General features: G+C 42.1%; 1 protein-coding gene across 3 annotated transcripts; it reads left to right on the top strand.

The window, feature by feature from the left end:
* The first annotated feature begins 59,509 nt into the window (after positions 1-59,509).
* nek8 (NIMA-related kinase 8) lies at positions 59,510-118,613 on the top strand. Of its 3 annotated transcripts, none has more exons than XM_059655413.1 (15): positions 59,510-59,611; positions 68,093-68,298; positions 69,711-69,940; positions 76,392-76,523; positions 78,412-78,620; positions 78,813-78,892; positions 80,951-81,135; positions 88,409-88,556; positions 90,315-90,391; positions 91,061-91,178; positions 97,228-97,378; positions 99,128-99,291; positions 112,627-112,785; positions 117,014-117,172; positions 117,446-118,613. In XM_059655413.1, exons 1-15 carry the CDS (start codon positions 59,565-59,567, stop codon positions 117,472-117,474), a joined length of 2,094 nt encoding a protein of 697 aa, XP_059511396.1. In that variant the 5' UTR covers positions 59,510-59,564; the 3' UTR covers positions 117,475-118,613. The 3 variants fall into 3 exon arrangements, with proteins under 3 accessions (XP_059511396.1, XP_048413486.1, XP_048413487.1); XM_048557529.2 differs by having other exon boundaries at positions 80,948-81,135; XM_048557530.2 differs by lacking the exons at positions 88,409-88,556; positions 90,315-90,391 and having other exon boundaries at positions 80,948-81,135.
* The last annotated feature ends 25,566 nt before the right edge of the window (positions 118,614-144,179 follow it).

Raw genomic sequence — 144,179 nt, 5'->3', positions numbered from 1 at the left:
CACTTTGTTATCTTGGATTCTCCAGCATCTGCAGTTCCCATTACCTCTGATGTCCAGGCCTTCTTCTCTTTTCTTCAATTCCTACTCTATTTTTCCTCTATTGCTATAACCCACTCAGCCTTTAGACATAGTCAAGCAAAGAGGGTGCTATCAGCAAACTGCCCAAGGACAGGTTGTTTGTGGCTGTCATTGCAAAATATACAACAGAAGGTGATAGGTTTTCCTCCCACAGTGCTTTTCCAAGTCAGGACATGCAATCATGACAAAATAGCTGTCAGCCTTATTGTCTCTCTGTTTCCTTTTTTGTCACGATGTGACAGCTTGTATGTTCAAACTGCTGTTCATGTAGAATCCATTCTTGGTATCCGGTCCCATTTACTGCCCCAAATGCTTCAACAATTTGGTAGCACAAGGCACCAACAGAAAATGAATCCTAACACAGTTCCTCCACTTCAGGCCATATCTCAATTATTTTGTGTATGTGAGATACTTTTTTAGATTCTGACCTAATGTTTCCAACTTCAGAATCAAGGCAAGTTACATAATTATTCTGGCTTCAATGTTTGGCATATAGTAACCATTTTCAGTTGCTGCACTCTTCTACTCTCCTGCTATTTTGAATGTCTTTGTGTTAATTTTCAGATTTATGTCCCCTTTATCTGGACTTGCCTCATGGAGGAATTTTTGTTTTCTCTAATTATCCTATCAGTTCCTTTAATCACCTTAAACACCTCAACTAGATCAGCTGTTCATCTTCTGTTCTCAAAGGAATGCAGACCGGGTTCAATCAATCCATCCCGTAATTTAATATTGTTAGTCTTTGCATCATTCTAGCGACTAAATTACATGTCGATGCAAAATTTTAAAAACTTTTCTCACACAGTCATTTCCATGTATTGCAATGCAAGTCTTCAGGATAATCTTTTTTATCATTCACTCACAGGATGTAGCTGTCACTGGCTAGGCCAGCATTTATTAGGCCCGTCCCTAATTGTCCAGAGAACAGTAAGGAGTCAACCATAGTGCAGTGGGTCTGGAGTCACATGTAGGTCAGACTAAGGGTAGTTTCCTTTCCTAAAGGACATCAGTGGACCAGATGGATATTTCCAACAGTTGATTCGTGGTCATAATTGGACTCTTAATTCCAGATTTTTTTTTTAAGAATTCAAATCCACCATCTGCCAAGGCAAAGTTCAAACCCAGGTCCCCAGGACATTACCTTGGTCTGTGGATTAAAAGCCCAGTGATAATGTCACTACACCATTGCCTCCCCTTTAATCTGCTAAGTGATAAAGTTTTTGTCAAAATGGTCTAGCCTTTCAAGTATGCAGTAGCTTAGCTGGAGTGTTTACAGGACTGTTTGTTTGTGCCCAGAAGTTTAAAAAGTGAAAAGCTGATTATATATTCAGATATTTGCACAGTCATGCCCTGCTTGGCGTGAATGGGCCTAACTCGATTGCACCCTACAGGAGCTGGCATTAACCTCCTGTCAATGAGTTTATCAGAGGTATCGGTGGGAGTATGTCTATTAATTAGTAAATTTTCCCAGTGCCTCTGAATCTTTGAAGATCACTCAGCTGATACATACTTAGACATAATGTTTAGCACTGTTCTGAAGACTCCCACCCGAAGAAAACTACTCTCAATATAAGTTGATCAAACAGTTTGATTAAGTTTCTTTAACACTTGAGATTGTGAGGCCTTAACCTCAAAATGCAAAGTTGTTTTGGAGGGGAGTAAAAACAGTAAAATATTCATTGAAGAAGGTGCAGGTTTATCTCAGCGAATGCATTTCTTCCACATCGTGATAATGTGAGTATATTTTTTCTTCAAACACCAACTCCAAATGGTTCTGGTTTGGTCAACTTCGGGAAAGTGCTTCCCAAGGTAATTTCATGGTCTAGTTCCCTCGTCTCTTTCCACCACCACATTCCCCCATGACCCCAACAGCCTTCCACTGCATTCCCCCACTTCCTACAAACCTGTAGGAATACAGTTCCACAGATGCCGTGGACTCTCTTGTACCTCACGGATCGGTTGTACTTAGATTAAGTTAAGACCATCGATAGCGATAGACAGAAAGGGGTTCCACAAAATCACGGGACAGGAGAGTTTCCTCGTCTCCCTCTTGGGTGGTAAGCTTGATGGTACACAAAAGGTTCAGGTAATCAGTACTCAAGTTAGTTTGTAGAAATAAATCACAAGGTGATCTTCCTTGCACAACAAGATTCACAAGAAAAAACAAGATGTGCAGGAGGGTGTAAAGGAGTTAAATATGTGAAACAGATGACTGGCTAAATTGGTGGAATATGAACCCTTAATGTCCTCGAGGAAAGAACTAGACAAGGTCTTTCAATAAGTTCTGTCGAGTATTGGGATCTAGAATAATATGGGTAGGTGGGTGAGATTGACAAAAGCTCTTCTCCTGCCTGAAACTATTGCTCCTTAATATCATTTCTCATTACCCCTCTGCAACAATGCCTCTCCACACCTGGCTGCCTCAGCACTAGAAATGCACAGTGTGTCTGTATCATATGAATACCAGAGGTCTATTGCTTGTTTAAATGGTGGGAGGAACATGGGTTATAAGTTATGTTATAAATAATAATTGCATATGTTTGGTATGTTGTGGCAAAAAATGATCAAAGTTGGGGTCTGATTAACAGAAAATAGTTTTATTAGTTTTGCTTTCTGATTGAATATACTGGCTCTGTTGTAAAGACTAACTACCTCTGTCAATTTGCTAAAGGTGAACTCACTGACTATGGACTGAGAGGGATTTGTGATTGGAATTTTGTTTGATGACATTGTACGCATGTTCCTTCTAATTGCAGAAATCCTTCCCCCTTAAGACTGCTTTGTAAAATAGAAGATATTACTGAGAACATTTAATTTTCCAATCACATATTCTTTTTTGAATTCTTCCTATGGCTTCAAGTTCTTACACGCTCAATTGGTTGTGCTAAATTGCCCATAATATCTGGGGACGTGCAGCCTATAGGCAAATTAGCAATGGGAAATGCAGTGTTACAGGGATGGGGTGAGGTATGGCGATGGGTCTTGGTGGGATGCTCCCACACTGTAGGGATTCTACAAGTACGTGATTTATTTTCCACCCACCACTGCCCTCTTTGCTGGGATACTGAGACCAGTCTTGACAATTGCTGAATTGTACCCCTGAAACAATCGTATTCAACGCAGGAATTGATTCTGGCTTTTTGTAGCTTATTAGAACACTCTAGATATGTTCTTGGACCAAGTGATTATTAAGAAGCTTAAACAATGAATTACGTTATGACTGTCATGTTTTGTTCCCCTTTTAACAGACATTTTTCATAACATTAACTCTATGCCCAAAAGAACTATGAATTACTAATAGACAAGTCAAATAGCTTGTCCTATAGAATGCAAAAAGATTTGCTCCAAATATGCATTAGGATTGTATAACATTTTTGGAGGGATGTATTTGACCTGGATTAGCAACATGTATATAAAGTAACAAAATCAGCACCAAGTAATTGAGCTTCTAGGTGTTTCTTAGAAAGTTCTGAATTCTGCTTTCTCCTTCTGGTTGATTTGCAAATGGATGCAGGAGGATCTATGATACCAGTTTATCTCTGTCCCCCGTAGACACGTTACCAAATTTTCCTTGGTCTTCTGGTTTTGTGTCTTTCACAAAATGAGAAATGTCAGGCCTGGGTAACGGAATATTTTCCACTCAATTGCAAACAGTGTCATCAGTCAAAAACTCCCACATCAGGCACAGCTTGAGTTAGATGCTGTGTTAGCCTCCCTCTCTATGATGTGGACTAGTGATTTTCCATTTATGTCAAAAGAACATTCACATTCCTGAGCCCCACGATTGTTTTGGATATTTATTTGAGAGTAGTAATTTAGAGCTATATTATAGACTGTGTATTCATAACCACTCTCAAAAGTGGGTGGAACTGCCCAAAGCATGTTATATTTAGGGCTGGGGTAAAATAGTATCAGAGATAATGGGAACTGCAGATGCTGGAGAATTCCAAGATAATAAAATGTGAGGCTGGATGAACACAGCAGGCCAAGCAGCATCTCAGGAGCACAAAAGCTGACGTTTCGGGCCTAGACCCTTCATCAGAGAGGGGGATGGGGAGAGGGAACTGGAATAAATAGGGAGAGAGGGGGAGGTGGACCGAAGATGGAGAGTAAAGAAGATAGGTGGAGAGAGTGTAGGTGGGGAGGTAGGGAGGGGATAGGTCAGTCCAGGGAAGACGGACAGGTCAAGGAGGTGGGATGAGGTTAGTAGGTAGCTGGGGGTGCGGCTTGGGGTGGGAGGAAGGGATGGGTGAGAGGAAGAACCGGCTAGGGAGGCAGAGACAGGTTGGACTGGTTTTGGTATGCAGTGGGTGGGGGGGAAGAGCTGGGCTGGTTGTGTGGTGCAGTGGGGGGAGGGGACGAACTGGGCTGGTTTAGGGATGCAGTAGGGGAAGGGGAGATTTTGAAACTGGTGAAGTCCACATTGATACCATATGGCTGCAGGGTTCCCAGGCGGAATATGAGTTGCTGTTCCTGCAACCTTCGGGTGGCATCATTGTGGCAGTGCAGGAGGCCCATGATGGACATGTCATCTAGAGAATGGGAGGGGGAGTGGAAATGGTTTGCGACTGGGAGGTGCAGTTGTTTGTTGCGAACTGAGCGGAGGTGTTCTGCAAAGCGGTCCCCAAGCCTCCGCTTGGTTTCCCCAATGTAGAGGAAGCCGCACCGGGTACAGTGGATGCAGTATACCACATTGGCAGATGTGCAGGTGAACCTCTGCTTAATATGGAAAGTCATCTTGGGGCCTTAGATAGGGGTGAGGGAGGAGGTGTGGGGGCAAGTGTAGCATTTCCTGCGGTTGCAGGGGAAGGTGCCGGGTGTGGTGGGGTTGGAGGGCAGTGTGGAGCGAACAAGGGAGTCACGGAGAGAGTGGTCTCTCCGGAAAGCTTTCAGGGGAGGGGATGGAAAAATGTCTTGGGTGGTGGGGTCGGATTGTAAATGGAGGAAGTGTCGGAGGATAATGCGTTGTATCCGGAGGTTGGTAGGGTGGTGTGTGAGAACGAGGGGGATCCTCTTGAGGCGGTTGTGGCGGGGGCGGGGTGTGAGGGATGTGTTGCAGGAAATACGGGAGACGCGGTCAAGGGCGTTCTCGATCACTGTGGGGGGAAAGTTGCGGTCCTTAAAGAACTTGGGCATCTGGGATGTGCGGGAGTGGAATGTCTTATCGTGGGAGCAGATGCGGCGGAGGCGGAGGAATTGGGAATAGGGGATGGAATTTTTGCAGGAGGGTGGGTGGGAGGAGGTGTATTCTAGGTAGCTGTGGGAGTCGGTGGGCTTGAAATGGACATCAGTTACACGCTGGTTGCCTGAGATGGAGACTGAGAGGTCCAGGAAGGTGAGGGATGTGCTGGAGATGGCCCAGGTGAACTGAAGGTTGGGGTGGAAGGTGTTGGTGAAGTGGATGAACTGTTCGAGCTCCTCTGGGGAGCAAGAGGTGGCGCCGATACAGTAATCAATGTACCGGAGGAAGAGGTGGGGTTTGGGGCCTGTGTAGGTGCGGAAGAGGGACTGTTCCACGTAACCTACAAAGAGGCAGGCATAGCTGGGGCCCATGCGGGTGCCCATGGCCACCCCCTTAGTCTGTAGGAACTGGGAGGAGTCAAAAGAGAAGTTGTTGAGAGTGAGGACAAGTTCAGCTAGGCGGATGAGAGAGTCGGTGGAGGGGGACTGGTTGGGCCTGCGGGATAGGAAGAAGCGGAGGGCAACACATCCCTCACACCCCGCCCCCGCCACAACCGCCCCAAGAGGATCCCCCTCGTTCTCACACACCACCCTACCAACCTCCGGATACAACGCATTATCCTCCGACACTTCCGCCATTTACAATCCGACCCCACCACCCAAGACATTTTTCCATCCCCTCCCCTGTCAGCTTTCCGGAGAGACCACTCTCTCCGTGACTCCCTTGTTCGCTCCACACTGCCCTCCAACCCCACCACACCCGGCACCTTCCCCTGCAACCGCAGGAAATGCTACACCTGTCCCCACACCTCCTCCCTCACCCCCATCCCAGGCCCCAAGATGACATTCCACATTAAGCAGAGGTTCACCTGCACATCTGCCAATGTGGTATACTGCATCCACTGTACCCGGTGCGGCTTCCTCTACATTGGGGAAACCAAGCGGAGGCTTGGGGACCGCTTTGCAGAACACCTCCGCTCAGTTCGCAACAAACAACTGCATCTCTCAGTCGCAAACCATTTCCACTCCCCCTCCCATTCTCTAGATGACATGTCCATCATGGGCCTCCTACAGTGCCACAATGATGCCACCCGAAGGTTGCAGGAACAGCAACTCATATTCCGCCTGGGAACCCTGCAGCCATATGGTATCAATGTGGACTTCACCAGTTTCAAAATCTCCCCTTCCCCTACTGCATCCCTAAACCAGCCCAGTTCGTCCCCTCCCCCCACTGCACCACACAACCAGCCCAGCTCTTACCCCCCACCCACTGCATACCAAAACCAGTCCAACCTGTCTCTGCCTCCCTAACCGGCTCTTCCTCTCACCCATCCCTTCCTCCCACCCCAAGCCGCACCCCCAGCTACCTACTAACCTCATCCCACCTCCTTGACCTGTCCGTCTTCCCTGGACCGACCTATCCCCTCCCTACCTCCCCACCTACACTCTCTCCACCTATCTTCTTTACTCTCCATCTTCGGTCCGCCTCCCCCTCTCTCCGTATTTATTCCAGTTCCCTCTCCCCATCCCCCTCTCTGATGAAGGGTCTAGGCCCGAAACGTCAGCTTTTGTGCTCCTGAGATGCTGCTTGGCCTGCTGTGTTCATCCAGCCTCACATTTTATTATCTTATATTTAGGGCTTCTCTGAGGCGGCTTTCATCTTGCAATCAATTTAAACCCAGGCCCCAAAGATGAAAGAACACCATGCTAACTAAGTCTATCACTCAGCCCCTCTATTTTTAATGTGTAGCTTAATCACAAACTCAACTATTCCTTCTCAGCTTGGTTGTTGGGGTTTGACTGATCAACAGATGAGTATTTCTTGGGTAGCTCTTGGAAGAAGTTCAGGTTTCTTTTCCCCTGTAGTAGTTTAAGATGAAATGAGTTAGCAGTGTGTTAATACTGAACACAACTTGCCTCATGTCAGCTTGTATTGGACTGAATTTCAGAGCAAATGGCACCTGGCTTGGAGTGGCATAGTGGCTCAGTAGTTAGCACTGCTACTTCACAGTACTGGGACCTGTGTTCAATCCACCCTCAGTCTGTGTGATGTTTGTACATTTTCCCCATGCCTGTTGTGCAGGTTAGGTGGATCACCCATAGTATCCAGCGGTATGTAGACTAGATGGATTAGCCATGGTTTATGTGAATAGAGGAATTGTTGAGTATGGATGGGATGGCCTTTGAAGAGGCGGTTTGGACTCAATGGGCCAAATGGCCTACTCACAGTGTAGGGATTCTATGAGTCAGCTATTCATTCAGCTACAATTATCCTCAGATATGACCATTGATAACATATTTATTACAGCATTTTTAACATAATAAAACATCCCACGACATATAACAGGAACTTTACAGAGTAAAGTTTGATACAGAGCCAGAAAGGATATTATTGTCAAATGCTTTGCCGAAGAGATTGGTTTGTGAAAGAGTTTTCAAAAAGAAAGAGAGCTGGAGAGTTTTTGGTGGCAATTCCAGAGGTTAGTGCCCAGGCAAGTTACAGCTACTGACTGGGGAAGCAATTACATTTTGGAGAAGCTCAAGAGGTCAGAATTAGATGAGACATCTTTGAGGGTTGTGGTGCTGAAGTAGATTATAGAGGTAGAGGTTGAGGCCATGGAGGAACTTGAAAAATTTTTAGCATTTCAAATATAGAAGTCAACATAGGTTAGCAAGCATCGGGCAGAATAAAGTTAATCTTCAGTTATTGTGTTTCTTTGCGATGACTTTAAGTTGCATTTGAATCCAACTACCCAACAATATTTGGTTAAAATGGCATTTTGCATCTTGTGGAAACCTGGGTCCACATAGCATCACATGCACAAAGTAATCAGTCATCAGCCATTGAAAAGACAAATGTGGAAGAAGCTCTTACTCAAGCAGACAGATAAGACAGGTCAGCTCCGTACCTGATTTATTCAACTGGAAGGTTTGAGAATAAGAAAATTAAGTCAGCTTGAAAATGAAACCAAGTATCATGGAAGGTATTATTATGGCCAAATTTGTGTGAATGAATTGTGTTTTCCTAAGGCATTTGGTGATGAGTAAAAGGAGATGCTGCAACTTCTCAGGAGCAATTCTTCAACACGAGTCTGATTTAGAACTGGTGATCTGAATATGTTCAAAATAGCATCATTATAATTTTTTACAAAATATAAGTACAATGATGTATAAGAATTTTACTGGTGCTTGCTGAATTCAGAATGTAAGTCATAGGATCTTCATAGAATCATAGAATTCCTACAGTGTGGAAGCAGGTCATTCAGCCCATTGAATCCACACCAACTCTGCGAAAGCATTCCACTCAGACTTACCCCCGTCCTATCCCTGTAACCCTGCATTCCTCATGGCTAGCCCACCTAGTCTGCACATCCCCGGACACTATGGGCAGTTTAGCACGTCCAGTCCACCTGACTTGCATAAGTAAGTACCTGCACTTGACAAGTAAGTGCTTGTCTCTTCACCCATGACAATTATTTTTGATTGGGGGGGTTCAAGATTGCTTGCCACATGCTTTCCAACACACTGAAGAACCTAGGGATGAGTCTGGATTTTGAATGCAGCATAACAGTCGCAGGCCTTAAAGTGTTAACTTGCCACTTCTAAAGTCTTGACTAGGAATGGATTTAACTCATCTGGCTAATCCATAGCATGAAAGCACATTAACAAATCAATGCTTATAAGACCAGCACTTAAGAATTAAGTATGTTATCTGGTTATGTTTCTGACATTATTTCATGTCCATTTAGATTCCTGTATGATTCCATTTGATGTTTTTCAATCTGAATTATATAGTAGCTGTGCAAACGCAGAGTAACTTCCACAAATTAATTTGCTCCAATTTCAAATTTGCAAAATGTAATGGTAAATTTGCCATGGTCCCACTGTCTCACGAAAAAGAGAGAGCATCCTGGTGCTGAATTTAACCTGAGCATTACCACGCCTCATGTAAGGGGCAAGTTTGAGAAGGTGGGACTTCATGGTGGCCTCAGCCAGTAGAGTGAATAAACCTGGGTTATTAGTGTCGCTGCAACCCAGACATCCACACTTTGTATATTTTTATTCACTTGAGCCGAGTGTAGGTGTTTATTGCAAACTGAGCGTACTCAGTTCGCAATAAACAACTGCACCTCCCAGTAGCGAACCATTTCAACTCCCCCTCTCATTCCTTAGACAACGTGTCCATCCTGGGCCTCCTGCTGTGCCATAATGATGCCACCCGTAGGTTGCAGGAACAGCAACTCATATTCTGCTTGGGAACCCTGCAGCCCAATGGTATCAATGTGGACTTCACAAGCTTCAAAATCTCTCCTCTCCCTAACGCATCCCAAAACCAGCCCAGCTTGTCCCAGCCTGCCTAACCCATTCTTCTTGTCACCTATCCCCTCCTCCCACCTCAAGCCACACCTCCATTTCCTACCTACTAACCTCATCCCGCCCACTTGACCTGTCTGTCCTCGCCGGACTGATCTATCCCTTCCCTACCTCCCCACCTATACTCTCCTCTCAACCTATCTTCTCTATCCATCTTCAGTCTGCCTCCCCCTCTCTCCCTATTTATTTCAGAACCCTCTCCCCATCCCCCTTTTCTGATGAAGGGTCTAGGCCCGAAACATCAGCTTTTGTGCTCCTGAGATGCTGCTTGGCCTGCTGTGTTCATCCAGCTCCACACTTTCTTAACCCAATTGGAAGAATGTTGTTTTGTGTGACTTAATAGCTTAATGGTCTTTCCAGTCATTTAAGTGCTTTGGTAATAAAATGTTTGTACCTAATAGTCAACTCTAATAAATGTCTGTTGGGTTCTTCAAAACCACAATATCTATGCCCAGTTTCTCTTGTTAGAGGAGATAAGCATTGCTACATCGAGTAAGACACCTTACAGGAGGCGAACTCACACTAACAATACATTTCCTTCCCTAAAGGACTGTCTAAGTCAAGTGGGTTTTTCAACAACCTAGTAGTTTCATGGTTGCAATACTGACACTAGATTTCTATTCATATTTACTTAATTAATTGAATTTGCTGAATTCCCCTGTCTGCCAGGATAGGATTTGAGCTCATGTCTCTGGGGATTAGTTAAGGAGTCTGGTTCACTACTCCAGTAACCTTACTGTCTCTAGCTATTCTGTGGGATTGCAAAAGCCAATCAAGAGGTTTTGCAAATATTCTTCCTCTTGGGTATTGCACAGCCACTTTGTATTTCTTTTAACATTTTGCACTAGGAGATTTGAAGAATTTTTAGAAACTTGGTTTTATGTTAAACCTGTGATAATGGGAACTGCAGATGCTGGAGAATCCAAGATAATAAAATGTGAGGCTGGATGAACATGGCAGGCGAAGCAGCATCTCAGGAGCACAAAAGCTGACGCTTCGGCCCTAGACCCTTCATCAGAGAGGGGGATGGGGTGAGGGCTCTGGAATAAATAGGGAGAGAGGGGGAGGCGGACCGAAGATGGAGAGAAAAGAAGATAAGTGGAGAGAGTATAGGTGGGGAGGTAGGGAGGGGATAGGTCAGTCCAGGGAAGACGGACAGGTCAAGGAGGTGGGATGAGGTTAGTAGGTAGGAGATGGAGATGCGGCTTAGGGTGGGAGGAAGGGGTGGGTGAGAGGAAGAGCAGGTTAGGGAGGCAGAGACAGGCTGGACTGGTTTTGGGATGCAGTGGGTGGAGGGGAAGAGCTGGGCTGGTTGTGTGATGCAGTGGGGGGAGGGGACGAACTGGGCAGGTTTTGGGATGCGGTGGGGGAAGGGGAGATTTTCCACTCCCGCACATCCCAGATGTCCAAGTTCTTCAAGGACCGCAACTTTCCCCCCACAGTGGTTGAGAATGCCCTTGACCGCGTCTCCCGCATTTCCCGCAACACATCCCTCACACCCCGCCCCCGCCACAACCGCCCAAAGAGGACCCCCCTTGTTCTCACACACCACCCCACCAACCTCCAGATACAACGCATCCATCCCCACCCTTCTGCTTTCTGGAGAGATCACTCTGTCCGTGACTCCCTTGTTCGCTCCACACTGCCCTCCAACCCCACCACACCCGGCACCTTCCCCTGAAACCGCAGGAAATGCTACACTTGCCCCCACACCTCCTCCCTCACCCCTATCCCAGGCCCCAAGATGTCTTTCCATATTAAGCAGATGTTCACCTGCACTACTGCCAATATGGTATACTGTATCCATTGTACCTGGTGTGGCTTCCTCTACATTGGGGAAACCAAGCAGAGGCTTGGGGACCACTTTGCAGAACAACTCCGCTCGGTTCGCAATAAACAACTGCACCTCCCAGTCGCAAACCATTTCCACTCCCCCTCTCATTCTTTAGATGACATGTCCATCATGGGTCTCCTGCAGTGCCACAATGATGCCACCCGAAGGTTGCAGGAACAGCAACTCATATTCCACTTGGGAACCCTGCAGCCCAATGGTATCAATGTGGACTTCACCAGCTTCAAAATCTCCCCTTCCCCCACTGCATCCCAAAACCAGCCCAGTTCGTCCCCTCCCCCCACTGCACCACACAACCAGCCCAGCTCTTCCCCTCCACCCACTGCATCCCAAAACCAGTCCAGCTTGTCTTTGCCTCCCTAACCTGTTCTTCCTCTCACCCATCCCTTCCTCCCACCCCAAGCCACACCTCCATTTCCTACCTACTAACCTTATCCCACCTCCTTGACCTGTCCGTCTTCCCTGGACTGACCTATCCCCTCCCTCCCACCCCACCTATACTCTCCTCTCCACCTATCTTCTTTTCTATCCATCTTCGGTCCGCCTCCCCCTCCCTCCCTATTTATTCCAGAACCCTGACCCCATCCCCCTCTCTGATGAAGGGTCTAGGCCCGAAACGTTAGCTTTTGTGCTCCTGAGATGCTGCTGGGCCTGCTGTGTTCATCCAGCCTCACATTTTATTATCTTTTATGTTAAACCTGTCTGTTTGGCATTAGCTGACAAATGTCAGATAAACTAACAGAATTTTTTTAGACAATCCTGAGCAAGAAAAGCAAGAAAGTGATGCAACACCTCTAGATTGGGTTCACATGATAGAATAGTTGTACATGTCACTTATTCTTTTGATAGTTCACCAAAAATATGTTTATTCCTGGCTTTGCTTTTCTGACTCGTGCTGGTGTTGGATTCTTAGGGAAGGGGCACCACTTTGTATCTTATCAAATTTTGTTGCCTATAAAGCACTGAGTCCCCTGAAGCATATCAAATCAGAGGGAATGTGTCACAGTCAAATTTAATCCTAAATTTGAACAATATCCAGACACATGCATTTCCCAGCAGAGTTCAATAAAGAGTTATCAAGAGCAGGGCTGTCCCACCACCGCCGCCCCCTCCCAACTCTCCCTATCAGCCAAGTAACAATAAGTTGATTCCAATGTACCTAATTATCCTGACCACAATCAGTTAATTCTGCAAAGGGTAGTATTCGAACCTGGCGCCTTCCAGTATGTGTCAAAACTACACAATACAATGATCCATCAAATGAGGCCTTTGTGCTCATCATTCACTCCCTGAGACAAACAATCCTGATCTCATCCTCACCCCCCTCAACATTTTCTATAATGCCTTGTTTCAAAGTTCATGTTCTTACACTAAGGGGTCTTATTGCCGCTTACACACTTTAGCAGAACTGGAACATTGTCGAATTTAAAATGTAACATTAATACACAAACCAACAAATTCGCATGTCCACCCACGATTCACAAAAATGAAAATATTTTCTTTACTCTGACTGTCAAAACAATTTCAAAAGAATACAAAATTTTTGACTCTCCTTGGGTCTTAAGCCAGTGTTTTTTTTCAAGCTTGCTCAAGTCTCTCATTTTCTTGTATTTGCTTCTGCACACCTCTCATTTCAAACACTTTCCTAATTTTCATGAACCTTTCTCCCTAACCTAGTGCTAGCATGATCCCCGCCAACTTCAAGTAGAAACAGAGAGAGAAAGCAAGGCAATACAGTCATTGAATATATCATTGGCTTCATTGACAGGATAAATCACACTTATTTTTGCAAACATTAGAGATTAACTTTATTTCAGAGACCTGAACAATTGTTGCCAGTCAAATTGCTCCAAACTTGTGAATCTTAGGTCATGTATCTCTGCCTGTAGTTATGTCCATATATTAAGTATCATTGCAGGAGTCATTGACCTTCCCTTACTAACAGAACACTTTTAAGAATCAATCTTCATTTATGTCTGACAGTACTCCCATGGAAATTACTCATTTTAAAATAAGCATAGATAAGGAAAACACTCATACTTGTTTCTTAGATATGTGTAGGTTTATCTCATGGGGCTGACTGGTATTGGTAATGAACAAGAATAAGAGTATAAATATTCGGCACTGGGCAACAGTGACTGCCTGTTTGGTTCATTTTTGAACATGCTCTGAATGTTGGGGACAGGTAATTAAGTAACTGTCACATGTTCAGGATTAATAATCCTCTCAGTACCCTGCTTTTGTATGTCCTGGGGAGGCCTGGTACTCAACATAGTCCTGATTGTACAAATAACACTATCAGAGCCTGATTTGTTGTGAGTTTGGAGACTAACTTTGTTTATTCTCCTTAAGTAATGCTGCAGGAGTCCATGGAGCTGTCTGTGAAAACTCATAGTAGGTTACAGATTGTATCAGAGATAATGGGAACTGCAGATGCTGGAGAATCCAAGATAACAAAGTGTGGAGCTGGATGAACACAGCAGGCCAAGCAGCATCTCAGGAGCACAAAAGCTGACGTTTCCGGCCTAGGTTCTAGGCCCAAAACGTCAGCTTTTGTGCTCCTGAGATGCTGCTTGTCCTGCTGTGTTCATCCAGCTACACACTTTGTTATCAAGGCCTTAACATACCCAGTATGTAATTTATTGCCCATAGCAATGAGGTACAAGATACATTAATAAGGTGAACATTGTTACCACAAGAGGTGTAAGATGTAGATACTGGATACTACAGAGGTTATGGGCTCTGACAGCATTCTAGCAATGTTACTGAAGACTTGTACTCCTGAACTCGTCGTTTCACTAGCCAAGCTCTTCCAGTATGGTTACGATGCTGGGATCTATTGGAAGATCTGGAAGATTACCCAGGTATGTCTTGTTCACCAAAATCAGGACTAATCCAACCCTATCAATTACCATTGAGTGACCAGTAAAGTGATGGAAGGTGTCATCAACAGGGCTATCAAACAGCAGCTGCTCAGTAATAACCTGCTCAGTGACACCCAGTTTGGGTTTCATCAGGACCACTCAGCTCCTGACCTCAAAGAACAAAGAACAAAGAAACCTACAGCACAGGAACAGGCCCTTCGGCCCTCCAAGCCTGCGCCGATTGAGATCCTCTGTCTGACCTGTCATCTATTTTCTAACGGTCTGTGTCCATTTGCTCCCTGCCCATCCATGTACCTGTCCACATATATCTTAAAAGAAGCTAACGTGTCTGCGTCTACCACCTCCGCTGGCAACGCGTTCCAGGCACCCACCACCCTCTGTGTAAAGAACTTTCCACGCATATCTCCCTTAAACTTTCCTCCTCTCACTTTGAACTCATGACCCCTAGTAATTGAGTCCCCCACTCTGGGAAAATGCTTTTTGCTATCCACCCTGTCTATACCCCTCATGATTATGTAGACCTCAATCAGGTCCCCCCTCAATCTCTGTCTTTCTAATGAAAATAATCCTAATCTACTCAACCTCTCTTCATAGCTAGCACCCTCCATACCAGGCAACATCCTGGTGAACCTCCTCTGCACGCTCTCCAAAGCGTCCACGTCCTTTTGGTAATGTGGCGACCAGAACTGTACATAGTACTCTAAATGTGGCCGAACCAAAGTCCTATACAACTGCAACATGACCTGCCAACTCTTGTACTCAATACTTCGCCCAATGAAGGAAAGCATGCCGTATGCCTTCTTGATCACCCTATTGACCTGCATTACCACCTTCATTGGACCTGAACACCCAGATCTCTCTGCTGATCAATTTTCCCTCGGACTTTCCATTTACTGTCTAGTTCACCCTTGAATTTGATCTTCCAAAATGCATCACCTCGCATTTGCTCATTACAGCCTTGGTTCAAACATGGATAAAAGAGTTGAATTACAGAGGTCAGGTGAGATTGACAGCCTTTGACATTAAGTTTGATTCAATGGAGTGTGGCTTCAAGAAGCCCTAGCAAAACTGGAATCGATAGGTATCAGGGGGAAAACTCTCCACTGGTTGGAATCATATTTGGCACATAGGAAAATGATCACGGCTGTTGGAGGTCAGTCATCCCAGCTCCAGGACATCTCTGTCGGAGTTCCTCAGCATAGTGTCCTGGGCTCAACCATCCTCAGCTGCTTCATCAATAACCTTCGCTCCATTGTAAGGTCAGAATTGGGGATGTTTGCTGATGATTGCACAATGTTCAATACCATTCGCAACTCCTCAGATACTGAAGCAGTGTATCTTCAAATGGAAGAAAATACTCACTGAAAAACTGTTAAATCTCTAAGTTCTTCCAGGACAGATGAAAGTGTATTGATCTCAAGCATTAACTGTTTACAAAAACAAAGTTGCTGGAAAAGCTCAGCAGGTCTGGCAGCATCTGTGAAGGAGAAAACAGAGTTAACGTTTCGGGTCCGGTGACCCTTCCTCAGAATTCCTTAACTCTGTTTATCTTGCCAAATATGTGCCTGACTTGCTTTCTTCCATTTTTGTATTGAAGGGTAAACTGTTTGGCACAATTCGATAGCCAAAGACTTTCCCCAGAGCAGGAGTGACTGCCACGAGGGGTCATAGTTTTAAGGTGTTAGGAGGAGGGTATAGAGGAGATGTCAGAGGGACGTTCTTCACCCAGAGAGTTGTGAGCGCATGGAATAGTTTACCAGTGGTAGTCGTGGAAGCGGTGTCATTAGTGACATTTAAGCGACTGCTGGACATGCACATGGACAGCAGTGAATTGAGGGGAATGTAGGTTAGGTTATTTTATGTTTGGATTAGGATTATTCCACAGCACAACATCGTGGGCCGAAGGGCTTGTACTGTGCTGCACTTTTCTATGTTCTATGTTCTAATTGCCATGAGAGACAAACTGACTGCACAGTTGTCTGACTGATGGATAGAGGGTGGAATGTTGTCAAAGAAACTGGACAAAGTAACTGCTGCTCTTCAAATAGTATTGTTAATTTAAAGTTCTGCATAAATAATGCTGCAGATAAAGTAGCGCTTCCTCAGAACTGCACTAGTGTCAGCTTTGATTACAATCCCAAGTCTTGGAACGGATCATCTAATAAAAATGTGACCAAGTGAAACAAAAATTGAACATGCATTTCAGCCTTACCAGAAATGTGGAAGAGTGACAGTGAGCAAAGATTGTATCATTTTCCCATAGTGCTAGGGAGAAGAAATCAGCAGAGTTTTTTTTTCACTTAGATATATGAACATGTTTTGTATAAACCCAGAGGAAGGCACTTTACAGTCTCTGCATGTGCTCTGCCTACAATAGTCATTTTTCAATGATGAGGTGCTCAGAACCACTTAGCCGTTTCTGTTTATGTGGAAAAAATTGCTCAAAGAATTCCCTGCAGGTTTGATAAAAACCCACCTCTGAATCTCATTTGCGTCATTTCTGACTCATCAGAAATATGAAGACTGCTTTGTCCATTCTGTCAAGTGGCACAATGGAGATTGTAAGTGTTTCTCAAATAATGTGATTCAGTTGAAGTAATGCGATTCAGTGCACAGTGTAAGTGCCATTTTATGAACAGTTCTTCGTGTTAATGAAACTTTGTGAAGACTGTAAAGGAACAGTGTGCTCCATGTTGTTTTTAATCATTCCATTTTAAACATGACTCATTGTAGCAATCCATTTTAAAAAAGCACATGTTGAGTTAAAATGTCCTTAAGTACTTTGCCATTCTATCCATCAGCATGTCAACATCTTCAAGCCAACAAATATGCTAACAAAGACCCCTTTCTCCTACATATGGACACTGAGCATTGTTGTTTGAACATCCTCCATCTAGGAGTGAGTGCTAATTCCCTTCTTTGTAGTTTTCACCTCCTTATCACCCGTTGGTATTTATTACAGAGTACATCCTTCTTTCACACTCTCTCTTGGTTTCACAAACCTGCTGGCATTCATCCAGATTTTAAAATTCTACATGCACATCATCTCACAGCTCAGTATTAGCCCTTTACCGCTGTGTGGGTGAAGTTAGTCTGATTCTAATTCACCCTTATTATTGCTACAATCTGTGTAATATTGGTTCTTTTTTCTACTCAATTTAACAATTTTAGTAACTTTCCTTTGGTTAAAAACTGTCATCCGACTCTCAATATCTCCCCTTGTACCTAGGGAACAGCTACATATGTGAGGAATCAGAGAGCCATCAATTTAATAGGAAACCCTTGAAAAGTTTGACGCTATCCAGGACAATGCAGCCAGCTTGACTGACATCGCATCCACTAACATTCATACCCTTTAACATTAATGCTTTATTGTAGCAGTGCGTACCATCCACAAGTGCACTGCAGCAATTTATCAAGGCCTTTTAGACTGCGCCTTTGAAACTTATGATTACTTGAAGGACAAGGGCAGGAGATGGATGGGAACACCACCAACTCCAGGTTCACCTTCAAACCACTCACCTTCCTGATTTGGAAATACGTTGCCGTTCCTTTAGTATTATTCGGTCAAAATCCTGGGCCTCCCTTCCTAATAACATGGTGGGGTACCAAGAGTAAATGGATTGCAGAGATTCCAGAAGACACCTTCTTAACTGAAACTAGGCATGGGCAAGAAGGACAGGCCCAGTCAGTTACAGCCATATCCCATGAATTAATTTTTTAAGGTATCAACATTGAAAAGGGGTAAAATCGGGTAGGTGGTCAAAAAGCATCAATTTATTTCAAGGAACAATTAGCTTGGTGTAAGAGTTTTGGCATGAAATATCTAATAACATTAAAACTCTTACATGTGCACTCATTTCCTATTTACAAAATCTTGCACTATAGAACCAGGATTAGGCCATTCAGCTCCTCAAGATAAACCATGGCTGCTCTGCATTTTAACTCCATCCATCCACTTAGGCTCCACATACCTTGGATTAGCAAAATTCTATTAATCCCAGAGCCAAGATTATTAATTGTGCTAGCACCAATTGCTTGGGCATCACGATTCGAAAAACCTTTGTAGAAAGAAGTGTTTCTAACTTCTTTCCTGAACAGCTCAGCTCTGATTTTATGTTTATCTGAGACCTCACCACTTGCGGAAATATGTTCTCTCGACCTACTGGAGAGCAAAGAGACATCAACAGTGTGTTTAATGATGTAATGATGATTTTCCCGTCACATGATTATATAGAGGGAACTGAAGGGAGTAGAAGTTGTATTGGGGCTTTGACAGAATGAGTGGATTGATCAAGTTCTAAATAAAGCATTATTACAGAAACTATCATGGACTCAATAAGCCGTAATTGGACAATTAGTTAGTTAGACCCCACTGATAAAACATCTACCCTAAAAATTACTTCCATAATACGAAAAATGTGAATGAAATAATATGTTCTGGTGAGAGAGACGGAGTAATGCTGGCTAGAAGAAGCAGCTGTGGGTCTGAGCCCAAAGTGGTTAGACTGAGCCTAAAGTGCCAGTGAGGAGGGTCCCCTGGTATCTGCGATAACAAGGTGTAGAGGTGGATGAACACAGCAGGCAGCATGTGGGCCGAAGGGTCCAGACCCGAAACGTCAGCTTTCCTGCTCCTCTGATGCTGCCTGGCCTGCTGTGTTCATCCAGCTTTATACCTTGTTATCTCAGATTCTCCAGCTTCTGCTGTTCCTACTACCCCTGCCATCTGTGGCATCAAGAGTGGGAAGCTCAAGGTTTCCCAGAGAGTACGTCAAAGCAGAGGAGATTACAGGTATTGCACTTAAGAAAAACTGTTGAACGTTTACTTTTATTTCTTCATTTTTCTATTTATACTCAGGACAACAGTAATGTGGAGGAATGGGATTGTGGGAGATATAGCAGTTTGGATCGGAAATTGGCTTGCTGAAAGAAGACAGAGGGTGGTAGTTGATGGGAAATGTTCATCCTGGAGACCAGTTACTAGTGGTGTTCCGCAAGGGTCGCTGTTGGGTCCACTGCTATTTGTCATTTTTATAAATGACCTGGATGAGGGTGTAGAAGGATGTGTTAGTAAATTTGCAGACGACACTCAGGTCGGTGAAGTTGTGGATAGTGACGAAGGATGCTATAGGTTGCAGAGAGACATAGATAAGCTGCAGAGCTGGGCTAAGAGGTGGCAAATGGAGTTTAATGCAGACGGGTGTGAGGTGATGCACTTTGGTAGGAGTAACCGGAAGGCAAAGTACAGGGCTAATGGTAAGATTCTTAGTAGTGTAGATGAGCAGAGAGATCTCGGTGTCCATGTACACAGATCCTTGAAAGTTGCCACCCAGGTTGACAGGGCTGTTAAGAACGCGTACAGTGTTTTAGCTTTTATTAATAGAACGATCGAGTTCCGGAACCAAGAGGTTATGGTGAAGCTGTACAAAACTCTGGTGTGGCTGCACTTGGAGTATTGTGTACAGTTCTGGTCACCGCATTATAAGACGGATGTGGAAGCTTTGGAAAGGGTGCAGAGGAGATTTACTAGGATGTTGCCTGGTATGAAGGAAAGGTCTTATGAGGAAAGGCTGAGGGACTTGAGGCTGTTTTCATTAGAGAGAAGAAGGTTGAGAGGTGACTTAATTGAAACATATAAAATAATCAGAGGGTTAGATAGGGCGGATAGGGAAAGCCTTTTTCCTAGGATGGTGATGGCGAGCACGAGGGGGCATAGCTTTAAATTGAGGGGTGAAAGATATAGGACAGATGTCAGAGGAGGTAGTTTCTTTACTCAGAGAGTAGTAAGGGAATGGAACGCTTTGCCTGCAACGGTAGTAGATTCGCCAACTTTAGGTACATTTAAGTCATCATTGGATAAGCATATGGACGTACATGGAATAGTGTAGGTTAGATGGGCTTGAGATCGGTATGACAGGTCGGCACAACATCAAGGGCCGAAGGGCCTGTACTGTGCTGTAATGTTCTGTTATAACGTTATTTCTCTATGTGACTACTTGTACCTAAGTTTTGTATCTAGGTACCTTCGTACTTAAAACAGTGCCATGGGTGGCGATATGCACACTTTTCACTGTATTCCTGTGCTTCCGTACTTGAATGCACTTAACAATAAAGCTTAAATCAAATCAAAAATGTTCCAGGTAATACAAAATTGGTTGAAGGAATCGCATATTTTAACCTTTGGGTCCCTGATAACATTATGGTGAATCTGCATTAGTCTGCATGGCCAAAGGAGCTGTAACTCCAGATATAGTCTAACTAAGGCTTTCTACAACCCTGTAGCAAAACCCGTTCTTTATATTCTACATCTCCATTTGCCTTTTAGATTTCTTTTGTACATGCACTTTTGTAATCAGTGCACATAGGCCCCGATGATTTTATGATTTATATCTCCTCTGCTTCCCGTCTCTTCACAATTTGGATAGCAAATAACACTTGGATCTATCATTTTTGTTCAAAATGGATGACTGTATGGTTACTCATATCAAATTTTGCTTAGAGCATACTTGGAGTGTATGGCTCTGTCTGAAATCTTATACAAAGGATATAAAAGCACTGAGAAGATGCTCAAGAAATTTACGAAGATGTTATTAAAACCACAATTTGTATTCTAAGTTAGTAGGAACTGCAAATGCTGGAGAGTCTGAGATAACAAGGTATGGATCTCAATGAACACAGCAGTCCAAGCAGCATCTTAGGAGCAGGAAAGCTGACGTTTCAGGCCTAGACCCTTCTTCAGAAATGGTGGAGGGAAGGGGGCTCTGAAATAAATAGGGAGAGGGGGGAGGCGGATAGAAGTTGGATAGCGGAGAAGATAGGTGGAAAGGGCAGAAATGGCTAGCACAAGGGGTCATAGTTTTAAGCTGGTTGGTGGAAAGTATCGAGGGGATGTCAGAGGCAGGTTCTTTACGCAGAGAGTTGTGAGAGCATGGAATGCGTTGCCAGCAGCAGTTGTGGAAGCAAGGTCATTGGGGTCATTTAAGAGACTGCTGGACATGTATATGGTCACAGAAATTTGAGGGTGCATACATGAGGATCAATGGTCGGCACAACATTGTGGGCTGAAGGGCCTGTTCTGTGCTGTACTGTTCTATGTTCTATGTTCTATGAGATAACACCTTCCACCCCAACCTAAAGTTCACCTGGACCATCTCTAATACCTCTCTCTCCTTCCTGGACCTCTCTGTCCCCATCTCCGGCAATCACCTAGAAACCAATATCCATTTCAAGCCCACCAACTCCCACAGCTACCTTGAATACACCTCCTCCCATCCACCTTCCTGCAAAAATGCCATCCCCTATTCCCAATTCCTTCACCTCCACCGCAACTGCTCCCAGGATGAAGAATTCCACTCCCGTACATCTCAGATGTCCTCACTTTTCAGGGACCACAATTCTTCCACAGTGGTCAAGAACGCCCTCGACCGTGTCTCCCGCATTTCCTGCAATTCATCCCTCATACCCTCTCCCTGCAATAAAAACCAAAACAGAATGCCCCTCATCCTCATGTGCCAGCCCACCAGCCTCCGGATCCAATGTGTCTTCCTCCGACACTTCCGCCATTTGCAATCCGACCCCACCACCAAAGACATTTTTCCCTCCCCAACCTTGCCTGCTTTCCGGAGGGACCACTTTCTCCGTGACTACCTCGTCCGCTCCACACTCCCCTCCAGCCCCACCACACCCGCCACTTTTCCCTGCAACCGCAGGAAGTGCTACACCTGCGCCTATACCTCCCCCTCACCCCAATCCCAGGGCCCAAGAAGACTTTCCACATCAAGCAGATAGTTGCCTGCACATCTGTTAATGTGGTATACTGCATTCGCTGTTCCTGTTGTGGCCTTCTCTACATTGGGGAAACCAAGCGGAGGCTTGGGGACCGCTTTGCAGAACACTTACACTCGGTTTGCAATAAATAACTGCACCTCCCAGTCGCGAATCACTTCAACTGCCCCTCCCACTCCATGGATGATATGTCCATCCTGGGCCTTCTGCAGTGTCACGACAATTCTACCCGAAGGTTGCAAGAACAGTAACTCATATTCCGCTTGGAAAGCCTGCAGCCCAACGGTATCAATGTGGACTTCACAAGCTTCAAAATCTCCCCTCCCCCCACTGCATCCCAAAACCAGCCCAGCTCAGGCCTGCCTCTCTAACCTGTCCTTCCTCCCAACTATCCCCTCCTCCCACCTCAAGTCCCACCCCCATCTCCTACCTACCAACCTTATTCCACCCCCTTGACCTGTCTGTCCTCCCTGCCTATCTCCTCCCTACCTCCCCACCTACACTCAACTTAAGGCTCTAGGCCTGAAACGTCAGCTTTCCTGCTCCAATGATGCTGCTTGGCCTGCGGTGTTCATCAAGCTCTCTTCCTTGTTATCTCTATTGTGTTTTCCACGACAGGATGAACAGATGGGTTTCTTTTCTCCTGAAAAGAGAAGGCTGGGCATGATCTGATGGTTGTTGAAAATGATTAAAAATCGAGACAGAAAGAATGTTTGTAACTTGTAGGAAAGAGCAAAGTGCAGGTTATCAATATAAGATAATCACCAAGAAGTCAAACAGGGAAATGAAACAAAACTTCGTTACCTGGAGAATGGTGAGAACGTATAATTTACCACCTAAAAGAGTAGTTGACGTGTATTGTATTAATTCATCAAGAGGATGTTGATAAACAAATGAAGGAGAAGCTGTGTTCAAGTAACCACAGGCCCAAAATTGGACATTATAAAGTGAACCATAGCTGGAAAAATCAGGCATGACAGAACATCAGTCAAATTAAACTAAATAGCAGCTAGCCGCTTTCGGCTGCATAGAACAATGGAAACCAAGGTCAAAGAGGTTAAAGCATCAGGGGAACCAGTCACAGCCAGCCTGAGGGTTCTGTATTGGAGAAGTATCAATCAGACTTCTTTGCAACTTGACTTCCAACCAGCGCCTGAGGACATGCATTCTACACCCAGCAACAGTGAAGGGTGTTGGCTTGACCCCATTGGATGATTTGAACTCATGACTCCATTGGCCAAAGGCCGCAGAATATGCTAGAAGATCCGTGATGGGGTGGGGATAAAAACACACACCTGGAAGCACCCACCTTGGCGTAGTCTTATGGTAACCCAAGAAAACCTAGGAGAAGATCCGCACTGACCTGTGAGACTCATCTTCATGGAAAAGAGCCAGCCCTACATCAGAGGTGAATGTGACTCCAACCACCCAGCTTAAACGCATGGATTGTTGTGGGTAATATCTTTACTCAGATGGATAGACTTAGATAGAGAGAAAATTTGGGAAATGCACACATGGTGTTTTAAATAAGGAATATATTATTAATAAGATCAAGTTGAATCACAAACTTAATTCTGGGTCCCTTCATCCACCTCATCAACAAGACCCCTTGCATAAAATGTTTTTAATCCAAATTTGAATATTCCAAAACATGTACAACAGACTAGTAAATAGAGGGTTACGCTGATTGAGTTAGATGAGGAATGGTAAGAAGAGACTCAGGTGGTGTCAGCTCTGGCTCAGTCAGTAACATTCTAAATCAGTAGGCTGTGGATTCAAGTCCCAATCCAGAGGCTGGAACATATTACCCACACTGATTCAGCAGTGCTGCAATGTTGGAGCATTCTGTCTTCTGGATATGATGTTAAACTAAGGCCCTCCTCCCATGGCTTCATTTCAAAAGGAAGAGGGATGTTATCCGTAGTGTCTCATCCAATCTTTATCACAGAACAGGTTATCTGATCGCTTTCACATTGCAGCTTATGGGAACGTGTGGTGTGCAAAATGGCTTTGTTTCCTATAGCAGCAAGTACATTTTTTAAAAAAAATCACTGGCTCTAGAGCATTTTCAGATATCCTGTGGTCATGAAAGGCATTATATTTTAATTTTTAATATAGATGCTGGCTAGAATTGACTGGGCCAAATGGCTTATTTCTATGCAATCCTATGCATTGAAATTCATCTGCCACAATTTTTTCCACTCACTTAAACTATCAATGGCACTACACTTTTATATTCCTCTTCTTATATGTTTGCATGATTGGTGAACTTGGATATATTATTGTCAATTTTGTTATCTGGATCATTGGTAAATATAATGAACGTTTGAGGCCACAGTGCATATCTTTCTGGGACATGTCTGGTCACTTTATTCCACTTTCAATGCTTCCTAGTTTCTCGTTTTCTTCTAGTAAATCAATCTCCCAACTGGGTCAATAATTTTCCTTCAATTCTATGAGGTATAATCTTAGCAACAGTCTATTATACGGGACATAAATCTATACAAACTACATTAGTAGCAATAAATTATCACAGATGCTGGAATCTGTACTGAAAACAAAAAATGCTGGAGATCACAATGGGTCAGGTAGCATCCATGGAGAGAAAGCAAGCTAACATTTCGAGTTGAGATGACTAGACTCAAAGCTGATGAAGAGCTATCTAGACTTAAAATGTTAGTTTGCTTTCTCCCCATGGATGCTGCCTGACCCATTGTGATCTCCAGCGTTTCCTGTTATCAAACTACATTAGGGTTGCCCAACAGATTTTTGAGACTTGCCAAAGTTGTGATAACCAAGTCACCATTTTTGCTGCATGCTGCAAGGTATGTATAAAAGATGGGCTGTTCAACAACTTTCCAGTAATGAGGGTGAGGACTAACAATATGCAATAGGTGACCACTGAACTTCAACAGTCACTGCATCAAAGAATATTTTAATAGCAGGGACTAATCATTAAGTAGCATTCAACTGTGTGGATACAACATAAATGTTTTGGCATGCCTTCATTCTCTTCAATGGGCACCTCTTCACCGCAGAAACAGAAATTGCTGGAAAATCTCAGCGGGTCTAGCAGTGTCAATGGAGGGAAATCAGAGCTAACATTTCGTTTTGGCAGTCAAAACCTTTTTCCCAGAGTTGAAATGTTTAAAATTAAGGGGTATGCATTTAAGGTGAGAGGAGGAATCTTCAAAGGAGATGTCAGGGGCCCGTACCTGTGCTGTATTGTTCTATGTTCTGAGTCTGGTGACCCTTCCTCAGAAGCTTCTTACCACATCTCTTGTTGGAGTGATGCTATACTATTTTAACATTAAGGATAGATTCCCTGTGGATTTTCTACTTTTAGCATGGCCACAGATGGTGTCAAATAGAGTGTGGAACCATGTACTTGATCAGGGAAGCTTCTACAATCTTTGAATGACTACCGGCATAAAATCTCTCATCTGGAGAAGAGCATCAATTCACCTCGTATCTGTAGCGATCGTCATGTTAGACCATAAGACATAGCAGTGGAAGTAAGGCCATTCAGCCCATCGTGTCCACTCTGCCATTTGATCATGGCTGATGGACATTTCAACTCTTCTCTGCACTCTCCCTGTAGCCCTTGATTCCTTGATTGATCAAGAACTTATCAATCTCTGCCTTGAAGACATTTAACGTCCCGGCCTCCACTGCACTCCGTGGCAATGAATTCCACAAGCCCATCATCCTCTGGCTGAAGAAATGTCTCCTCATTTCCGTTTTAAATTTACCCCCTCTAATTCTAAGGCTGTGTCCACGGGTCCTAGTCTCCACGCCTAATGCAAACAACTTCCCAGCGTCCACCCTGTATAAGCCATACATTATCTTGTAAGTTTCTATTAGATCTCCCCTCAACCTTCTAAACTCTAATGAATACAATCCCAGGATCCTCAGCTGTTCATCGTACGTTAAACCTACCATTCCAGGGATCATCCGTGTGAATCTCCGCTGGACACACTTCAGGGCCGGTATGTCCTTCCTGAGGTGTGGGGCCCAAAATTGGACACATGTTACAAATGGTGAGGGCATTGGATAGAAAGGAATTCCTCCATGATACATGAATCTCTCTCTTTTTCTATTGTAATTCCAATATGTATAGTCATAGGGCTTGATGGTATGTTGTGATGTTGCTGTGATTTCAACAGTTATGTGTTACTATGCTGCTAAAAAGTTCAACCTTTGTACAGCTCGAAGCATACTTTGAGCCTTACCATCTTATATAGTGTAGCAATAAATATAACTGCTACTAAAAACTCCAGCATGAGCTTCTGTTACACCCATAGACTCCATACTCAAACATGTTGGCAGCAGTGGAGATATCAGACAAAGGTGATAATATTTTTGTCAGACAAATCTGAAGAAGCTTGAAGCAGGGTTGAGTAACTACAAGATAAGAGTTTCTTTGGAAGATTTCCTTAATATTGTGGCTTGAAAAGTCATGCAGAGGCTTTTAAAAAATTCATTCATGAGAATATAGGTGTCACTGGCTGGGCCAGCAGTCATTTTCCAATCCTAATTCCCCTTGCTAAGATAGCGATGAGCTATCTTCTTGAACCGCTACAGGCTATTTGGTGTAAGTACATACACAATGCCATTAAGGATTGAATTTCAGGATTTTGACCCAGGAATCTGAATTAAAAATGATATGTTTCCAAGTCAGGTTGAAAAGTGGTTTAGAGGAGAACATGCAGGTGGTTGTGTCCCTGTGTATTTGCAGCCCTTCTCCTTTCTGGTGGTTATAGTTGTTGGTTTGGAAAATGCAATCCAAGGAGCTTTGGTAAGGTTCTGCAGTGCTGTTTGCAATAGGCACACACTGCTACTACAGACCATAGAAAATGAAGAGAGTGACTATTTGATACCGATCAGGCAGGTAGCTTTGTTCTGGAAGGTGTCAAGTTGATTGAATGTTGTTAGTGCTGCCATCATCCAGACAACTGAGGCAATTGAGGACTATTCCATCACACTCTTGACTTGTGCCTTTGTAGATAGGATAGACTTTGGGGAATCAGGACGTGAGTTACTCGCATCAGGATCCCTAACCTCTGACCTGCTGTTATAACCACTGACTTATAAGGCTAATCCAGTCCAGTTTCTGGTCAATGGTAGATTCCAGGATGTCGATAAGTAGAGGATTCAGTGAAAGTATTGCCGTTGAATGTCAGTGGGCAATGGTTAGATTCTCTCTTATTTAGGATGGTAATCATCTGGCAATAATGGGTCACAAATCTCATTTGCCACTTGTCACCTCAAACCTGGATTTTGTGCAGGTCTTGCTGCATTTGACTGTTTCAGTATCTGAGGAGTCACGAATGGTGCTGAACATTGTGCAATCATCAGTGAACATCCCCACTTCTGACCTTACGATGTAGGGAAGGTGAAGCAGCTGAAGATGGCTGGGTCAGATGAAATAGTTGAAGACTCACTAGAAACGAGATGAAGTAAAGTTTATTCTGAAGAGGCAGGGCACTTGCATCTGCTGAACAGTCCTGCCCATGAATCTTTCACTAAAAACAATAGTCAATGCACGGACTTTCACAGTTTTTCACATTCCCTGTGGGAGTCTTTTGAAAAAGTACATCCATGTTCTGTCTTTGTCCCAACAATTTACCCATCTCTTTGTCTTGAACTTGAACAGTGCAAGGCCATCAAGATGCCATCATCCTTCTTTTATAATTCAATAATGTTATTCCTCAGCTTTTCTTTGAGGGTGCGACTTCAGCAAAACCATGACCTTTCACTGTCCGATCTTCTCTCCACCAGCAGATATAATGAAAGAGATACAGTTAATTGACCAGAGCCCATACATAAATAATGCTCACATTTATAATGGAAATTGCTTGCGTTCATTTTGCAAAGTTGCAATAATACCCTCACATTCACTGGTGGCACTGTAGTGCTTTAGATTGTCATCTCCCAGCTTGCTTACAGTTTGCTCTGTCAAATTACCAATGAATTCTACTTAGGAAGGTGACAACTCTTTTTCTATTTAATTTTAAATAATATTAAATGTACCTTACAAAAAGTTCACAACAACGTATGACTTAAAAATAGGGAACCAAACTGTACGAACACTGAACCAATTATTTTGTGCTCCAACCTCACTTCTTCTGCCAATAATATTTAGTCTTGATTCCCGTTAAAAAATACAAGATTAACAACCGATTTAAATCTTGTGTATGACATGCACTTCATGCAAATGCTACATTTATTGTCCTAAGACATTATCACCATCAAATTTTTTCGATATTCCCTCCACAAAGTGCTATGAAGACTGCGCAATTATAGATAGCTTTTCTTTCAAAGTTGAAGTCTTATGTTAATCCAGAAAAAACTGTTAATGTGCATTCTGGATATTGCAGCCTGAAATCGGTAGTTCTGCAATAGGTGTTCACTCAGCATTGGAACATATTTCTGTTACACTTCTTGATATGAGTTGCTGAATGTTGATATTACAGATACTAATCAGTATTCGAAGGATTGAAGGTCACACCTGTTTTCTTATCAAACATATTCATTAAAAACTGACATGGCAATGGATTTAAGCCGTCAGACAAAACTAATAAATTTTATTTGAGTGACATTCAAAATCCTCACCATTATATTGTAAAGGATTTCAAATTTGAAGCTAAAAACCTTCTGAAAGCAAATTCTGTGCAACCACATAATTTCTGATGCTACACCCCATGTTTAGGAGGATTTATGGTTTTTAAGTGAGCTGAACTATGGAAGTGATCAGTACAAAGCAAAAACATCAAGGCGGTTTTAGGTATTCTCACTTTGCTCCCGATTACAAGAAGTGGATGAACTGTTGGGCCCTTAGCCCTGCTGTTTACGTTGTCTACAATCCTAGAGGGAATGTAGCAGGCCCTGAAGAAATGATACATGATATCCTATACTTATAGAGAAGATTCCCCTGTTCTCCCTGCTGTCATGTTTCTGTGCCTCATGGCAAGCAAGTTAATTGTTATCAGCACTAAACGAGCTGTGTCATGCCACAGAAATGTAATTACATATAGAGAAGACAGAATAGTGGAAGCCTAATAACAGAGGTTTCTTCAATGGATCTCAGAACTACAATTCATTAATATCAATAAACTCAATAAATATGTTGTGACTACGTATAAAGATATATATATAAAATAGAGCTTAACATTAGTATTTAAATAAGTAACTGATGATAGTAGTACTCAATATCTCTCCATATAACAAATGCCTACACAAAACTCTCACTTTCACATGGCATACTTATGATAACCCCTGCATGATACTTATTTCATTCCTTCAAGTTAATATGAAAGAAAGGGTTCTTTTTACTTCTTTGGACTTGTGATGGCAGGTGTATATTTATGTACACGTTAATATCAATTTTGGAATTTTGATTTCAAAATAGACAAGATGTTTGTTGAACTGTCCTTATAAAGGGTTTTCTTTCAAATGAAAACAGTGTCAAAGAGTCTTTCTGGAACAGTAAATAATTCCAGCATTTGTCAAAAAGCAAGTGACTGCAGACTCCTGTGGTGTTAATGGAAAGATGTTTATTCTGTAAGATTTATAATAGGCAGGGTAAGCATTTAAGTTCATTAGCTTCGTTTTCAGTTCAGAAGGATCAAAGGTTGAGCATGTTTTTAAAATTAATTTCAGAAAAACATCAGAGTTGAGTTCAGAAGCAAATTATGTTTTTTCCCTAGAGGGATTCAGTATGGTTTAAGGAACAAGTCATTTTAGCAAAAGGCTTCAGTTTGCAAAGTTTCCAAACCAGGAGAGTTTAGTTAGAAATCTGCAGGTTATGAAAGTCAAGAAAGTTTCAGCCTTCAAATTTATGTAAAGTTAATATTAGCAGATTTGGGAAGGATTCTTTGAATCATTGCCAAAGCAATGAAAGTGCAAGAAGTCAGTCAAGTTGAAATTTAAGGAGTTGAGATAGGGGTATCATTTCTTTGAATTTGAGTTTCTGTGATGGATAATGTTCAGCAAAAGTTGACACTTTATTTTGCTGTGCATTTTGAGATCATTTTCACTATCTTCTATATTTAGATAGCCTTGTTTATTTTGCTTCATTTCTGTATAATAAACTTCTGTTTGTTTGTTAAAGAAAATCTATTGCCTTGTGTGAATATGCTTTAGTGACTAGCTATCACAGTAACTGATTGAACAAAAAAATTAACATACCATCTCTCAAGATAACAAAGTGTAGAGCTGGATGAACACAGCAGGCGAAGCAACATCTCAGGAGCACAAAAGCTGACGTTTCGGGCCTAGACCCTTCATCAGAGTGGGGGATGGGGAGAGGGAACTGGAATAAATAGGGAGAGAGGGGGAGGCGGACTGAAGATGGAGAGAAAACAAGATAGGTAGAGAGGAGAGTATAGATGAGGGGGTAGGGAGGGGATAGGTCAGTCCAGGGAAGATGGACAGGTCAAGGAGGTGGGATGAGGTGGTAGGTAGGAAATGGAGGTGCGGCTTGGGGTGGGAGGAAGGGATGGGTGAGAGTAAGAACAGGTTAGGGAAGCAGAGACAGGCTGGGCTGGTTTTGGGATGCAGTGGGGGGAGGGGACGAGCTGGGCTGGTTTAGGGATGCATTGGGGTAAGGGGAGATTTTGAAGCTTGTGAGGTCCACATTGATACCATTCTGCAGGGTTCCCAAGCGGAATATGAGTTGCTGTTCCTGCAACCTTCGGGTGGCATCGTTGTGGCACTGCAGGAGACCCATGATGGACATGTCATCTGAGGAATGGGAGGGGGAGTTGAAATGGTTCGCGACTGGGAGGTGCAGTTGTTTGTTGCGAACTGAGCGGAGGTGTTCTGCAAAGCAGTCCTCAAGCCTCCGCTTGGTTTCCCCAATGTAGAGGAAGCCACACCGGGTGCAATGGAAACAATATACTACATTGACAGATCTGCAGGTGATCATCTGCTTGATATGGAAGGTCATCTTGGGGCCTGGGATACGATCCGCCTCCCCCTCTCTCCCTATTTATTCCAGTTCCCTCTCCCCATCCCCCTCTCTGATGAAGGGTCTAGGCCCGAAACGTCAGCTTTTGTGCTCCTGAGATGCTGCTTGGCCTGCTGTGTTCATCCAGCTCCACACTTTGTTATCTTGGATTCTTCAGCATCTGCAGTTCCCATTATCACTGATACGATCTCTCAAGCTGCGTTTCATTCTGGGATCTGACTTCCCTTGTGGTACCATCAGCTGGGATCATTACTCTCTTCATTACTGAATTTTCTCAGAATTCTCATTTATTCAAACAATATAGTCATATGATTGAGTTATTTTCTCCTGTTCCTCCTGTTTTTTGGAGATGATATGACTTTTCCTTAGTGCTCTCCCATCATACTTCACTAATCTGGCGATTCTTTATCAATTGTCTTGGACTGTAAATGCTATTAAGCTATCTAACTCTTGAAGGCTTTGTCCAGGGGTTGGTTTAGTTCAGTTGGTTAGTTGGTTTTGCTAAGCAGTGTGATGCCAAAAGCATGGGTTCTATTCTCATTACTGGCTGAGATTGCAATGAAGGACTCTCCTTGTCACCTCCCCTTGCCTGAAGTGTAGTGGCCCTTAGGTTAGATCACCACCAGTCGTCTCTATCTAATGAGAGAGAAGCCCTAAGGTTTGATAAGATGATGGCAGCACAACAAAGGCTTTGCATTTTCTTTTCCTTCAGTTTTGTGAACCCAGAGGACAATTACATATGTTTGGAGGAGATCAGTGAATTAAGTCAATGCTAACAAGCATTGAATTTGGAACATTCTTCAAGTCTTTTTTCCAACTGAGCCATTTGGTGTCACATAATGATCTCTACGAATCTTTTTGAAGTGAATGTAGAAGGTAACTGAGAGATGCTCTTGACCTAATCTTTACAACCTAAGATATACAATCTGTGTCCATAGCTACCTTGCTGTGTTGGAACTTGACCAATAGGCAGCAGCACTTCCAACTTAGCAATGTACAATAAGTTATATAAACCTACATAAAGCCTTTGCTAGGCTGAGGGCTAACTCAAATAATTCAAAATACGATATTAGCCTCCGAGCCAATTAAAGATTGTTTGAGAAAAGATGCTATAAAATGATGGGAGTCCATGAAAAAGCAATTGCTGTTCATGTCCATCCTGTACAGAATTTACAACAATCAAAAGTTTCTCCGTGTTTGATTTTGATTATCAGTTTACACGGTGCCTGTGAAACTGTTCAAGCATCATAAAAATTGACTCTAAATGTTCTAAAATATAATTATCTTATGGTTTGAGGTAGACAGATTTTTTAATCAGTAAGGGAGTCAAGGGTAATAGGGAAAATGCAGGAAATTGGATTTGAGGATTATCAGATCAGGCATAATCTTATTGAATATTGGAACAGACTTGAAGGGCTGAATGTTACTTCTGCTCCTCTGTTTTATGGTTTGTATACATATACATAAACATATGAACACATGTATTTCTACATACATATAATTACACAAGAATATTTCATAGTCAATATGTATATAACATTTACAATATATATAATTCATATACCTATACATATGCAACCAATTATTATTTATCTCAAGATTCACCTGCACTTTGTTCACAGGGAGAATCAGATTACTGGTAGCACTGATAATGGGAACTGCAGATGCTGGAGAATCCAGGATAACAAAGTGTGGATCTGGATGAACACAGCAGGCCCAGCAGCATCTCAGTAGCACAAAAGCTAACGTTTCGAGCCTAGACCCTTCATCAGAGAGGGGGATGAGGAGAGGGAACTGGACTGAAGTAGCACTCCCTTCCAATGTGTCATCCTTGGCTCAGGGCAATGCATATAATCAAGGGTGACATTTCTGAGCTGCTCAGTTTCAGGTGAAATGGTCAACTGATGGGAATTCATCCTCTGAAGTGGATGCAAAAAAAATCCCTTGGCATGATCTGAAGAAAGGCCAGGTTAATACTGCTCCCTCAATGAGCACCATCTCCACTCTAACAATAATTACACTTCAAAAGTACTTTATTAGTCATGAAGTGCTTTGGGATGTCTGATTGTTATGAAAGGAGTGATATAAATACTCATGCTTTCTTTGAGCTTCAGATACATGGTGCTCCGATCTCTGAAACCAGCCACGCTCATCACACACACCAACACCTACATTAAGCAAAAAGCACGAGCCTTTAGTGATCAACACAGAACACAATTATAAAGGCATCACTTGCAATATATTGAGTCCTAAGTATTTTGGGCAATTCAACAGTGTTCATCCCGTACTTTGCTGATTTCGGGTAACATCAAGTCTTCAAAGAGATTTTTTTCATTCATTCATGGGATATGAGCATCGCTGGCTAGACCAGTATTTATTGCCCATCCTCAATCACCTTGTAGTTCTACTCGGGCTAGACCAATCTGTTTGGTGAAGGAACGTCCAGAATTCTTTAATAAAGGAAGTCCCAGAATTTTGACCTAAGCAAGCTGAAGGAACAGCAATATGTTTCTAAGTCAGGATGGTGGGTGGTTAGAAGGGGAACTTGCAATTGGCATTCTTCATTGTTGCCTTTGTCTTTCTAAATGGTATAGGTTGTGAGTTGGAAGGTGTGGTTGAAGGAAACTTGGTGAGTTTTTGCAATGCACGTTGTAGATATTAAATACTGCTGCCACTGTGCATTGGTGGTGGAAGGAGTGAATGATTAAAGTAGTGGATGGGGTGCAAACCAAGTGGACTGCTTTGACCCTGATGATGTTTGAGCTTCTTGAGTATTGTTGGAGCTGTACCCACCAATGCAAGTGAAGAATATTGCACAACACATTTCACCTGTGCCTTGTGGGTGGTAGACAGGCATTTAGAAAACATTACCTCACCACAGAATTCTTAATCTTTGGTTAATTCTCAAAGATGTGAACTTTGTAATTGCATGTTTATCTTAATGGATAGATTCTAGATACACCTGTTAACAATTAAATGAAAGTTAATCCAAGGTTTAAAGTAGACTTACTTCACTCTTTGTCTCACATATGCAGCGTATAGCAGACAAATTGTGCCAACATCAACACTGTGGATATAATTTATGGATACTGCTCATGTCCAATGGAAAGTGGAAAGCAAACATATTTCGGATTCTCCAGCATCTGCCATTCCCATTATCTCTGACAGCAACAGAACTGTTGGCAGAGCTGAGATTTAATTCAAGTTTCCCTATCAGATATTACAGTTGCAGTTAAACAAAAATATAGATGCCTGCCCTCCCAAATACTCAGCACAATTAACAAAGTATGTTTCAAAATATGACATGCATATGCAAAGGTTCATTTATTGTCACTGTTAGAATAAACAGATTCAAATTCCCTGTATTCTAGGCAATGTTCTTTCAGCAATGAATGCAGTTCTCTGAAATGGACAAGATGAATCTGAGTTCCATTTTTCCTTGTTAACGTTCCACGTAAATAAAGGACATCTGTTGAATATTAATCAAATGTTGACATAGGTCTGGATGTTTCCAGCCCTCTCAACACAGGCCTGGACTCTCAGAGTACTGGATGAAGGCATTGGGAGGGGAGCCTCATGTACTTGCACTGCTGCAAGAAATTCACAAGAAAAGCAGCTATAGTCACTTCATGGCCAGTACCTATTATCACTGGTAATCGAATGTTCCACAGCTCACTGGTCCAAGCAGAATCACCAGGAGAGGTAGCCACCATTAGAACTGCAGCAGTCTTTGACACAGGGGAGGTGGAACTCAAATGAACAGTAAGTATGGGGGCATGGTGGTTGGGGTGGTGGCGGATGTTGGGGTATCATGTTAGATGGCTCCAAAAAAGGGATGATGATTGCATAGTGGACCAGGATAGACAGGCTGGAGTTGAAGGAAGAGAATACAGATGACCTAGGAAAGCACTCCCATCTTTACTGGAAACTGAGAACCTGTTAAGGAGGCACATATTCCTCTCTTGCCAACAGCCTGCAAAGTGAGAACTAGCCTCTCCTGCCATTGTTTAAATCCCAACTGTGGCAGGATGATGCCCTTAAGTGGTCATTAATTAGCCATTTAAGAGCCTCAATTAACTCAGGACAGATGAGTCAACTGCACCTCCCTTGCCATTCGTAAGATTGTGGTGAGGTAGGGGCAGGGTGGTAGTTGCTGGGCATGGTGCCCAGAAGATAATTGGTTAGATACAGTACAATACAACACATGATTAAAGCTTGGTTGAATAAATGTGTTGCAAAGTGTAGCCAACCAGAGTTTGTTTTAAAGTTCAGCAGTGCATTTGACTCTTACAAAATCCAAATGTAAATCACGCCACTTGCTGTGCTCGAGCAGTACTGATCGCCCACATGTTTATGGGTCCAATCTGTCTTTGGAATTAAGATGTCCAAGAATCCAATAAACCTCCATCAGGCATGCAAGGGATAAGTGACAGATCACAACTATAAATATAACAGAGAGACATAAAAAGGTTGTACAGGCATCACTGTTCCAGCTTGATGGTCATACTGAACCATAATGGAAAAGCACCTACACAAAATGCTCAAAGAACATTCTTTCTGATGTTCAACCATTTTAAAAATATGTTAAAATTAATTTGCTGATCTTGCTGCAACATGATGAGTAAAGTTGCCACTGTCCATGAACTGGGGTATGCAAAGGCTACAAATTTCATGGTGTAGTCAGTTAGAGTAAGCTGCAGATGGATTTTCTTGTCCATCTGCAGTCTGACCTTGACTGATATGCTCATTATCATGCCTGTCACCATGACTGACAAAGTGGAGGGTGATGAGGCCAATAACATAGGGCTGTACTAACTAAAAATAGAGTAACTCTGAGAGTGTGAAAACATTAAAGCTGCATTTAAATTTGGTTTTCCATGTCAATTATTAAATTGAAAAATGGCACACTGACCTGCAACCAGGGGCTTCACATTTTGTGGCTGCACTTTACTCTTCCTAAGTTCGCGTACCTCACTCTTCACCTGAGTAGCAATTCTTCATATCTGAAGGAAATCTCTGAGCAAAGGTTGCTGCAGCAAAGCCTAACCATATACTCAGCCAATATCCACACACATGCTTTCCTGCAGTGAAAATTATGAAATGCTGTAGAGGTAGCAGTGAGTTGATTTTTTTCAGTTTGTTTGAAATATATTTTACTGCTTTGTAGCAATATTAGACCTGTCAAATGGTCTTGTAATGAGAAAAGATTTCTTTGACATGAAGAAAACTGTTGATGATGGATACCAGATAGTCTATCTGACTCATGCTTTAGTATTCTGTGATTTCAGTGCCTCCACTATTATACACAAAAGATGTTTACAGGCTGATCACCAGTTGCATGAGGCAACATTTCCTTGTTCCAGTCCTGGACATGCATTTTGACCCTTGCTCTGATATTTAATTTCAAAGATAAACACTTTGGATTTTTCTAATGACACAGTTTTCTGACTTAGCGAATTGGCCTTGTAACCCCAGCATCTGGACTGCTTCTAGATCACAGGTTTTTCCCTTATATCTTGGTAACCAAACTGAATGCTTCAAATTGGAACATGGCCAAAGTATGAAACAGCATCAGCCTGATGAATCTAGATATATATTCAGCGGATTTGGCAATAGATTATTATTGGCTTTATTTTCTAGAATGGTTGGCTGGGATTGATGTTGGAAACATTATAATGGCACTAACACTCCACTAGTTAGTTCACAATCATTTAGCAATAACAACTTGAATTTTCTTAGCATCTTTAATGTGGTAAAACATGCTACGCACTTCATGACATGTTGCCAGATAATACTTGACTCCCAAACACTTTAAGAGAGATTAAGGAAAGTTGGATTAGAGATATAAAGGAGCTTATTAAAGGAGAAACAGAAGAAAGAGACACAGAAGATTAAGAGAATGTTTCAGGGCCTCAACCAATGGAGACATACATAGTCATCAATGGTGGAGTTATTAAAATCAGGGATGCTCAAGAGGCCCGAATGAATTAAATGAATAAAGATATCTTGCAAAACTGTGTAACTGGAGGAGGTGACAGATGTATGGCCAATTTAAAAATAAGTGTGGGGATTTTAAAATAACATGATGCTCATCTGGGAGCCAATGTAGATCAGCAAGCACAGGAGTGGAGGGTGAATGAGACTTAGTGAGATGTAGGATGTGCTGATGTTTATGGAGAGTGAAGAAAGGAAGGCTGGCCTGGTATGCATTGAAACAGACAAGCTTTGAGATTTCTTGGAACAGTCAAGTCTTAAGGTAACGAATGAACAGATGAGGGTATTATCATAGCTTGGGCAGAATCAAAATCAAGTTATGTCATGGAGCTGCAGTAGACAATCTTAGTTATGGAAGGGGCATACAGTCAGAGCTCATTTCTGAGCCACATATGACACCAGTTTGATTTTGTCTCAGACAGCTTCCAGGGATAGGGACAGAGTCCATGGCTTTGGGAGTTTGTGATGAGGACCAAATACAGAAATTTTGGTCTCCCCGATACCCATTTTCTTTCCTTTGAAGTTTCTGCACCAGTAACTTTTAAACCTTAATCCCTCTATTCCTACCCAGCTCATCACCCAAACATATTTTCACAAACATCTCCTTCAATATATTGATGCAGGCCCACTAGGTTGCCCTGCTGAATATCTTAACCTCCATAATCTACATCTAAATTATATAAACATTGGTCTTCATTGGAATTGTCTCCATTGTTGTGAAATTAACCATTTTAAAGATAAATATGTGAGTATTGGAGATTTATCTCAGATCGTGTCAAATCAGATCATTGTTGCCCTGGGCTGTCACTACTTCTGTCTAGTATGTCATCTAGGTCACTTGCTAATGCCATGTTTCAGTCTGAATTACTCTGAGAAATGTGCAATGGATTCAAAAACTGTCAGAATTAGATTAGAATAAATTCTGCATGGTCTGGGCATTCCCATTTTATATCAATTTAGCTAAAATACTCCATTGAAAATTTATTTCCATGCTCACGTCTTCATTATCATTTTTTGATATTAGCTTTTGTCTTGCAAACCTTTACAATTATCATTGCTTCCATCATTCTGTCAGACTATTTCATTGGAAAACTGAACTAATGTGTCTACTTCAGATAACAAGGTGTAGAGCTGGATGAACACAGCAGGCCAAGCAGCATCAGAGGAACAGGAAAGCTGACGTTTCGGGCCTAGACCCTTCTTCAGAAAAAAGTGCATCTACCAACTTCCTTGCCGGGTGTCGCTGTGATATAGAGCTATTCCATTCTTATTTGTCCAGTCCCTCTCTCCTGCATACCCTTAAGTATGTACCATCCTTTTTATATATGTACCATCCTCAGTAATTAAACAATTTTCTAACTTCCTTATTACATCGGAGTTCCAAATCACCAACAGTATCTGCTTCAGTTTTTTTTTAAGTGCTTCTAGTACGCATACATATACACCTCCACAGATTAACCCCAACCTTCAGAATGTGTTCATTGAGGTTTTTGTCCAACTTGAGCTATTTGATTGTTTTTCAAGACAACAGTACTTGTAAGCAATAATATCAAAAATACAGGGTCTACGCATTAAATATTATTTCCTAACCAGCAACTTGAATGGTCAGGAAAATAATGCACGTCATGAGATAGAATTTCTGATTGGGTGTTGGGAGTAGGTGGAGTTCTCTGCTTATCACAAGAAATTGCAAATCGACCCTTTATATCTTCCATCCATGTGTCAACTTGGCCTCATTTAGTTTGACTCTCATCTCTGAGTAAGAAAGGCATGGATTCAAACTGCATCTTAGACTTGAACACAATTGTACTATTGAGGGAGGACGGTTTACCAAAGGCCTATCTTTCAGATAAGAGCTGAACTGAACCTGAAGATGTGCTTTCTGGTTGGTTATGTAGACATAATGAGTAACATCAGAGGAATGTTGAGATGGTCATGAAAACTGAGATTAATTCCTAAATAAATGTAAATCATTCCTTGTTTCACTTCATGATGCATTCCCATTTGCGATCTGGAACAGATGTTAAATATGTTTGCTTGAATTTCTACAGCAAATTCTCCTGCTTGTCTTCTATAATTTTGGCTAAAACACCTTCAGAAAATCATGCAACTCAAATTTTATTACAGATGAACACAGCAGGCCAAGCAGCATCTTAGGAACACAAAAGCTGACATTTCTGGCCTAGATCCTTCATCAGAAATGGGGGATGGGGAGAGGGTTCTGAAATAAATAGGGAGAGCAGGGGAGGCTGATCAAAGATGGATAGAGGAGAAGATAGGTGGAAAGGAGGCAGACAAGTTAAAGGGGCGGGGATGGAGCATGTAGAGGTGAATATAGATCAGTCCGGGGAGGACGGACAGGCCAAGGAGGTGGGATGAGGTTGGTAGGTTGGAAATGGAGATGCGGCTTGAAGTGCGAGGAGGGGATAGGTGAGAGGAAGAACAGGTTAGGGAGGCCCACCTTTTTTTAATCTCGGATTCTCCAGCATTTACGGTTCCCATTATCTCTGATTCAAATTTTATATCCCACTTATCCACTTTTGAGTTACAGCAGCAGGACCCTATCTTAACTCTCAGTGAGGTTCAGAAGTTAGGACAGAGTGGCCAAGGAATGAGTTTGTGTGCTGTCACTGTGGATATTGCAGCATTAGAAATCCAACAAATATTTATTACCAGTAATTATCATGTAACTAATAGTACACTCTTTAGCAAATAATTATCTGACATTTATTAAAATATTGTTACAACAGAAGGGTATGCTTCCAGTAGAGTGACATCCTTCAAGCGATCGAAGGTAAAATGGAGTGTGAGATGTTTATATTCTCGTGTTAATACTATGATGCAGTAATCACATCATAAGCATGTCTTTTAGGAGCACAAAAGCTGACATTTCGGGTCTAGACCCTTCAGCCGGAAACGTCAGCTTTTGTGCTCTTAAGATGCTGCTTGGCCTGCTGTGTTCATCCAGCTCCACACTTGGTTATCTCAGATTCTCCAGCATCTGCAGTTCCCATTATCTCTGATAAGCATGTCTCTTACAGCTTTACTGACATACAGCGTGCTTTCTTACTCAGTTATATTTTCACATAACAATGTAGAGCCCCAGCACATCTCATTCTTTCCTAATCTTTATTTTTGACCAACTATATCGGTGATAATAAACCATTTTCTTTCTGGCATATTTTCAGTTGTTGAAATTCAGCAAGACACCAGTTTCTATAAAGACATTAAAAACATTCAAAAAAGAGTTAATTTTTAAAATGATATCAGCTGTGTGAAAGGAAATGACAGTTTTCCACTGAATTGTACCATTAACCGCCAAGATTCTTTAAGAGTCTTGCACTTGTGGATTTTATTTTGTGGTTTGCGGACCATTAAAATCACGTTTATGCAAACAGTTAAACATGACAAGATAATTGTTCGGTGTCACTGTTATGTTATGACACCTCCAGGAGAGGAACTGTCCATCTACTTCAATAGATCTCACCTCTTTTATGTCAAATTCTCACACATGTTGCCTCCAAGCACTTACTGGGGGTGGATTCAGAGATCTATCAATCCTGCCTCAAGCATCTTGACCCTTATTTGTCCACAATGGCAATCCCACTTCACAAATAATTCACAAGCAATCAGCCATAACTGTGACTTTATCTCTGTTAATTTAGTTGAGCTCCCTCCACAATTTAACCAGTACTTGGTGCTGACAGTATGAATTCAGCCACAAAATGCAATCTTTCAAATCTAACCACTTCTCTTACAGGTCAAAGACATTTTACCAGCAAGTAAAGTGGAACTATTTGAAGTGACTCTGAGTTTTGTTTAGTTCGACAAACAACAGAGATGACATTCCAAAGGAGGATTAGTGTTCACCTTTGGTTCTATGAAATTACAGATCCAGCTAATTATGCCTGATCTCAGCCTGAACCCTCTAATCTCTAGAAATGCCTGTCAAATTCTGGGAGACAAGATGTCAGTTGGGTTTAATTATTTGCCAGACAAAAGCAGTAAGCCTCTAGTTTTGCCTCAATACTTCTGTGTGCAGTGGATGCAGAAATACACAGCATGAGAAACTCCATCTCTTACATTTTACATGTCAGCACTGTGCAGGAACAATTGGCGTCTTTGTGGCTGACAATAACTGTTGTTGTTTTAAAATCCCAGTTGGTGTCTGGATCAAGAATGTCACTAAATTCTTTTTCAAATCAACATGCGCACTCTGTTGCTGACAATTTAAAAAAAAACAATTTTAAATCATGTTTATAGACAGCCGGCTCAAACTCTAGAACTAGACGCTTCTCAAAGAATGGTATATTTCATTTGTTAAGATGAATTCGAATCCCCTGCTGCTTTCACTACACTTGAAAGGGAAGTTAGATTTCAATGTTCAGTACTGATGGTCCCTTCCTTAAAGTATAAACAAAGTAAACCAAATGTCAAATTAGCTGTCATTAGAAAAGATAAAGCCCCTTCAAGTTATCAATTCAGAGGAAAATGGGACCTTGCACTATTTTGAGTGAATGTGTCTGAGACACTGCTGTGGTCTTGCAGGCTCTCTCAGGTGAATGGAAAAGATCCCGTGCTACATTTTGAAGAAGAGCAAGGGAGGTATCACTGATGTCCTGGCCAGTATTCATTGTTCTAAAATAAAATAAAATTAATGCAACTAAAAGGAAATTAAATCTTGCAAACCTGTCACACCACAGGACATCGAAAGGCATTTTACAGAAAATAAAGTACTTTTGAAGTGCAGGCACAGTTGTAATGTTGGTGTCATCCTTACATATATAATATTAACCTGGTTTTGATACATTGATTACAACAGTGAGTTCACTTTAATTTCTTTTAGCTGCAAAGTGTTTTGAGACATCCTGAGGTTAAGGCACTACATGAATAGAAACCTCCCTTCTTTGGAAACAGATCTGGGTCTAAAAGGCTCCTTTGATGGCTCAATGAGTTTACTGAGTCAATAGCTAAGATGGAATTGTCGTAGTCTGGCTCTGTTCTTATTCACCTGTTTCTAGTCATTTCAATCAACCTGTTCTGAAATGTTTCTAACACACTACTTGAGCTGGTGGGGGGCTTTAACTTGGATCTTCAGGCCCTGAAGTAGAGACGCTATTACCACACCGCAAAAGCCTTACTCACTGCTTATAACCTCACAATTTCTAGCAATGGTTTCCCTTCTTGATATAACATAATTACTATTCGAGTTTGCTGAGGATCAATTTTGGCCACTCTTTACTTCATTATAATGCTATTCTTTGGAGGCGTCGTGAGCAAATTATGGGAGCAGCTTCCAAAAGTTTTGACAGCACTCACCTTTGGTTCTTCCTCATTTTGTCTGAGTCCATTTATTACCTCTTAGGTATCCAGTCTTGAATGAATACAATTTTCTCCAGGTAAACATTCAGAACTGAAGCCATTATTTTTAGCCCTGTGCCAATTCAATGCCTGTGTTACTGCTCTCATTCCTCTCTCAGGCTGATTCAATTTGCAGTCTCCTGTGACAAAAAAAGATTGACTACTACCTCAACAAAATTGACCATTGGTGCTTCTAAATCTGCCACTCAAACCTCAAACATACCTTTGTCAGCTTCACCCGTCCAGGTCGACCTCCTAATCTTTAATGTTTGCAAATGTTAGATCATTCAGAATCCTGCTTTATAGTTTCTCATACACAACTCATGTCCATTGACCTAAATTGGTTCCTCATCATTTAATGCTAAGTTTTTAAGTTCTCATCCCTAGTTTTGATTTATGGCCTTGCCTTTTACTGGTGGGTTTCACTCCCCCATTGTGCTACTATTGGTTGGTTTGGTCTTCAGCTATCTAGGTCTAATGGTCTGAAATTCCCTCCTTAATTCCATTCACCTTCCCTCCTCTTTAGACCCATTTTCTTTATCTAAAAAAAAACTTTAACAAAACTTTAAAATTACACTTCTAGTATCTCCTTCTTTGGCTCAGCATCCATTGTTTAACTTTACCTCTGTGAAGCAATTTATGCATGAAATGAAACATACAAATGCAGATTGACGATCTTGGTATTCGTGATTTCTGGGAGTTGTTGACCTAAACCTTCTTAGCAGTAGATGTTGCAGGATCATGAGGGGTGGTCAAAGGAATGCAGTGAATTACTTCCCTGAGGAGACTAAGATAGAAAATTTGAGGTGGGTGAAAATTGTTATAAGGTTAAAACATTCAAATAACTGTGATAAAATTAATATGTAATATACAATTTCAAACTACTGCAGGTGAGATTACTTCCAAAATGCTCAATACATCATGTCATACGAGACATATCAATGCTGTTGCTTACTTAATAATGCACTCTATAATCTGAAATGAGTTCTCACTTCTTTATATTTTTCACTTCTATAAGCAAACAAAATAATAGCTTCAGTCAGACCTGAACAGTTTCCAACGTGACTGTGTTTAAAATTTAGGCATTAAAACTGAAAATGCATTGTCCTGGAATCAACGGTTTCTATATTACAGTTTCTATAATGGCTCTCTACACAAACCTGCAATACAAATTTCAAAGCAAAAATTGATAAAATACATTCTTTTAAGCAACAAAAAAGCAACGGCTGGATAAAGTCTGCAAGCATCAAAATGTGTTCCAGTTATTGATTTCTTAAATTACGTTTCTCGGAATGCAGACATTCTTGTAGCAATCTAAACATTATGCACAGATAAATGAATACCTGCTATTCAGTTGTAAAACAGGTTCACAACATACTCAGTAAAGACACCACCCAATCACTACTGAGTTATAAAATCCTGAAAATCTCAAGTTTGAATTTGTGTCTGTGTTAAACTAACTGTTTTCAGTTAGCTTAGTAATGCAAGGCTACAATGTAGGTCAAGCTTGTCCTCTCTGACTGATATTTAATGAGCCCTAGTGGAAACTGAATATGTGTAGCAGCTAGGAGACACAGCATTGGATTCAGATGTCAAACTTTCAGTGAACAAACAATCCAGTGGTAAGCATGTTTCTAAATTTCTGTGTTGGGAACGGGCATTTGTTAAATACAAAATAAAAACCAAAAGAAAAATGGACACTGTAAATCAGAGACAAAAATAGAAATTGCTGGAAAAGCTCAGCAGGTCTGGCAGCATCTGTGTAGAGAAATCAGAATTGAGGAAGCGTCACTTAACCCGAAATGTTAACTTTGATTGGGTGGTGGCTTTACCGAATATGTTGTGAACCTGTTTTACAACTGAATAGCAGGTATTCATTTATCTGTGCATAATGTTTAGATTGCTACAAGAATGTCTGCATTCCGAGAAACGTAATTTAAGAAATCAATAACTGGAACACATTGTTAACTTTGTTAACAAATGTTAACTTTGATTTCTCTCCACAGACAACGGATAATGATGGGATAGTGTAGGGGGAGGGGCGTAGATTAGTTCACAGGTCGGCGCAACATCGAGGGCGAAGGGCCTGTTCTGCGTTGTATTGTTCTATGTTCTAGATGCTGCCAGACCTGCTGAGCTTTTCCAGCAATTTCTATTTTTGTCTCAAGGGCATTTATTAGGTTTACACTTACTTGGGCAGAAATTTTGAAGAAAATTTTTCACTTTTGTAAGCAAACAAACTTTCAAATGTTGTGAACCCAGAAAACAGGTTTAGAATGGTGAAGTGCAGCATCTACTCTGCCATTGGCAACACTTCTAAATTCCAAACATACTGTAACATGGGATTTGAACACACAGACAGCCCAAAGATCCTGAAACTTACTTATCCCACTGTCACCTGGTCATTACAAACATGATGGAAAATTAAGGCTAAATAAGAAGTTATTTACAGTACTTAAATGGAATTAAGTCTGTGGCTGAGGAAACCTTTTTATGTCAGCACCTTCTAACAATGAGGCCTGTTGTTCAAGGATCAGGCACAACTACTTAAGCTGCCATCTCAGAGGCCTCACCACCTGCCATGAAAGCTTCCATTACAATAGGTTGGAGTAGTGTCATCTATCATGCTGTGATGCCTGCCTTCCAATGCACTCACTATTTTCTTTGATTATGATGCAATGCAACCACCAGTCCCTGATTATCAAGATGGGACACTTTGTTTTTCTTATCAAAATGGAAGTTTGCTCAAAGGGAAACTGTTGAAGATGTTGGCACAATATGTAGCTATTTCCTGAGATGGGCTGCAAGTGTCTGAATTAGCTCATATTATTATACACTGATTTGATTTGATTTATTATTGCCACATGCACTTAATTACAGTGAAAAGTTTTGTTTTTGCATGTTAACAGGCAGATAACATATAATGACATACAGATCATAAGGAATTTGACTAGAGTGAGGCATACAACGTTATGCTACACAGAAGGTATACAAAATCATGAGCAACACTATATTTGATATTTGTGAGGTCCATTCCGCAGTCTAATAACAGTGGGGACACGTTAGTACATGTGTTTAAGCTTAGTATCTTCTGCCTGAAGGAAGAGATTATAACCAGGGTCTTTGATGACGTTGGCTGCCTTTCTGCTGCAATGAGAAATGTAAATGGAGTCACTGGATGGGAGGTTAGCTTGCATGATTGTCTGGACTATGTACACAACTTTCTGTAGTTTCTTGTGGTCCTGTGCAGAGCAGTTGCTGTTCCAAACTGTGATGCATCCAGATAGAATGCTTTCTATGGTGCATCTGTAAAAGTTGGTGAGGGTCCTCATGGCCGTGCCAAATTTCCTTAGCCTCCTGAGGAAGAAGAGGTGTCATTGTGCCTTGGGTCACATCTACTTGGGCAGTCCAAGACAGATTGTTGGTTATTGTCACTCCTAGGAACTTGACATTCTCAATCCTCTCCACCTCAGCTCCATTGATGTAGAAACCTTAAGCTCTCTTCCCAATTTTACCTTGATTCGTAGGGTGGAACATGAAAAACAACAGGAACATGTTTAGGATTTCAGATTAATCAGGCAGCCTTGGAGTATCTTGATGATGAACAGTAGGATGTAGTCAGACACCTCAGAGCAATCTGGTTTGCACTTTATGTGATGCCAACTTTGATATGTTATATTCAAATTTTATGAATAAAGCATTTTTTGAAAAAGAAGTGTTGAATATTGATGTCAGCATATAAACTGGGCTCAAACCTACACCTTTTGGCTAAGTCTGAATTATGTCACGCTTTTTGGATGGTTTTAGACTGTGAGGCCTCAGGAGTTGTCTTGCCGTATCTAACCAACATATTAATTACCTAGTCCACCCCTATAGCATCCATCATGTCTGATTTCCACTCCACCTTTCCATGTGTCTTTGCCAGAACATCTCAGCGGAGATCTCCTAAAAGACCAGCAACCTATGTGTCTTGCCATCTTTAAAATACTACAGTGGTCTCGGACTGTCATTCTGAAGCTGACTTGCTCCATCAGGGACAGATTCAAAACATGGCAGGGCAGGGAAAGGAAAGATGGCATCACAATTTTCTGTTTGGGACCTTGTGGATGGGGTAGTGCACAGGACTGGTGTCCTCTTCCTGGAAGATCAGCAGAGGCTACGTCACCAAAACCTGCTAGGTCCAAGGTCACCACTCAGGTCTGTGCCATTCCAGTGTGTGAAGTAACAGCATGCAGGACTGCAAGAAGGTTAGTGCCCTTCTCCCTTCCACCAGGATAAGTGCTAAAGTCTTACTGAGCGACTGTTACCTCTTATTCATTCTATCATTGTTAACTGCATCCAACTTCCACCAAGGCTCATACTCTCACTTTTGCATACAACATCTTCCCTCACTTGCTCTCATTACTCCCAACCTGCCATACCACTAACCCTGCATGCCCTCATGCTGTTCTCGGAGCACCTAACCACCTTTTCCCAACATGAACCAGCCATAGCATTCACTGTTATCTCACTTATTTGCCTTCCTCCTGTCATTACTGGATAATACAGCTCATAAATTGTAAAGTGACACCTTTTCATGGGGGAACATTCAGCTCCCATCGCCCTGAGCGAATCCTTGCCCTTGCATGAGACGACCAAGATCATTCTTGCAGGGATAGATACATCAATGTGCCCACAAAAAAAAGGAACCATTCTGCATGGCACTGCAATTCTCCCATTAACTTGCACTGTCAGTCTCATCCATTGCACATTACTTCTAATCACTAGCCATTTAATAAGTGTGGTGGAAGACCTAAAATCAGGAAGCACTTCTGTCTGAGGCAGGTTAGGTTTTCTTGTACAATCATGTTCTTTTAAGAGTGCTACATGTGCATATGTGAGTAAAATGCCAAATTATATGTGCAGGCTGATAGAAAGGGCTGTCCTCGTCATCAGGACATTTTAGGTTTCAATTTTAAGTGGCAGAGACAGCATTTTTTTTCTGTATCTCAGGAGCGTCACTCTATCTTTGCTCATCACCCCAGTCATCCTGCAAAGTCACAGATTAGGCAGAGTAACATTTTAATAATGCCTTCCTGCAGGTTTTCCTGGAGGTCACCTGGGAGAGAACGGAAGTCTTGTCACCTGAGGATACAAGTCTTGACTACATCTTGGATACCTGGCATACCTGCATGATGTATTGATGCTGGTCATACACGATTTGCACATGGATTCTGTGGAATCCCTTGGGATTTTATATATATATCCTGGCTGCCTTGATGGTGTCCTTAATAACTACATGATGCAGTCAATGACCTCTTCCACCCTTGGGAAGCTACCACGGCTCTTTCTAATCGCTCTTGTGTGTAGTGAAGGAAATATGCCGATGGGCCCAACTAAACAATTCATTGTGAATATCTTTAAGCAGCGATATACTGCAGGCCAACTCAGTCATAGATTCATACATTTTTGCAACAATCTGGTCATCAAGCATCTATTTACTTTACGAACAAAGTGTGGAGCTGGATGACCACAGTAGGCCAAGCATATTTGGAGGAGCAGGCTCTGACATTTTGGGCGGTCCGGTGTAGAGCTTTCTTCAGAAATAGGGGAGGGGAAGGGGACTTTGAAATAAATAGAGAGAGGGAGGTGATAGAAGGTGGATAGTGGAGCAGATAGGTGGAGAGAAGACGGACAGGTCAAGGAAGCGGGAATGAAGCTAGTAATGGTGGGAGTAGGTAGGAAGTTGGGATGGGGGTTGGTCAGTGAGGAGGGAGGGTTGGGTAGGTGAGAGGGAAGACAGACAGGTCAAGGAAGCAGGGATGAAGCTAGTAAGGGTAAATGCACGTAGGAAGGGGGGGTGGGGGCTGGTCAGTGAGGTGGGAGGAGCGGATAAGTGGGAGAAATGGATAGGTGGGAGAGAATACGGACAGGTCAAGGAGGCAGGGACAAGAAGAAGGGCTGGTTTTGGGATGAGGTTGGGGTGGGGAGATTTTCAAGCTCGTAAAGTCCACATTGAGTCCATTGGGTTGTAGGGGTCCCAGACAGAATGTGAGGTGCTGTTCCTCCAGTTTTAAGGTGGCATCGTTGTGACACTGGCGGAGGCCCAGGATGGACATGTCGTCCAGGGAGTAGGAGGGGGAGTTAAAGTGTTTCACGACTGAGAGGTGTTCTTCGTCGTGAACCGAGTGTAGGTGCTCCACAAAGCGGTCTCTGAGCCTTCACTTGGTCTCCCTGATGTAGAGGAGGCCACATTGGGAACAGCGGACACAACAGACCACGTTAGCGGATGTGCAGGTGAACATCTGTTTAATGTTGAAGGTTTTCTTGGAGCCTGGGATGGCGAGGTGGCGGGGGGAGGTATGGGGCAGGTGTAACACCTCCTGTGGTTGCAGGGAAAGGTGCCGGGGGTGGTGGGGCTGGCGGGGAGTGTGGGGCAGACAAGGGAGTTGCATAGAGAGCATTCCCTCCAGAAGGCATATAAGTACGGAGAGGGAAATTTATCCTTCGTTGTGGGGTCAGATTATTTTAATCCCATTTTCCAGCAATTAGTTCATACCGTTTTGTTATGGCTTTTCAAATGCTCATCTAAACAATTCTTGAATATTGTACCTGACTCTATCATCCTTTCAGGCAGTGAGTTTCAGCCTCTGTGTGAGACAGGAAATCCTCAAATTCCCTCTAAACCTCCTACCCCTTAACTTAAATCTATGCCCTTGATTATTGACCCCTTTACTAAAGAGAAAAGTTTATTCCTTTCTACCCTATCTACGTTCCTTGATATTGTCCACCTCAAAAAGGACCCAGTCAGCCTGGTCAGCTCGAGGGTGGAAAGAACCCTAGTCTACTTAGTCTCCTTTCATCACTCCAAATGCTCCAAACCAGGTAACATCCTAGTGATTCTCCTCTGTACCCTTTCCTGTGCGATCACATCCTTTCTATAGTGTGGTGCCCACAATATTTCAGTTGTAGCCTAACAACCATTTTCTACAACTACATCATAGTCTCTCTGCTCTTGTATTCAATGTTTTGACTAATAAAGGAAAATATCCCATAAAGCTTAATTGTCTTATCCACCTGCCCCCAAGGTCCTTCAAGATTCTAACATTCATTGCATATTCCCTTGACTTATCCATTCTCCTAAAATACCTTTCCTTGCATATTTCATGATTAAATTCCATTGACCCCTCTTCTGCCTGTCTGACCAGCCCGTTTATATTGACCAGTTGCCAAAGGCTTTCCTGACTATCGATTTTTATGTCATCCACAAACTTACTGACCATGCATTTTTCATTCTTCTGTGGATCATAATGTACAATAACTGGCAAGGGATCCTGCAATGAACCGGTCGATACACCTGTGGACCCAGGATTCCAGTGACAAAAACAATCTTTGACCATCACACATTGTCATCGGCCGCTAAGTCAATTTTAGATCCAACTTGGCAAAAAGCAACTTGTGTTGAACCTCTTCAACTCTGGGTGAATTTAGGCTTCCTGTGGAGACCTGAATGATTGTTATTTCAGAAGGTTCTTCAAATGAGGCCATATAGATACCAATTAAAAATGAAAATGGAGCAATCACATTTACTAGGAATATACTCTAGTGCCGCATATAATCAAGGAGAGATTGGAAGCAATCACTGGGGCAAGCCTATCTCATCGGGATTTAATGGTCTCTTATGTGAAGCAAAGACTGCAGCAACTCTAGTGCTCCTACATCTAACAAAATGACAATCACACCCTGTAGAAGCGGTTGGGAGGGCATGGCCTTCTTCGGAGTGAATGCTCTAGTTTTCATCCTCAGCCTCTCAATTCTCAGCAGCTGGATCTTCCTCTAAATCATATAATTCCTGCCCCTACACAGTTAGCCGCATTCTCTTCATCACCTGAAGAGGAGATTATCAAGGAACATACAATGCCAATAAGCAGATCAGGTTCCTCAGTACCATCGGATTAGTGAAGGGCCATGACTGGATTAACGACTTAGTGTATGATCCAATGAGGATAGCCCTGATACTTAGAGCTTTATGAACACCAATTAACTCTGAAAGAAAATCTGTCCATGATATCGCTTACATAAATCCACCTCCTGGCTTTATATATACTTTGAGACGCTGAGAAACATTCCAAGTGGGAGTGAGACCTGTTTTAAGGAAGGATCACTCGACCCGAAATGTTAACTCTAACTTCTCTCCACAGATGCTGCCAGACCTGCTGAGCTTTTCCGGCAATTTCAGTTTTTACTCCCAATGGGCATGTTTTAAGTGCATTAAGGCTTTGGTCACATATTCTTGCAGTCAACTTGACTGCCAATTAGTTTAAACAGTCCTTAAGAATTTATTTCAAGATGGCTTGCAGGCTGCTGATTTTGGAATCCTCAAACCCACTTTATTCTTGAAGAATGGCATGGTAACGGGTTCACAAATTAACATCTCCAAATTATGCTTCCATAAACTACAGTAGTCCAGTTTTCACAATGTAAAATTCAGCATTTTGTATCGCCAACTAAAGGTATTTAGCACCTTTGGTATTCCAGCAACCTTGTAATAAAGATCAAAACTTTATGATTACTTTTTGTAATCCTGTGTAGCAGCTCTGAATGGCTTAGGTACAGGAGAAACAAAAACCCTTTGTTTCCCTGTCCCCATGCCTATTATGTGAAGTGTCTCAAGATTAATAAGTTACTCAATAGTGATTTGTCAGATTCAAAGTGGATGACATCAAACTTAAAAGCCCTTATATGTATACAAAATGCTAAGACTACCATTCCCTAAACTTGTGGACATAAGGGGAGATTGAATGAGCTTCTTGCATGTGAACTCACAATGTCTACATGCTATATAAGTCACCAACACATTAACCTGGAACTAGACGACAGATCTTCAACCTGAAATATTAATCCAATAAAATAATATGTTGTTTTGACCATGCAATTTTTTTACTGTCCAATCTAACAGTTCTTTTTCTTGCCACTTGAAGACCTGGTTGAAGATATAGTTGGCTGATCTAACCTATTATCTCTCGCTAAAAAAGATGGTGGTTCTTTTTTCAGAGTCCTCGGGTTCTGGGATGAGCATAGAGTAGACTAACAAGTTATCAATAGGTTCCTTAGTATCATGATCCTGCACATTTGAAGGCTTCTCAAACGACTGTACCTCTTCACTGCTGTCATGAGGGACACTGGTCAGCATGCACACCACTGCACTGATACCGGGAATGGGATGTGGAATACCAGTGATCAATGGCAGAATCAAACAGGTTGCAATCTTAACAATAATCCTTAAAAGTTGAAACATGTGTTAAATGTATCTTTTGATTAGTCTATGATGCTATCCAGCACACCTGAAGATGATCAGCATGAAATTCTCCACATGGTCCAGCAAGACAGGCAGTTCTTATTTCGGAGTGAGCCTGTGAACATTTTGGTACTTCAGCCATTTTTCAATGTCCATTTTGCCAGGATTTGATATTAAGGCATTACCGCACAGTGGATTTACACTGATGGTTCCCCATGAATTACTGCTTTTGACTGCACATTAGAGTTTCCCCCAGGGAGGTAAATTCAGAAACTAGAATGTCACACAATGATCTCATTCACCTCCAACTCTGTGGCTCAAGATAAGCGTTATGCTGGTTTACTCTAAAACTCCTCACATCCTCCACTTTCAGATGCCTGGGTCCAGAGAGATGGCCTAACCCTTCTGGTCCTGAGGACTCATTTGCCTCACTGCCCTGAATGCTCAATACTCATGTTCACCCATTGCTGTGAATCCATTCAGGTCTCTATGTCCAGTAGTGCTAATAGTCTTTCCATCCTTTTAGGTAATATCTGTGTAAGTTCCTTTCCTACCTTTAACTTTCCTCATAGTATTTGCATAAATTTTCAATTCCCGGATACTCTACTGCTCAGATCTGTTGGCAATAGTTGCTCAAGTTCTGTCAGTTCTGCTATGGGTCATCATATGAGCAGGTTGATTCTTAACCCTCAGATCTTTGGGCACATAGGACAGGATGTCCCAAGGGGTAGCAGGATCCAGAGTATGGAATTTGATCCTTTTGTTTTGCTTTGCCCCTCCGCCTCAATAGTTAAATCCTTTGGACTCAAAGTGTGATGCCATTTGGAGCACTTGGTAGCAAGCTCCTCCCAGTCATTAATGTCATGAAATGCTGCCATACTTCAAGGAGACTTTAAGAGTGTCTCCGTTGTGCTTTCTTTGTCTTCACCTAAAATAGTGGTCACTTGAGAGATTAGAAAATAGGATGTAGTATGGAAGATGCTTTTCAGGAATCTGAACACAGTCCTGTTCATTGAAGTTGATTTTGAAAAATTTTGTCTAAAAGTTTTTACAGACGACTTCAAGAGTCATGAAAAATTTCTCTATCGCTGTTACGTTTCACTGTTACATGGTCTAGGTCTTATTGCAGTACAGGAGTCTGATAACAATTGCTCTGCATGCTAGCTTGAAAGTCCTTATTCTTTTCAGACAGACAGATTGGGAAAATGGTGTTCGCAGAGAGTTTCAGAATCATCAAGACACAACCATGCTTTTGTTTTTGGGGGTGGGGCGTTACTTAGTCTGATGAATCTTACTCTCAAGGCCAACTGGATGAACTTTTAAAGTCTCACACATCTCCCAACTGGTTAGCTATTCTGGATACACAATATAAAGTCCACAATACTTTCACTATTTAAATGTTGAAATTGGTTGGGGGAATACACTGGAAGTACTGGCTTCAGTTGAACGAAACACTGGATTATCTGGCTTCACCCCTGAGGCTGGCGGGAGAGTTGCAGAAAACTCTGCAAGGTCGGGCTTTACGCCGAAGCCAGACAAATGAGGAGAATGTTGACAGGGAAACAAACTCAAGGATCTGCAGATGCACAAAATCAGAAATTGATAGAAAAACTCAGCAAATCTGGCAGCATCTATGGAGAGAAAGCAGAGCTCACATTTCAGGTCCGAGAGATCGCATTAAGTCGTGTTTTCGCTCCAAAAAACACTGGGGAAGACATCACACTGCCTCACACTTGAGGCTACAGAGTTGGAGAAAACACTCGAAAAGCTGGCTTCGCACCGGATGCTGCAGAATTGGTGAAAAGAGTGGAAAAGTTGGCATCACCCCTGAGGCTGCAGAGTTGGTGAAAAACTGGAAAAGTTGGCATCAACCCTGAGGCCACAGAATTGGTGAAAAAACTGGAAAGGTTGGCATCACCCCTGAGGGTGCAGAGTTGGTGAAAACACTGGAAAAGTTAGCTTCAGCGCCTGAGGCCGCAGAGTTGGTGAAAGGTATCAGAGATAATGGGAACTGCAGATGATGGAGAATCCAAGACAACGAAGTGTGGAGCTGGATGAACACAGCAGGCCAAGCAGCATCTCAGGAGCACAAAAGCTGACATTTCGGCCCTAGACCCTTCATCAGAGAGCGGGATGGGGAGAGGGTTCTGGAATAAATAGGGAGAGAGGGGGAGGCGGATCAAAGATGGAGAGAAAAGAAGATAGGTGGAGAGGAGAGTATACGTGGGGAGGGAGGGAGGGGATAAGTCAGTCCAGGGAAGACGGACAGGTCAAGGAGGTGGGATGAGGTTAGTAGGTAGGAAATGGAGGTGCGGCTTGAGGTGGGAGGAAGCGATGGGTGAGAGGAAGAACAGATTAGGGAGGCAGAGACAGGCTGGGCTAGTTTTGGGATGCAGTGGGGGGAGGGGATGAACTGGGCTGGTTGTGTGATGCAGTGGGGGGAGGGGAGATTTTGAAGCTGGTGAAGTCCACATTGATACCATTGGGCTGCATGGTTCCCAAGCGGAATATGAGTTGCTGTTCCTGCAACCTTCGGGTGGCATCCTTGTGGCACTGCAGGAGGTCCATGATGGACATGTCGTCTGAAGGATGGGAGGGGGAGTTAAAATGGTTCGCGACTGGGAGGTGCAGTTGTTTATTGCGAACTGAGTGGAGGTGTTCTGCAAAGTGGTCCCCAAGCCTCCACTTGGTTTCCCTAATGTAGAGGTAGCCACACCAGGTACAATGGATACAGTATACCACATTGGCAGATGTGCAGGTGAACCTCTGCTTAATGTGGAATGTCATCTTGGGCCTGGAATGGGGGTGAGGGAGGAGGTGTGGGGGCAAGTGTAGCACTTGCTGCGGTTGCAGGGGAAGGTGCCGGGTGTGGTGGGGTTGGAGGGCAGTGTGAAGCGAACAAGGGAGTCACGGAGAGAGTGGTCTCTCCAGAAGGCAGACAAGGGTGGGGATGGAAAAATGTCTTGGGTGGTGGGGTCGGATTGTAGATGGTGCAAGTGTCAGAGGATGATGTGTTGTATCCGGAGGTTGGTGGGGTGGTGTGTGAGAACCAGGGGGATCCTCTCCGGGCGGTTGTGGCGGGAGCGGGGTGTGAGGGATGTGTTGCGGGAAATGCGGAGGACACGGTCAAGGGCGTTCTTGACCACTGCGGGGGAAAGTTGTGGTCCTTGAAGAACTTGGACATCTGGGATGTGCGGGAGTGGAATGCCTCATCTTGGGAGCAGATGCGGCGGAGGCGGAGGAATTGGGAATAGGGGGATGGAATTTTTGCAGGTGGGTGGGTGGGAGGTGTAGTATTCTGTGTAGCTGTGGGAGTCGGTGGGCTTGAAATGGACATCAATTACTAGCTGGTTGCCTGAGATAGAGACTGAGGTGTCCAGGAAGGTGAGGGATGTGTTGGAGATGGCCCAGGTGAACTTGAGGTTGGGGTGGAAGGTGTTGAAGTGGATGAACTGTTCGAGTTCCTCTGGGGAGCAAGAGGCGGCGCCAATACAGTCATCAATGTAATGGAGGAAGAGGTGGGTTTTGGGGCCTGCATAGGTGCGGAAGAGGGACTGTTCCACGCAACCTACAAAGAGGCAGGCATAGCTGGGGCCCATGGCCACCCCCTTGGTCTGTAGGAGGTGGGAGGAATCGAAAGAGAAGTTGTTGAGGGTGAGGACGAGTTCAGCTAGGCGGATGCGGGTGTCGGTGGAGGGGGACTGGTCGGGCCTGCGGGTCAGGAAGAAGCGCAGGGCCTTGAGGCCATCTGCATGAGGAATACAGGTGTATAGGGACTGGATGTCCATGGTGAAAATGAGGTGTTGGGGGCCAGGGAATTGGAAGTCCTGGAGGAGGTGGAGGGCGTGGGTGGTGTCACGGACGTAGGTAGGGAGTTCCTGGACCAAAGGGTAGAAAATGGGGTCCAGATAGGTGGAGATGAGTTCGGTGGGGCAGGAACAGGCTGAGACAATGGGTCGACCAGGGCAGGCAGGTTTGTGGATTTTGGGAAGGAGATAGCAACGGGCCGTGCGGGGTTGGGGATCAATGAGGTTGGGGGCTGTGGGTGGGAGCTCCCCTGAAGTGATGAGGTCATGAATGGTGTTGGACATGATGGTTTGGTGCTCAGGGGTGGGGTCATGATCAAGAGGGCGGTAGGAGGTGGTGTCGGAGAGTTGGCGTTTGTCCTTGGCGATGTAGAGGTCATTACGCCATACTACCACTGCGCCACCCTTGTCTGCGGGTTTGATGGTGAGGTTGGGGTTGGAGTGGAGGGAACAGAGGGCTGCCCGTTCTGCAGGGGAGAGGTTGGAGTGGGTGAGAGGGGTGGAGAGGTTGAGGTGGTTAATGTCTCGACGGCAGTTGGAGATGAAGAAGTTGAGGGAGGGTAGGAGGCCTGGGGGTGGTGTCCAGGAGGAGGACTTGTGTTGGAAGCGGGTGAGGGGGTCAGTGGAGGGAGGGTTAGGCTCCTGGTTGAGGAAGTAAGTGTGGAGGCTCAGAGCCTCCCTCTCCCAGACCTGCAAAGGACCTCTCCTGTTTTTTATCCTTCGCAGGATCCACAGACTGAACACCCAGATCTACTCAGCTTTACTGGACACCAAAAATCCTAAGTACAACAAACTCACTGGCTCCTGCCACCTTAAAAAGAATTCCAGCACCTCCGAAATCCCGAGCCTGTCCCTGCCCCCCCCCCAACCATGCACCCGCTGCCATTAACCACGAGGACACAGCTGGAGACCCCACCGATGACATCACATCTGCCACCGCCAGGCACACCACTTCCGGGACCACGGATGCGACCGCTGCGGCAGTCACTGCCTCCACTTCCAGTTATAACACCACACAAATCACCCTCACCGCTGCTGCTGCCGCCCACCCCGCTCCTCCCACCGCGGATGGAACCCCGCCCACGGCTGACGCGACAGAACCCTGCCCACGGCGGACAACAACGGAACCCCACCCACGGCCAACAACCTTATCGCTCCGGCCACAACCTCCACAGCCAGCAACCCCAGAGGAGACAGCCACACTGAGCCCTGCCAAATCTTCACCATCCCCCCAGACCTTCCACTGACTGAGGACGAACGGTCAGTCATAAGCAAGGGGCTCACCTTTGTCCCCCTACAACCACACATCAACGAATACCAGTCACGTTTGGACATAGAACAGTTTTTCCGCCGCCTTCGCCTCCACGATTACTTCTTCAACCGGGAGCCTAACCCTCCCTCCACTGACCCCTTCACCCGCTTCCAAAACAAGTCCTCCTCCTCGACACCACCCCCAGGCCTCCTACCCTCCCTCGATCTCTTCATCTCCAACTGCCGTCGAGACATTAACCGCCTCAACCTCTCCACCCCTCTCACCCACTCCAACCTCTCCCCTGCAGAACGGGCAGCCCGCCGCTCCAACCCCAACCTCACCATCAAACCCGCTGACAAGGGTGGCGCAGTGGTAGTATGGCGCACTGACCTCTACATCGCCAAGGCCAAACGCCAACTCTCCGACACCTCCTCCTACCGCCCACTTGATCATGACCCCACCCCCGAGCACCAAACAATCATCTCCAACACCATTCATGACCTCATTACCTCAGGGGACCTCCCACCCACAGCCTTCAACCTTATTATTCCCCAACCCCGCACGGCCCGTTTCTATCTCCTTCCCAAAATCCACAAACCCGCCTGCCCTGGTCGACCCATTGTCTCAGCCTGTTCCTGCCCCACCAAACTCATCTCCACCTCTCTGGACTCCATTTTCTACCCTTTGGTCCAGGAACTTCCTACCTACGTCCGTGACACCACCCACACCCTCCACCTCCTCCAGGACTTCCAATTCTCTGGCGCCCAACACCTCATTTTCACCATGGACGTCCAGTCCCTATACACCTGTATTCCTCATGCAGATGGCCTCAAGGCCCTGCGCTTCTTCCTGTCCCGCAGGCCCAACCAGTCCCCCTCCACCGACACCCGCATCCGCCTAGCTGAACTCGTCCTCACCCTCAACAACTTCTCTTTCGATTCCTCCCACTTCCTACAGACCAAGGGGGTGGCCATGGGCACCCACATGGGCCCCAGCTATGCCTGCCTCTTTGTAGGTTGCGTGGAACAGTCCCTCTTCCGCACCTACACAGGCCCCAAACCCTACCTCTTCCTCTGTTACATTGATGACTGTATCGGTGCTGCCTCTTGCTCCCCAGAGGAACTTGAACAGTTCATCCACTTCACCAACACCTTCCACCCCAACCTCAAGTTCACCTGGGCCATCTCCAACACATCCCTCACCTTCCTGGACCTCTCAGTCTCCATCTCAGGCAACCAGCTAGTAACTGATGTCCATTTCAAGCCACTGACTCCCACAGCTACCCAGAATAAACCTCCTCCCACCCACCCTCCTGCAAAAATTCCATCCCCTATTCCCAATTCCTCCGGTGCATCTGCCCCCAGGATGAGGCATTCCACTCCCGCACATCCCAGATGTCCAAGTTCTTCAAGGACCGCAACTTTCCCCCGCAGTGGTCAAGAACGCCCTTGACCGCGTCTCCTGCAACACATCCCTCACAGACCGCTCCTGCCACAACCGCCCGGAGAGGATCCCCCTCGTTCTCACACACCACCCCACCAACCTCCGGATACAACGCATCATCCTCCGACACTTCCGCCATCTACAATCCGACCCCACCACCCAAGACATTTTTCCATCCCCACCCTTGTCTGCCTTCTGGAGAGACCACTCTCTCCGTGACTCCCGTGGTCGCTTCACACTGCCCTCCAACCCCACCACACCCGGCACCTTCCCCTGCCACCGCAGGAAGTGCTACACTTGCCCCCACACCCCCTCCCTCACCCCCATCCCAGGCCCAAGATGACATTCCACATTAAGCAGAGGTTCACCTGCACAAATGCCAATGTGGTATACTGTATCCATTGTACCCGGTGTGGCTTCCTCTACATTGGGGAAACCAAGTGGAGGCTTGGGGACCGCTTTGCAGAACACCTCCACTCAGTTCGCAATAAACAACTGCACCTCCCAGTCATGAACCATTTTAACTCCCCTCCCATTCTTCAGACGACATGTCCATCATGGGCCTCCTGCAGTGCCACAATGATGCCACCCCAAGGTTGCAGGAACAGCAACTCATATTCCACTTGGGAACCCTGCAGCCATATGGTATCAATGTGGACTTCACCAGCTTCAAAATCTCCCCTCCCCCCACTGCACCACACAACCAGCCCAGCTCTTCCCCTCCACCCACTGCATCCCAAAACCAGCCCAGCCTGTCTCTGCCTCCCTAACCTGTTCTTCCTCTCACCCATCGCTTCCTCCCACCCCAAGCCACACCTCCATTTCCTACATACTAACCTCATCCCACCTCCTTGACCTGTCCGTCTTCCCTGGACTGACCTATCCTCTCCCTACCTCCCCACCTATACTCTCCTCTCCACCTATCTTCTTTTCTCTCCATCTTCGGTTCCCCCTCCCCCTCTCTCCCTATTTATTCCAGAACCCTCACCCCATCCCCCTCTCTGATGAAGGGTCTAGGCCCGAAACGTCAGCTTTTGTGCTCCTGAGATGCTGCTTGGCCTGCTGCGTTCATCCAGCTCCACACTTTGTTATCTTAGAGTTGGTGAAAACACTGGAAAAGTTAGCTTCAGCGCCTGAGGCTGCAGAGTTGGTGAAAACAGATGGTTAGCTCCGTCGCAGGCCGCTGGGCGGGGCAGTCACGGCAGCACGAGATGTGGAAACGCGCATGCGTGCGCTCGAGCTGAGGCGGTTCGGCCGTTGCCTGTACCCGCACCGGAAGTTGTCGCTAACTCCTTGGAAACGGCGATGGAGAAATACCAGAAGATGAAGGTGGTGGGACGGGGAGCTTTCGGGTGAGATTGTTGTTCGGATTCCGTGTATTCCTCCAGCCCGAGTTGATGGCCGCTGTCAATTCGTTGGAAGCACAAATTCAACAGCTGTCGGAAGCGGGGTGGGGGTTGCAGCTTTGCCCTGGCTGGGTTCCTGAGAATGATCCGCAATCAAATCGTGAAATAATGAATTTGGCGTTGAGTTTAATAATCGAAACTGGAATACACAGTGCATAGCATCAGTTATGGTGATCCTGAAACTACAAGTTATCATGTAAAAAGTAACGCTGGATCAGTGATGTGTTTACGTAAGGAAATCTGCAATCCTTATTCATAATCAATGTCCTCAATTGCCCTCCGATGTAGCCGTGTAAACTCACCACCATCTTCTGAAGGGGGAGTTTGGGATGGGATTTAACTAGACTTGCCAGTGATGCCCCTATCCTGTGAATGTGACAAAATGTTTATTTTCCATTTTGTGGATGCACTGCATTTACATCGCACATAACGACTGGACATTGCATAGCTCTTTGCAGTCAGACGTGCCTTTGAAGTCCAGTTCCCGTTGTTATGTAAGATACATAGCCAATTTATACACAGCGAGCTCTCACAGCAAGTGTGAAGATGATCTGATAGTACGACTTTTACTGTTGTCTGAGGAGTAAACTTTGGTCAGGAGTTTTTGGGAGAACATTCCTTCTCTTTTTGGGGATAATGTCGTGGGATTACAGTATGGGTAGATAGGAACTTGGTTTACTACCTCATTCCAAAGTCAGCACTTTTGGCAGAACTCAAGCTAACTTCAGTACTCAAGCTAAATACTGCAGATGGTGGAAATCTGAAATGCAAACAGAAAGTGTTGGAGGAAGCTTGAAGGACAGCACCTCAATTTCACTTTCACCACTTTATAGCTTCCAGCACTCACTATTAAGTTCTAAAACCTCAAAGATGACCTCTGTCCTCCATTTTTCTTGTATTCCCCATGCCCCCAGTGGTGTCTTCTTTGTAAAACTGAAAGAGCTTCTGAGGAAGGATCACTGGACCTGAAATGTTAACTCTGATTTCTCTTCACAAATGCAGCCAGACCTGCTAAGCTTTTCCAGCGACTTCTTTTTTTTGCTGTTGGTGTCTTGTTGACTTTGCTCTTCATGTGCACCTGCTTTACATTTCTAATTCCTTTCTTGCTTTACCTGACGAAGGAACAGCGCTCTGCAGGCTTGTGATTTCAGACCTGTTGGACTACAACCTGGTTAACAAAGTGTGGGGCTGGATGAACACAGCAGGCCAAGCAGCATCTTAGGGGCACGAAAGTTGACGTTTTGGACCTAGACCCTTCATCAGAAAGGGGTCTGATGAAGGGTCTAGACTCGAATTGTCAGCTTTTGTGCTCCTAAGATGCTGCTTGGCCTGCTGTGTTTATCCAGCCCCACACTTTGTTATCTTGGATTCTCCAGCATCTGCAGTTCCCATTATCTCGGACTACAACCTGGTTTTGTTTGACTTTTGACTTTGTCCTTTATCATTGTTAACACTTCCTTTGCTTTTTTCTCTGGGCTGTCGCACAATCTGGAAGAGAAACAGAGTTAATGTTTCAAGTCCAGTCGAACTGTTCTTCAGAACACAGTGCCAGATCTGCTGTGTATCTACAGTGTTTTCTGTGTTTGTTCCAGATTTCCAGCATCTAGTAGAAACTGTATTTCACTTTTATTCTCCTCACAATCTGTTCCATTCACTCCTCCTTCCCTGTCAGCAGCAAAAAAATCCACTACTTTCTAGCCCCTTCCGTTCTGAAGAAGAAGTATTGAACTTGAAACATCAATTCTATTTCTGTCTTCATAGACACCGCTAGACCTGCTGAGTTTCTTCAGCACTTTCAGATTTTACTCCATCAGCACAGTGATGGAATATCAGTCTTGATTTTTGTGCTCAATTCCTGGGGTGGGCTTTCAACCTGGAACTTTGATGCAGAATCCACTACTTGAGAACAGAGATATAGAAGGATCAAGGAAGTTTGAACTGTGGTATTGGAATTTGCATAGCAGATTGTTAAAAGGCTCGGAGAAAGAAAGATTGATCTTTATGTTGGTCTGCGTTCAGTGGACTAGCATAGATGGGGAAGAGCTTTAGTCCTGTTTAGGCCTTCAGTTCTGAGGAAGGGTCACTGGACCCAAAATGTTAACTGTTTTTTCTTTCACAGATGCTGCCAGACCTGCTGAGCTTTTCCAGCAACTTTTTTGTCTCTTCAGGCTAGTTCAACTTAAATGTTAACATAGCTCTTTTGGATATTGTGGGTTTGCTGTATGTTTCCAGTACTTTGTGTGCTTTTATTGTGGACTTCCTCACCCGTTGTTCCAATAAGCAGCAGTCACTTTGCATACTAATAATCACACAACTACCCAACAAAGACTGCTAGTTAAATTTCATTTACGAATGTCCTTTTGGCTGATTTTGCACTATTATTATTGTTTCATATGTTTGCTTTTTGCCAGTTCAGCATGAAATTATGCATGAAGTGTTAACATGTTGTAGTTATTCATGGAATCTCGAATGTACTGAGCATCTATAGCTTTTTTCTGTTCGTGTTTTTCATGTTTGACTGTAACCATTTATTGGCACTTTTGGTTTTTGTAAGAAAAAGAATCTTAAGAATGCACCTTGAATGTATCTTTGCCCACATCATTGTTGAGCAGAGAAAGAGAGTGCCATACTTGTAATGCTACTGATTATTAATCAAAAGACCCAAAGCTTGTGTTCTGGTGATGGAGGTTCAAATTCCACCACAACGGATGATGAAATATAAACTCAATTAATAAAATCTGTGATTATAAATTATCTAATGGTGACCATTCGATCATTGTCGATTGTTGTAAAATCCTGTCTGGTTAGCTGTTGCCCTTTAGGGAAGGGAAATCTGCATTCTAATTTTGTCTGCTCTTTATATGACTCCAAATCCATAGCAAACAATTAGTTTTTAACAACTCTTTGAAAGCAAGTCACTCAATTATACCTAACTGCTACAAAATCTGATAATATGAATTGAACTGGGCGGACCAACAGGCTTTGGAGCAAATTTGGAGGGCCAAATGACATTGTCTGTAAGGTACGATTCTGTGAGGATGACTTACAACACTACTATCATTGTTTCTGGGTATATTGTATCAGACATCTTGTCCACCACAGATGATAGCACACAGTGGTAAACAGTTAGAAAAGAGTTGCCATAAGAGTCCTCAACAATGACTGTGGAACTTGTGAAGTCTCATGGCATCAGGTAAAACATGAGCAATATTAGCATCCACCACACTCCCTTTGGCTGGTTAATTAGTTATCAGTTATCCTCCATGTTGAACACAACTTGGAGTATGCACTGAGGGTTTCAAAGTCTCAGAATGTATTGTGGATGGGAATTCTGGATGAAATGTACTCTGGATTCAAAAGTTCATTGCCCAGAATGACTTGGTAGTACCACCAGTGACTGAGCTGGCTAAGTCCTAAAGGACAAGGCTGTTTACTGAGCCTATGGCAGGTGGTGAGGGAATCAACAAGGGGGAGGACACATTTGACTTTGTTGTAACCAATCAATCTATAGAAGATATGTCTTGTCTATGACATCAGTAAGAGTCCTTATGGAGACACGGTCCCATCTTTACATTGACTGTACCTCCCATCACTACCTCAGTGCTGAATGGGGTAAATTTCATAAAGACGTAGCAATTCATGCCAGGACACCATGAATCGCAGAGGGCCATCAGCATTAGCAATAGCAGTGGAATTGTATTGAAACACAATCAGTAAGCACATAGATAATGGGAACTGCAGATGCTGGAGAATCCGGGATAACAAAGTGTGGAGCTGGATGAACACAGCAGGCCAAGCAGCATCTTAGAGCACAAAAGCTGACGTTTCGGGCCCAGACCCTTCGTGGGTCTCGGCCCGAAACGTCAACTTTTGTGGTCCTAAGATGCTGCTTGGCCTGCTGTGTTCATCCAGCTCCACACTTTGTTCTCTCAGTAAGCACATTGCCTGGCTTATCCCATACTCTGTAGTTACCACCACTTCAATGAAGATTGCAGGAGGGCATGCCAAGAACATCGCAAAGTAAACCTAAAAATGAGATAGCAACCTGGTGAAGTTACAACCAGGCACAGGAATCCTGGGCCCCTTCCTCCTCTTCATCTGGGCCCCTAAAATATGGACCTCCGTTACTGGGCCTTGATGTACTCTCTGCCGTAGATTCTGGCTACAGCACTGGAGAACTAGCATGTTGAGCAGTCGATGTAGCATGTCATAGACAGGACTACCTGAGCCCCCAACAAATGGCTCTGATCTAAATTCTTCAGGAAGTTACTAAGAGCACAAAATACTGAAAAGGTTATGGTCCCTGAGTAGTCTAGCAATAGTGAAGACCCGTGCTCTGAAACTAGCTGTGCCTTTAGCAAGGCTGTTCCAGAAAGCTATAATGCTGGCGTCTATCTAGCAATATGGAAAATGTCCCAAGTATATCCCAACTACAAAAAGCAGGACAAAGCCAACTTAACCAATAACCATCTAATCCATCAACAACAAAGTGATGGAAGATGACAGCTGTCAAGTGGCATTCACTCAACAGTAATGTGCTCACTGACTCTCAGTTTGGATTCTACCAGGCCCATTCATCTACTGACTGCAGTATTATTTCATTTCAAATCTGGACTAAAGGGATGAACTTTAAATAGGAAGTGAGGCTTACGGCTGTTGACATTAACATAATTTTTGACTGAGTATAGCATCAGGGAGCCCCAGCAAAAGTGGAGTCAGAGAGAATCGGGGTAAGAACTCCACTGACTGGAATCCTACCTGCCACAAAGTAATATGGTCATGTTGTTGGAGGCCATTGTCTCAACCACAGGATTCCTTAGCACAACACTCTCAGGGTCTTTATATGTCTTGAGACATATAAAATAATCAGAGGGTTAGATAGGGTGGATCGGGAGAGCCTTTTTCCTAGGATGGTGACAGCGAGCATGAGGGGGCACAGCTTTAAATTGAGGGGTGAAAGATATAGGACAGATGTCAGAGGTAGTTTCTTTACTCAGAGTAGTAAGGGAATGGAATGCTTTGTCTTCAACGGTAGTAGATTCGCCAACTTTAAGTACATTTAAGTCATCATTGGACAAGCATATGGATGTACATGGAATAGTGTAGGTGAGATGGGCTTCAGATCGGTATGACAGGTCGGCACAACATCGAGGGCCAAAGGACTTGTACTGTGCTGTTATGTTCTATGGGTAGTGTCCTAGACCCAACCTTCTTAGGCTGCTTTTTTAATATCTTTCTCTCCATTGTTAGAGGTGGAGATACTCACTGATGATTTCGCTGTATTCAATACTATTCGTGATACCTCAATACTTGATCAGTGATTGTCCAAATGTAGCAAGATCTGCGCAATATCCAGGCTGGCATTATATAAATTGCAAGAAACATTCATGCCAACTATGTACTGGGTAATGACCATCTCCAACAAGAGAGAATCCAACTATTGGCTTATGATGTTCAGTAACATTATCTTGCTGAATTCCCAGTTATACAACTTTGACTGCACCTGTCACATAAATACTGTGGATATGAGCAGTTCAGAGGTTCAGAATTCTGGAATGAATAATTCATCTCTTGACTTCCCTCAAGCCTGTCCACCTTCTACAAGCCACAAGTCAGGGATAAACTGGCATGCTGCCTGTGTGTTTGGGTGTGTGCAGCTCCAACAACACATGAAGCTCATTACAATTGGCACCTCCTTCAACATTTACACACTTCACCAGTAACGTACAGTGAAAACAGTATATACCATATATAAGGAGCAATATTTCAACTGACCAAGCCTCCTTTGATGGCATCTTCCAAACCTGCAACCTCTGCCACCTAGAAAGAAAGGCCAGCAGATGCAGAGGAGTACCATCACCAGCAAATTCCCCTCCAGGCCACACATTTCCTTCCATAAAAGCACATTTCCAAATACGCCATGAACTATTGTGGTTCAATAAGGCAGCTAACCACCACCTTCTCAAAGGCAGTTATGCATAGGCAATAACATTGGCCTAGCTAGCAATATCCTCATCCTGTGAATGAATTAATAAACAACTAAGTTAGCTGAATAAAATACAACTTTGTTTTGAATTAATTTGTTGGAAGTTTTTTTAAAAATCAGTATTGGATTACATTTGCGCTTCAGTCAAATCAGAACAGAATAGCTATACTTGGGCTTTTATTGTGTCAGGTCATTAAAATCTACATTGCTGATTGAAAGTTCATATAAAAAAAATTGAAGTTGATCCTGTAAAAGGTCATGTCAGGGTACTCAAGACACATAGCTCAGATATCTGCCTTCATGAATTGCTTATTCGAATGACGCAGTGTTTACTTCTTTACTTGAAAGAGCCCTTCTGCAACCTCAGGATTATACATCCACATTTAATGACTTTTAAAGCGCAGTTGCTGTTCTGTTGGTAAGTACAGTTTGCCAATAGTGAAGCTGCACGAACAACAAGAAAAAAATAATCTGTATTGATGACGTTGGTTTAGGGATGAATAATGGCCAGGACGGCAAACTTGCTTCTTTTCAAGTAGTCCCATGGGATCTTTTACATCTGCCTGAGCAGTTTATACTATGCTTTGAAAATCGGCATCCCTTGCAACATGGCACACTTAACGATATACAATCCTATAGTAGGATTCAAACTGTAATACCTCACTTGGATAGCATGCTAGAAATCAAGCTCCCAGAATTCCTGGAGTCATCACAGAAGTTGAAGATTTTATAAAGCACACAGAATTCCAAAGATTTTTTAAAAAAGTCTTCCCTAGCTTACTCATCTTCTAGAACCAAGTTGACAGAAAGCATGGACCAGATTTCTGTACTTAACATAAATCACTATATATTACAAGTAAATAGACAGTGGCTATAGGTAAACGGTTTTCTTTTACTTTGTTTAGCAGATGTTGGTGTTGCAAGCTAGGCCAGAATTTATTGCCTGTTCGTAAGTACCCAAAAGAGCAGTTAAGAGTCGACATCATTACTGTTTGTCTGGAGTCACATGTAGAAAAACCAGGTAATTACAGCAGATTTCTTTCCCTAAAGGACCTTAGTGAATCGCATGGGTTTTTATGACAGTTTGCAGTGGCTACATTAAGCTATCTTTTTATTCCAGATTTTTATTGAATTCAGATTTCACCTTTAGTGCGGTGAGAGCTGTAGTGGGATTTTAACCTATGTCTCAGAACATCAAAAGCAGAAAGGATAGTCAGGTAGATTTTTACAAGATTGAGTAATAGATTCATGGTCTCCATTATTGGGACTAACTTGATGTTCCAGATTTATTAATTTAATTCAAGTCCCCCCAGCTGTCATAGTGAGACGTGAACCCACCCACACAAACATTAGCTTGGGTCTCTGGATTACTAGTCTGATTACACACTTTCTCCGCTATCTTCTCTCTTTGATTCAGGTGTAGGTAGATTTTTAACAGTGTACAAAGTTGATAATTATTGTTGAAAAGTGTTCCTCACCCTTGAAAGCTGTTATGTTTGTAGAATGTCACATTTTTTCATTATAATATTATGAAATTACAAGTGTAATTTAAAAAGGAAATTATGTCATGAAATTTCAGCTTCTACTTTAATCTCCTGTATGGCCCAATCATTCTTTCACTCTGTAAAATGTAATTAAAACTGAAAGGTGTCATCACAATTTGCTTCCTGGTTTTCTGATTGTGAGAATATAATTATCTGCTTGATGTGCTCAAGATACATGCTTGGAGATCTCTTTGAGTTGGCTGCTATTCAAACTAACATTGGGAAAGAAAAAAATTCACTTCTCAGAGATAGCGAGGTCTTTTGAGATCCCTTTTTTAAGATCAATGCCAAGCAGTGTTATTTTGCCGACTGTGAAATCCAGGCCTGCAGTTTTTGGGTTTAATATGCTAAAATAACAGTCTATGTATCGGTGTGGCAATATAACAATGCATATTTTCAGGAAACTTTAGGCCTTAGGCCATGGACCATTTATAGTGTGCAAATTCAGGCCATCTGACCTATGTAACTCTGACAGCTCACTTCAATTCCCAGTTTTTATTGCGGCATCTATTTCTTAAAATTTGTGGAGATGGAAAATTTTAAAGTACTTTCTTTAACTCTGATTTCATATTAATGGGCTTATTCTAAGTGAGGACATTAAGTGCAAGAACCTGATGTTCGATTTATAATTTAAATTACATAAAATGGAAAAGGTAATTTAAATTTTAAAGTTGAAGGTTTTCACTGCTGTGGTGAGCAACAGATGATTTTCCTTCTATTCACTGTAGTGAACAATAGGGCAGAAAAACTTGACCTCAATGGCTTGTGAGACGACAGTGGTATTCAGCACATAATCTGGTGCTGCTGATTTATAGCATTAGTGACTTTGAAATTGGAAGGACAAAGGGCACACTGCATTTAAATTTATGTGCTCTTGTCCATTTATATTTTTTTTAGTATTGTCCATCTATGTTTGCGGAAGGCTGACCAAAAACTAGTGATCCTCAAACAGATTCCTGTGGACCAGATGACTAAAGATGAGAGACTGGCTGCTCAGAATGAATGCCAAGTGTTGAAGCTCCTCAACCATCCAAACATAATTGAATACTATGAAAATTTCCTAGAGGACAAAGCACTGATGATAGCCATGGAATACGCGCCAGGTACAGAAGGAATGACAAGATGAAATTATTATTGAGTAGTGCCTTTTCAGCTATGTATCAATTAGTTGTGGTGCCACATCTATTTGACTGGCCTGCTAATAGTCAATGTCTGGGATTACATACTAGTTATGGCAAGGGATTGGAGCAGAGTATAATAGAACATAGAACATTACAGCACAGTACAGGCCCTTCGGCCCGTGATGTTGTGCCGACCTGTCATACTGATCTGAAGCCCATCTGACCTACACTATTCCATGTACGTCCATACAGACCTTTATAGCTTTTTGCCTTTCAATAGATCATGACTAATCAGTACCTCAGCTCCATCTAACTACTTTGGTTCCATTTTCTATTGCAAACAAAAGTCCAGTCTATCTCTGTCTTTTTTTTTCTTCAGTAAGCTTGTCTCGATGGCTCAGCTTTAAGATAGTCCCATTGAACCATTGTGAAGGAAGTTTAGTTTTACCCTACAACTAATAGATCTCTTAAACAATAGAACATGTTTGAAGGTCATTGCCAACATAGGGTTTACTAGATAATAAAATGTGAGGCTGGACGAACACAGCAGGCCAAGCAGCATCTTAGGAGCACAAAAGCTGACGTTTCGGGCCTAGACCCTTCATCAGAAGGGTCTAGGCCCGAAACGTCAGCTTTTGTGCTCCTGAGATGCTGCTTGGCCTGCTGTGTTCGTCCAGCCTCACATTTTATTATCTTGGAATCTCCAGCATCTGCAGTTCCCATTATCTCTGATAGGGTTTACTAGATGTGTGGTTGTTCAAGTTCTAATGTTAGGCTTGTGATTTCCTTGCTTTGATGTTCCCTGGCATCCCAGTAAAGCCTACAGAGACCATTGTGTGAGATTGCACAATGTATCATGATTTCAGTGTGATCAGTGTGTTTGAAGGAGGAAACGTGTTGTATTTGGAACTGAAAATCACAATGGTTTGTTGGGGGTGATGGTATGGAAGGTAAAAGTGTAAAGTTCAATAATCCATTAAAGAGACAGATGGGGACGGGAAATCTGTTTACAGTAGTGGCACAGTTGTTGCAAAATGGTTTAACTTATCAGTGAAAGTACAAGTGTAGGCAAAATCAGGCCCAGAGCCTGACCTAACATCTGGCCGAGACTTTAGGAAAAAGATTTCTCAGCCCATCTCACTGCACAGTTAGGTAGAATCTCAATCCAGTTTTACACATTGCAGGAGGAAGTCGTAACCAGTAAATTTGTAATGTAAATGCACTGTTTATAGTGCAAATTCATCCATAACTAATAAGTAGCTAACTAACTAAATAACTATTCTAGGGCACTGAAATATCCTTGTTGGACTTAATGTCTGAGAGTTATTGTTAGTCATTCAGATGATCCAAGCTGTTGCTGGTGTTTTAATTCACTTTGAATGTTTTGATTCCAGGAGGTACTTTGGCTGACTATATCCAGAAGCGCAACTCCTTGTTAGACGAAGACACCATCTTGCACTTCTTTGTGCAGATTCTTTTGGCCCTCCATCATGTGCATAACAAACTTATTCTGCACCGTGATCTGAAAACACAGAATATTCTACTCGATAAGTATCAAATGATAGTGAAGATCGGTGATTTTGGAATATCGAAGATTCTAAGCAGCAAAAGTAAAGCCTACACAGTAAGATTACCTTTTTGGAAAACTTTGGGGTCAACATCAATAACAATTTGTATATATATAGCTCTTTAACATAATAATGGTGAAAGATGCTCATAGACGGGAAAAAAAAGCTGGATAATATTGATGGAGACTGAAGACAATGTCAGAGTTTTTGAGGAGGCTTTTGGAATTGGTGAGATTAAAAAAATGTTCAGACAGAGGTTTGTAGACGACTGTTCAAGACTGCTACACCACCAATGATGGGCACAGAATGCAATGAAGATTAGAGCTGGAATGCAGAGGCCATTGGCATTTAAGGATTGAGGGAGATTTGAAATCATGTGGCAATAGGTAAATGAGGATAGATTTACTCTAGAACGGTCCTGAAGTCTCGTGGACCAGATTAAGTACAAGTTGGATGCAAGTGTTGTTAGATAGATATTGATTGATTCAGAATTTCAATTGCTTGTTTAAACATATTCCAAAAATTGTTTTTGATGAGATTGAAAGACTGGGAGGTTGCTCGAGACAAAGCATGGAGCACCAACGCAGTATTTAAGAGGCTTTACAACTTGGAAGGCATTCAGTGGTGTAGCTCTGCTTTCATAGCCAAGAAAGCCAATCCAGCAAAATGCTATGCTTTTTTCAAAAGTATACTTTATTCATGAAATTTATAAAATAATGTTTTCATATATGTGGGCATCACTTAATAAAACACCGGCATTTCTTGCCCAACCCTAACTACCCAGAGTGAAGTTACATCAAGCATTTTGTGTTGATCTGGAGTCACAAGTTGGCCAGATCAGGTGAGGATGGCACACCTCCTTCCTCACGAGTCATTTGTGAACCAGATAAGTCTTTGTGATAATTGACAGTGGTCTCTGGTCAACATTAGGCTAACTTTTCTTATTCTAGAATTTTACTGAATTCAAATTTAAATCTGGTTTGGTGGAATCAAGTCCTTGTCCTCAGAATATTAGCGTGGGGTCCTGGATTACCAGTCCAGTGATATTCCTATCAGATTGCTGTTTCCCCACTTCATAACAGTTCAAAGGTAACACTATATAAAGCATGAAACCAAACATTTTTTTCTGTACAGTATAGGGCACTCTAAAGTCCTTATTACATGTACAATTATCACTCTTTAAGATTTTTATTTATTACTTTATGGAATATATGTGTTGTTCGCCAAGTTGCCTATCCCCAACTACCCTTGAGAAGGTAATAGTTGACATTGTTATAAAAGTTGGCCATACTCAAAGGGTAAAAGTAATTGTTGCTTATTAGAGATAATAAAATGTGAGGCTGGATGAACACAGCAGGCCAAGCAGCATCTCAGGAGCACAAAAGCTGACGTTTCGGGCCTAGACCCTTCATCAGAGAGGGGGATGGGGGGAGGGAACTGGAATAAATAGGGAGAGAGGGGGAGGCGGACCGAAGATGGAGAGTAAAGAAGATAGGTGGAGAAGGTGTGGGTGGGGAGGTAGGGAGGGGATAGGTCAGTCCAGGGAAGACGGACAGGTTAAGGAGGTGGGATAGGTTAGTAGGTAGCTGGGGGTGCGGCTTGGGGTGGGAGGAAGGGATGGGTGAGAGGAAGAACCGGTTAGGGAGGCAGAGACAGGTTGGACTGGTTTTGGGATGCAGTGGGTGGGGGGGGAAGAGCTGGGCTGGTTGTGTGGTGCAGTGGGGGGAGGGGATGAACTGGGCTGGTTTAGGGATGCAGTGGGGGAAGGGGAGATTTTGAAACTGGTGAAGTCCACATTGATACCATATGGCTGCAGGGTTCCCAGGCGGAATATGAGTTGCTGTTCCTGCAACCTTCGGGTGGCATCATTGTGGCAGTGCAGGAGGCCCATGATGGACATGTCATCAAGAGAATGGGAGGGGGAGTGGAAATGGTTTGCGACTGGGAGGTGCAGTTGTTTGTTGCGAACTGAGCGGAGGTGTTCTGCAAAGCAGTCCCCAAGCCTCCGCTTGGTTTCCCCAATGTAGAGAAAGCCGCACCGGGTACAGTGGATGCAGTATACCACATTGGCAGATGTGCAGGTGAACCTCTGCTTAATGTGGAATGTCATCTTGGGGCCTGGGATGGGGGTGAGGGAGGAGGTGTGGGGACAAGTGTAGCATTTCCTGCGGTTGCAGGGGAAGGTGCCGGGTGTGGTGGGGTTGGAGGGCAGTGTGGAGCGAACAAGGGAGTCACGGAGAGAGTGGTCTCTCCGGAAAGCAGACAGGGGTGGGGATGGAAAAATGTTTTGGGTGGTGGGGTCGGATTGTAAATGGCGGAAGTGTCGGAGGATAATGCGTTGTATCCGGAGGTTGGTAGGGTGGTGTGTGAGAACGAGGGGGATCCTCTTGGGGCGGTTGTGGCGGGGGCGGGGTGTGAGGGATGTGTCGCGGGAAATGCGGGAGACGCGGTCAAGGGCGTTCTCAATCACCGTGGGGGGGAAGTTGCGGTCCTTAAAGAACTTGGACATCTGGGATGTGCGGGAGTGGAATGTCTTATCGTGGGAGCAGATGCGGCGGAGGCGGAGGAATTGGGAATAGGGGATGGAATTTTTGCAGGAGGGTGGGTGGGAGGAGGTGTATTCTAGGTAGCTGTGGGAGTCGGTGGGCTTGAAATGGACATCAGTTACAAGCTGGTTGCCTGAGATGGAGACTGAGAGGTCCAGGAAGGTGAGGGATGTGCTGGAGATGGCCCAGGTGAACTGAAGGTTGGGGTGGAAGGTGTTGGTGAAGTGGATGAACTGTTCGAGCTCCTCTGGGGAGCAAGAGGCGGCGCCGATACAGTCATCAATGTACCGGAGGAAGAGGTGGGGTTTGGGGCCTGTGTAGGTGCGGAAGATGGACTGTTCCACGTAACCTACAAAGAGGCAGGCATAGCTGGGGCCCATGCGGGTGCCCATGGCCACCCCCTTAGTCTGTAGGAAGTGGGAGGAGTCAAAAGAGAAGTTGTTGAGTGTGAGGACGAGTTCCGCTAGGCGGATGAGAGTGTCGGTGGAGACGAGTTCCGCTAGGCGGATGAGAGTGTACACCCGGCACCTTCCCCTGCAACCGCAGGAAATGCTACACTTGTCCCCACACCTCCTCCCTCACCCCCATCCCAGGCCCCAAGATGACATTCCACATTAAGCAGAGGTTCACCTGCACATCTGCCAATGTGGTATACTGCATCCACTGTACCCGGTGCGGCTTTCTCTACATTGGGGAAACCAAGCGGAGGCTTGGGGACCGCTTTGCAGAACACCTCCGCTCAGTTCGCAACAAACAACTGCACCGCCCAGTCGCAAACCATTTCCACTCCCCCTCCCATTCTCTTGATGACATGTCCATCATGGGCCTCCTGCACTGCCACAATGATGCCACCCGAAGGTTGCAGGAACAGCAACTCATATTCCGCCTGGGAACCCTGCAGCCATATGGTATCAATGTGGACTTCACCAGTTTCAAAATCTCCCCTTCCCCCACTGCATCCCTAAACCAGCCCAGTTCATCCCCTCCCCCCACTGCACCACACAACCAGCCCAGCTCTTCCCCCCCACCCACTGCATCCCAAAACCAGTCCAACCTGTCTCTGCCTCCCTAACCGGTTCTTCCTCTCACCCATCCCTTCCTCCCACCCCAAGCCGCACCCCCAGCTACCTACTAACCTATCCCACCTCCTTGACCTGTCCGTCTTCCCTGGACTGACCTATCCCCTCCCTACCTCCCCACCCACACCTTCTCCACCTATCTTCTTTACTCTCCATCTTCGGTCCGCCTCCCCCTCTCTCCCTATTTATTCCAGTTCCCTCCCCCCATCCCCCTCTCTGATGAAGGGTCTAGGCCCGAAACGTCAGCTTTTGTGCTCCTGAGATGCTGCTTGGCCTGCTGTGTTCATCCAGCCTCACATTTTATTATCTTGGAATCTCCAGCATCTGCAGTTCCCATTATCTCTGTTGCTTATTAGAGAGCTGGTTTTTGCCACTAAGAGGAGTGGGTTAGATATTCTGCAGCGAGTAACTGACCTCTGACTCCACAAAACCTGTCCATCATAGACAAGCTATGTGTCAGAAATGTGAGGGAATATTCCTCTTACCCATTGTAGCTAGAACAACACTCAAGATGCTTGACGCTATTCAGAACAAAGCAGTCACTTGATTGACACCACATCCGCAAAGATTCTGTCCCTTCACCACTGACAGTCAGTAGTAACGGTGTGTACTGTCTACTGTGCACGACATCAACTCACCAAGGTTCCTTCAGCAACATCTTCTAATCCCAGTTTTTCCATCTAGAAGGATATGGGCAAGCAAATACATGGGGACACCACCACCTGCAAGTTGCGCTCCAAACCACTTTAATTCGTGAATGGGAAATATATGACTGTTCCTTCATTCTCCAAGGGCCAAACTCTTAAATCTACACCTCCTAGTAGCATTATGGATCTAGCTGCACTAGATAGTCTGGTGTGGTTCGAGAAGACAGGTCACTACCACATCTCAGGGGCAGTCAGGATGGGCAATAAATGCAGGCATAGCCAGCAATGCATATATTCTTTAATGAATAAAAAACATTGCGCAGCAAACATATGCACTTCTGACTAAACTTAAAATCTCATCCTTTCAAATTTCAAGTTGCTGCATGGCCTCACTTGTTTCAATGTCTTGTTATCACCTCCATCTCTGAACCCTTCTCTTGCCTTATTCTGGCTTCTTGAGCATCCCCCTCATTTTAATTGCGCCACCATTGGAAGCTGTGCTTTCAGCTGCCTGTACGCCAGCATCTGGAATCCTCCCTCTATATCTCACTGTTTCTTTAAGATGTTTCTCTGACTAAGCTTTTGCTTTCTTATATCTTATATAGCTCAGCAACTAATTTTGCATTAAATTAGCATTGTGACTTTTCTGTCACATATAGTTGAAACATATTTCACTACACCGTACAAAATATTTTCTTCTAACCATCCTGTTTATCTTAAATGTATGATCTCTGCCTTTCAATAAGCTGTTTTCTGCTTTTTGTGTTTGAATTGAATTGATGTGGTGTAGTTGCTGCCATTAACTGAACTAACACAAGGTTACCATTTGCTGTTTGAATCTGTATAGATCCTGATCCAATTTTAATGTCTTGTTTCTGAGGTTAGGTTCGCTTTGCTGTTGGCAAAGTTTAATCATTGACCCAGCTTGGTTTTGCAAAGCCTTTCAAATGTAGCACCTTTCTTCTGGTTCTTTGTTGTAGATCATGCAGACTGCCAAGACTTCGATCGTGCCAAAGTGATTTCCTGTACAAGTCAAAATAAGTACTTCATTCCTGAATCAAAGCTGATTTATTCTCAAGCAGAGTAGTCCGGATGCTGGAAGTGTGAAATAGAACAGAAAGTGCTGGAGAAACTTATTAAACCTGACAGTTTCTGTGGAGAAAATAAAAGACTTAATGGGCTAAATTCTACAGGCTGTCTGCAGGCAGGTAGACCTGTAAGTTAAGGTGTGGTGACATCAGTGCCTACTCATTACACATTCACATACCTAAGTCTGAAATCCAGTCAAACATTTCTGGTTTGTAATCATAGAATCCCTCCAGTGTGGAAACAGGCCCTTTGGCCCAGCAAGTCCATGCTGACCCTCAGAGCCCACCCCCCTATAACCCACCTAATCTACACACCCCTGAACACTGCAGGCAATTTAGCATGGTCAAACCACCTATCCTGTGCATCTTTGGACTGTGGGAGGAAACCATAGCACCTGAAGGAAACCCACAGAGACACAGGGAGAATGTGCAAACTCCACACAGACAATTACCCGAGGGTGGAATTGAGCCCAGGACCCTGGTGCTATGAGGCAGCAGTACTAACCACTGAGCCACCATGCCGTGATCTAGTATCATAATTTATTCTCAGATGTGCATCAACTCTCATTTTGTTTTGTCTTTGGAATGCCAAATAAAATACTTATGAATATTGGCCTATGTACGTAGACCATTCAGCCTGTTAACCTGGCCCTACCATTTAATATGATCATGGCTAATCTAAAACTTCCCTATCGGTTTGCTTTAGAAGTTTATTTCAGTCATTTTTCCGTTGACTTAAATAAAGAATAACAAGTGTGTCTGACTGATCTTTTAATGCACCTAAGAATCTTCATTGGTATCCAAGCGGTCTGCTTGCTACTTCATACTTTATACTTTGATATTTTAGTTCAGGTTTTGGGAGTTTGGTGTTGGTGGACCAGCTCCCAGTCTTAATGCTATTGGTTTTGCTTTCTTTGGGCTTGTGGTAACTACCCAGCTATAGGCTTGTGAACCTATTTTGGGGCAATGAAAACACATTTATCATATTAATGGGTGGGTGCAATTGTGTTGAATTGCCCTCTGCCTCTAGAGAAAAACAGGCGAGTTGCTTTAAATTATTTTGATTTTCTAATCCAATCAATTTTCGCGTGGCCTATTTAATGATGAAAATATTGTCTTAAATGAAACAGATCTTGTTGTTTTATAGGTGGTGGGAACTCCATGTTATATCTCTCCAGAACTGTGCGAAGGAAAGCCATACAACCAAAAGAGTGATATCTGGGCATTGGGCTGTGTTTTGTATGAGCTGGCCAGTTTGAAGAGGGCTTTTGAAGCTGCTGTAAGAAACTAAAGCTTTTAAATAACAGTATTAAATTTCACGATAAGAATTTTACTGTGGAATGGGATGGTGAGGCCTCCTGATCAGAACTTTACCTGAATCTTTCAGTTCAGTGTACAGTTTCAAAATACATGTACAAAATTAGATATCCTCTACATTGTGAGACTTTCTGGTGTCTTTTGTGGTGCATTTACAATATAATGCAGAATTAAACCTTTTGAAGAGATTAGATTAAACAGACTGGTTAGAGTACTGCTTTATTTGATAAATGATTACAGACTTCCATGTCCTTGTGATGGAGATTGTAGTTAAGAGGATGGAATCAGTGCATGATGAATCATGTATCATTGCTCTTGTTCCATTTGTTTTTTTTACAATAATATATATTTGATATGCTTTGAATTACAATAGGAAGGAAGAATGATTGTGTAATATAAGGATTATTTTATGTTCCAATATAGACAATGAAGTTGCTGCATTGTTGTGTAATTCTGGTGAATTGTCGATATTGAGCCAAGCGTCAAGTTGAATTGTATAAAGAAGCATCATCTTTACAGTAAATTCAACCATTGTAAGATGTGCATAAGTTTAAAACCATGGAAAAAGGAGTGTATTGAAGAGAAGCACTGTACAGAGCAACTTTCATTGATGGGTGTAATGGAGGGAATGTTTTAAAAATTTGTTTATTGGATGTGAGCATTTCTTGCTGAGCCAGCATTTTGCACCCATCCCTGATTGCCCAGAAGGCAGTAAAGACTCAAGCAGATTGCTGAGTCACATCTAGGCCACCAGTAGTTAAGGGTGGCAGATTTTCTTCATTACAGAATGTTAGTGAAACAGATGGGATTTTACAACAATCAAAATGGTTGCCATTAGGCTTGATATTTATAGAATTCAGATTTCACCATCTGCCATGCTGGGGTACCAATCCCATATTCCTAGAATATTATCCTTAGATTGCTAGCCCAATTTTCCCACCTGTCCTGGTGGACAATATAAATTCTTAGATACTCAAAATTTGGTCTTGCAATATTATGTACATGGGAGTAAAGAAAAGTACCTTCAAAATAATAAAAATTATTGGAAGTGGTGAAACAGATGAATGATGAAGCTCATGTTCAAGATTTTGTTCTTTGATGATATTGGCGTCTAATTGGGATGACAAGTGTCATATTTCATATGATTGACATATGAATTTTGAAACTGTTAAAAATGTCGTTACTAATAAGGAAGAAAATCAAGTTCAGCATGAGAAAGGTCAGTGTCATTGCTAAGATACAACTAAATGTTACTTTCTGACTCATTTCTTTTTCTGGAGTTCTAATAAAATGCTTTTGGCAAGATGCGGGAAATTGAAAAGGCATATCGGGGTGATAAAGATTTTACATTAAAAATCTTGATTCAGATTCTGCAAGATATTTTATGTTAAAAGTGCTGATAAATGGAAGGTGATGTAATGCTAGTTGGGAGATCTGAGAGACATCTCCACAATCAGGCAGGCTGCTGTGAAGAAGTTGATTCCTGTGGGTATATTTAATGCATCTTATTGTTGGCCATGACATTCTAATTCTAAGATTTGTATGTTATTGGAAGAATATGTAGAATGTTTTGTAGCCAGGAAAAAAAAACTAAGTTCTTTTGACTTAATGCAGTGATGAAATGCAGGTTGAAATGTGATTTTTATTCTTGTGGTATTTCTGTATGGGGGAGTAGATAAATCTGGAATAGCTAGAATTGCAGTGATACTTTGATATTCGACTAAAGTTATTTAAGGGAGTTTGTTGTGGTTGCTGGAATTTTGCAACTTGCCCTGAAGCTTTTGTTAAATGAATGGAAATAAATTCTGCAAGGTGCTTTGACATATATTCAATTTTGACTGCCTTTCCAGAATCTGCCAGCTCTGGTGCTGAAGATCATGAGTGGTACATTTGCCCCCATATCTGACCAGTACAGTCCTGAGCTGCGCCAGCTGATTTTGAGCATGTTGAGTCTTGACCCATCCAAACGCCCTCAACTCAGTGAGATAATGGCTCAGCCTATTTGCATCCGGGCTCTTCTGAATCTCTACACTGATATTGGTAGTGTAAGGATGAGGAGGTAAGTGGCTGGGACTAGTTCACATCCTGAAAGTGCAGATGTTTTATGTACCTATTTTATGCAGCTTTTGAAAAAAATTCAGTGGTAATGGAGTAATTTTTCAATAATAATTTCACATGTACAACTGTAATAATATGAGTTTATTGGGGGAATGAATGGAAATTAAAGCAGGCTCTAATTTGGTCATGACAGAATTGAAAAGCCGTTATCGACAGTGGCTCCTGCTTCACACAGGCGGACTGGTGGAAGGGTGAGCAGTGCTAAGTCAAGAGGTAGGAAAAACTATCCTGGAAGTGGAATTGTTTTATTCAAAATTAGTGATCTCCAGCAGCAGTTGGCTAAATAAGTTCAAACTGTACAAAAGCAATGTTTGTAGTGAATTTATTAATTTTAGCCCAGTTTATTTTATTCCTTATTAATATTGTTTACACATCCCCAAATGTCCTGAAAAAATGGTGATGGGCATTTTAGTGATTTTTAATTTTGATTGAGTAATTTGTTAGACCATGAGATGGGACATTGAGTCACAAGAGTTTGGATGAAAGACATCAGTGAAACTATCAGGTTTTAGAGACAACCCAACAGATTTCACGGCTACTAGCCAACAAATCATCAAATTTATTGAATTTACTTTCACAACCTGTTAGGGATTAGGACTTAAAACTCTGTATTGTGGGTGAGCACTGCATCCTCAACACAGCCATGTTTTACTCTTTTATTTGTCTTGCCCCACATGCCTACTGTCTTCATAATTTGAATTGTGCAATTCAAATTGTCTTCTAACAGACTTCTGCTATATTAAGAATGCTCCATATTGAGATCTGGTCTGGGTGAGATGCTTTTCTTTTGACTCTTTTTGGATGATATTCAGCTGATAACTGAAATAGAAAATTACACATATGTCTGGTAGTTATATGATATTACTGGCAGGCAATATTGTGATAGACAGACATGCTCATGTTGATCTTTCGCTCTCAGCAATGCTTGGAAGTAATTTGTGCAGAGGGATCTAGAAATGTGCCATGTCTAACTTCTATGCCTTTGATTCATGTGAATATTGAGACCACTGTCAGTAAGTGTGTTGTAGGTGGGTTGACATTTATGGCAATATTAACAGCAGCAATCTATTTCACAACAAAGGTTATTTGGTCAGTAAATGTATATTGTGTTTTTAGTTAGATGCTATGGACTGCAGCAGACTCATGACTGAACTGCACCAAAGTCTCCCAATAAAAGCGGATACAGTTAGTGGAAGATAATTCTATTATGTAATGAACACAAAATAAACTCCAAACATTATTGACAGGGAGGGGAGTTACTCAATAATCTCCATTTTGGCTGGGGATAGTGTGTCAATTGAGATAGTCTTAGTTTAACTCGCTGTGTGTGCACTGCATTTACATGGTCACGTGGAAGTGTGGTGAGGGAGAAGGAGAATATTGGCACCAGATATATAGTGAGAAGGATTAAGTCTGGGTGTATTCTGAGTCTTGAAGGTAGTCCATATCCTTTAAAAGTAGCTTTTCAGGATCAGTAGATAATCTGCTTCCACCTCTGCTGCTATAAAAGGATTTACCATTCAATTCTTTATTTTACTCATGAGAATATTTCATCTTACATTACCCTCTATTTATCTGGTATTCATTTCTGCAATCTACCAATTTTGCTCTGGTTTTCTGAAGTAGGGCAGAATATTGAACTAGATAGCCTGGAGAACTGAATACAAGTCAGAGGATATTGTGATCTAACAGGACTGTTATTTTTGTCAGACTGACCTTTATGCCATATTCAATTCTTGTTGAGTGAACAGGAGACATTCAAGTTCAGGAATCTGAATTATGAGAAAAGGCCTGAGTGACTTGGGCTTGTCAGCCAAGAAACCTGCCATTTTGGAGGCAATCTTCAGAAATTGCATTAGGTAGCATTCCATTCTGTAAATGTTTCAAAATGTAGCTGTTAAGGTACAATGGAGGGGAGTTGGGAATAAAGAGTCAAATTGTAAAAAGAAAGCAAATTTAGAACCTGTCCCAGAATTTTTTTTCACAGCATTTTTAGCAGGTGGAATATCTATTAAGCAGATTAATGAAAGCGTAAGTAATGGAGTCATTCAGGAAATGCAAATATGACAAAGCGGATCAAAGACACTGCCACTGCAGCTTCAGAACTGTTGCTATTGAAACTGTTGTACTTTTTGCCACTAAGATTCGCCGGCAAGATTCATTCATATTTTATCATATATTAAATATTTTGATCTACATTAGTAAGAATATTTTAATTGCAATGTTTTTAGACAGAATATTATATTCTGTTTGTACTTTCTATGATAGCAGGTGGATTCCTTATAAACTCCACTAAGTCAGGGATACCTCTTCCCCTTTCTACCGTGTATACTTGGGGAAGTGGAATCATTTCTCCTCTCAGGCTGCCAATGCTCAACACTGAGGTAGTACAGGTCTCTGCTGGGAGAACTCAAAAAGCAGGAGTGACCAGATCAGGACGACTTATCATGTGGGAGGTAAGCTTCAGAAAATGTTGCAAATGCAGTTATGTCTAAGAGATAAAAAAACCTTGTGGTAAAATGTAAATTACAGTTACTAGTACTTAAAGTGAGTAAACATATTCCAGATTCAAACCCCCTTCCAGAGTGTGAGCATAATCGTGAAAGAGTTTTGCATCTTTAGAGGAAATGCCCTTCAGAAGAGGTGTTATACTGCCCACATCTGGAGTATTGTACCCAGTTCTGGTCGCCTCAATACAGGGAAGATGCGGAGGTCTTGGAAAAGGTGCAGAGGAGATTTACCAGGATGTTGCCTGGAATGGAGGGAAGGTCTTACGAGGAAAGGTTGAGAGAGCTAGGGCTTTTCTCTTTAGAGCAATGAAGGATGAGAGGTGACTTGATAGAGGTGTACAAAATGTTGAGAGGTATAGATAGAGTAGACAGACAGAAACCTTTTCCAAGGGTGGAGGTACCTATTACGAGGGGGCATGGTTTTAAAGTGAGTGGAGGTAGATACAGAGGAGACGTCAGAGGTAGGTTCTTTACTCAGAGAGTGATAGGGGTGTGGAATGCATTGCCGGAGAGGGTAGTGGATTCGGCCTCATTACGGGCACTTAAGTGGCTATTAGATATGCATATGGATGAGAGTATAAGGTAGGGGTGGATGTTAGATAAACCTTAGGATTAGGGTAAAAGTTCGGCACAACTTTGTGGGCCGAAGGGTCTGTACTGTTCTATGTTCTGTGTTCTGTGTAACAGGTCTGCTGGTTCAGTTAAATGTCAAAGATCCAATTGGACAATTCAACAAAGTGCAAAGAGTTCATGTCATTTCCTTCAAACAATGCTAGAAATATAAGATAATTTTATACCATCCAATCAAAATACTTTATGAAATTTATGGGAGATACGATATAGAAGAAGAACAGTACAGGGACAGAATGGAAAATGCTCATTTGAAGTGTAAACACTAATATCAGCAATTTGGGCCAAATCACTTGTTTATTTGCATTCTGTGTAATGACTTCAAGTATTTAGAATGTAGTTACAATTTTAAATTTGTAAAAGGAAAATTATTTATGGTCAACAAATTCTACAAAATCATCAGATGCTTGGAGCTCAAAGTGGAGCAATACAGCACCCGAACAAGCCGTTTGACCCACCCTGTCTGATCACATTGCCTATCTAAAGTTAATCCCATCTGCCTGCACAAGGACCAAGTCCCTCTATTTCCTCCCTATTCATATGGCTGTCTAAACGTCTTTTAAACAATGCAGTCATATCTGCTTCTAACGCCTCTCCTGGCAGTATATTCCAACTACCTACCACCCTATATGTAAAAAAACTTGCCTATCCTATCTCTTTAAACTTTCCCCCCACCTCACCTGAAACCTATATCTCCAATTATTTGACATTTTCACCCTTGGAAAAATCTGACCACCTACCCTATCCATGCCTCTCATAATTTTATGTACTTCCATTAGGTCGCTCCTCAGCCTCTGATGCTATAGCAAGAACAATCCAAGTTAGCCTAACCTCTCCTTTTATCTAATACACTGCAATATAGGTAGCATCCTAATAGAGCTCTTTTGCACCCACTGCAAAGCCTCCACATCCTTCCTATTGTATGGTGACCAGAACTGCACATGCTACTCCAAATGTGGTCTAATTAAAGTTTTATCCAGCTGCAACATGACTTGCCAATGTTTATGCTCATTGCTCCAAACGATGAAGGCAGGTGTGCTGAGTGCCACCTTTACCACCTTCCCCACTTGTGTTGCCCACTTTCGGGGAGTTATGGACTTCTACCAAGATCTCACTGTATATCAATGTTTCTCAAGGTCCTGTTCTTTACTGCATTTGACCTCCCAAAATGCATCACCTCATACTTATATGGATTAAATTCCATCTGCCATTTCATTGCCCAAATTTCCAACTGATCAATATCCTGTTTTATCCTTTTGCATCACTATCCATAACTCCTCCATTCTTTGTGTCATCTGCAAACTTACTAACCAGGTTACCTATGTTTTAATCCAATCTTTTTTATATGTAATATAAAAATCTCCCAGCCCTGATCCTTGCAGAACACCACTGGTCATAGACCTCCAGTGAGGAAAATATCCCTCCATAAAAACTCTTTGCTTATATAACAAGCCAATTTTGTATCCAATTTTCTAAATAACTATGGATCCCATGTGACTTAATCTTCTAGACCAGCCTGCAGTGAGGGATCTTGTCAAATGCTTGTCATGTTTTTCAACAAAGGTCTGGATGTTGAGACAAGATTCTTGATAGTGAGTGGTAAAAAACCTATTTACAGAGATTATCACTCATTATCACCCTTCATTATTACTAACCCTGCCTGCTTAATATGCACCAATCGCCAGAAAGAAACTAGACACCAAGAATTCCCAGCATGAACTTTAGAGTGGTTACTTGGCAACTGCAGCTCCTCTAGACCTCCATCTTGGACACCCAGCACCAGTGTCTTAAGGCAAGGCACAGTGTGTGGGCAGTGACTGCACGCACCCCATGTTCATGGGCATCTGACATATTGCACCCTATCTGCATCATCATGGCACATCTCCAATCCATTTACAGTACACTTCTGCCATACTGCACTTTGGAATGCACTGGCACCTTTCATTACACTGCTGCTACAGGGACACACCCACTTCACAGGCTTGACCAGGCTTCATTTCATAGTTGCTTGCCTGCTCTTCTGGTGCTTGGTGTCTACTTCAATATCCTGCCTTGCTTTGCCTTTTAGTGCTTTGTCCTCTTGGCTTCTGAGGTTCACCGTACTTCTGCCAGGCCTTACAGTTTATCAAAGGCACAAAGTCAGGCAGTTTGTTATGCTTGTCAGTAATAATCAGTCAAGAGTGTGGATATGTTGCAGTACGGCACACTGCTGTTTCAGTATCACATCTGCACCATGTACTGGCCGCGTACATGTCAAACATATGGCCATGACTCAAATTCTCACTCAAATCTAGGGAAATACCTTTGAATAAGGGGGTCCTGACATAGTGAGTCAGTGACAGCCTCCAATATCTGTTTAGGAGTTTGGATACAATTAGTTGGCTGGTTGGGGCATCATGATCTGGGTGGCCATAGTTCTGCTGTTTGGGAATGGCCTAAGGTCAGCACGTGAATCCAGTGCAACTAGTCTGGAGAGTTACAAGAAACGGTCAGGGCAACGTACAGATGTCACTCTAGGGTCTAGTCACTCTTTATTTGAAGATGTCTTGCTAAGATGCTCAAGGGAGTAGGCCATGGTAAACCCTGGGGAAGCATCCTCTAAAAGGTTAGAGGAGGGTTATTAGGGACCACTGCCATAGGAGGGAGTCTGAGAAACTTAATTGTGGGTATTGAATTAGAATGCTGGCATGTAGATTACAATACTGAAGAGGGGGAAAACTCAAGATATAAGTGGGTGAGATGATAGAGCACGACAGAGAAACAGCTCTTGTGAAAGTTTGTGGATGTTGTGAATGGTAAAGAGCACTTTTACTTCCATGGTGGGGCGGTGGGGTGGAATACTATGAGGGAGGGGTTGTTTACATTTGGGGTTCCCCAAGAAACAGATGTGGTGCTTGAGAATCACTGCTGAAGGACTGAGTGCTGTTGAATTCCATCATGCAACATGCGTAAAGCAGAAGTACAAAGGGATCTGGGAGTGTTGGTCCAGGATTCTCTAAAGGTTAACTTGTAGGTAGAGTCCGTGATTAAGAAAGTGAATATAATGTTGTCGTTTATCTCAAGAGGGTAGGAATATAAAAGCAGTGATGTGCTTCTGATGCTTTATAAAGCTCTAGTTAGGCCCCATTTAGAATACTGTGTCCAATTTTGGGCCCCACACCTCAGGAAGGACATACTAGCCCTGGAGTGTGTCCAGCGGAGATTCACGTGGATGATCCCTGGAATGGTAGGTTTAACATATGATGAACGGCTAGGATCCTGGGATTGTACTCATTAGAGTTTCGAAGGTTGAGGGGAGATCTAATAGAAACTTACAAGATAATGTATGGCTTAGAAGGAGTGGACGCTAGGAAGTTGTTTGTGTTAGACGGGGAGACTAGGACCCGTGGGCACAGCCTTAAAATTAGAGGGGATAAATTTAAAACAGAAATGAGACAACATTTCTTCAGCCAGAGAGTGGTGGGCTTGTGGAATTCATTGCCACGGAGTGCAGTGGAGGCCGGGATGTTGGATACCTTCAAGGCAGAGATCGATAAATCCTTGATCTCACAAGGAATCTAGGGCTACAGGGAGAGTGCAGGGAAGTGGAGTTGAAATGCCCATCAGCCATGGTTTAAATGGCGGAGTGGACTTGATGGGCCGAATGGCCTTACATCCACTCCTATGTCTTATGGTCTTAAGGTCTTATGCTTTAGCAAGTGCACGATGAAGATGAAAATAGCTGTGATGCCCTCTGAATGGGTGAATTATGGACTCCTTCCTGCGACAGAGGGTTCTTCAAGTTCTAACAATGTGAGGCCCTTCAAAGGACAACAGCATTACTCACAGACCTTGATACGTGAAGATGAAACACACATGTAAGCTTTACTGCTTTGTGAACCTTGGCATTAAATGTTTGGTCAAAACCCTTTCCCCAAGCACTCCTGACCATATCATGCAGAAATAATGAAGAATTACCACTACTGCGTGTAATGTAGTAACAATGTGTATCTACTTTGAAAGATGAGCATAGTTGCCAAAGTAGCACTCAGTTGTGATTTACTGATTGCTTGAACATAGCGCAGGAGCTGTTCACTTCACACCTTGGACTGTGGAACATTATGTTGCACAAACGATGCGTAGGCCATGTACCTTCAATGCCATAGTCACAGCTAGACAGAGACTCTCACACACATGGTGGTGAAAAGAGATTTTATATTTACAGATATGATAATGTATTTACAGTAACTTGTCATCTGTGCCACATACGTGCCCTCAGAATGTTGCCTACTTTCTTTTTCTGTCACTATGTCTGAGCGCAGTCCTGAGATTTGCAGCTGGGTGGAGGGAACTTGGCCTATAGTGAATCTTGTTTGCTTTGAAGGTTTGCTTGGGCAATCCCGAGTTCACTTTTGTCTCGAAGGCCCAGAGGTGGTGAGTATTTCCTGCCCAGAGGCAAGTGCGCCTACCTCAGCTTGGCCTCCCACAGGGCTAAGGCTAGCAGGCAGAGCAGAGGTGGAAGACTGGCTGGTCTAATGTGCCCTGAGAAGAGACTTCTGGGGAGTATGTTTCTGTTTCCCCTTTTGGCTGGGTGTCTATTGACATGATCCTTGTGAATAACGGTACCTGGAGTGTGGTCAGTGTCCCTTATCACCCTGTCACCTTGCCATCGTTGATGGTTAGATCGATGGAGTACAGGTCTGTGTGTGTATCCAATAGCCTCTTGGATTCCTGGACCTGCCTCTCCGTAGAAGCTGCCAACCCGTCCATGGAGGAAACTGCAGTCACATGCTTGAGGCAGCATGGTCCTAATCATGTCGCTGCAGTCCGGTCGTCTTTGTGTTAGCTTGCCCAGCGTCCCCAACAAATCTTCCAGTTGCTCTGTGTCAGATTGTGCATGCCAGACTGATTGCCAACAGCATGGGGTCCTCTTCTGTCTGGGACTGAGAAGGTTTCTGGCAGTCCTCTAACTGCCAGCAACTTGTCTGTTTTCTTCCTCAGCCAGTTGCGAAGGCATAGCAGTGAAGTACTCACCCAGTTGATGTTCCTGAGTCTAATCTAGATAGTATACCCATTGAGGTGTCAGTATCTCTGTCGTTGGGTGGTGCCAGTCGTGAGCCTTTCCAGTGCTTCATTTAAGGAATCCATGCTGTCTTCTCAGAAGTAGAGGAAGACATGTCTTGTGGAGTGCATATCTTGATAACAGACACCAGGGACATTTTGCTGGTGCCTGCAGGAGAGAAAGATCGCTAACAAGGGGTAAAAATTGTGGCATTTAACATTAAATTCCCAGTGGTAGTAATTGGAGAGTAACACAACAACAAACAATGCTTCTTATTTGGGTGTTGGGTTATGGCAGTTTCCATGTCCATCCTGGTCCTCGCTGCCTGAGCCCAGATCCTCTCCTCTCATAGGGTGTGTAGATGGGGGAAAGTTGATGAAGTGATCTGAGTGAGGTGGGGAGGGAGCATTTGGGAGTTTGGAGTTGGAAAAAGCAAATAAGAAAGGTTGTTGCATGCAATAGTGAGGAATAGGAGAGCTTGAGCCTTGGCAGTGTGCGTGCAGTACCGAAGGCAATGCCAAAGCAATAGGAAGAAGTTGTTGACACTTAGCCTGGTGGAACAGAAAAGATGATTGTCCTTCTTCCTGTATTGCACTGTGTTTCCCTGGACCATAGAGTCTGCCCTGATCCAGGTGGCAACCTTGGACCTGGCTGACAGAATCTGATGTCTTGGCCAGTCCTGAGGAAACAGGATGTCCCTCCTCTGTAGCACTCTCTCAACTCGGACATCTTGGTCCCTATCCACAAAGGTGAACCCCTATCTTGCCTTCTTACTTATAGCCAGAATGAATCTCTGTAAGCATACAGGGTAGTTCCAGACTTACGAGTGCTTGGCCAGGTGTGCAATACCATTCCACAAATTGCACCGTGCCAGGGATGTAGATATATTCTGGGAGAGCCCAACAATGGCAAGTATTGACCACAGTGAACGGGCAAATCAAGTTAGTATTGGATGAAAGAGGCAACGTAAGTAAACAGGATAAGTAGTTAATGAGATAACAAGGTGCAGAGCTGGATGAACACAGCAGGCCAAGCAGCATCAGAGGAGCAGGAAAGCCGGCGTTTCAGGCCTAGACCCCCGAAACATCGGCTTTCCTGCTCCTCTGCTGCTGCTTGGTCTGCTGTGTTCATCCAGCTCTGTACCTTGTTATCTCAGATTCTCCAGCACCTGCAGTTCCTACTGTCTCTGAATTAGTTAATGAGGTGAGTTTGGGATGGTAGTGCGAGAAAACGCACTGAGTCTTATGGAGAGAAACCCACCATGAAACTCAATTATTTGGAACTTTGCCAACATGTGGTAAGATCCAGCACAATATTTCAAGTTTCATTTTCCTCAGAGCACGTTACCACTGTTTCTTCATAAAATCCTCAAGATTCTTGATTGTTCTCCTATTTCTGCATTTAAGTAATTGCTGAGTGAAAAATATGAGTACAGAGTACACAAAACGTTAATATGGCATTATTGTCCCAGAATTCAATAAAATTTGATAATAAGCAGCATCCTCAATAGTGCTTAATCTACTACTAACTGGCTCTACTACTTTTCAGGCTCCTCCTGTAGGCACTGGAGATGTATCTCTCCCTGGTTCCATAGAACAGACCCAGCCCCAGTTTATCTCTAGGTTTCTAGAAGGTCAGTCTGGAGTGGCAATCAAGCATGTCTCTTGTGGAGACCTTTTTACAGCGTGTCTTACAGGTAGGATAATGCAGGTGACTAAAATACTTGCCTTCTCTGAAAAAAGGTTTAATAATTTAGTGCGTCCTTACTTCAGTGCAGTACTTAGGGAGTACTCTACTACTAGCGGTTCCATCTTTATGAGACATTGAATCGAGACCTATTTGTCAGCTCTGGTGGATGTAAAATAATCTATGGCACCATTTTGAAGAAGAGTAATGGCGTTTCTCCCTCTTGTCCTATCCAATATTTATATTTCGTCTAATATCACAAAGGTGGGTTATCTGATTATTATCACATTGCAGTCTGTGGGAGTTTGCCATCACAAATTGGCTGTTGCATTTCATGTAACGGGGTTGACACTTCAAAAGTGCTTCATGTAAAATGGTCCAGTGATGAAGAAATGCTATATAAATACAAGTCTTTCTTTATGTTCAAATGGTTTCACAGTGTGGCACAATCTAGACACAGTGCAGGTTATTGTTGCCATGATAGTTCTTATTCACTCAGCTTATTTATTGTGTTTCTTTTCCTTAGAAACCCAAATGTTTTTGCTAAAACATTAGTACTTTGACATACTTCATTTGCAAATCTCTCTATTGCAATAAATGCTTCAGCAAAGTAGAATGTACACTATTCAATAATACAGAAATCACTACTGCCTTGCACAAGTTAAAGTTCCTCCAGAGTAGTACAGGTCTCGAAACTGCAACTTTCCAAATTATGAAAATAATGCCCCCAAATTGGCAGAAATCCAATTTGCTTAATCAAGCTTTATGTTGTACTAAAAGCTCACGTTGACTAACCTGATAGTGTCACAACTCTGGTGCATTTTGTTTTGAGTTCAGTTTCTTAGCCATGGATGAAATGGCAGTGGGAAGCTGGCAGTTGGCCTTGGAATTTAGAATAGCTTGAGTTGTAATTTCTCCTTGCAGTTCAGTGAATCCTGTGAGAAACACAGAAGTACAGCATATAGCATGACGAAATCTGTGGCCAAAGCTTGTATTGTTTTGAACCAGATCCCAATTGTGAAAAGAAACTTAATAAGATGTTAAGGAACCTAAGAAACTGAAACTGACTTTGGAAATTAATGTCTGGTTGAAACTATATAAGAGGAGACAGGGCCATCAGAGTTCAGAGGATGAAGATATGCAGTTTAGACAACTTGAAGAAAACGTAGGATAGATACAGAAGCTGAGAATAGACAATATACAGTTGCTTCAGCTGTTTCTAATACTTGAAAATAACGTTGATGGACCCATAAAATCCAAAACAGTTTATGATGGTCATCTGGGCTTGAAGTATGGCACATTTGCGTGTGCTGGAAGCTATATGTATTAATACACAGGACTTTGTTCTTTGCACACAGAAAGAACATGTATACATGCTTGCCTGCTTCAACAAAACAAAATAGGTGACAGCAAAAATGGTTCATTTCTCAGGACAATTCTTGGCTAATCAGAGTCAACCTTTCTGGGTTAAAATCTAAATAAAGTTTGGCAGTTAACTTATAATTACTATATAACTGATACATTCTCTATGGCAGTGTCCCTATCGGTCAGAATCTGATTGTCAACCCCTCTTGTACAATATAAATGTTTCTTTTCCTTTTACTTTGGTATTTCTTGCAAATTGTCCTGATGAGAGCAAGGAAGCTTAGACATAATCCATACATTTTCAGCTGTATGTTGTTAAATATGTAGAGGAAGACTTTCCTATTTAGGCATTTATAAGGTGAAACCTGTGTCTTACACATTTGCACAATTAATTCTTTTTCAGACAGAGGGATAATAATGTCATTTGGAAATGGTAGCAATGGTTGTTTAGGTCACGGCACTTTCAATGATGTAACACAGGTAAGTTGAATTTTCTTCCACACCTCTCTTCATTTATGCTTGTAGCTTTTGTTTCCTTGCTTATATCTCCCCTTTTCCTTTCCTGAATGTCTGAGTTTTTTCTCTGCTGTAGTTCTATTGATGAAGTTGCCGTTTAGCATTCAGGCTTGGTGGTGAAGTTGCCTTATAGAGCAGCCTACCCATACTCTTTGCCATTGCTCCAGATTGGCAGCTACACCTTTACTGCCTAGGCTATAATTTTTTTGGATTTCTTTCTATAAACCTCTCTTTACCACATCTTTCCTGTAAGATGTTCTTGACCAAGTTGTATGTGGTTCCAGCAAGCAGTGCATGTAGATTGTGCATAATTGCAGATTGTGATTATGGGTTACACACAAAAGCAACACTCACATAAGAGACCAATGGATGCCTCCTGCCTGTGGAATTATGTCCAGACTTTTAATTATTTCCTGTTGAGGAAGAAGAGTAAGGAGGAATAATGACAATAAGTGACAAAATACTTTAAAAGAAACAGTTTCTTGCATTGACTGCAGCACTACTTTTGATGCTTTCTGCAAAAGAAAGAGAAGCCGAATTAAACATTTCCATAGTTTGTTCAAAAACGAATAGAACACTGTATTTTGCAGCTAATGTATTAAGAGCTTTCTGTTTCTGGATTCTTCCCCACAGCCTAAAATTGTTGAGGCACTGCTCGGATATGAGATTGCCCAGGTTTCGTGTGGGGCATCACATGTTTTGGTGGTAACCAATGACCGTGAAGTGTTCTCTTGGGGAAGAGGAGACAATGGTGAGAATTTTTTGTGTTTGAAATATAAAAACCTCTGTAAAAAGCTGGATAATGTTCAATCACTTTCTCTTAGATTTAACAGAATTTTTTGAAAGTTTGCTGCTGAATGAAAGCCCCTTCTCATCAATTGCTCAATTAATCAAACATTGACCTCTGTCAGAACTTCAGCCATGGTGTATTTGCTATGGTCTGATAGACCGTGCTTTGTTTCTTTGGCTTTGAACCAGGAAACCTATTTGACAATACTCCGTGGCCATGTAATGCTACACACAGATACATTTTTATGACCCTTGTAGATAGGCATTTTCCTTGAACTGATGGAATGTCAAATTGTGGACCTCAATGAGATCTCTACTTATAATCCTTTATTTGCAAGCTTGGCAGTCTACAAGCTGAACTATCTTTGCCTCAACTTGAATGGAGCAAAAAGTTATTAATTTTCAGACTTTTATGTGAATTGTTTTAAAATGTCTGAAGACTGTTGAGATTGGTTGGCTCGCCAACTGGTTTGTTGTTTTGCAGATATTTTGTTACCGTGCTTGGTAACATCCTCAGTGCAGCCTCTGATGAAGCATTGGTGTGTTTTCCTGCCTGGTTTTTGAACTCTGAGGTTCGTTGAGATGGATTGCTTCGCTTCCAGTTTTCCTCCGTAGTGGAATGTATATGGGGTCGAGTTCAATGTGTTTATTAATAGCATGCTTCGTGGACTGCCATGCTTCCAGGAATTCTCATGCTTGTCCTTGCCTAGCCTGCTCCAGGATCTTGGTGTTGCCTCAGTCAAAGTTGTGGTTCTCCTTGTCTATGAGTATACCCTCTCATTTCAATCCACACGGACAAGGAGAACCATGACTTCGACTGGGACAACACCCAGATCGTGGGACAGGCTAGGCAGAGACAAGTGTGAGAATTCCACAAAGCATGCTATTAATAAACACATTGAACTCGACCCCATATGCATTCCACTACGAAGGAAAACCGGAAGTGAGGCATCCATCTCAACAGACCCCAGAGTTTAAAAACCAGGCGGGAAAACACACCAATGCTTCATCGGAGGCTGCACTGAGGATGTTACCAAGCACGGTAATGAAACGTCTGTAAAACAACAAACCAGCTCGGCGAACTAACCAACCTCAAAACACACAACCCGAGCTACAGATCTACTCCAAAACCTTAGATGTCTGAAGACTGTTTAGATTAGATTCCCTACAGTGTGGAAACAGGCCCTTTGGCCCAACAAGTCCACACCGCCCCTTGAAACATCCCACCCAGACCCATTTCCCGATAAGCCACACACCCTTGAACACTACGGACAATTTAGCATGGCCAATCCACCTAGCTTTCACATCTTTGGTCTGTGGGAGGAAACCAGAGCACCCGGAGGAAACCCACGCAGACACGGGGAGAATGTGCAAACTCCGCACGGGCAGTCACCCAAGGCTGGAATCGAACTCGGGTCCCTGGTGCTGTGAGGCTGCAGTGCTAGCCACTGTGCCACCCCTTATTTATTTGTGAGTTTTGTCGAAGTACAAAGGATCTTCTCACTGAAGGAAATTCTATGCATAAAATCACAATAGTGTGAGTGCATCTATAAATCTATTCATTGTACAATGGAATTGCAACATATTAAGTGAATTAATCAACGATTGTTGGTACAAGTTATCCGTGAATGACAATACTTCTACTTAAAAGGTATTCTTCCAGAAAGACTTATCCATTATTGATCTGTAGTTTAATGCTGTCTTTAATTTGCTGTTAATTATAGAAATTGTTCTGCATTTCTAGATTAAAGAATATTATATGTAAATAAAATTCAGTCCCTGTAATACATTTTCATTACTTGGTCCTTTTAGCAAAGGAAGAAAAGGCTTTCTGTAGAAGGGGTGCATCAAAGGTTCATCAGATCAATTCTTGAGATGGCTAGAATGTTCTAGGAGGAGACTGGGCTGTATTCTCAGGAGTTTAGAAGAAGGATAGGGGATATAATTGAAAGTTGCAAAATTCTTAACACGATAGGGTGGCATGGTGGCTCAGTGGTTAGCATGGCTTCCTCACAGCGCCAGGGACCTGGGTTCGATTTCACCCTTGGGTGACTTTCTGTGCGGAGTTTGCACATTCTCCTGTGTCTGTGTCGGTTTCCTCTGGTTTCTTCCCACAGTCCAAAGATGTGCAGGTTAGATGAATCGGCTATGCTGAATTACCCAAAGTGTTCAGGGATGTGTAGATTAGGGAGATGGGCCTGGGTGGGATGTGCTGAAGTTCAGTGTGTACTTGTTGGGCCAAAGGGCCTGTTTCCACACTGTAGTGAGTCTATGATTCTATGATGATAGACTGAGTGGAAAGCAGTGTTGTGGTGGTTGATCAGCCATGATTTAGAATAGCAGAGCAGGCTTACTGGAGACTGACTGGCTTATTTCTCTCCTATGTTTCTATGTCATTTTAATGTGTGGCCAGCATAACTGATTTGTAACTGTTCCACAGTTGGCTTCTGCAATTCAGCACTAATCCTGCAGTTTGTCACTTCCCGCTCTGCTTTCAAAAATCTTCTAATCATCTTCTCTTTAGCAGTTCTTTCTCACCTCCCTTAACATTTCCAGTTTATTATTGATGCCTCTTGCTTGATGAGCATCGCTTCCAACTCAAACTTTGCAGCATCCTTCTATCCGGAGTTAACCTCTGGTTGGTAAATGAACCTGGCGCGGCGTTCTATTTAGAATAATGTTGTGGTGTAAAACCTAAAGGCCTATTAACACTAATATGAATGTAGTGTTAAACTGCAATGTACTACAAATTTTTCTCCCTTTGCTTAAATTGATAGATGCTTTTACATTAACATTTCTTAGTTTGCATTATGGGAAATTGAGAATATGCTCTGCCCCTCTCTATTTACACAGTGAACATTGGTTCCCTTATTCTTACTGATACAACCTTTAATTTTACTGTGAGCTGAAGTCAGCCAGTTGCAGTGGTATGCACACGGGTTCAACGCACAAATGCTGGTGACACCTTAATTTCTGAACTGAACAAGGGCTAATGTGAATGCACCAAACAGTAAACAGGCAGACAAAAGTATTCTGTTTGACTCATACTTGCCATGTATTGAACGTATGTTCGGGGTGCCATGAACAGTGCTGTCATCCTGTTACTGCCTCTCCTTCTGTCACTACAGACAGAATTGTGTGTGCATGTACAGACTGTTATTAGCATGAAACAGTGCCCATTCATGACTGCACAGTAGATGGACTAGGTTCCAAATTTATTTAGTAGTTAAAATCTTAGACATACCATATAAATAGAATTAATGCAATTCCAGAAATGTCTCAGAAGTGTCTTGTTGTTCTGCAGTACCTTTTGTAGGAGACAGGCATTTTTGCCTTGCTTGTGAAGTCCTACAACAGTGAGATTTCAATGGCTCCCTTCAGCCACTATTTCTCACTTATATTGGGATTTGTTTCAGTTTTGATGTTGATGTCGTAGAGATGGATTCCCAAAGCAGAAAGCTATTATCATCTCATGGTCACTACACAATGTCATGATACATTCCTGTAGCTCACCTTTCAAATGGGGGACACATGACAGACTCATTTGAATACAGTTAGAATCATAGCATGATACAGCACAGAAGGTGGACATTTTGCCCATTGTACTCTTGCCATCTCTTTGAAGGTGCAACCCATTAGTTCCATTCCCTATAACAAGTGTGGAGCTGGATGAACACAGCAGGCCAATCAGCATCTTAGGAGCACAAAAGCTGACGTTTTGGGCCTCGACCCTCCATCTAGCTCTTTCCTCATGGCCCTGCAGAATGTTTCCTTTTTAAGTTTGTATGCACTTCCCTTTTGCTCGTTGTTATTTAATGTACACTCTCAGGCAATGTGTTGCAGATCATAAAAACTTGCTGTGTTTTCTTAAAACAAGGTAATCTCCCCTAGCTTTGTTTTTGCCAGTTATCTCTGAAAGGGTTTTCTTTGGTTACTAACACTTCCAGATTGGAAACAATGATTATGCACGCAAGAGCCTGGAGTGGGATTTTCTTTCCTGTTGTGAAGTTTAGGTGTTACTAGCTTGGGGTCAATGAAAGCTCAGAATGCCATGAAATGAATTATAACATATTTAATAAAATTTATTCATGTAACGGCCTCAGTTGATAAAATGAAATTCCCACTATGAAAATGTGCAGATCTGCATATCAAGGAATTCCCACCTTTTCTTCCCAGGTACTTACTGAGCAGGATGATACCAGTTTGTTCAGCTTTAGCTGTGCTACCTTTGATTTCAGCATTCTCTGATGCAGGAGGAAAAATACTAGCTTGGTTACCTGCTGCTGTTTGCTTTCTGGTGCTGAGTAGTATGTGCAAGCAGTCATGAGGCAAAGTTCCTCCCCGAAACCAAATATTCCCTGTTAGGCTCACAACTGAAAAATACATGTGCTTGTGAAGCTGAACGTACACAGTACGGATAAGCATTTCAAGAAGAGTGTTGAAAATTGGCAGCATAATGCATGGCAACTGACTGAATTGACATAACAGTCAGTGTTTTGAAAGCATGGCACATGTGTCCACAATAGAGGACAATAAATCCATTGTAGGGCAGTGCCCCTGACCCTGCAGTCAAATTCCAAGTTTTCTTTCCTGCTATTGCCATACTGGAGACTTTAACAGTGTTCTTCTGTTGTTTTAAGCTAGAATTAGTGTTCATGATTGTATAGTTGATAATCATCGATGATAAAATGTCTGATTTGATAGTTTCATTTAATATTTTGGTCATTTCTCAAAATAAGAAAGTTCAGTGAGGGTGTTTGCTTTTGTCTTCAGAAGAACGTTCTAAGTTCATCTGGTTTGGAATGACATGTTTGTGCTAGAGGCTTTCCTTTTGTTGTTAACTTGCGATCATGAGGCCTGCATAAGTCATGGTTTCTTCCAAGACCCAAACTGCAATCTAGGAATCTGCTATTTTCTGTTCTATGAAACTGCCCTGTTTCAACACTGCAGGTGATCTCAAAATTGAAGAGCTGTGCGGCCAAACTCCATTCCTCTTCGAACATTAAAATTTAACTGGTTATTCATCTCATTGCAGCCTGTGGATCTTGCTTGTGCTTAGGAAAGCTTTTACATTGCTTGTTTAATGGTACTCTGTGCCTTTAAGATGACAGCACTTTCATTTGACATTTGTGATGAGGGCTAGTAATTTAATCACTGATGTCCTTGAAAGAGCAATCCTGTTAAACTAATGTTTATTCTTTTTTATTTCACAATAGTGTCTCATGCTGACAGCAAAGTATTGAGAAAATGATTTTGTTACATGCTTGAAATCAGTCATTTAACACGTGTTTTAAAGAGGGGGAAAGGCAAAGGAGATAAACTTGACCAAACATGTCTACTTTGCATTGTTGATAGATTTAAAGAAATATTGGATGCATAATTCTGTTATCAGTCTATATTGCTCATCTTTTTTTCCCATAAAAATCATGTTTTTCACACTCTTGATGAAGAATATGCAGCTATTTTACTATTTCTGTGATTTCAGATGTCATTTGTCCCCTGTTCATTGCCAACAATCGTGCCTGTTTTGTACCTTTTTCCAGAAGGTACAATTAACCTGAATTGATTATATCAACACCGATGATGGGGTTGTAATACAGATATATACAAAATTCCTTGGTGGTTAACTGGCTTGATTGCTTAAAATGTGCATTATTCATCAAACTAAAAGCTCAGTTAAGCCTGGTGACTTGTCTGTTGTTTAATTTATGTTTGTGTTGTTTTGATTCACAAATTATCTTTTACAATGCCAATGCATTTTACCTGATTAACAAAATAAGTTAATACAAAAAATGATTAAACGGCTTATTCCTTTCCATTCTTGCAAGAGTCTTTGATATAAAAGACTTTTTCAGGTGTTTAAAGTTGTAAAATGAATTACCAGGAAGTTTTGGAAACAATAGGGGCTAGGTTGGAAATTTAGGGCTCTTATAGCTTCAATAAACCGAATGCTTATGAACTTAATTTCTTACAGAATTACCTCTTGATTTTCTTTTCTGTTTTCAATGCAGGTCGCCTTGGTTTGGAATCTCAGGAGTCACACAATTCTCCTCAGCAAGTGTGTGGACCGGCAGAACACGAAGCCCAGAAAGTTTTGTGTGGAATTGACTGTTCAATGATTCTCACAACGCGAAATCACATTTTAGCTTGTGGGAGTAACAGGTAACAGGGCCTTTAGAAGAAAAAAACTTCAACAATGTCTCTCAAAAATATTTCATTTCAGTTGACTATAATTTAAGTTAATTTGTTTTGAACGAGTTATGTTAGTACCTGTTAGCAATTCTGAGGGATATCTGTTTCCATTTACATATGAGCATGTGAATTTGGGGCTGGAATAGACCACTTAGGCAATGCAGCCCACTCTGCCATTCAGCAGTCCATGGTAAATCTGATTACTCCACACTTCCACCTATCCTGATAACCTTTCATGCACTTGCTTATCAAGAAACTGCCTTAAAAATATTTTAAAAATTTCATCACCTTTTGGGGAAGAGGCCTAAAGACTGTGACGAAAATTTGCTCCCCATTTGTCTTAAATGGGTGGCCTTTTTTAAAAATAATATAAATAGTTGTGTATTTTCCTGCAGGAGCAAACATTCTTTTCTCATCTACCTTGTTGAGATTCTTCAGGATCTTTATGTTTCAAGCAAGTCACCTCTTACTCTTCTGAACTTCAGCAAATAAAAGTCTAGCGTATCTAACCATTCCTTATAAGATTCGCTGCCCTTCAAGATATTAGTTTGGTAAACCTCCTTTGAAATCCTTCCAATGCATTTATGTCTTTTCCTAAATAAGGAGATCCATACAATAGGCAATACTCCAAATGTAGTCTCACCAATCCTCTGTACAACTGTGGCATGATCTCCCTATTTTAGTTTTCAATTCGTCTTATGATGAACAATTACATTCTATTGGCTTTCTTAATTATTTGCCATACCTACATGTTAATTTCTATCATTCATGCACTAAGACAGTCAGATCTTTCTGCATATCTAAGCTCTGCAATCTCTCACCATTTAGTTAATCTATTTTTTTATTCTTCCTACCAGAATGAGCAATTTCACATTTTCCACAATATAGTCTATTTGCCAGTTCTTTGTCCATTCACTTAACCTATTTATATCCTTTTGCAGGCTCCTTAAGTCCTCTTCATAACTTGCCTGGACTGAAGAGTCTGTTTCCATGCTGCATGACCCTATGACTTTATGACTGTACCTTTGTGTTGTCAGCACTTTATCAAATACCTTCAGAAAATCCACATTTAGCACATCCAACTTTGTTTATGGTACGTTACCTCTTCTGTTAATCATGATTTATTTTCACAAACCACATAGATACTGCCTGATTATCCTGAACTCATCTAAATTCTCTGCTGTAATGTATTATAATTGCTTCTAGCATCTTCCCTGTGTCAAATCTTAAACTCACTGGCCTGTTATTATCTAATCTAATGGAACTTTTCCCAAATTGAGGGAACTTTGGAAAATTAGCTGCAATAATTTGCTCAGTACCACTTTTTTGAGTTCATATCTCCCTTCTTTTTCCTGACTTACTGCTATTTCTGGGATATTACTTGCAACTTCATTAGTGGTTCTAGATAAATCTGCAAGCCAGATGAATGTAGATTGTTCAGTAGCTTGTTCTGGAAATTGTCAAACACAATGATAGGTTCCTGGCATGTCAAATAAATATTTGATCAAATCAAATAATATGGTGACCCTCAATGTCAACTTTGGTTCTTTGTAGTTGACCAGCATCTGTCAATGGTTGAATGTCCTTTTTATAGAGCATGCTTATTCTTTCAGTCAGTCAGAAGTATGTGTATCAGTGATAAAACATAAAATTGCATTTCTATATTAGATTTGTTTTTATTTTTGTATGTAAGTAACATTTTAAAAATATGCTTTCCAGATTTAACAAACTTGGCTTGGATAAATTAACTGCAGCTGAGGATTCTCATGCCTCTAATCAAGTTGAAGAAGTTCATGTTTTCACTCCTGTGCAATCATTCCCCCTTAATGAAGGGAATATTGTACACGTGGACGTAGGAACAGCACACTCAGCAGCAATAACAGGTGAGAGACACTGTTTCAAAATTAATTGCCTCCTTTGACTCAAGAGTTTTGAATTTATTAATCTAGACTAACACTCCATTCTGAGAGAGTACAGCATTATTGGAGGTACCATACAAGTTTTGAATGCTACATTCAACCAAGGCCTTGGCTGATCTCCCATGTGATTTTGCAAAGATCCCATGGGACTATTTGGTAGAAGAGGAGGAACATTATTCCTTGTATACTGGCCAACATTTGCTCCTCAATCAACATTAGAAAAAACAAATAATCTGATCATTGGCATATCACTGTGGGATCTTACTGCGCACAAATTGGCCTTTGTTCTTTCTTCATTACAAGATGGATATGCTTCAAAAGTGCTTCACTGGCTGCAAACCATTATGGAATATTTTAAGGCAGTAGAAGGCTACATATGAAAGCATTTCATTTATTCCTTCTTATTTGAATGGATTGGTGGATAGGACCTTGCAGAAGATACATGTTTTGGTCCCAGGTCTATGTTGAATTACCATTGCCATATTCCACTGTTATTAGCAAAGTGACAGTGAAACCACTAACCTTGAGCAAAGTTATATATCAAGATCTAGTAGCCTCTCTCTAGCATGGATTTCCCTTTTTCTGAGTTCCATTTGAATGTTGTGCACTATCAAGGGGTCTCCAGGCAGCCAGCATCAGTAACACAATCAACCACGGTTAGCAGCCAATCACATAGGAGTGTTGTCATAGACATCAAACCAGGAAGTAAAATATGCCACATTTTTCATTTTTAATTAAATGCTTAGAGAGCAACATGAATGATGGGCAAAATGGGACTCGCATGCAGGATTAAGGATGAAACTGCAACAATGTAGCATTTTTCTGAAACTGTTTATTTCAGAAGTGTGATTTTTAAAAAGTGTTAAATGAAGATGTTTTTAAATTTCACAACTATCAAATTAGTTTTTCGGGACTATGAGTGTGCTCAGCAGTAAGTATAACTTACTGCAACTACAGCAGTAAACAGTAACTTAGCAAACCATTAAAGCACAAGTTATACCTTGTTCAACAAGGTATAAATTTATCCAGGTCTTTGATCACAGGTCTGGCAGAGTGAAAGGTAAAGTTCTCATCAGTACCTTACAGGAAAACTTAGAATCACTGATTTCAATTTCTGGATTTCTGCATTTAACTATGGATGCTTGGGCTTCAGATGATTAATCACAAATAATACTGACAATTTTGCTGTCATTAACCACAGAATATGTGCTGTGGTCTAGGGGAAGGTAGCGGTTGGAGCGTTGGCCCATAGTCCTGCTAGTGGAGGAAAGAATAAAAGCAGCAAGTGTTCCGAATCTTGGCATGATGGGAACACATTTCTATGGATATAACTGACAATGCTGTCGGTTACTAGCCTTGGCCATGAATAATGGCGATGAAGTGATGCTGAAGGGTGGCTAGTGTTTGTGGTCAAAGAACTGTGTAGCATAGCCACAGGTCTTTTGGCCTAATAAGCCTGCGTGAGGCAATAATTATGTTTGGGGCCTTGTAAAACTCTCTCCCATTTAGCTTCCACATGTTGGATAAATTTAAGATAATACTGAAGCAGTATATTTGTCAAAATTGTCTTCATATGCCGTTTCATCATTTTTGTGTCTGGTAACATTGCTTGATTTTTGTATTCTTTATGGATATTAGCACTTTTCCTTATCACATATAACCCAAAAGATGGTTGTCTGGGCTATAGACTTATCTGCAAACACTAACCGTTCAGTTTTTTTCTAACCATGTAGGGATTATTTAAGTTTCTAATTTATTCCAGTCCTAGCATATTTCAATTTAAATCCAATGCAAACTGATAGAGTAGAGGCCAGCAAGCCTCACAACCTTGGAAAATTTATGTTTTATTTTCTTAGTCAGAAAACCAACTTCTTGAATAATCAGGGTGGCCTTTATTTTCATTGATTCTAATGTTATTGCAGCATGTCAGTGCAGGCTTCTAGTGATGCTAGTCTTCAACCAGATGCAAAGCAGCACTTTAGAGTTGATGGGGTCATTGTATGGTGTTCCATCCGACTACTCATGTTAATTTACAGGTAAGTGCTCCTATATAATGTTAGGGTTTCAGCGTACAGTTGAAATGTTTATACACTACATAATGTGGACTATTTAAAATTTCATTTGGAATTTTGAGCTGTAGAAATGATTCTACGTAGAATTCTCAGTCAGGATAATGGTAGAGGTTGACATGAGTTTTCCTGAGTTTGGAATAATGGGCCCTTGGGCATTTAGGTAGAAGAACTGGAGGTTGTTTGCCACCCATGCTTTGTACCCCATCAGTTGTCAATCCCTTTAAAAGGACTTAGGACATTGAAGAGAAAATCTTCCACTCTTTTGAAATTTCAGTTCATTCAAAAGTTTGTCATCTGTATTCTACACTGCACCTAGTTCTATTTACACAGCATCTTTTGTCGCTACTGACTGAAGATTGGTCCTGGTGCCCTCAATTTAAAATCTCATTCTTGTTTATAATTTCCTCAAGGTTTATGTTTCCCTATCTCTGTAACTTCCTCCAGCCCAATGTCAAAGTCCTGCACAGAAACAGAAATTACTGGAAATACTCAGCAGGTCTGTCATCATCTGTGGAGAGAAAACAGCTACTGGTTCTGGTCCAGTGAGCCTGCTTCAGAACTGATTTTAGCTAGGAAATGGTTGGTATATATGCTGAAGATGGGGTGGGTGAGGTGGTAGGAGATGTTGGAGATGGAGCTCAGAGAGAGAGAGAGAGAGAAAAACGCAGTTGTGCAGGCAGAGGGATGGGTAAAGGCCAGCCTGGGAGAATTAGTAGCTGCTAATGGGGACCATGAGTGGCTGACAGTGGGTTGTTTGTGGTAGAAACCCATTAGATGATAAGGTCTGGTATGTGCGTGTAGGGGTAAGGACATGGGATAAGGTGGTCAGGCCCTAAAATCATTGAACTCGGTATTGAGTCCTAAAGGCCTCAGGGTCCCTAAGTAAAAATAGGATAGTGTTCTGCCAACTTTGCTCTGAGCATTGTTGGAACACTTCAGAACGTCTAAGACAGAGAGGTTGGCCAGGGAACTGCTTGGGGACTCTGCAGCACATTATAGCTAAAGGATCACTGAACCCAAAACATTAACCCTGCTTTGTCTCCACAGACACTGCCAGATCTGCTGAGTTTTTCCAGCAATTTCTGGATTTGTTTGATTTCCAGATTCACATTTCTTTGTTTTGTTTTCTCAAAGTCCTGGAACTCCCTCCCTAACAGCCCTATGGGTGTACCTACACCATGTGGTCTGCAGAGGTTCAAGAAGGCAGTTCACATACCACCTTTTCAAGAGAAATTGGGAATGATCAGTCATGTTAGCTGAGCCAGCAAGACCCACATGCTGCGAATAAATGTTTAAAAGAAAACCCTCCTTGCCCCATGCTCACTCACTGTCTGTTATTCTGATCATGGTCTTTTGTGTTTTTCCTATTCCTTCACTCCATATGCACCTTCAGTTGCCTAGTCCACACCTTCTGGAATTCACTTTGAAATTTCTTTGGTTTTACTGAAAGTAAGAAAGGCATTTTTAAAATCCACCTCCTAATTGTCCGAATATTTGGTGATGCTACCTAATGTCGGCTTGTTTGGCTCAATGTCCAAATTCTGGGGAGAGTTTGCTTCGTTAAAAGGCATTAAACGTGCAAGTTGTTCTAATTCTGGAATACTGAAGTTTCCTTTGTGACATTCTTATCACCATTGGTATTTTACAAATATATTAAAAAGACAAAGAAGGTGTACTGGACCCATCAATATTTGTCAATGTCTAGTTGGACAATGGCATAATATAGCTTGGTGCACTATGTACCCAAACATGAGTGATGTTAAATTCGGATAAGGGCAAAGGCATAGGAAACCACCTGTTCAGCTCTTTTAATGTTATCAGATTAGGCTGCAAATCACAATAGTTAACCATAAATCATGACTATGTATAGTTAACTAGCATATCCTGTTTATCCTTTGTGTTCACTGCTGCCCACCTCCAAAACTTTCACTACTTTCACGAGCAGAAGACTGAAAAGGACTGATAAAGACTACTTCCATTTTTTCCAGTCTCAAAATTCAGGAATTTAATGCCTTGTTTTATCTACAGTAAGTCGGTGAAATGTGCATGAAATGAATTCGGTGAAACATAACAAAACGCAAATGTTTTTGATAGTTCTGGACAGAAAACAGGATGGTAAAGCTGCACTGTGACATTAATAAATATGTTAAAATTGGACCATGCTAAAATGCATTAAAACTGCAATGTGATGATATGCATTAACATTTGTACGCAATCATAGTCTCTAATTTAAAGCAGTTTTACGAAGCAGGTATTACAAATAATCTAAAATGGCAATTCAGATAAGTGCTGTGCACTGTAGTCTTTAAATTTTAAATCTCAGTAAAATTGCACACTTGAAGATACTAACCACATCATGGACTACACTGTTAATCTCATAGTATCCTCTTCTCTAGCAAAAATCAATAACACGTTCAGTTTTGGCACTGTGTTAAGTGCTCCTACTATTAGCTGGGCCATCTAATGATACTAATAGTTCTCCTCTTAAAAACAGAAGTGCATTAACCTCGTAGAACATTATTTAGAATTTGCAATTGGCTTTATTGCACTTGCGCTAGGGTGCATAAAATCAGCTAAGCCTCCTATTTATTTGTGCCATCCATCACTCCTCACTGGAAAGTATATGTATTTAAGCTTTGGTGACTAGATAACGCTTGACAATGCTTTATAATGTCATATTGTCCATCAACTCTCATTACTTTGGTTGAACAATTGTTATATTTCAGGATTTCTTCCTCCTTCAGAATAATACTTTGTGGAATTGGGGTCAAAGAAACTTGCTGTAGGAGAGGAGACATTGGGTGGGTAAAAACGTGACTGTTCTGTGGAAGACTAAATTTTGAGTGTTGAAGAAAAATGAATAATGTAGTGTGTGGACTCGAGCAGAGATTCTGATTTGAAAATTGTCTTTTTCATCAATGTACTGTCAACAGAGAAGCTTTACGTACTTTTCTTGACTAACTTTTGCTCACAGTCTTTGCCTATAACTTGCTTATTGTTGTGAAAATCGCAAAGGTTTATGTACCGCAAGTCAAATGTAGAGTTAAGCATCACCTGTTGAGTCCAGAAGACATTTGGATATTCTCCAAATGTTTCTGAGAGAGTTTTCATGAGAAATTACCTTTTAAAACTTTGTGTCCAAAACAAGTTGAAGCACTGATGTAAACTGAAAATGCCTAAATAGTCATGAAGATTTTGCGTCTGATCCACAATATAAATACTGCTTAATTGCTCTCTCTTGTCCATCACATTTTTGATGTCACACACTGTCTAATGCTAAACTCTGTTGTTGCACTTAAAAAGAAGCTGATATTTGCAATACACAGAAATCTCGGCGGATGTGTGGGTAGAATCTTAATTGATACTCCCACAATTAAAACCAATGTCCTGATCTTCAGCAACTGACTTCTAAATGAGGATAGCTCCATGTTTACTTAATGTAAATTAAATTCTGATAGCCTTAAAGTGCAGGCATAGCTATTCTTTAGCAGTAGAACAATGCATTATATTTTGTACAGGATAACATTTCTCTCATTTGTCATTATCCGTTTTGTTTTAATTCATTCATCAGATGTGCCCATTGTGGATTGGATCAACATTTATTGTCCATCTGTAATGATGGTGGCCTGCCTTCTTGGACCTTTAAAGGTAGCTATACGCACAATGCTGTTAGGAAGGGAGTTCCAGCATTTTGATCCATTGACAGATATTGAATGGCAGTTATAGTTCCAAGTCAGGATGGTGTGTGACTTGGAGTGGAATTTATAAGTTGTCAAGTCCTCATGTATCTGCAGCCTTGTCCTTCTAGGTGGAAGAAGCCATGGCTTTGTAAAGTACTGCCTAAGAAGCCTGGATGAATTACTACAGTATGGTCTGTGGATTATATACGCTGCTGCCATTATGTGTTGTTGGTTAGGGGTGTGAATATTGAAGGTGTTGCTTGTAATGCTAATCAAGCAGGCTGCTTTGTGCTGTCAACCAATTTCTTGAGTTTTGTTGGAGCTTCTTGAGAATTGTTGGAGCTGCTCCCATCTCGGTAATTGTAGAGTATTTCATCATGCTCCTGACTTTTGGGCAAAATTTGGAAAAACGGGAGGTGAGTTAATACCCACACATGGCTTGCCCTTGTAGCCACTTTATTTACATTGTTGTCCAGTTTAATTTTATGACAAGGGTAACGCTCAGGATTTTGAATCTCAGGAGCTAGTTAGAGTCTCTCTTGTTGGAGATGGTCATTGCCTGCCATTTCTGTGATGTGAATGTTACTTTCCAATCATAGGTGCAAGCCAGAAATTTCTCCAGATTTTGCTGGATATGGACACAGACTACTTAAACATCTGAAAAGTTGTGAAAGCTGCTGAATATTGTGCAAAACTCAGCAAACACCTCCATTTTTGACCTTACCATGGTCATTGATGCAGTTGAGGATGGTGGACTTAAGACATTACACTGAGGAAGTTTGCAAAGATGTCCTTGGAGATAATTGTCATCCAACAACCACAATCATCTTCCTTTGTCCTAGTTTTAACTTCAACCAGTGTAGAACTTTCCACCTAATTTCCATTGACTTCAGTTTTCCTTGGACTGTTTGATGTTATGCTCTGCTTAATGCTGCCTTGATGTCAAGGTCAATTGCTTTGAAATCACCTCTGGAATTCAGATGTTTTGTCATGTTTGGACTGAGGCTACAATTGGATCAGGAGCTGCCAGATGCCAATGAGTATGTTATTCCTTTGCAAATGCTGCTTGATAGCACTGTTAATGATTTCTACTACCACTTTTTTGTTGATGATGAAGTGTCGATTGTTAATTTGTAATTGACTAGGTTGGATTTGTCCTTCTTCTTGTGAGCAGGATATACCTTGGTAATTTTCCGCATTGTTGATAGATTCTGTACTGGATCACAGTGGCTAGGGGCATGGCTAATTCTGGGACTCATGATTTCAGTACTATTGCTGGAATGTCAGAATTGACAGAGGGAGGGATTTGGTGTTCTGGAGCATGAGTCTCAAAAAATATGCTGGTACAGCAAATATTTAAGAAAGTTACTGGACTGTTATCCTGTATTACAAGAGAAATTGAGCTTAAAAGTAAGGGTGTTATGTTTCAGTTTTCAAGTCTTTGGTGATACCACTTCTTGAATACTATGTGCAGGTTTGGCCTCCTTATTTAAGGAAGAATATAACTGCATTGGAGTGGTTCAGTGGAGGAGATTAATACCTGGAATGAGTGGGTGGTCTTTTGAGGAGAGATTGGACAATTTATGCTTGTTCCACTGAAGTTTGGGAGAATGAGGGGTGAATTGATTAAAAAATGTAAGATCTTGAAATGGTCTTGACCAGGGTACTGTTTACTCTGTGAGTGAGGCGAGAACCAGTCTGTTTAAAAATTGGGGGTCAACCTTTTAGGATAGCAACATGGAGATTTTTTTTTTCTGTCTGAAGGTTGTGCAACTTTGGAACGTGTGTTTCAGAAGGTGGTTGAGTTGAGACTGATGAATATTTTTTGAGGCAGAAAAAGGGGAGACAAAGACCTAGTGGTATTATCACTGGACTGTTAATTCACAGACCCAGATAACATTCTAGGGACCCGCCATGGCAGATGGTGAAATTTAAATTCAATAAAACCTGGAATTAGGAATATAATGATGACTGTGAATCCATTGTCAATTGTCGTAAAAACCCATCTGGTTCACTAATGTCCTTTGGGAAAGGGAACTACATCCTTACCTGGTCTGGCCTGCATGTGACACCAGACTCTCAGCAATGTGATTGACTCTTACCTGCCCTCTGAGCAATTAGGGATGGGCAATAACTGTTGCGTCGTCAGTGATGTCCTCATCCAGTGAATAAATACAGAAAAAAAAGGTAGAGTCTTGTTAGGCAATAGAATCGGAGGTTATTGGAATAAATGGGTGTGAAATTTGAAAAACAAAATGATCCCATTGAATGGCAAGCAGGCTCAAAATAATGAATGACCTATTTCTTCTCCTAATGTATAATTTCATATGTAAAAAGTTGTCAGGGCACACAGATGTTGTTGTATTCAATGTCTTCAGCTGTTTCTTAATATCTTTTAGACTGATTGAACTGGTTAAAGAATGGATGAAGAATGAAATCTTTGGAGTTGAGACCTCCAGGAGGAAGCTAAGATGGATCGTCCACTTGGCACCTCCGGATAAAGGTTGATGCACATGCTTCAATGTTGTTTTTTCTACTAATGTGCTGGGCACCTCCATTATTGTGGATGGGAATATTTATGGAACCACATCCTCTAATGAGTTGTTAAATTGTCCACTACCGTTCACACTGTATGTGACAGGACTGCAGAGTTCAGATATGATCCATTGGTTGCCAGATCATTTCGTCCTGCCTTTTGCATGCTGAAAATATTACTTGGCACGAGGGAGTCTAGTTTTGTAGCATCACAGGGTTGGCATCTCAATTTTAGCTATGCTTGGTGCTGTTTCTGTCATGCCCTCCTGTACTCTTCTTTGGACAGGGTCTACTTCCTGAATGAATGTTAATAGAAGCATAGAAAATAGGAGCAGGAGAAGGCCATTTATTCCTATGAGCCTGCAGGCCATTTGATCATCGCTGATTATCCAACTCAGCAACCTGCTCTGACTTTCTTTCCACACTCTGATTCCTTTACCCTAAAGAACTAACTCTTTCTTGAAAACATTCACTGTTTTGGCTTTAACTGCTTTCTACAGCAGAAAACCCCAGAGGCGGTAGAAACCCATTGTTGCATTGCTTGTTCGCAATGCCACGAATTGGGTTCAAACTGGGGTTGCTGCTGCCACTATGCAAAGTACTAACCACTATATGAACACATTGTCCTACGTGGCCTAAACACTGAGCAATGCCACATTACCACCCATATTTCACCTTCCATCACCATTTTTATAGTCAGTGCTTTACAGCCTTTCATGGCCCTTCTGCTTTCTCTTTTGCTCCATCACTCCTGCTCTGTATTTGAACTCGACCTGTTCTTCAGGTGATATTTGCAGTACTTTTATGAAACTTCAACTCTGGCTAGTTCAGACTTATTGTAGTCAGTTTTCCAATAGTAGAAATTTTTTTTTTTGAACCTCAGACAATAGTATCAAACCATCGTTTTACCAGAATGGTAGAGTGGAGGATATGCCAGGCCATGAGGTTGCAGATTGTGTTTGAATACACTTCCGCTGCTGATGATAGCCTACATGGTCTCATGGATGCTCAGTTTTGATTTACTGGATCTGTTTGAATTCTCTCCCATTTAGCATGGAGGTATTGCCACAAAGTACAATGGGGAGGGTTTTCTCAATCTGAAGGAGACTTTATCTCCATAATATATGATGGTCTCTCCCAGCAATACTGTCATGGCCAGTTACATTTGCAACAGGTAGATTAGTGACCACAAGGTCAAGTATTATTGGCTCCCTCACCATCTACTGTAGGCCCAATTTAGCAGCTTTGTCCTTCATGATTCAGCCAGCTTGGTTAGTATTAGTACTACTGAGCCACTGTTGGTGATAGACATTGAAGTCATCCATCCAGATTGCATTCTGTGCAGTTGCCACCCTCAGTGCCTTTTCAAAATGATTTTCAACAGGGAGTACTGATTCTTCAGCCAAAGCAAGTGGTAATTAGCAGAAGGCTTCCTTGCCCATCTTGGCATGATATCATGAGACTTTGTGACATCTGGAGTTAATGTTGATGACTTCCAAAGCGACTCCCTCCCTGTTGTATGTCATCACACCATCCCTGGTGTGTCTTTGGTTGTTCAGGACATACCCAGGGATGTTGATTGTCTGTAAGGTATGATTCTGTGAGAATGACTGTGTCAGACTTGTGCTTGACCAACCTATTGTAGAAACTCCTTTTTTAGGAATAAGTTTCCAGATGTTAATTTTGGTGTCTAGGTTGATACTGGGCAGGCGGGGCATTTTAAGTTACATTGCATTGGGTCTGTAGTCATATGTAGGTAAGACCTGATAAGGACATCAGATTTCCTTCTCTAAAGGACAGTAGTGAATCAAGATGACAATCAGACAATCAATAATGGTCACATTAGTGTAGCTTTTAATTCCAGGTTGGGCAATAAATACTATTTCATTTTTCTCACCTTTATCCCAAGAGTTAAAGAAAATGCTACTATTTGTACATCTCATCTACACCACAAATAGATGAGTGTTGTCCATTAACAAATTACTTGATCAGTCAACAATTAAATTCTCATTGAGATCTGCTTCTGCCTACTTTAACAATTGGACTTTGTTGTCGCAACACTTAAAGAAATTGAGCCAACTTGACCTGCATCTGATCTCGATATTGATTTTGAGAATGCAAGGCAATAAAGAAAACAAAATTTGCATTTATAAAATGTTCCAAAAGGCTTTCCAGCCCATGAAGTACTTTTAAAGAGATTAATGTTGCAATGTAGTAAGGGTTCTTTGCGCACAGCAAGCTCCCATAAACAGCAATGGTAATGTCTGTTGTAAAAATGTTAGTTGAGGAATAAATGTTGACCAGGAACAAACTGTTCTGCTGTTCTCTCAAATAATGCCACAGGATTGTTTAGTTTCACTTAAGAGGTTAAAGAGGGCTTTGATTTAAAATGCAAATACGACCTTGGTTTAAAGGCTGATCTAAAGGATGTCATCTCGAATTGTGCAGCAGTCCCTCAGTTCTGCACTGCTAGCCTGAAATTTGTGCTTGAATATATGGAGTGTGACTTTAACCCACAAACTTCAAGGTACAAGAATGTAATCACTGAACCATAACTAGTTATATCCATAAGGGGAACATATCTACTTTGTAGAATTAAACCTTGTACATTAAATAGTATATCGTCTGTCCTTGTAAAACACTGCTAGAATTAACTAAATATAAGCAAAGGCACAAGAGATTAGTTAGTAATATATCTAGATGTCACACTTGTCAGAAATTGAAGCAGGTGACCAACTATGCTGAAGAGCTAGTAGGAACTGCAGATGCTGGAGAATCTGAGATAACAAGGTGTAGAGCTGGATGAACGCAGGCCAAGCAGCATCAGGGGAGCAGGAAGGCTGACGTTTCAGGCCTCAACCCTTCTTGTTTCTCAACTGTAGCGTGAAGCTGAGCATGTTCTGACTGTAAAGTTCCTTGATCAAACGACACTTAAATTCTGTTCCCCACAGGGATTGTTCTGGAACCTCAATTGTTTACAATGTAAAGTGATTTTATGTAGAAGCAGAACATGGAAGGCTAAATGTGCTGGTCATACAAAAATAAGTGGAAATGTAAGTTAAGAGGACATAAGGCTGCAAAAAGGAAGGTTATGTGAGTGGGCAAAGATCTGACAGACGTTGAAAAATGAGAAGTTATCCTATTTTGTTAGTAATAATAAAAAATGTATTAAATAAACAGTAAGACATTATAGAGCTTTGATATACAGAGGGATTTGAATGTCCTCATACATGAATTACATTTAATATGCAGGTACAATGAGTAATTAGGAATGCTAATAAAATGCAATCATTTATCATAAAGGAAATTGGATGCTAAAATAGGGAGGTTATGCTTCAGTCGTATAAGGTACGGGTGACACCACATCTTGAGTACTGTGTGCACCATTGGTTGTCTTATTTAAAGAAGAATGGAAATGTGTTGCAAGCAATTCAGAGAAGATTTACCAGAGTAATACTTGGAATATGCAGTTTTTCTCAAGAGGAATGGTTGGACCTCAAGATAGAGGAGCAGAATTAGTCCACTCAGCCCATTGAGTCTGCTCCACTATTTGATCATGACTGATTTATTTCTCAACTGCATTCTCTTGTCTTCTTCCTGTAACCCTTAATCCTGTTGTCAACCAATAACCTATCTATCTCTGTCTTAAACACACTAAATGACCTGATCTCTACAGCACTCTGTGGCAGTGAGTTCCACAGATTAACCACCATCTGGCTGAAGAAATTCCACATCATCTCAGTTCTAAAGGCCCGTCTTCTCACTCTAAGGCTGTGTCCTTGGGTCCTATTCTCTTGAAATGAATGCTAACATTGCATTTGCCATTGTAACTGCTAACTGAATCCGCCTGTTAGCCTTAAGAGATTCCTAAACCAGGACTCCCAAGGCTCTTTTGTGCTTCAGAATTCTGAAACTATTCCCCCTTCAGAAAATAATCTACACCTCTAGTCCTCCTACCAAAGCACATACCCTCACATTTTTCCACATTGTATTTTATCTGCCGCTTCTTTGCCCACTCTCCTACCTGGTTCAAGCCCTTCTACAGCCTCCCTGCTGTCTCAACACTACCTCCTCCTCCAACTGTCTATGTGTCATCTGCAAACTTAGCATCAATGCCTTTAGTTCCTTTGTCCAGATTGTTAATGTATAAAGTGAATAAATGTCCCATCATGGACCCCTGCAGAATTTCTCTATTCACTGGCTGCCATCTCGAAACAGATGCCCTTAACCCTACTGTCAGCCTTCTGCCAGACCTCCATCCATGTCAGTATCTTCCCCCAATACAATGGGCTGTTGTCTTAGCAACTTTCTGTTTGGCACCTTGTCAGAGGCCTTCTGGAAATCCAAATAAAACGGGTACTGTGGCTCTCCTTTGTCTAACCTGGTCATTACTTTCTCAAAGAATTAGAATAGATTTGTCAGGCATGACCTTCTCTTGATGAAGTAGTGCTGACTCAGCCTTGTTTTACTATGAACTTGCAAATACTCTGCAATCTTGTATAGGCTAGGCTTGCATCTACTGGAGTTTAAAAGAATAAGAGTTGACTTGATTGAAATATATTAAGATTATGAGGCATTTTAGTAAGGTAGGTGTGAAGAGGATGATATCTGTTGAGGGAGAATCAAGAACTATGGTCTGTTTTTAAAAATAAGGGGTCGCCCATTTTAACCAGAGATGAGACCAAATTTTTTTCTCAAAGGGTCGTGAATCTTTGGAACTCTCACTGAAAAAGCATTTGAAGTAGAGACTTCTGAGTTTCTTTAAGGAAGTGGGGGCAGATTCTTATTAAGCAATGAGGCATAAGGATATTTGGGATTGGTGGATGATGTTGACTTGAAGTTGTAATCAGATCAGCCATGACCTTATTAAATGGTGAGCAGGCTCAGGGGCCAAGTGGTCCTCCGCCTTGTTCAAGTTTAGTGCATCACTATGTTGTGCTACCAGACAGTCCAACTCAGGCTTTTATCTAAGCATTTTGAAAGAAAATGATTGTTTCTTTGCTCATTTACAGAAACTGGGGAATGTTATACATTTGGCAGTAATCAACATGGACAGCTAGGCACCAACAAACGTCACAATAATCGCTTGCCGTATTTGGTCTCTAACCTGTGTGGGGTAAAGGTTACCATGGTTGCTTGTGGTGATGCTTTCACAGTTGCAGTTGGAGCAGGTATGTAGCAATGGAAATGATGGAAGGATAATTAACATTTCATTAAAACTCTGGCAGATTCTAAATTGCAAATCTAATTATGTTGATCAAATTAATATTCAATTACATGAACAATCATATCTCGGACTGATTTTTGTGTTGCTCTTGGACATTACATAGCTGTTTATAAAAATAAAAAGTAATCTTGATAAATAGATTCCCTTAAATATTTGAATGATTAGAATAATTGCATGACTCAGTGAAGGTGATGAACTACTTTTAGCGGAACCTCTGTTCCTAATATCATGATTGTTCTGAAAATGCCTTTGTTGCAGAAATACAGTACATTTATATAACTAAAGCCTGCCCTGCAGTTAAAAGAAGATGCTGGTAATCAAACAATTTCTAACTTGTTAGAAATTTCTTCAATACCTGATTTACAAGACTAATTAAATTTTGTGTACCGGACAGATGCATTTTTAAATATGATTTCAGTGCTATGGAGAGAAGTTGTTAACGACGTCTTGCCACTCATCAAACTGCTTGTTACTTACTGGTTCAATAAGCAAATGTATTACAGTTTTGGTTATTGGGTGTTGCAGACCAAAAAGATGCCAAGTTTCCCCCTGTTTTTTTTTCTGAACTAGTTGTTCTTAGTTGGAATTACAGCCAGAGCATAACTGCTGACTTAACAGCCCTGATGTGGGGGGGGTTTCTGCTGTTGCTTTTGACTCAGTGGTTGCTGTATGGACACCTGTTGGTGCTACGGTCAGGATTCTCCTCTTTTGTGTAAAGGTTTTCTGATCACAGAAAAAATTTGAATTTAAGGATTACTTGCATTTTTCTTCCTGGCCATTAATCTGCTTGGAGGAGAGTTTGGGGCAGAGATTAATGTCAGCAGACCTCAAAGACTAATTGCATTTTTTTTGCACCAGCTGTCTGGCAGAGAATCTGCCTGGAGGGTTATGAAGGGAAGAAGATAGCTGGAGTAAATTGTAAAAGCCTGTTACAGCTTGGCCTTCTGACTGGTAAATTAGGAAAATCCTTTCATTTTAATAAAGCTGCACCTAGGTTGCCAATCTTAAATTGACAATGGGCATTTTGGACCCATAAATTAATAGGGCTCGCACTATCCGTAACAATGTTGGATTCTAAAATAACTGTTCAGGGGCTGGCATTCCATTACCAATCACCCTTTATTTACAAATGTATTGCGTTTGACTATAGCACAATATCTCCTTGAGTCAGGCATTCAGGGGCTGATGTCCCTGACATTAGTCCTTTTATGCCAACAAGGTCTCCCTGATTGATCCAATCAGGGAACTTATGTTCTGTGAGGTCCAGCTGGCTGACCTCATTACAATCGCTATATCTTTCCCCTCTGAGTCGAAGAACACAGGGAAGTCTGATTCCTTTGAGGGCCTCCTGGGACGTTTTAACACCGGCTCAGGTTCTTCCAACTCGGAATCTGAAATGGGAGATGTGTAACAGACAGGAGCTCATGCCCTGTGCCTGGAAAGCCTCACTTGGCTTTCACGCCCTTCCTTCGGATGCAGAAGTGTCAAAGTGGCTACTTCCAACATGTCCATCTTCGATTCAGAGGTTTAATGGAGAGCGTGAATCAAGAGGTCCCTGAAGTATTTCTGAAAGCGCTTGACTGCTCCCGAACAGTCTGTGAATTTGCAGCTTTCAATGGTCCACATGCTGATTCGGGACAGTTGCACCTACCCGAACTTTATAAGTCACTGGTCCTGACCCATGATTCTTGCACCAAACTTTGTCCCTTGTATCAAACTGTCACTACCTTGATGGAGTCTTGGGTTTGGCACTGGTGCTCTTGATGCAGTTTCACCAGCCTCTGCAGGAAGAATTTGCCCCTTAGGTCTCTGTTAAATCTTTCCCCTCTTGCCTTAAATGTTTACCCTCTAGTTTTGGACTCCCCTATCCTGGGAAAAAGATCTTGACTATTCACCCCATCTATGCTCCTCATGATTTTACAAGTTTCTGTAAGGATTCTTCTCAGCCTCCCACACTCCAGGGAGGATAGCCCCAGCCTGTTCACCTTCTCCCTATAGCTCAAACCCTCCAACCCTGGCAACATCCTTGTAAATCTTTTCTGAACCTTTTCAAGTTTTATAATATCCTTCCTATAGCAGGGAGATCCAAATTGAATGCAGTATTCCAAATGTGCTTTGTTTTGGGCCTTTGCTGTGGGCCAGCCTGAGTCACTCCTATCAGGATATTTCCTGAGTGAAGCTATGCATTTGCCTGCATGCAAGTGGTGTTCCCTATGCTCAGGCAGACTGGCGAAGGGGTTCAGCTCTGTCAGAATACTTTGCAGTTCACATGCTCTGATTGCTGTATCTTTCAATGATGAAGCTGGTTGTAGTGCCTGTTTGAAGTCCAGTTGTGCTTCAACCAGTATGTGCTTTTGCATAGTCACACCATTAACCCTGCATACTAGATGGTCTCTAATCATCTCATTAAGGGTGAAACCAAATTCACAGGCTTATATCAGTCTTAACCTAGTCAAAAACTCTGATATGGATTATCCTAGTTCTCAAATTGCCAAGTAAAAGTAATAATGTCTCAGAATTAAAAGAGGCTTGGGGTTGTACTATTCCTTAGCTATGACAGCCAATTCTTGAGAAGTTTTAGTATGTGGTACCTCAGGAAAAGTTAGGGTCCTCATAACAGAAAAAAAGCTTCACCTCCACGGGCTGTCAGGAGAATTGCTTAATGTTTTTCATCTGCCACAATATCATTTGGCTGGAAAAAATAATGCACTCTTTCTACATACTGAGTCTAGTCTTCAATAGCAGGGTCAAATGACTCAAGTTTCCCAAACAGAGGCATGATGTAAGAAAATACTTATTCCCAACTTCAAAATGACTGCTGCGAATAGGCTTCTTCAGGATCATGCTTTACACTCGTCAGCACTGAAATAACTCTTCAGAGACCAGCATCCCATCACCAATCATCCTTTATTTACAAATGCATAGTCTTTCGCAATAGCTTTGCCTTTCCTTGACTGATATTCATCCTTTTTTGTCAGCCACTTGTCCCTGATTGGACCAAAGCGACAGCCCCAGTCAGGAAACCCATGTTCTATGAGGTTCAGCTGGCTGACTTAATTACAATTGCTATAGTTTGCAGTTATGAAATCCATTGTTAGGACATAATTGATCTGTTGGATGATATATTTTTATTATTTTGTGAAATTGCTCTCTGGGCAGTAGTGAATCTGATGCATAAATAGTTTTTACCCTGTCAGTAGTCATGGTAAATCCCAGAAACAAAAGAAAGGAGAGGGGAATGAATGTTTAAAGAACATTCTGTCTCAAATCTAGGAAGCCAATATAAATTGCTAATAGTACCCAACAGCAATCAATGCTGTTCTTAGTGTGTGAAAACCCTTAAGGGAGCAAGAAGGTATGATGATAAGGGAAAGTGTAAAATCTAGCCCTTAGAGTACCTGGATCAGAATTGAAGTGCTGATATTTGGGTGTAATGAGTTGCTGTGATGCCAGATACAAGCCACTGACTTTCGAAGAGAACGGCAAAGGACAATAAATTGAAGTGGAAACAAAACATCAGGATATTTCCATTCTGTAAGGTATGCAATGTTCCTATGTCAATATAAATTTCTAATGCTATTCAACAGCAATCATGCAACTCTTGGAGATTGAAAAACATTTGGTTTTAGATTTGTTTTTGGAAGTAATGACCAACATGAATCTGTGCAAGAAAGAATGTGCTTGAAGATGAGTGCGAAATAGAAGTTGATTGAACATTAAAACAAGTTGTCTTTCCCTGATATTTGTGAACATAAACAGTGCAAGTCAACAAGCATGGTGACCTTCAGGTATCATGGTTGATCTTGAATTTCTCCACATCTGATTTCCACATAATTGCAATTTTCAGCCGAAGTCGGTGGGTAAAAGTAAACTGGAATTTCATACTAAAACTATCTTGATAGGCCTGGTTCACTGAAGCCAGTTGTTACAACCAAGTGGTTCTGCAGTTAAGATTAACTAATGATCAAATGTGAGATCTCCCTGGTCTATGTGGCTTTGTATCAGGTTAGATTATACTGTTAGTCATCCAACGTTTAATAGAGATTGGTTAGTAGTATTCACACATTTGATCTTGAGCACCACCTGAGAACGTTTGTATTTTATTTTAATATTTGCAGCACCATTTAGGTTGACAAGGTGCTAAAAGCAATTTTTTAAATTTACCTCAACAGAAGGAGAAATTTATACATGGGGAAAGGGTGCCAGAGGAAGACTGGGAAGGAAAGAAGAAGACACTGGAATACCTAAGCAAGTACACCTGGATGAAAGTAATCCCTATTTTGTTACCTCTGTTGCATGTTGTCATGGGAACACATTACTTGCAGTAAAACGTAAGGCATCTTTCTTGTATAACTTGTATTTCTTTTAAATATCTGTAAACTAAATACAATTCTCAGTTAAGTGTGTTTTCTTTAAATATTTTGTTTGTGGTTGACAAATAAGGTTAATACATGGTCATGTATTTTCAGAGCAACACAATTTGAAAGTAAAACAAATATTTGCTGACTTGCTATTTTATGTCAGTACATAGTAATAAATTGTCATTTTATAAATAGTAAAAAGGAAAGTTCAAATATCACTTCCTCTTGTATTTTGCATTCTAGCTTTGGGTGATGAAGCCATTCCAAGATAACCTGAAGTAACCAGCTCGTAGCTGTTCCGTTTTCTTTGGATCAGAGAATGGCTGAACATAAGGCAATGCAGAAGAAAAAGTGACTAATTAAAACCAACGGGCATGCTTCTTCAGCACTCTTACGTAAATGCCACAGTATTACTGGCATTGTTGACATTTAGGAATAGACATTGAGTAGCCAGATATTCGCATCCCCATATCTTACATTCTGTTCTGATCGCAAAAATCCTTTCTATATATCTGTAATTTCCTAATACTGCACTGTATTTTGCTAAATGGTTCTGAATGAGCGTTTAGACCACAAAATGCCTTCAGTTGCCATATACTGCACTTTACTATTCATATGTTAAAATACTCTCAGCCTTTGGAAATTTGTCTGCAAATTGAGTCTCCTATTAATCCCTTTGTGTTTTGGTTTACTGCTAATGAGAGAGTAAAGAGCAACCAGATTTGTGATTCATTAGTACTGCCAGGTATTCAGTCCAGTAGTGGGCATGATCATATGTAATATAGAACCAGGGGAAGTAGCTGCAAATTAAATCTTGCATTGACATTTGTAATTTTCTAGTTTGTTATGGCATTTTCTGGGACTTCTTACAAGCTTTTTTTTTGCAATTAATTTGGATAGAAAATCCAATAGCTTTCATAGTTGCCTCTGAAAGCCACTAATAAATGTATTTGTTCAACTGCTCACGTTAGCCTTCATAGTTTGCATTTTGACATGGTCTGTGATGGTTTGCTTCCACCCAACAACAGTATTAAAGACAAATACTCCAACAGTTCAGTGCCTTGTTAATGGACAGAATTTAATTGCATTTAAATAAAGTTGATATATTGAAGCAAGGTACCAGTGGCTGTATGGAGTGAGAGTTTTGAGTCCAACATGACTTCTCTTCAGAATTGAAAGGGGCTGGAAAATAATGTATTTTTATGCTATTGACAAACAGGAAAAAAGAATGAGTGGAACAGATGGTGAGGGCATCAGAGTAAAAGACAGAGTAAAAGTTGGTAAAGGAGAATTCAGAGATATAACATGGATGGATAAGTGCGGAAAAGATAAAGAATATCTGCTGACACCATCAAAATGCTTTCAGTATGCATGTGCAATACGCCTGCCAGTACTATCAGTGATAATGAAATGGGAGGCTGGATGAACACAGCAGGCCAAGCAGCATCTCAGGAGCACAAAAGCTGACGTTTCGGGCCTAGACCCTTCATCAGAGAGGGGAATGGGGTGAGGATTCTGGAATAACCCCATCCCGCTCTCTGATGAAGGGTCGAGGCCCGAAACGTCAGCTTTTGTGCTCCTGAGATGCTGCTGGGCCTGCTGTGTTCATCCAGCCTCACATTTCATTATCTTGGATTCTCCAGCATCTGCAGTTCCCATTATCACTAGTACTATCAGTGACATTGTTCCATCATGTTAGCTCATATTCATTATGCCTATTTGGATGCTGCCATGTTTTAACTGACACAAGTGTTTCACAAAGTGTGCAAGCACAATATGGAACCTTTTGAGGGTGTCAGAAGACACAGCTAAAGTAAAAATGGGACTGTTGTCCTGAGAGCAAAGCTACAAGGACAAGATACTGACATGGAGGGGGAATGGGTGGTGGTGTTGGAAGGGATTCAAATCAAAATGGAGGACGTAAGTTATCCTCTGAAGTTGTTGAACTCAATATTGAATCTTAGACATTGTAAAATGTCTGAACAGAAACTGAGGTGCTGTTCTTCCCGCTTGTGTTGAGCTTGTTGGAACACTATAGCAGAACCAGGATGGAAATGTTAGAACGGGAACAAGATAGCTTATTGCAAAGGCAAGCAGCTGGAGGTCAGGATCATTCTTGCTGATTTTCTACCTCCATGGGATAGAAGCTCATATTCAATACAAAATCTCAGGGCCATCTTGCAGGAATAGCTATTCTTTTTCATATCTGAATGCAGATCATTAGATGGCTATTTGACTGTGGAATTGTAACATGTCATTTCAAACACATGGATAGCCCAAAGATCATGAAGCCATGGGTACTTATCCCATTGGCTGGGTCATTGTAAGCATGTGAAGAAGTGAAGGTTGATAAGTAAGTAATTACATGGAATGCAGCCTATGGTTTACATTGGTCTGAGGAATTCTTTGCCTGTCTGTTTCCATTCCCTATGAGGCCTCCTTCTCCCAAAGCCACCTTTTCCTCCCAGTGGGGGTCTGTTCAACTGCTTCAGCTGCCTCCTTCTCCGCCACCATCTGCTGCTGGAACAACTGCTCAAGCTCTCCTGCCCAACACCCTCCCTGACTGTATCGTCTGCCGCTTGAAGGTTCCATTACATAGGCTGTTAATCGCAAGCATGATCACACCCACTGTTTGCTCTTATACTTCCCATCTGGGGTAACTTGTTTCTGGTCACAAATCAGAGACACTACTGGTGTTTGGTTCTCTTTCTGAAAACTGAGAGCCATGTTTGTTCCCGTTGAAAGGAAGAAAAACCTCCATAATGTGACATTTTCTGGTGTGTATCGTCTAATGATGCACTGCTTACATTAATTAAGCCACTGCGAAATGTTGGTCCTGTAACAATTGTCAAATGAATTTTACTTGTTAGTATTCAGTTTCCATCCTTATAAACTAGTGCAAAATGCCCAAATTTATTTTCTTGGTACTGTGACGAGTTGCCTTGTCAATGAATGCAGTCTATTTTATTTATTTATTGTGTACATTCAATAAGATTACTAATAATCCTCAAGTTTGCACTGTGGAGGCTTTAGCTAGGTTTCCACATTAGGAATATTGGATGCTGGTGCATAGTATCACGGTTGCTTATTGTAATTCACTCCCTGTTGTATTTTCTGCAAATGCACTTTAATGTAGCAGAACATCAATCTATTTGTAACGCATTTTAGTTAGACAGGAAATTACATCTAGAATAATGGATATCTGTAAGTGAGTTAGAGGACCATAACCCAATCAAGAGATGTGATAAACATCTCTGAACAGTATTTGAATACTTAACTTTGGATTTCTGTTTTGTAATTCAGTCCCTAGTGTCTGTACTTATGCATAAAATACATATTGAGGATGGAGTTCAATCTTTAAATGTTTCATTATGCTGGGTCTCTGCAATCAATGCTAATTTTCAGTTTCTTTCACGTCCTGTAAATTTGGATTCCATAACTTCAGTGTGCTAGCCTCGTATGAGGCTAGAGAAGATTGATTTAACTGTGTAAATACTGCAGCAGTGCATGGATCCTGGGATGTGAATTAAAACCGATATATTTGTATATTTGGACAATGACCTTTTGTAATTATGACATTTTATAAGAAACATAAAATTTAGTAAATTACTAGCCAATTTGAGGCACATTAGTCTAGAAATTGGGCCTGCTTCTCAGGTACTACATGGCTTTTTAAGTCCCTAAAGTGGAGAGCAAACATTCCTCCTAACTTGAAATGCAACATCACTTGTCATTTTCTTCACTGACTGATCAATAAAAACGTGTATTTTTGTGATTTATCTAATCTGAATCCCAAACTGCATATACTATGCAGTGCATTCTATAATATAATGAAGTGTATTCCATTGAATTTCCAACATCTTGCACTTTGTAATTTTCAAATCCTCCACTTTTTTCCCCTGATTTTTGGAGACATGGGTCAGGTCAGATGTGGATGCATTTGGAAACCATTCTCTTTTATTGTAAAAATTTCATCACAAAGCTACTGGAAAATCCATAGAGACGCCTTCTTTCTCACCAAGATGGGGCACACTGCTCTCCTTATGAGCAGTGTTCTACTTTAACTAAATTCAGCCAGCTTAATCACAGGTTGGCAACAGTCAAGTATTAAATAATCTGTTGAGAGAATGGTGCTGTTATTTAATAGTCTAAAATCTTGTTACCTACCAGCACAAAATATTGAAGCCCAGATAGGTTATGAGCTGAAAATATTTTGCTAAACTATAGTCTACTGCATAATAATACATCACAATTAAGCATGTTGTATGCAGTAAAGAGATGCTCTAGGACAATTTAATAAGAAGCTGACGCCTGTGAATTTTCCATTACGTGAATTCTACAGAATCACCAGTGCTGGAATGAACACATGGAAGGTATAAAGAAAACATACATTTAACAACCTTAAAATATCAACAGGAGTAGGTAATTTGGGTTTAACCCTTTTCTGCCGTTCAGGAGACCATGGTTGACCTGGTTGTGGCCTTAACTCCACTTTCTTGCCTGTCTACCTGTAACTTTTGGCTTCCTGATCAAACAAAGGTTGGCCTGAGGTTGAATTTTCTTCAATGATTGATGGGACGCAAGCATAATTGGCTGGGCCAGCATCTAACTGCCCTGGACGAGGTGGTGGTGTGTTGCCTTCCAGAACTGCTACAGTCCATAGGGTTTAGAAAGTGCTGTTAGAAAGGAGGTTCAGGCTTTTGATCCGCTGACAGTAAAGGGATGGCGATGTACTTACAAGTCAGGATGGTATGTGATTTGGAGGGAAACTTGCAGGTGATGATCTTTCCAAGCATTTGCTGTTCCTTTTGTTCTAAGTGGTAGAAATTGCAGATTTGGAAGGTACTGTTAGAGGACCTTGATAAGTTAATGCGGTGCATCTTGTGAATAGTGACACTTCTTTCACTTGAGCTTTATAGTATACAGGCAATGGGAACATAGGAGAAAATTTACTTATTGCAGAGTCAGCCTTTGATCTGCTCTTAGAGTCAGTGTTTTACAGTGTGGAAAAAGCCCTTCACTCCATTGTTTCTGCATCAATCGTCAATCATCGGTCTATCCTAATCCCATTTTCCAGCAGTTGGTCCAGAGCCTTGTGTGTTATGGCATTTTGGGTGCTCATCTAAGTACTACTTAAATGTCTGGAGGGCTCCTGCTTCCACCACCCTCTTAGGCAGTGAGTTCCAGCACCCTCTGTATGAGGAAAAAGTTCCTCAAATTCTCTCAAATCTCCTACTCCTTGAAACTGTGCCCGCTGAATATTGACCACTCTATCAGAGGAAACATTTCTCCCTATATGCCCCGTCTATGCCCCTCATAACTTTGTACACCTCTACAGGTGTTTCTTCAGCTTTCCCTACTCTATGAAAAAAAACCCAGCCTATCTAGTCTGTCTTCATAGTTAATTCATCCAACCCGGCCAACATCTCAAATGTAGCCTCTGTATTTAAATGGCTGTTTCAGTTCATTTCTGGTCAGTGGCAAATCCCTAGATCGTGATAGTGGGGCACTTAGCTCCATTTCTGAGGGTATGGAGAAAAGGTCATTGATGAAACAGCTGAAGGTGTTTTATTGAAGATGTGAATGATAACGACTAGATGATTTATTTCAAGTGTGCTGGTTGATGGATATATATTGACCAGGACACCTTCATGACTTCCCTAATCTTCTCCATTATCATGAGGAGACAATGGCTTAGTGGTATTATCGATGGATTGTTAAACCAGAGACCCAGGTAATGTTCTGGGGACCTGGGTTTGAATCCCGCCACAACAGATGGTGGCATTTGGATTCAATAAATATCTGGAATTAACAGTCTAATGATGGCCTTGAATCCTTGTCAATTGTTGCAAAAAAACGCGTCTGGCTCACTAATGTCCTTTAGGGAAGGAAACTGCCATCCTTGCCTGGTCTGGCCTACATGTGACTCTGGACCAACAGCAATGTGTTGACTCTAAACTGTCCTCTGGGCAATTAGGGATGGGCAATAAATGCTGCCTAGCCAGTGACGCCCTCATCCTGTGAATGAATTTTAAAAAAGCGTCGAGATCTTTACATCAACCTGAGAGGACAGACAGGTCTTTAATTAGTTTCCTTCAAATTACTTCACATTCAACAGTGCAGCAGTTCCTTAATTCCTGCACTGGAGCATAAACTAGATTACATTATTACATTTGTGTAGTGGGACTCAAACAACCAGCTCCTGTCAAACGACATAAACCTTCAAGAGTTGCTCTGAAATTGTACATAAATGTCAGCATATCTTTGAGTTTGAAGTATCCAGCTTAAATTTACTGTCACCCATTTGTTAAGCTATTATATTGTATTATTAAAAATTATGTTACACAATGAATATTGTGATATAAAATGGGTAAAAGAATAACCAGTAATGATGAGAGTTGGTGATAATTAAATGCTTGCAATTTATTTTTATAGATTAACAGCAAAAGAAACTAATTCATGTATATTGTAGTCACGTAACAGTTATCAATGTATTTGGTGCATCCAGTAGTTCCTGTAATAACAAATGCACTATTCGGGTGGAGCTGAGCCGTATGGACTGGAATGATCTCCAGTTTGATTCTGGACTGAGCTGAATTAGATGACCTCTACAAAAGTGGCAGTAGTTCATAAGTATCTATGCTCTGAATGTTGAAGGATGGAAAATCAGTACATTATTTAGCTCCTGTTTGCTATCCAGTGAAACCTGTACAGAATGTATGCACATGTGAACAAGACTGACAAGGCTGTAATATGGCCCTAAATTGTTGATCTCCATGTTCTCATTTTCTATGTAAGTTTACTTGTAAAGAAAGCTCAAGGAACTGAAAGACTATTGATGCCTTTAACATTTTGTTCCTTCAAGAAAGAAGCCAAAACATTTGTAAGTGGAAAAATAATGGAATGATAAAATAATGCAATGGGACTAATACAAAGACAGACTTACTGACCAACAAAGAGAAAGCTGAAACTTCTGTTCAAACTGATGGAGATAGAAGCCACGAATGCATCTCATTATTCAGGAATGGGTTCCTATTTGTAAATAAGTCCAATACATAATTTTGACAGCGCACACTCTAAATGCTTATAATTTTCAATTCTCAAAACAGATGTTTTGAATAACTGTTTCATTTTTTGCTGTATCTTTAGGGATCTTCTTGCCAAAATGAAGCAGGCCTGCCTCATTGCCATTTTTAGTATATTTCGACAACTTAGAAAAGCAATCAGACTTTGTAGACACTGCCAATCTCTTTTTTTTGTTTTCTTTTACATAAACTTGGCTGGAGTGAATAGCAGCAGAAAATGTCCTTACATCTAAGCTGAAGTATTGGATTTGCCAAGAACTCTTTTGTGGAATTTCTTTTTATTTAAGTTACAGATGCCAAATAAATTAAGCTGACTTAGCAGCTTTAAAAAGTTTGGCTTGTCTATTGTTTGATTTGTCAGACTAAGATCATTGGAAAAGCTGCATAATGAACCTCAAGTAATTATTCCTTCATAAGTGATTCTTGCACACTGAATCCCTATTTGAATAAAAACTTCAAAGCACAATGGTGCCAGTGACGACAATACAACACCTACAATAGTTACTCCATATAGCAAGAACATTTATTTTTAAGGAGTCTTTAACGTGGCAAAATATTGTAAGATGCTTCATAGGACTGAAAAAAGAAAGTCCTTGACACAGTTTAACATTTTTGGCAAAGATCTGTAGCTCAGGTTGTGGGTGGGGTTGTTGACTTACTTGCTGAGCTGGCTTGTTCTTGTTCAGATATTTTGTTACTATGCTCAGTGACATCAGTGGATCCTCCAATGAAGTAGTGTAATTCCACTCTGCTTGGAATTTATACTGTCTGGTCCATTATGGTGAGTAGGATCGTTTCCAGTTTTGGTCTGTATGGCTTTGGAAATGGAGTCCAATTAGAATAGAATCCCTAGTGTGGAAACAGGCCCTTCAGCTCAACAAGGCTGCACTGAACCTCAGAGCATCCCGCCTAGACCTGTGACCCACCTAATCTATACATCCCTGAACACTACGGGCAATTTAGCATGGTCAATCCACCTAACCTGCACATTTTTGGACTGTGGGAGGAAACCGGGGCCCCCAAAGGGGACCCCCACAGACACGGCGAGAATGTCTGTATGGAGTTTGCACAATCACCCGAGGGTGGAATTGAACCTGGGTCCCTGGTGCTGTGAGGCAGCAGTGCTGACCACTGAGCCACAGTGTTGTCCTGAAAATCAAAGATGTTACTACATGCCTCTCGAGTAGGTGGGATTTGAACCCGGGCCTCCTGGTCCAGGGGTAGGAACACTACCATAGTGCCATTTTGGTAGTCATGTTTGTTGATTGCATTACAGGTGGAGAACCATGCCTCTAGGAATTTCCTTGCGTGTCTTTGTTTGTAGTCCAAGCCAAATATAGACATGCAAGGGAATTCATAGAGGTATGGTTCTTGACCCGTAATTCAATCAACAAACATATAGAATTGGACTCCATATACAAAGCCTTACAGATCAAAACTGGAAATGACACTACTCAGCATAATGGACCAGACAGTATACATTCCAAGCGGAGTGGAATAACTTTGCTTCATTGGAGGGTCCACTGATGATGTCACCTGGCATGGTGATGAAACGTCTGAACGGGAACAAGCCAGCTCAGTGAGCAAGTCAACAACCTTGACACAGAGTCCCAGAGGAGATATTAGAATCGGTGATCAAAAGCTTGGTCAAAGAGGTAGGGGTGGCACAGTGGCTCAGTAGTTTGTGCTGCTGCCTTACAGCACAAGGGACCTGGATTCAATTCCAGCCTTGGGTGACTGGGTGGAGTTTGCACATTCTCCCTGTGTCTGCATGGGTTTCCTCTGGGCTCTGATTTCCTTCCACTATCCAAAGATATGCAGGTTAGGTGGATTGACTATGCTAAATTGCTCATACTGTCTAAGGTGAGAAATGCAAGGCTAGGGTAAGGGGTAAGTTTGTGTGGAATGCTCTTCAGAGGGTTGGTGTAGACTCAATGAGCCCAATGGTCTGCCCCCAAACTGTAGGCATTCTATAAGGTAGATTTCAAGGAAATGGCAGAAATTTCGGGAAGTAATTTTGGAGCTTCTGGTCTAGGCAGCTGTAAACGTGGCTACCCATGTTTGAGTGGCAGGGTTGTGCAAGAGGCCAGAATCAGAAAGCATACAGATCTTGGTGTATTTTAGGGCTGGTGAAGTGTGGAAGATGAAATCATGTTGGTCTTCCCAAAGAGTACATAATTAAATCTGCTACTTTCAATAAGAATAGAAATTTTTAGTAACATGCAAACTGTCTGGCAGCATCTGTGGAAAGAAACATAGTCAATATTTCAGGTTGTGTCCTATCATTGGCATTTTAAATGTTGTAGTGAAGTTACACGTCTAAACTGTGTGTGTTTAATCTGTTTTTATATTACTGACTCCAGATACATCAGTTGTTCACAACTGATGGTAAATCCAGATATTTTCCCACTAAAGTTCCGAAATTGGTCGGCATTCCTCAGCATTTAAAAAGAAAGTATATGATTATATGGGTGGCATGGTGGCTCAGTTATTAGCACTGCTACCACACAGCTTCAACTACCCAGGCTCAATTCCAGCTTGAGGTGACTGTGTGGAGTTTGCATGTTCTCCTTATGTCTGCATGGGTTTCTGCCAGGTTTGGCAGTTTCCTCCCACTGTCCAAAGATGTGCAAACTAGCATTAGACACAGTAAATGCAGGGTTACATGGATAGAATGGATAGCTGGGTCTGGGTAGGATGCCCTTCAGCCAGTCAGTTTAGACCTGATAGGCCAAATGGCCTTTTTGTACAATAGGGATTCTATGATTATACAATTAATGATTAAATCTATTATGCATAGTTTAATTTGTAAATAAATTAGATTCTTTCAGTTCCAGTGATCCAATGTGCAGCTATGAATGACGAGGTAATAGCATATATTAAGAAAAAGGCAGTGGTTTGATTTATTCAAACCCAGATCATAGGTGAAAGAAATAATTGGGTGTATGGTGATCTGCCTACTGTCTCTAGCTGGCATTATCAATAAGAATGGGCTTAGTGGTTGATTATGGATATCGTGAGAACTGCTGATGTTGGAGAATCTGAGATAACATGATATTGAGCTGGATGAACACTGCAGGCCAAGCAGCATCAGAGGAGCAGGAAGACTGATGTTTTGGGTCAAGATCCTTCTTCAGAAATGGGGAGGGGAAGGGGATTCTGAAAAAAATAGGGAGAGAGGGAGAGGCGGGTAGAAAATGGATAAAGGAGAAGATAGGTGGAGAGGAGATAGACAGGTCAAAGCGGCGGGGTTGGAGCCCGTAAAGGAGAATGTGGGTGGGGAGTTAGGGAGGGAATAGATTGGCCCAGGGAGGACGGACAGGTCAAGGAGGCAGGATGAGGTTGGTGGGTAGGAGATGGTGGGGTGGGGCTTGAGGTGGGAAGAATGGTTAGGGAGGCAGGGAGTAGCTGGGCTGGTTTTGGGATGTGGTGGGGGGAGGGGACATTTTGAAGCTTGTGAAGTTAACATTGATATCCTTGGGCTGCAGGGTTCCCAAGCGAAATATGTGAAGCTGTTCCTGCGGCTTTTGGGTGGCATCATTGTGGCAATGCAGGAGGCCCAGGATGGACGTGTCGTCTGAGGAGTGGGAGGGGGAGTTGAAATGGTTTGCGACTCGGAGGTGTAGTTGTTTGTTGCGAACTGAGCATAGGTGTTCACCTGCCGATCTGCTAATGTGGTATACTGTATCCGCTGTTCCCGTTGTGGCCTCCTCTACATCGGAGAAACCAAGCAGAGGCTTGGGGACCACTTTGTGGAACACCTACCCTGCGCCATAACCTGCCAGTTGCAATCTGTGTGATTCAATTAACTTCGACCTCCAGCTCATCAACAAGGCCACCAACAAATGCCTCTGGAATCGTGCACGGTCAGTGTCCATCCCATTCCAACTCCTTAACCAGCAAACTGCTGTGGAATGAGCTAAGTAGCAATGACTCCATACTGCAGAGACGATGGTTTCGATAGGGGAAGAATGAAATAACTTACTTAAAAAGATTAAAGCAAAATACTGTGGATTCTGGAAATCTAAAAAGTAGAAAATATTGGAGAAACTCAGTAGGTTTGGCAGCATTGGTGGAGAGAGAAATACTTAATATTTTGAGTCTGATTTTACTTCTTCAGAATCATAAAGGAAGGCTGGTGTATAACCCAACGATCAAAATTGTTTGAAAACACCAGTTAGCTATATTTTTAATTTTTGATGCCTGTGTTGACCTTGCGCTCCTAACCCACATTAGGCATTTGAAAACTGAAATAGTTTATGGCATATGATATATTTTAACATTTAATATTTTGCATACTTTAGATGTGAAGCTGTATGAGTACGTCTGCTTTAATGCACTAAAATGAATCCAGAAGAACTGAAATTCCATATCACACAATTCACATGTTTGGAATTTTTAAACTTGCACTTGAAACCTAAAGTGAGGTAGGAATTATATTAACCTGAACCACAAGACAAGAATTCCATGCAAAGCAATTACTGTGACCTGGGCAATTTAGTCACCCAGAATGAAGGGAAGGTCTTCAGGAGCAAAGGATGTCAATGCAACAGAGCACCAACTGACTCAAACCTCCATTAGAGAAGACGGAGTCAATGGAGGAGGGAGAGGCAATGAGGAAGTCAGGGGAGTGGACAGAGATGAGGAGGAACGTGAAAAGAAAACCATGAGGGGCCCCTTCTGGCCAACAGCAAGGACGGAATAGGCAGCTCCTCTGACAATGAAGATGTGCAGAGGGGAAAAAAAGGGAAAGTTCCAAGAGAGGAGAAGAGATGAGTATCCCTCCAGCCCCCAGAAACACCAACCATTGTGAAGGGCCCAGTGAAACCCCACCTCCTGTTGTCAGGATACAAGGGTATCTAGCACACCACAGCTCTAGACAACAGGGAGCAGCAATGCTCTGAAGCAGGAGCAGAGCAAAACAGCAGTTTTGTCTGATTCTGAGCAAAGCCTTCCTGGCTTTATCTTTTCTTTGATGATCGGTGATTGGTACAATATGCCTCGGAGGAATAGGACAGCTCCCTCACCCCTGCAAGCAGTTTGCTGACACCATGGCTATGCAGGAACTTGCCTATTGATAAGGCCAAGGGAAAAGTGATTTTGGACAATTTGGTAACCTGAAAAAAATCTTTAAAATCAGTTGAAAATCACTGGAGCAAATGTGAGTAGTGTGGAAGCCACTATGTGATCTATCTCCACGTTGGCTTACATGGCCAACATCAAAGCAGACCTTCTGTTTCTGTAGGAGTGTGGCACATTGCACATTAGAAGCAATAGGAAGTGGTCAACCTTGTGGGCTCACATGCTTCCAATTTGGTCAAGCAGTATCTATTGCCATTCTTTTGGCTGGGTGTTCAGTTACGAGGAGGCAACTTTACCATTTCCAGAGTTAAGGAAATGGTGAGCAGGTGCCTCCTTGTAGCAGACATTATGTACAGAAATGCTTCTCTGAGATGAATTAATGTGTGTGCTCCAGTGGTAAAGACAGCACAGCTAACAGTCCTTTAGCAGCTCCCACAGTTGCTGGCAATGTCCAACCTGGCCATTCTGGCAGAAGATTTCGACTGCATTATGGATGCAGCTGGATGATCCAGAAGGTCCTACAAACTGGACACCACATCTAGATTCCTGATGAGCTGGTTAGAGCGCCAAACTGCGTAACACATCTTCAGGCGGAGCACAGACAAGATACACTTTGTCATAGCCAGCTGGGTCTACCCACTCCAGGATCGATTTCCTGTTTGTGCCCTGTGTATTCTCAGTTGGATCCACCAATGTCTGACCGCTGCCTCCTGCTGGCCAACTGTCACCTACAGGTTGACCAGTGGGCTGGCAGGGGAACATGGAAGCTGAACATGAAACTGTTGACCCCAGAGCATGTTGAGGAACTCAAAAGGGATTACACAGGTCATAGAACTGTGAAACCCCTCTTTGAGTCTCCAGTGAATTCGAGTGAAACAGTCAAGAGGACCATCAAGAGGCTCTTCATTGTCAAAGCTATTCAGATGGCAAGTGCGAGAGAGAGGGAGAGACAGGGAAAACTATCCAAACTCCAGAAAAACATGCAGAGCCTACTCCTGCAGGGATTGGCGGTCAATTCCACAGAGGATCTCCAGGAGGTGAAGAACCAGCAAGCCTCACTTTTTGCCTCAAAAACTCCAAGATAATCTTCCTACCATGTCTGCTCCATGAAGCAGAATGAGACATGCAGACTTTTCTTCTTCCAGTAGGTGCACAGGGAGAGCTCTTTGATCAGTGGCATCAAAGAAGAAGATGACTCAGTGGCATCATCTCACTCTGACATCCGAGAATCAGCAAATCCTTTTATACCAGACTATATGACACAAAGCCCACAGATGGTGCAGCCTCCTAGTCTCTACCACAGAGGTCTTAGACAACAGCACATGGGACAGGCTGAACCAGCCATTAAATCTGGATGAGCTAACCAAGCCCCATGAGTTTTTTGAAAAGAATAAAACTCCTGGAAGGGCTGGTTTACCGGCCAAGTTGTATTCACTTCAATGTGACTTGATTGCCAGGATCTGCTGGAGGTATATGACAGTATGCTTCTGGCAAGTAGTATGTGCGAATCCATGAGGGAAGTTATCATCATCCTCATCCACAAGTGCAAGGGGGGCAGAGAGGAAAGTAGAAATTGGCAACCAATTTCACTGTGGATTACAAAATCCTAACCATTGTCATCACCAACCAGATCAGAGATAACAAGGTGTAGAGCTGGATGAACACAGCAGCCCAAGCAGCAACACAAGAGCAGGAAGGCTGACTTTTCGGGCCCAGACCCCTCTTCCGAAATGGGGGAGGGGAAGGGGGTTCAGAAATAAATAGGGAGAGAGGGAGAGGTGAATAGAAGATGGATAAAGGAGAAGATAGGTGGAGAGGTGACAGACAGGTCAAAGAGGTGGGGATGGAGCCAGGTCTGCTCTGTGATCAATGATTCACCCTGACCAAACCTGTACTGTGCCACGCAGGAAGATCTGCGAGAGCCTTGTGCTCCTCCGGGATGTGATTTTGCCTACATGTGAGACAGAGGGTTGTACATGCCTCATTAGCTGAGACCAGGAGAAGGCCCTTGACTGAATATCACACACCTACGTGTGAGATGTACTTTCTAAAATGCCCTCTCTCTCCTACGTTGTTTAGAGGTGTTGCATACAGCCTTTTGTTGAGTCTATCAGGACGGATGTGAGCCTGAGAGGGGAGACTATTCCAGGCAGCGGAAGCCTGCAGATTAAAGCTTCTCTGGACATGGATGACAATGCTGTTTTCTGCTTGGGTCCATTGTCTGTGTGCGTACTCATGAACATCTGCCACCAGTTCAAACTGGCTTTGGCAACCAAAGTAAATCAAGGCAAGAGCGAGGCCGTATTCTTTGGGAACTGGGCTGGCTGATCCCTTATCCCCCTTTACTGCCAGGACAGATTGACTGAAGGTGCTGCGAATATGCAGGGCGTGCACAAAAACTTGGGAGGAGTGCATCGCTAATGTGAGGCAGGGAGTGAGCAGATGAGAGTATTATTCTCTCTTCATTGTGAGTAAAAACCTGGTACTCGGGTTTGAGGTACTCAGTGTTGTTGTACGTGCTGGAGGTTTGGCCCATTCCCCGACTCTGCACCACTGCATCACCCAAGCTACCTTCCCCTCTTCATCTGAAGATCAAAGATGGACTGTGTCTGCAGGGACAGCAATTACGAAGCTCAGGATAAGGGACTGAGGGTGAGGGGTGGTGATACAAAGGTTCACCTAATGCTGCATTCATCCTGATGCTCACCTTTGTATGTGGCTGCATCAAGCAAACACCGATTGTCACCACATATTGAGGTCCTGCCTGTCCCTAGTGTTGCGAAGGATTGGCCTGGATTCTTGGCCACAAAATGCTGCATGTAGTTGAACCTTTCCCTGTCACCTGACCCTTATGGAAAAATTTACAAGGAAAAACACCTTTCAACCACAAGTTGGCCAGGAATGGTCAGCATGCAATGTTATTGAAACCCTGTACGAAAAGAAGGGGTTGATCCTGTTGCATGATTTCTTGAGCAGGTTGTCAAAGCCATTTGGCAGAATGCCTTGTTGCTATAACTTTCCAACAAGCACCGAGATAATGCTTGGCTGGTGGTGAGAAGGTCACGACCTGTCAGAATATTCATGTACAGCCGGACTCTGTGCGCCACCACATGCTGCCCTCAAGTCGGTTGTCACACATCTCCTCATGGGATGTGTCTTTGCAAAGAAGGCCTGGAGAAAGATACAGTGTTTTTTGTTGAGGTTCATCCCGAGCAGCTCCGTAACACAGGACTTCGTACTATATGTGCAGTTCGCCAGGAAACAAGTGGAGACATATATTGAATGCGCCTGGAGGACCATCAGCTCGGTGAAAGATGCTGTTGAGTCTGCCCAAAACATCTTGGTCTTCCAGTGTAAAGAGTTGACTTCGACCAAAGTTGCATACTGACACATTCTAAAGTCCAGGATTATGGGCTGAATGATGCACTGAAGCTTGAGGCAGCTGCTGCCAAGGTGCAGTGGGGAAAGACCATTATTCTAAGGTCTCTCTGCAAAAGTACAATGAGATTCTGTTCAGTTGTCAGACCCTCTTGTTGCCTCAAACTGTATGTAAATAAATTCCTGCATGAGTAGGAAGTGCCTTTGTTTGCAACCACACAGCATGTCAATTTCAATGTTTTGTTTTCTGTTTGTTTTATCTCAAAGTTTTGGTGCTTTGTGTATTTGTACAGAAAGATTGTTTTTATGAATAATGTATATTTTTGCAATAATAAAATAAATCTGTTTCTCCATGGGATTTTTGAATAACACAAGTCAGTACGATCCTAGTTTGATCTGCAAATTGTATTAAGGTAATTTTGGGTTTTTATAGAGTTTTTCTAATGGTCTAAGCTGAGTAAAAATGCAATGTTAGTTTGAACCCTTAATTGCTATCTAGTGATTTCAAATTGAAAAATGGAAACTGATATTGAATAAGACTGTTGCACTTATAGGTGATGCCAACTTAACTACAATAAGCAAAAGTTGCAGCTCAAGTTGTGCCTCTTCACCATGAACTTCATGATAGCTACAATGTAAATTTACCACAGTTATTTCAAATATTTAGTATTGTTTTAATCATGGGACGTGCTGATTCTAACAGTTGCTGTCCAAATCTATAAATCTGACCATTTTGACAATGTGCAAGATGCATATCATGAGCATTTGTGTAAAAGCAGCTGGTGGCCTCAATATTGCTCTCAAAATAATGATCAGACTAATGTCACTATTATTTATAATCAAGTATTACAGCAGCTTTAGCTGAGGGACAATTAAGCTCAAAAACTCAAATGTTACAGTCCAAGTTTAATTAATGCAATATTAATTTCATGGTTATTGAAACTGCTCACAATCTCACAATTGCAATGTATTGTACAGTATAATGTTACAGGTGTTAATTGCTGTCAGCTAATCTCCTGTGCACCAAAATTGAACTGAAAATACGGAGTTTCATTTCGTCAGGTATTCATTGAAGAGATTTCAAAAACATAGATTTTAATATTTTTCTATTCCATCTGTACCCTTTTAATCTTTTCCTGGTTTGTCTCCTTTCTGTACGGCAGAGGTGCCTTGGAGCACATCGTAGCACCGCAGCTCTTTCTGTACCTGAGTGCGAATTAATTGTTCTTAGGTATAAACATGGTCTGCACAACACAGAAATGAAGTTTCAGAGATAGCAGGAGAATCTGAGATAACAAGGTGTTGAGGTGATGAACACAGCAGCATCAGAGGAGCAGGAAAGCTGACATTTTGGGCCTAGACCCTTCTTCAGAAATGGGAGAGGGCAAGGGGGTTCTGAAATAAATAGGGAGAGAGGGGGAGGCAGATAGAAGATGGATAGAGGAGAAGATAGGTGGAGAGGAGACAGACAGGTCAAAGAGGCGGGGATGGAGCCAGCAAAGGTGAGTGTTGGTGGGGAGGTAGGGATAGGATAGGCCAGTTTGGGGAGGAAAACAGGTCAAGAGGGCGGGAGGAGGTTAGTAGGTAGGAGATGGGGGTGAGGCTTGAGGTGGGAGGAGGGGATAAGTGGGAGGAAGGGCAGGTCAGGAGGCGGGGATGAGCTGGGCTGGTTTTGGGATGCGGTGGTGGAAGGGGAGATTTTGAAGCTGGTGAAGTCCACATTGATACCATTGGGCTGCAGGATTCCCAAGCGGAATATGAGGTGCTATTCCTTCAAACTTCGGGTGGCAATATTGTGGCACTGCAGGACGCCCAGGATGGACATGTCGTCTGCGGAATGGGAGGGGGAATTGAAATGGTTCATGACTGGGAGGTGCAGTTGTTTAGTGCGAATCAAGCGTAGGTGTTCTGCAAAGTGGTCCCCTAGTCTCCGCTTGGTTTCCCCGATGTAGAGGAGGCCACAACGGGAACAGTGGATGCAGTATACTACACTGGCAGATGTGCAGATGAACATCTGCTTGATGTGGAAAGTCTTCTTGGGGCCTGGGATGGGGGTGAGGGAGGAGGTGTGGGGGCAAGTGTAGCATTTCCTGCGGTTGCAGGGGAAGGTGCCAGGTGTGGTGGGGTTGGAGGGGACTGTGGACCAGACAAGGGAGTCACGGAGAGAGTGGTCCCGCCAGAAAACAGATAAGGGTGGGGAGGGAAAGACACGAAGGTTGCAGGAACAGCACCTCATATTACGCTTGGGAACCCGGCAGCCCAATGGTATCAATGTGGACTTCACAAGCTTCAAAATCTCCCCTCCCCCTACCACATCCCAAAACCAGCCCAGCTCGTCCCCGCCTCCCTAACCTGTCCTTCCTCCCAACTATCCCCTCCTCCCACCTCAAGCCTCACCCCCATCTCCTACCTACTAACCACCTCCTGCCCTCTTGACCTGTTTTCCTCCCTGGACTGACCTATCCCCTCCCCAGCTCCCCACCTACACGCACCTTTACTGGCTCCATCCCCTCCTCTTTGACCTGTCTGTCTCCTCCCCACCTATCTTCTCCTCTATCCATCTTCTATCCGCCTCCCCCTCTCTCCCTATTTATTTCAGAACCCCATCCCCTCCCCCATTTCTGCAGAAGGGTCTAGGCCCGAAGCATCAACTTTCTTGCTCCTCTGATGCTACTTGGCCTGCTGTGTTTATCCAGCTCTGCACCTTGCTATCTCAGAAATGATGCTTTTGCCTTGGAAAGTTTATTTGCTTACCCGACCTTTGTGCTGCCTAGTGCAGGGGACAGAGCACTTCAGAAATTTGACAAGTCCTAGCTGTGTGTCTAGTCCTTTGAAAGTGCTCATTAGCTTGAGGGGATTTACTTTTTGCTTTCTGTTTCATTGCTGTCCGGATATTTATACCTGAGTGTTAAATTACTATTCATCATTCGTTCGTTACTAGGAAACAAACATTACTTATTTGAGTTTATTTTAAGGACTGCGCATTAAAATGCAGATTTCTCTGAATCTTTACAGCACGACACATGACTAAGCAAGAAAAATAGACACAACAATATATTTGAGGAGTTTAAATTCCTTTGAGATGGTGGGAACATTGCTGTGCCATCAATCCTCAGAATACCCAGCTTCTCAAGATTGCCTCAAACCTTCAGAAATGCATTTCAATTTAGACTATCAGTAGAGCTGTCAGAAAGACTGCAGAAGTGATATCTCAACAATTTCTTTTGGTGGATTTGATATCTTAGCATCAAAAACCTGCTTAAAATTTGTGAAGTGCCCAAATATTCCTCTCATTGCATTTTACTTGGAAAAGATACATTCTCACTAATTAAAAAGACATCAAAATACACTTTCTGCATCAGAGTGATTACGTTGTTTGCATAGTACCTTTTGGGAATGGGAATGGAAATAAATTCTGTTCTCATGTAGACTGGGAAGGAGAGTAGAGAAAAAGTGTTTGCTTTGGGCATTACAGCTGACAGTGTGGCATGCACAATATTAAGATTTTATTCAGACATTGTTTTCCAAGATTTGGCTCTTCTGTAGGGGCTGTGACAGACTGCACTGGATTTGTTTGTTACAATTGTTTATATCCAATGGCAGTTAGTAGACTGTGATGAGAATAAAGCCCACATCATTACCATTATTGAAGATGTCACTTGGAACGTTGGTTATTTGTCCATGCTGGGTCAATCACTCTAGTGCTGCAGGAAGGGAGCCCTCTTTTGTGAGAAATGGTCAAAATGAGCCCTCATCTGCCCTTTCAGGTGAATTTAAAAGATCCTATGACACATTTTTGAAGAGAAGCTTGTGATATGGGCATGCTCACTCACTACATTGTATAAGGTGCTGCTTATGATAAAGATTGCAGCCATCATTCTCTTTAAGTGTAGGAATCTACACTTGTTCTAGTGTGGTAGAGAAAAATCACTTCCTTGTCCTACTAGAAAAGTCTCCTGTAGTTAACAAGATATATTTTATTGCATGTTAACAATGAGTTGCAGGCTACGTAATATGTTAGACATGTAAACAAGGACTTTTGAAGAGGACTAGATGTTAGGTTTCATTCCTTCGAAACCCTTAGCTGTTCTGCTCACAAGTCCATATGAAATGATCATATTGTTTGATGCTAATGATGTTTCTCAGTATTAATCCTTTTAGGCCTGAATAAAACAGCTGGGGAGTTATCCCTGATGTTCTGTTCAATTTGTATCCTTTAACCGATGTCAATCAAAAAGAGATTCTTCAGTCATTATCATTTTGGCATTTATGGGCACTTGCTGTGTACAAATCGTCTAGTCTGTTACCACAGTGTCTACATTTAAAAGTTATTTCACTGGCTGTAAAGTGCTTTTGGGGACATCTTGAAGTTATAAAAGACACAACACAGATGCAAGTCTTCGTTATTTTTGAATATAACCATATTTCTTTTTCAAAGAGACATAAAATAACCCACTATTTTGCAGATAAGTCATACTGTCTAAATTTAGTCTTCATTTTGTGGGTAATTTGTTCAAATTATTTCACCCAGCTATGATTTGTCCTGAAACTTTTCTGCTTTCACAATGTTTATAAATATTTGTGTAAAAATAAAATAGAGGTAACTAGCAGAGGTGCATTTAAGGGGAACCTGAATAAATGCGGTTGCTAGAAGGGCTGGGAAGGAAAAGTTGGAAAAGTGAAATGAAATTGATGGAAGAAGGCTAATGTGGAGTTTAAGCACTGGAACAGATCAATTGGACTGAATGGTTTGTTTCTGTGCTGTTAATCCTGCGTGGAAGATATAGTCGCTGCTCTCTAGTCGCATAATCTTGTTTGTTTCTCCCGGTGTAAATTCTAATCTCATCTCCTTCATGGCTGTGCATAGTTAATGTTGTTGTCCATCACCTGTGTAATCTTGTTTGCTCCTTTTTAATCTCTTTGTTTTACGAGTGGTCATAGACTATGCAATCTCATTTTTTATCAGCAAGTGTCCACTATCTTGTCTAGCCCATGACTTTAACTAGTAATTTTGTCATTGGTATATTTTTTATCACTATGTCACAATGCTGGTGAATTTTGATAAGATTTCTAGAATACACCCTAACAAATAAGGCAGTTTGCTAACCAATTCAGCTCGTTCATTTTGAATCATACTCCACTAAATGATGCAGAGAAATTAATTACGCCGTGTAAATGTAGTGTGCAATCTGTGTATAAAACCACCAATTCTAATGTCGCACTGGACTACATCACCTGACTAATCCATTCTGACAACGCAGTGACATTAATCAGTGCCAGCGGTGTCTGGGCAGTTGATATAATGGTCTGTAAACCTTCATATTGTGTTATGTTGAAAGTTAAAGTACTTGTTTTAGGAACTAACCAGTAAGAATTTGTCTGGGGCAGTACATTGATAGTTTAAATATGCAATACACTCGCCATATTGACTGTTCCTGCCTCGTCTTGAAACTCAGAGGTTCGTATAGAGGCCAACACATGTATTCTTATATGTTGAGTTTTAGATTGTGACACAAAACACTGATTTACCTGATGTTTCTGAATGCAAAGCAGTTGACGGATTAGGTGTAACAATTTCATCAATCTTTAATATTTAAAAATGCTTTGTAAAACCTCTAAAATCAATGCCTGGTGTTATTATTGCCTTGAATATACTTTTATAGTGTGCATAGTGCAATGAAGGGCTAACCATTAAGATCACAAACCTCCACAGTCCAAGATTATGGATGTTAATTGTTCTCTCTTGCTGCTGTAGCTGATGTTATCTAATTTGGCCCAGACTGAGAATTAGAACGTTGAATCCTCCTGACCTGGCTTCGACAGTGGTTAGGCTGGGACTGTTTTCACTGGAGTGTAGAATGTAACCTTACAGAGGTTTATAAAGTCATGAGGGGCATAGATAAGGTGAATAGCAAAGGCCCTCCCCCCAGGGAGGTGAGTTCAAAACTAGGGAGCATATTTTTAAGGTGAGAAGAGAAAGATTTAGAAAGGACCCGAGGGGCAACTTTTTCACACAGGGTGTATGTGAAATGAACTGCCAGATGAAGTGGTAGATGCAGGTATAATCACAACATTTAAATGACATTTGGGCAGGCATAGGAAAGGTTTAGAGGGATATGGGCCAAATGGAAAACTAGCTGGCATGGACTATTTGGACTGAAGGGTCTGTTTTTATGTATATGACTCAATGACAATGCCCTTATCCCCAAACCTTTAGAACAGCCACATATTATTCACATTTTTCGAGAAAAGTAATAGTATACTTCAAATTTTGATTTGATTTGATTTATTCTTGTCATATGAACCTAGAGTGAAAAGTTTTGTTTTTGTGTGCAGTATAGGCAGATCATACCATGCAAAGTGCATAAGGGTAATAGAATTGAGTGAGGAATACAATGTTACCGCTGCAGAAAAGGTGCACAAAGAGCGAGATCAACATTAAATTTAAAAGAGTATGAAAATTCACAGAAGATTTATTTTTGTAAATTGAAGCAGAACTCTTGACATTGCTTGATTACATTTTGAGTCTTAATGTGCCATTTGAAATCTCAGTCGGAAATAATTATAAGGAACAATGCTTTGGTATGTTCAAAGATGGGCTGATAAACAAGTAAATTTAGCAACAATCTAGCCTTGGGCATTCATTCTTATTGAGAGCAGATAACTGATATGGAGTTACTTGCACATATTAATTGCAATTCAATCCATTCTTTATTGTACAAGTAACACTTTGAGTCCTGGTTTCTTACTTCACTTCTAAGAAGCACACGTTTTAGATAATTCAGTAGTTATTATAATAGTTTCCAGTGAATTTCTAATGTAGAACAAATTAAAAATTGAATTATTGCAACCTTAGCCTTGCCCACAGTTTGCAATTACTGTTCTTTGAACACAATTAGGAAAAGGCAAAAAGAACTTTATAGAGTGCCTTCTATTACAAAGTGATTTATGGTCAATATTCCCCAAACAGGTGCTCTAATCCCAGCTTTGAGGTGGCAGGCAAGCTCCAGATGGACATAAAAAGCGCTTCAGTGATACCCTCAATGAGTCCCTAGCGAAGTGCGGCCTTCCCACAGAAACCTGGGAATTACTGGCCGGCAACTGTCCAAAATAGAGGAAGAACATCTGGGAAGGCATCAAGCACCTCGAGACTTGCCGTCTGGGAAAAGTGGAAGCCCGGTGAAAACAGTGTAAGAAGCACACTGCCACACCAACTCTCTGCCCACTCCTTCGCCCCAAGTGTAACAGAGCCTACGGAAGCTGCATTGATTTATACAGCCACCTGCAGACACACCCTGAGAGTGGGACAGAATCCTTCTTGTCTGTGAGGGACTGACATTGATGATGATGGCTCGTCCAGCAAAATTCCTCAAGCTCTAAGTAGATGATGATCTGTTTTGGCAATGTTGATTTGAGGGATAAATGTTAACAAGGATCTCAGGAAAACTATTCTGCTCTTTCTTCAATTAATGCCATGTGATCTTCCACATCCACCTGATAGGAAATATGGGATTAAATTTTAACATCTTATCCTAAAGACAGCATTCTGAGAATGTCACAACCTACAAGTATCGTACTACAACCAAACTAACGATCAGCTGTAAATGGTTATATCCTATAAGTAACACTCAAACAGAATGAAGCAATGGCAAATTTTAGGTGGGTATCGTCTACAAAATGTGACATTTAAATATATGGTGGGAATTCCTCCCTCTCAGGAATTGTACAAAAGGGTGATTTCCTTTTTGTTTTTGTGCTGCAGTGACTTAACATCTTCCTTATAAAATGTTACTTGGAACTTATGTCTTCAGCCCTAACCTTTAAGGAGGAAAGACTTTGAAAGTGGCTATCACATTCAGAGATTCAAACAATGTCTGAAATAATTCAGGTGTGAGATAGTTAAGATGAAGATAGTCAAAACTATTTAGCTGTAGAATCAAGGTAGACAACAAGGCAATTTGTCCTGACAATTTGCATTGGCTCAAAGATCAGCCTGTTTGTCTCACCCTTATTTAATTACAGGCATTGGTTATAATCTTCCATAATTCCTTATGTTCTGGAAATGTTCTGGTGGATTGAAAATAGGACATGTAACACCTTTATTCAGGAAAGGAAAAAGCCAGAAAGGATTCAACTATAGGGCCAGTTAGCTTGACTTCTGTCACCGGGCAATTGCTGGAATCCGTTATTAAGGACACAAAAACAAAGTCGCTGGAAAAACTCAACAGGTCTGGCAGCATCTGTGAAGTAAAAAACAAAGTTAATGTTTCGGGTCCAGTGACACTTCCTCAAAATGGGAACAGCATTTTACAGCATCCGCAGCTCTTCTGGTTTTTATTCATTTTTAAGAAGGCAGGAACTCAGAATTAGATTCCCTACAGTGTGGAAACAGGCCCTTCGGCCCAACAAGTCCACACTGACCCTTGGAGCATCCCACCCAGACCCATTCCCCTATAAGCTACACACCCCTGAACACTATGGACAATTTAGCATGGCCAATCCACCTAGCCTGCACATCTTTGGGCTGTGGGAGGAAACTGGAGCACCCAGAAGAAACCCACACAGACATGGGGAGAATGTGCAAACTCCACACAGACAGTCACCTGAGGCTGGAATTGAACCCGGGTCCCTGGTGCTGTGAGGCTGCAGTGCTAACCACTGAGCCACCGTGCTGCCCTAAGCTGTGTCAGTGTGGTTTCTAGAAAGGAAAATTGTGTTCAATTAATTTATTGGATTTTTAATGAAATAACAAGCAAGATGGATAAAGAGGAACCTGCAGATGTGGTTTCTTTATCTGGCATGTAAAAAGACATTTGATAAGCAGTGTCGACTAATATTTGCAACTGTGGGCAACTGTGTGTGTGCATAATTCCAGACGTGCTGCATCATTTCAATGATACCATACACATGCTCCTCTGTTCACAGCAGATGAACTCATTTAAATGCATGTGCGTGGTGCCAACAGACATAACACATTTGATAAGGTGCCACATTAGAGGTTCCTACGCTAGATAAGAACATATCATGTAGGAGTAACGTATTGGCATGGATACATTATTGGTTAGCTACAGGAGACAATGTAAGGATAACTGGATCTTTTTTAGGTTGGCAAACTAATTAATTGAATGCCACAAGGATTGGTGCTGAAGCCTCAACTGTTTATAATGTCCAGCACTGACTTGGATGTCGGGACTGAACGTACAGTTGCTAATTTTGCCAATGTCATCAAATTAAGTAGAAAAGTAAGTTGTCAGAGCATTTAAAGATTTTGCAAAGGGATATAGATAAGAGATTGGGGAAAAATTTGGTAAATGGCATATAATGTGGATAAATTTGAACTAGTCCATTTTGACAGTAAGTATAGAAAACAATGTGTTATTTAAGTAAAGGAAGATTGCAGAACACAGAGGGATCTGGGTGACCTGATACATGAATTACAAAGGTTAATGTGTAGATATAACAAATGATTAAAAAAGCAAATAAAATGGTGGTGTTGTAAGGGGAATGGAATGTAAAAGTAGGAATGTTTTTCAGCAGCTGCAAAGGACCTTGCTGAGAACAAATCTAGACTACCCTGTACAATATTAGTCTCCTTATTTGAAAAAGGATACAATTACAGTAGCAGAATTTCAGAGACAATCAACTCATTCCTGGAATCGGGGAGTTTTGAAGAAATGATGAACAGGGAGGACTTGTTTACATGACATGTAAAAAAATTTTAAAAAAATTTTTACAATTCAAAATTGGAAGATTGAGAGATGATCTTATTAAATGTGTATAATCCTAAGGGGGTGTGATAGAATGGATATCAAGAGGAAGTTTCCTCCTGCAGAAAAATGGGAGATAGATTAAGAATGAGAGGTCTCCCTTTGTTTTCGCTCAAAGGGTCATTGTAGAATTCCCCAGAAGGTAGTGGTAGCTGGGTCATTGAATTTAAAGTTGAATTAGCTGATTTTTTTGACAAGGTCAAAGGTCACTGGGCCTGGATGGGGGGGAGTTGTAGTCAGGAAAATGGAGCTATGAGCACAACCAGCTCAGCTGTGATTTTAGCATATTTCAAAAGCCATTTGGACTATATTCCAAATTAGGATATATGATTTGACCTAAAACTGACCTGCCATTTTCTTCACTAGGAGGTTTGTGCTGCAGTTGCTATTATGTTTCTGTTCAATTTGATGGATAAAGCTTCTGTGGTGCAATGAGTTTTGTGTCCTATTCTTTCTCTTCTGGACCCAGATTCCAATTTTTCTGGAGACCAGTTGTAGAAACATATTGTGCAAAATCTTACAAGGCCCTGAATGAAGTAGGTTATGGCAAGAGAAGTTACAGAATCGTGGGAGAGATCTGGCAAGGCCTGTTTCAGTGTTGGAAACAACTTGCATCTTTTAACTAAGTTCCAGGAATAGAGGTGTGCTTCTCACTAGGCAGTAGTGGGTTACATATTAAAGGGGATTATTAATTGTTAAGGACCTTATTAACTGCACATCTCCTCCCATTAATGTGTAGTTTTCTGTCGTACCACACTCATGAGCGAATTAGATGCCGAGAATTCTCAACATGGATGTCAGAGTGGGTATCTGGTGACTTCATCTTGCCACTTGTTCCAAGGAACACTGTTGGATACTGGACACCATGATCTCAAGGAAAGGTCCATGGGCACTAGCCAATGTTCCCATGTCCACAACCATTGCATTCGGTGTGTGTTGGCCTCTAAGAACCCTCATGGCCCATCTCTGATCCATTTACAGCACACAAATGCACATCAATACTGCACCAGCAACTACCATTATCATGCTGCAGTGAAAACAACTTGCAGCCAGGGGCACACACCCAGCTCTCAGACTGGATCAAGCTGTGTCTGCAGACATTTGGTTCGCTGTCATTGCACTCGATCACTCACTCTGAGCCTATCTGGATGCTCACAACATCCTTGCCATGAATCGTCTTTTGTGAGGACAAAAAGTTGCAGGTAATAGTGAGACCGGTGGCGGGAGGTGGGTGAAAAATCAGAAACAGCGTGAGTGTAAGGCATCAGATGATGGCACTTAAGCTGATGAAATAGTTGAGCTTCTTCCTGCCTTGCTGCGCATACTTCAATTTGCTGACACGGCACTCACCTGGCGCAAGCTTGCATCGGGCTGGCATGCTTTGGTGTCATGACTGGGTGCTCAGTAACCCTTTAAAGATGGCACACCAGCACCTGGGATGACATTAATTCCATGAAATCCTAACTGAGGTGATTTGTTCTGAGAGCGGTGCTTGGTTGGATGGGGCTAGAATCGGGCCAGAGGGGAGCCATAGGGGCAGAATAGTTCATTAATGAGATGAGTTTAGGAACTTACGGCAAGGGATCTCACAAGATGTTGCCGTGAGAAACCCTCCCAAATACTTGTCAAAATTGACACTCAGCCAAGAAAGCTAATAATCAGCCT

This window comes from Stegostoma tigrinum, chromosome 27, assembly GCF_030684315.1.
Source record: "Stegostoma tigrinum isolate sSteTig4 chromosome 27, sSteTig4.hap1, whole genome shotgun sequence".
In the NCBI taxonomy this organism is placed as follows: Eukaryota; Metazoa; Chordata; class Chondrichthyes; order Orectolobiformes; family Stegostomatidae; genus Stegostoma; species Stegostoma tigrinum.
This window is presented reverse-complemented; position numbering and strand designations above follow the sequence as displayed.

Excerpts from the sequence above, each read along its gene's own strand:
- nek8 (XM_048557529.2), top strand. The coding sequence starts at position 59,565 with ATGGAGAAATACCAGAAGATGAAGGTGGTGGGACGGGGAGCTTTCGG. Across the intron at positions 81,136-88,408 it reads GACGACTTATCATGTGGGAG|GCTCCTCCTGTAGGCACTGG; the intron begins GTAAGCTTCAGA and ends ACTACTTTTCAG. Across the intron at positions 90,392-91,060 it reads CTTTCAATGATGTAACACAG|CCTAAAATTGTTGAGGCACT; the intron begins GTAAGTTGAATT and ends TCTTCCCCACAG.